The sequence below is a fragment of the Jaculus jaculus genome, chromosome 9 (genome assembly GCF_020740685.1).
Source record: "Jaculus jaculus isolate mJacJac1 chromosome 9, mJacJac1.mat.Y.cur, whole genome shotgun sequence".
Lineage (NCBI taxonomy): Eukaryota > Metazoa > Chordata > Mammalia > Rodentia > Dipodidae > Jaculus > Jaculus jaculus.
The window spans coordinates 114,979,407-115,106,988 of record NC_059110.1 but is presented as its reverse complement, the minus strand read 5'-3'; the positions used below and the strand labels follow the sequence as shown (position 1 = coordinate 115,106,988).

Here is a 127,582-nt window from a genome sequence, read left to right as displayed (position 1 = left end):
GACACGGAGAGCAGGAGGGAGAGAGAGAGAATGGGCGCGCCAGGGCTTCCAGCCACTGCAAATGAACTCCAGACATATGCGCCCCTTGTGCATCTGGCTAACGTGGGTCCTGGGGAATCAAGCCTTGAACCAGGGTCCTTAGACTTCACAGGCAAGCGCTTAACCACTAAGCCATCTCTCCAGGCCAGCTGTATACTTTAAAATAGTAAATTTTATGGTATATGAATTATGTTTCATGTATGAAAATAAGGGTGTGAGGTTGGGTGGGAGATAGCTCAGTCCGGATGTGCTTACCTCACAAACATGAGGACCTGAATCCAATCCTCAGGTCAAGTTAAAAAAGAAAAACTCCACATATGGTGACATGCCCTTGTCATCCCAGCACTGGGGAAATAGAAACAGGCAGATCCCTGGGGCTCACTGGCCAGCCAGTCTAGCGTAATTGGTGAGCGCCAGGCTAGTAAGAGACCCTACCTCAACAAAGGTGAAAAGCACCTGAGGAATGACAACCACGGTTGTCCTCTGGGCTTTACGCACTCATGCATACACATCATCTCACCAACTCAACTCTTAACTTCTCAGAAAAAGTATGAAACCATGAAGATTTTCTTTTCGACAGGGTTTCATGAAGCTGGGGTGGCCTTAAACTCCTGGTCCTCCTGCCTCTACCTCTCAAGGTCTGGAATTACATGCAAATTCCATTACACTTGCCTGTAGTTTTCTTAGTAGGTTCCTTTATTTCTTTCTTTTTTTAGGTAGGGTCTCACTCTAGCCCAGGCTGACCTGTAATTCACTATGTCATCTAAGGGTGGCCTCCAACTCACAGCAATCCTTCTACCTCTGCCTTCCCAGTGCTGGCATTAAAGGCTTGCACCACCACATCTGGCTAGTAAATTCTATTTTTAAACTATCTTTAGTGATTTGAACAAACAGAGAATGGGCACACCAGGGCTTCTTGCTACTGTAAACAACTCCAGACTCATGTGCCACTTTGTGTACCTGGTTTTATGTGGGTCCTGGGGAATCGAACCCAGCCTTCAGGATTTGCAAGCAAGCACCTTTAGTCACTGAGCCATCTCCCTCAGCCCCTTCTTAGTAGTTTCTGAAGTCCCCTGAAGAACCTTCCTGGGGAAATAGTAAAGACTTTTCTCACCTGTCCCACCTCCCATTCAACTACCCTGCCCTGCAACACTCGCTGGTGATGAAGTTGGTAAAGTCCACAGTGGTGTTCAAGGGTCATTCAAATTGTAGGTATTGGTGTCACTGTGTTCCTCCTCCTTCCTCTGGGACAATGCCAGCTGAAACCTACAGGTGAGTTTGGTTAGATCTAGAGGTCATCAACCTGTCTGACTGCCTGAAGGTATGCTGAAGAGGGAACTCTAAGGAGAAATAAACAGAGGTCAAGTAGATGGAGTCCAGGCTGGTCTTGAACTCACAGCAATCCTTTTGTCTCAGCCTCTGGAATGCTGGGATTAAAGGCTTGAGTCACCTCACCTGGCTGATATCTGTGTGTGTGTGTGTGTGTGTGTGTGTGTGTGTATATATGTGGTTGTTGTTGTTTGTTTGTGAAATCAAGCTTTATTGATAAAATGGAATCAAAATATCTTACTAGGATTAGCAGGAGGCTCAGCCAATCATGACAGCAAAACTGTGGCAGAGCTGGAGAGATTGCTTAGTGATTAAGGTACTTGCCTGCAAAGCCTAAGGACCCAGGTTCAATTCCGCAGTACCCATTTAAGCAAGATGCACAAGGTGGCACATGTGTCTGGAGTTCATTTGCAGTGGCTGGACGCCCTGTTGTGCCCATTCTCTTTCTCTTAATCTGCCCTTTTTCTCTCTCTGTGTATCTTAAATAAATAAAAACTGTGGCGGAGCAAAGAATCAAGGCATTTTAGCCCCAAGATTGATATTTTAGGCTTCACAGGCAAGCGCTTAACCGCTAAGCCATCTCTCCAGCCCGCTTTTATTTTTATTATATATATATATATATATATATATATATATATATATATATATTTTTTTTTTTTTTTTTTTTTGGCTCTTTCAAGGTAGGGTCTCACTCTGGCCTAGGCTGACCTGGAATTCACTATGTAGTCTCAGGCTGGCCTCGAACTCACAGTGATCCTCCTACCTCTGCTTCCCAAGTGCTGGGATTAAAGGCGTGCACCACCACGCCTAGCTTGCTTTTATTTTTGTTTCGAGACAGGGTCTCCCTGAGTAGCTCACACTGGGCCTCAAACTCGAGGGCAATCCTCCTACCTCTGCATCCCAAGTGTTGAGATTATAGGCATGTGTCACTATGCCCAGCTCTCTTATAGTTTGGAATTTGATAAGAAGCTGGGAATAGGGCCAGAAGCACAATTTGTTCCCTGAATGTTTGGAGTTTTGAATGATTTTATTGGACTCTAACTATGTTCCATATTAGGAGTTTGCTTACAAGATTTGAGACCACAGAGAAACAAATCAAAACCTGCTGACAGCTCCCCTGCACACTTTCTAGGGACTGGTGGGAGCAGAGCCTGATCACACCAATGCCTGGTTTCCTCTCGTGGGCTCCCCACCCCTCGACCACCCTTCAGGGTCTTCACCCTTACCTGGCAGTGCAGCACACGGGCGGTGTTCTCAGCCATCTGCGCAAGTGCATTCACGTGGCTCGTCACAATAGTTTTTCCGGGTCTGGGGAGATGGCTCTGTGGTTAAAAAAAAAAGGTTCTTGCTTGCAAAGTCTGACTGCTGGGGTTCAATCCCCCAGTACCCAAGCATAAAACCAGGTGCAAAAGGTGGTGCATGCATCTGGAGTTTATTTGCAGCCCTACCCGACCATTCTCTCACTCTGTCTCTCTCCTTCACAAATAAAAAAATAAACAAACAATAATATATATATATATATTTGTTTTTTTGAGGTAGGGTCTCACTCTGGTCCAGGCTGACCTGGAATTAACTCTGTCATCTCAGGGTGCCCTTGAGCTGATGGCAATCCTCCTACCTCTGCCTGCCGAGTGCTGGGCTTAAAGGAATAATATTTCTTTTAAAAACTTAAAACAATTTTAATTTAAAATTTTGTTTATTTATTTGAGAGAGAGAGAGAGAGAGAATGGGCATGCTGGGCCTCCAGCCACTGCAAACAAACTCCATACGCATGCTCCACCTTGTGCATCTGTCTTTATGTTGGCACTGGGGAATTGAACCCAGGTCATTAGGTAGTGCAGGCAAGTGCCTTAACCACGGAGCAATCTCTCCAGCCCATTCTTTTTTCTTTTTAAACTTCCATAAGTATAGACAATAAAACTACGATAAATCCCTCCCTCCACTCCCATTCCTCTCACTGAAATCCACCTTCCATTGAATCCCCTCCCCCTTCCAATTAGTCTCTTTTATTTTGATGTGATCATCTTTTCCTCCTATCAAAGGTCTTGTATAATTAGTGTAAGACATTGGGTGGTCATGAATATCAAGGCTATTTTGTGTCTGGAAGATTGCATTGTAAGCAGTCCTACCCTTCCTTTGGCTCTTCCAGTCTTTCTGCCACGTCTTTCACAATGAACCCTGAGCCTTGTAGGGTGTGAGAGAGATGTCTCAGTGCTGAACACTCCACTGTCACTACCTCTCAGCATTATGGTGAGTTTTGAGTCACTTCAGTGGTCATCACCATCTGAAAAGAGAAGCTTCTCTAACCCAATGTGAGAATAGCATTAATATACGGGTATAAATATTTTAAAAAGTAATTACAGGGCTGTTTGGTGGAAAAAATAGATACATTCATCCAGACAACAGCAGGCATTACCTCCCTAGGGCTCATGACCTCCCCAGAAAAAGATTTTTAAAAAATTTAGCTGGGTATGGAGGCATGCACCTTTAATCCCAACACTCAGGAGGCAGAGGTAAGAGGATCTCTGTGAGTTCAAGGCCACCCTGAGACTACATAGTGAATTCCAGGTCAGTCTGGACTAGAGTGAGACTCTACCTCAAAAAACAAAAACAAAAACAAAATGTACTTATTTATTTGTGAGAGAGAGAGGGAAAAGAGAAAGAGAGACAGAGAGAGAGAGAGAGAGAGAGAATGGGCATGCCAGGGCCTCCAACTATTGCAAATGAACTCTGGATGCATGTGCCACCTGTGTATCTGTCTTACATGGGTCCTGGGGGAATCGAACCTGGGTCCTTTGGCTTTGCAAGAAAGTGCCTTAACTGCTAAGCCATCTCTTCAGCCCTGACTAGGTTTTTAATACTAGGCATGTATTCCCTTCCATGGAGCATGCATCCAGTCCAATTAGAGAGTGGTTGGTTTTCCCCATAACAGACATGCCACTATTGCGCCAGTTGGCATATTTGTCCTGGATGGCCAATCTTAAGGCTTGAAATGTCCACTGCTGTTAACCAGTACTGATGACTTTTCTCTCCCATAGAACTGCATGCAGCATAGCTCTTTCCGGCTTTCTGACAGCTGTAAAAATAATATTTCTAAAGGCCTTGCCAGGGGCCACACACTGGTTTAAAGTGCTTTACAATTAGCATGAGGTGGACAGCAATAAAGATAAGTGTGTATGCATTTGTTGACTAGATAATATACTTAAAGTTCCCACATCTATGGACAAGACCTATGAGCAATAACATCCCAGTAATGTGAGCATAGCTGGTGCCCAGCTCATGGGTCCTAGACTCAATTGTTTAAGAAAAGGAGCCATGCCAGGCGTGGTGGCACACGCCTTTAATCCCAGCACTTGGGAGGCAGAGGTAGGAGGATCGCCGTGAGTTCGAGGCCACCCTGAGACTCCATAGTGAATTCCAGGTCAGCCTGGGCTAGAGTGAGACCCTACCTCAAAAAAAAAAAAAAAAAAAAACCCCAAAAAGAAAAGGAGCCAGAGCTCCTGGGAGAAGTGGTTGATTTCAGGGTTAGATCAGGGAACATGCCATATGAAACTGGAAAATCACTGGGCATGGTGGCACATGCATGTCTTTAAGGAGGATCACCATGAGTTTGAGGCCACCCTGAGACTACATAGTTAATTCCAGGTCAGCCTAGACCAGAATGAAACCCTACCTCGAAAAACCTACAAAAAAAAAAAAAAAAGTAAAGAAATGATCAAAAAAGCACATAGGGGCTGGAGAGATCTTCAGTGGCTAAGGAACTCACCTGCAAAGCCTAACAAACCAGATTCAATCCTCCAGGACTCACGTAAAGCCAGATGCACAAAGGGGCATATGTATCTGGAGTTCATTTGCAGTGGCTAGAGACCCTAGCATGCCCGTTCTCTCCCTCCCTCCCTCCCTCCCTCCCTCCCTCCCTCCCTCCCTCCCTCTCTCCCTCTCTCTCTCTTTGCTTGCAAATAAATAATTTTTTATTGAAGACTTCCATAATTATAGACAATGATCTATGATAATTCCCTTCTCCCTCACTTTCTCCATTGCAACTCCACTCTCCGTCATAACCCCTTCCCCTCTCCATCAGTCTCTCTTTTATTTTGATGTCTTCATCTTTTCCTTCTATTATGAGGGTCTTGTGTAGGTAGTGTCAGGCACTGTAAGATCATGGATATCCAGGCAATGTTGTGTCTGGAGGGAGCACGTTGTAAGGAGTCCTACCCTTCCTTTGGCTCTTACATTCTTTCCGCCCCCTCTTCTGCAATGGCCCCTGAGCCCTGGAAGGTGTGATAGAGATGTTTCAGTGCTGAGCACTCCTCTGTCACTTCTTCTCAGCACTATGGCGCCTTTTTGTCTTCCCAGTGGTCACTGCTATCTGAAAAGAGAAGCTTCTTTAACCAAAAGTGAGAGTGCCACCAATATATGGGTATAAACATTAAGAGAAGTGCTTACCAGGTAGTTTGATGAGCATAATATATGCATTTAGCTGACACCAGCAGATGTTACACCCCTAGGGCTCATGACTTCCCTCGTCATAGGTTTGTCAGTGTCAGGGATGTCTTCCCTCCCATGGAGCAGGCCTCCAGTACAATTACAGAGCACTTGATTTCCCCCATATCAGACGTGCTACTATTGCACCATTTGGCTCATTTGGCCTGGCTGGCAAAATATAAGGCTTGCAGTGTCCAGTGTTGTTTATCTCCACTGATGACTTCTCTCTCTCTCCCATTGAACTGCATGTAGCATGGCTTTTTCCAGCTTTCTGTCGGCTGGTCTACAGGGAGGAGGTTTTCAGCTCAGATCCAGCAGGGTTTCTTAGTGACCTTGCAGCCCAAGCATGTGGAGCCTTCAGCAATAGGGTCTTACCATCTATTCCTGGTGGGAAACCAAGGGCCTCGGCAATGGCCTGTAATTTTGGGGGGCATCAAGGACCTCCCTTGGCCAACAACTCACTGGAAGGTTTTCCATCCCTGACACTGAAATTTTTTAAGCAAAAACCTATGGCTTCTGGATGCATCATTGTCCAAAAAAGTAGGTTAACAAATGGCTTATTCATACTTTCTTAGGGGTCCCCCCCAGATGTAAAGTCTCACTCAGGCTGACCTGGAAGTCACAATGTAGTCTCAAGGTGGCCTCAAACTCATGGGAATCCTCCTACCTCTGCCTCCCAAGTGCTGGGATTAAAGGTGTGCGCCACCACACCCGGCCCCCCTTTTAGGTTTTGATTAACCCTCCCCCACCCCTTCCTTTACTCAATCTCTTCCCCTGACCCCATTTAGACTTTTCCACCCCCAGAAATCCGTTCTTCTGCTTACATATATACAATACCATCCCCTAAAGTCATCCCCTCTCCTCCCTCCCTTATATCCCCTTTGTAGCTTATTGGCCTCTGCCACTGAGTTTTATTCCAATTCACACACAAGTCCAATCATTTGTAGCTAGAATCCTCATATGAGAGAGAATATCTGACGTTTGGCTTTCTGGGCCTGGGTTACCTCACTAAGTAGAATCCTTTCCAGGTCCATCCATTTCCCTGCAAATTTCATAACTTCATTTATCTTTACAGCTGAGTAGAAAACAGCACTGTATAAATGTGCCACATCTTCATAATCCACTCATCAGTTGAGGGACATCTAGGCTGGTTCCATTTCCTAGCTATTGTGAATAGAGCGGCAACAAACATGGTTGAGCAAGTATCTCTAAGGTAGTGAGACAAGTCCTTAGGATATATGCCTAGGAGTGCTATAGCTGGCTCATATAGTAAATCTTTTTTTTTTTTTGCTGTTTCCACATGGCTGTACCAGTTTACATTCCCACCAACAATGTAGAAAGGTTCTTCTTTTTCTGCATCCTTGCCAGCATTTATTGTCATTTGTTTTCTTTTTTAATTTTTTGTTCATTTTTATTTATTTGAGAGTGACAGAGAGAGAGAGAAAGAGACAGATAGAGAGAGAGAGAGAGAGAGAGAGAGAGAGAGAGAGAGAGAATGGGCACGCCAGGGCTTCCAGCCACTGCAAAGGAACTCCAGATGCGTGCACCCCCTTGTGCATCTGGCTAATGTGGGTCCTGGGGAATTGAGCCTCGAACCAGGGTCCTTAGGCTTCACAGGCAAGTGCTTAACTGCTAAGCCCTCTCTCCAGCCCATCATTCGTTTTCTTGATGATAGCCATTCTGATAGGAATCTCAAAGTAGTTTTAATTTGTATTTCTCTGATGGCTAAGGATGTAGAACTTTTTTTTTCCAATGTTTATAGGCCATCTGTATTTCTTCCTTTGATAACTCTCTATTTAGTCCCATAGCCCCCCTCTTTTTTTGAGATAGGGTCTCACTCTAGCCCAGGCTGACCTGGAATTCACTATGGAGTCAGGATGGCCTCAAAGTCATAGTGATCCTCCTACCTCTGCCTCCCAAGTACTGGGATTAAAGGCATGTGTCACCACACCCAACCTTGAAATAAAAATTTTAAAAGCATGCAGACCTGTTAACATGACCCAGGAAAGAGCATGGTAGCATATGCCAGTAATCTCAGCTCTCTGGAAGTTGAGGCAGACTCTGCCACTGGGCTACACTCCCAACTCAAGAGTAGATTTTTCTTTCTTTCTTTCTTTGTGTGTGTGTGCATGTCAGGGTCTCATACCATTGCAAATGAACACCAGACACATGTGCCACTTTTTTTCACTCAGCTTTAAATGGATGCTGGAGAATTGAATGCAGGCCAGCAGGATTTGCAATTAAGTGCCTTCAACCACTGAGCCATCTCTCCAGCCCCCTTTCTATCTCCCCACCTCCCAGTCCTCTCAACATTCTTTTTTTTTTTAAGATTTTTAACTTTATTTTTTTAATTGACAACTTTCATAAGTATAAGCAATTTCCCATAATTCCCTCTCTTCCCCCACTTTCCTCTTTGAAATTCCACTCTACTTCAGATGCCCTCCCCCTCTCAATCAGCCTCTCTTTTATTTTGATGTCATGATCTTTTCCTCCTGTTATGATGATCTTGTGTAGCTAGTGTCAGGCACTGTGAGGTCATGGATATCCAGGCCATTTTGTGTCTGGGGGGAGCACGTTGTAAGGAGTCCTACCCTTCCTTTGGCTCGTGCATTCTTTCTGCCACCTCTTCCACAATGGACCCTGAGCCTTGGAAGGTGTGATAGAGATATTTCAGTGCTGAGCACTCCTCTGTCACTTCTTTTCAGCACTATGGTGCTTCTGAATCATTCCAAGGTCACTGCTATCTGAAAAGAGAAGCTTCTCTAACCAAAAGTGGGAGCAGTGTTAATATATGGGTATGAACATTAAGAGAAGTGATTCCTGGGCAATTTGGTGAGCATGGTATATACATTTAGCCAAACAGTAGCAGATGTTACACTCTAGGGCTCATGATTACCCCTGTTGTAGGTTTTCAATATCAGGGATGTATTCCCTCCCATGGAGCAGGCTTCCATTCAAATTAGAGGGCAGTTGGTTTCCCCCATAACAGATGTGTCACTATTGCACCCATTGGCTCATTTGGCCTGGCTGGAAAAATATAAGGCTTGCAGTGTCTACTGTTGAGTATCTTCACTGGTAAGTTCTCTCTCTCCCATTGAACTGCATGCAGCATGGCTTTTTCCAGCTTTCTGTCAGCTGGTCTACATGGAGGAGGTTTTCAGCTCAGCTCCAGTAGGATTTCTCAGTGGCCTTGCAGCTCAAGTATGTGGAGTCTTCAGTAATAGAGTCTTACCATCTATTCCTGGTGGGAAACCAATAGCCTTGGGAATGGCCTGTAATATGTTTGGGGCATCAGGGAGCTCCCTGGCCAATAACTCACTGGAAGGTATCCCATCCCTGGCACTGAAAATTTTGTAGTAACAATCTATGGCTCCTGAGTGTTCTATTGTCCAAAAAAGTAAGTTTCCATATGATTTATTTATATCCTCTTAGATTTTGATTAGCCCTCCCTCCACCTTTCCATTACTCAATCTCTCCCCCTGACCTCACTTGGGCCTTTTCATCCCCATAAATCTATTCTTCTACTTACATATATACAATACCATCCTATTAAGTACCCACCTCCCTTCCTTTCTCTTCCCTTTATATCTCTTTTCTAGCTTACTGGCCTTTGCTACTGAGTTTTCTTCCTATTCACACAGAAGCCCAGTCGTCTGTAGCTAGGATCCACATATGAGAGAGAACATGTGATGCTTGGCCTTCTGGGCCTGAGTTACCTCGCTTAGTATAATCCTTTCCAGATCCATCCATTTTCCTGCAAATTTCATAACTTCATTTTTCTTTACTGTTGAGTAGAATTCCATTGTGTAAATGTGCCATATCTTCGTTATCCACTCATCAGTTGAGGGACATCTAGGCTGGTTCCATTTCCTAGCTATTGTGTATAGAGCAGCAATAAACATGGTTAAGCAAGTATCTCTAAGGTAGTGAGACAAGTCCTTAGGATATATGCCTAGGAGTGTGATAGCTGGGTCATATGGTACATCTACTTTTAGCTGTCTCAGAAATCTCCACACTGATTTCCACAATGGCTGGACCAGATTGCATTCCCATCAACAGTGTGGAAGGGTTCCTCTTTTTCCGCATCCTCGCCAGCATTTATGATCATTTGTTTTCATGATGGTAGCCAATCTAACAGGAGTGAGATAGAATCTCAACACAGTTTTAATCTGCATTTCCCTGATGACTAGGGATGTAGAACATTTTTTAGATGTTTATATGCCATCTGTATTTCTTCTTTTGAGAACTCTCTATTTAGTTCCATATCCCATTTTAAATTGGGTTGTTTGATTTCTTTTTTTATTTAATTTTTATTAACATTTTCCATGATTTTAAAAAAATATCCCATGATAATACCCTCCCTCCCCCCCAACACTTTCCCCCTTTGAAATTCCATTCTCCATCATATTACCTCCCCATCTCAATCATTGTACTTACATATATACAATACCAACCTATTAAGTACCCTCCTCCCTTCTTTTCTCTTCCCTTTATATCTCCTTTTTAACTTACTGGCCTCTGCTACTAAGTATTTTCCTTCTCACACAGAAGGCCAATCATCTGTAGCTAGGATCCACATATGAGGGAGAATATCTGGCACTTGGCTTTCTGGGCCTGGGTTGCCTCACTTAGTATAATCCTTTCCAGGTCCATCCATTTTTTTCTGCAAATTTCGTAACTTCATTTTTCTTTACCGCTGAGTAGAACTCCATTGTATAAATGTGCCACATCTTCATTATCTGCTCATCAGTTGGAGGACATCTAGGCTGATTCCATTTCCCAGCTATTATAAAATGAGCAGCAATAAACATGGTTAAGCACGTACTTCTAAAGAAACGCGATGAGTCCTTAGGATATATGCCTAGGAGTGCTATAGCTGGGTCATATGGTAGATCAATCTTTAGCTGTTTTAGGAACCTCCACACGGATTTCCACAATGGCTGCACCAGATTGCATTCCCACCAGCAGTGTAGAAGGGTTCCTCTTTTTCCACATCCCTGCCAACATTTATGATCATTTGTTTTCATGATGGTAGCCAATCTGACAGGAGTGAGATGGAATCTCAATGTAGTTTTAATCTGCATTTCCCTGATGACTAGTGACGTAGAACATTTTTTTAGATGCTTATATGCCATTCGTATTTCTTCCTTTGAGAATGCTCTATTTAGCTCCAAAGCCCATTTTTTGATTGGCTTGTTTGATTCCTTATTATTTAACTTTTTGAGTTCTTTGTATATCCTAGATATTAATCCTTTATCAGATATATAGCTGGCGAAGATTTTTTCCCATTCTGTAGGTTGCCTCTTTGCTTTTTTCACTGTGTCCTTTGCAGTGCAAAATCTTTGTAATTTCATTAGGTCCCAGTGGTTAATCTGTGGTTTTATTGCCTGAGCAATTGGGGTTGTATTCAGAAACAATTGCCAAGACCAATATGTTGAAGGGTTTCCCCTACTTTTTCCTCTAGCAGTTTCAGAGTTTCCGGTCTGATGTTAAGGTCTTTAATCCATTTGGACTTAATTCTTGTGCATGGCGAGAGAGAAGAATCTATTTTCATCCTTCTGCAGATATATATCCAGTTTTCCCAACACCATTTGCTGAAGAGGCTGTCTTTTCTCCATTGAGTATTTTTGACATTTTTATCAAATATCAGGTGGCTATAGCTACCTGGGCTTACATCTGGGTCCTCTATTCTGTTCGACTGATCTACATGTCTGTTTTTGTGCCAGTACCATGCTGTTTTTGTTACTATGGCTCTGTAGTATAGGTTAAAATCAGGTATGGTGATACCATCAGCCTTATTTTTGTTGCTCAGTATTATTTTGGATATTTGAGGTTTTTCGTGATTCCAAATGAATTTTTGGATTGTTTTTTCTATTTCCATGAAGAATGCCTTTGGAATTTTGATAGGGATTGCATTAAATGTGTAGATTGCTTTTGGTAAGATTGCCATTTTCACAATATTGATTATTCCAATCCAGGAACAAGGGATGTTTTTCCACTTTCTAGTGTCTTCTGCAATTTCATGCTTGAGTGTTTTAAAGTTCTCATTGTAGAGATTCTTTACTTCCTTGGTTAGGTTTATTCCAAGGTACTTTATTTATTTATTTATTTTTTGATGCAATTGTGAATGGGAGTGATTCTCTGATTTCATCCTCTGTGTGTTTGTTGTTAGCATATATGAAGGCTACTGATTTCTGTGTATTTATTTTGTATCCTGCTGATTTCTTATTATTTAATTTTTTGAGTTCTTTGTATATCCTAGATATTAATCCTCTATCAGATGTATAGCTGGCGAAGATTTTCTCCCATTCTGTAGGTTGTCTCTTTGCTCTTTTCACAGTGTCCTTTGCCATACAAAGCTTTGTAATTTCATGAGGTTCCAGCAGTTGATCTGTGGTTTTATTTCCTGAGCAGTTGGGGTTATTAACAGAAAATCTTTGCCAAGACTACTATGTTGAAAGGCTTCTACTTTTTTCTCTAATAGTTTCAGAGTTTCAGGTCTGATATTAAGGTCTTTGATCCATTTGGACTTAATTCTTGTGCATTCAGAGAGATAAGGATCTATTTTCATCCTTCTACAGATACATATCCAGTTTTCCCTCCATTATTTGCTGAAGAGGCTGTCTTTTCTCCAGTGAGTATTTTTGGCATTTTTGTCAAATATTAGGTGACTATAGCTACCCGGACTTATATCTAAGTCCTGTATTCTGCTCCATTGATTTACATGTCTGTTTTTGTGCAAATACCATGCTGTTTTTGTTACTATGGCTCTGTGATATAGGTTAAAATCAGGTATGGTGATACCACCAGCTTTATTTTTGTTGCTCAACATTGTTTTAGATATTCAAGGTTCTTTTGTGCTTCCAAATGAATTTTTGGATTGCTTTTCTATTTCCGTGAAGCTTTCTATCTTTTTGAGACTGGATTTCATGTATACCATGTAGGCCTTGAACTCACTATGGGTTCAAGGATGACTTTGCACTTCTGCTCCTCTTGCCTCTATTTCCCTACTTAATGGAGTACTGGGGGGTTTGTACGTGCTATGCAGACTACCCTAGAGTAGATTTTATTTTATTTTTTTTAACAGATTCTTTTTTGAATATTATTTATTTATTTATTTGAGAGAGAGAGAGAAAGACGTAGAAAGAGAGAGAGAGAGAGAGAGAGAGAGAGAGAGAGAGAGGGAGAGAATGAGTGCATCAGGGCTTCAAGCCACTGCAAAGGAACTCCAGATGTATGTGGCCCCTTGTGCATCTGGCTTATAGGGTCCTGGAGACATGAACCAGGATCCTTTGGCTTTTGTAGGAAAATGCCTTAACCGCTAAGCCATCTCTAGCTGCCTAGAGTAGGTTTTAAATGTTTATATCCTCACAAGAGATAAGTGTGTGAGGTAATACCTATATCAATTAGCTCTCTTGGGGCACTCTAAAATGTATACATATTTTAAAATGTACATGATAAATATATACATTATGATTTGTCAGTTAGAGGGCTGGAGAGATGGCTTAGTGGTTAAGGGCTTGCTTGTGAAGCCTAAGGACCCTGGTTCGAGGCTCAATTCCCCAGGACCCACGTTAGCCAGATGCACCAGGGGGCACATGCATCAGGAGTTTATTTGCAGTGGCTGGAAGCCCTGGCACACCTATTCTGTCTCTCTCTCTCTGCCTCTTTCTCTCTATGTTTGTCACTCTGAAATAAATAAATAAAAAGAAAAGAAAAAAATTTTAAATACTACTAAAAGAGCTGGGTGTGGTGGCACATGCCTTTATTCTCAGCACTCAGGAGGCAGAGATAGGAGGATTGCCATGAGTTCAAGGCCACCCTGAGACTACATAGTGAGTTCCAGGACAGCCTGGGCTAGAGTGTAAGACCCTACCTTGAAAAACAAAAAAAAATTAATTTTTTAAATTAAAATTTAAAAAGGAGAAGAGAAAAGGAAAGGAAAATAAGGCTGGAGAGATGGCTTAGAGGTTAAGGTGCTTGCCTATGACTCCTAAAGACCCATGTTCTACTCTCTAGATCCCACATAAACCAGATGCACAAAGGTGAAGCAAGTGCATGATCACACATGCTCACTAGGTAGGGCACGCATCTGGAGTTTGACTTCAGTGGCTGAGGCCCTGGTTTGCCAATTCTCTTTCTCCCTCTCTCTCTCTAAAAAGACACCTGGCAGGTGGCGTACATCTTTAATCCCAACACTTGGAACACAGAAGTAGAAGGATTGCTGTGAGTTTGATTCCTGCCTGAGACTACATAGTGAATTCCAGGTCAGCCTGGGCTAGAGTGAGACCCTACATTGAAAAAAAAAGAAGTGAAAAATTAAAAAGAAAGAAAGGAAGAAAGGAAGGAAGGGAGAAAGAAAGAAAGAAAGGAAAAGAAAAGGGAAATAATTTAAATGATGAGTAGGGAAGACTATGCTTTCAGGGATCATTTCTTTCTTTCCTTTTTTGATTTTTCAAGGTAGGGTCTTACTCTATCCCAGGCTGACCTGGAATTCACTATGTAGTCTCAGGCGGGCCTCAAACTCACAGCAACCCTCCTACTTCTTTGTTCCAAGGGTTCAGATTAAAGGTGTGCGCCACCACTTCTGGCTTTCAGGGATAATTTCTATAGTTTGTTAAATAACTAGTATGGAAATACCATGTTAATCATTGTAATATGCAAAAATCCACCCATAGACACTAAAATTTATGGACAAAATTTGAGAGAAAAAAAGACATAGGATAAGTGCATGATATCAAAATATTTTTATTTTTATTTATTGATGAGAGAGAGAATATGGACATGCAAGGGCCTCCAGCTATTGCAAACAAATTCCAGAAGCATGCTCCACCTTGTACCTCTGGCTTACGCGGGTTCTGGGAAATGAAATCTAGGTTCTCAGGCTTCATAGGAAGTGCCTTAACTGCTAAGCCATATCTCCTTTCTAGAAATCTTTTTTTCCAAAATATTTGTTTGTTTGTTTATTCACTTCTATGGTCATCATCACTAGGTTGTGTCCCTAGCACTTGTAGAAGTAACAGTGGTGGAGGAGCCCAGTGACCTGGGGCACAACTCTCTGCCAGAGATCCTCTGGTCTACGCTCAGGTACTGTGATCATCATGAGGAACCAGTGATGGGGCAGGAGACCCCTGTAATGCTCCATTGTCACATCCTGCATATAGGAGGGGTGAGGCGGTGGCATCACTATCATCTCCCTCACATTGGTCAAAGAAGATGATGGCCAGTAACTCACAGGTCCCCTTTACCCAGGGGACAGCTGCAGCTCCACCAAGAAGACACAGTTGTCCGAGGCATGAGCCTGGGCTGCGTCCACCAGCCCGTCCCCAGCTGCTGGCTCAGAAAGCTCATCACAGGGGCTGAAGAGATGGCTTAGCAGTTAAGGCTGCTTGCCTATGAAGCCTAAGGATCTAGATTCGATTGTCCAGGACCCATGTAAGCCAGATGCACAAGGTGGCACATGCATCTGTAGTTCATTTACGTGGCTGGAGACACTGGCACATCCATTTTCATTTTCCCTCTCTCTCTGTCAAAGAAAGGAAGGAAGGAAGAGCCGGGCGCGGTGGCTCATGCCTTTAATCCCAGCTCTCAGGAGGCAGAGGTAGGACGATCACCATGAGTTTGAGGCCACTTTATGACTACATAGTTAATTCCAGGTCAGCCTGGAACAGAGTGAGACCCTACCTCGAAAATAAAAAGAAAAAGAAAAAGAAAAAGAAAAAAGAAAAATAGGGTCTCACTCTAGTCCAGGCTGATCTGGAATTCACTATGTAGTCTCAGGGCGGCCTCAAACTCTCAGCAATCCTCCTACCTCTGCCTCCCAAGTGCTGGGATTAAAGGTGTTCGCCACCACGCCCGGCTTCCTATTTTTCTTAATATTTTATTTAGTTATTTATTTGAGAGAGAGGATGAGGCAGAGAGAAAGAGACAATGGGTGCGCCAGGGCCTCCAAGCCACTGAAAACGACCTCCAGTCGCAAGCGCCCCCTTGTGCATCTCACTTATGAGGGTGTTGGGGAATCGAACTGGGATCCTTAGGTTTTGTAGGCAAATGATTTAACCAGCTGGCTGTAACCAGGATATGTCCTGGACTGGTCACTAGGCAGTACAGAGGGACAATGGGGAGCTAGGCCCAACTTACACTACTTCTCCATATTTTCCTCACTCCCAGTGCCGCCTTTATCCAGGCCTGTCGCCAGAGTACCAAGCCGGTAGACAAGAGCGGAGACATCTATAACTAGGCTTCTGCCACCTCAGGCTCTCATTCTGGGTGCAAGTGGGACGTCGAAGAAAGGCCAAGGGTCAGACAGGACCTGGGAGCAGGATGCTTCTCTTACCTCAGGAGGTCTCTGGATGGTTCTGTGGACAAGAGGCACAGCATTAACTGGAGAGACTAAAAGCCACAGGCAGAGGGATGGCGGTGGGGCGTGGCGGGTGCCAAGGGTCATGTTAGGTGAAGAAAGTGGGGCTGAGGTAGAAACCTGGACTTTGAGTGACTCACATAGGCCTCTGTCCTTCTGATCCAAATCAAACAACGCACTCAGGGCCAGGGGTGGACAGCCAAGTGGGTAGCAGGGTATAACAGCTGGCGATAACAGTTGGCAGGAAGAGGAGAAATGCTGGCCCAGGGCTCTTGATTCTCTGCCCTCTCCTAGCTACAAGGCTGCCAGGGAACCTCATTTGCCCCACTCCCCAGCTGTATTATTTCCTCCCTCCCTCCCTCCCATTTTTCCTTCTTCCCTCCCTCTTTCCTCCCTTTCATCTTTTCCTTCTTCCCTTTCTTCTTTGCTTTCTCTTTTTTGTTTGTTTTTTTTTTTACTTTTATTTATTTATTTGAGAGAGAGAAAGAGGCAGAGACAGAGAGAGAATATGAGAATGGGCGCACCAGGGCATCCAGCCACTGCAAATGAACTCCAGATGCATGTGCCCCATTGTGCATCTGGCTTACATGGGTCCTGGGGAATCAAACCTAGGTCCTTAGGCTTTGTAGGCAAGCACCTTAACCACTAAGCCATCTCCCCAGCCCTCTTCTTTCCTTTCTCTAGTTTACAATACCCTTCTGGTTCTGTTCCCTACTAACACTTTCCTATACCCCCCCTCCTGCAATCACAACCCTCACACCCAACAGAGGCGAGAGAGCAATGAGGAGAAGTCCTGGGGAAGCGCTGGGCTGAAGGCCTGAGTCACAGCCCCTTTGTGGTGGAAGCTCTAAGTGGCCTAAGCACCCGAAGCAGGTAATGCAGTGTGTGGATACAGAATAAGTCAGCAGCTGGCTGCTGCAGTGTGTGTGTGTGTGTGTGTGTGTGTGTGTGTGTGTGTGTGTGCGCGCGCGCGCGTGTGTGTGTGTGGGGGGTGCAGAGACATACAACCTGACCCACATGTCCTCTTATGCAGGATTGACTGGAAGGCCAGGTCAGAGGCCAGCGGGGTTAGGAAACCTGCCATGGGGTTACCCTAGTAGCCACTGCTTTCAATTCCAGGAACCCCTCTTCAAAAATAACATAAATGTAAGCCGGGCGTGGTGGCACGTGCCTTTAATTCCAGCGGAGGCAGAGGTAGGAGGATCACCATGAGATCTAGGGCAGCCTGAGACTACATAGTGAATTGCAGGTCAGCCTGAGATAAAGTGAAATCCTACCTCCAAAAACTAAAAAAAAAAAAAAAAAAAGCAAACATGGATGTGATTGTCCCCATTCCTCTCAGCTGATGCCTGGGGGTCTCTGCCAAATGGTGGGCATGTGGGAGGCTCCTGTCATCTGGACAGCCAGATCCTGGTAGAACCAGGGGAGACTGAAGGGTTCAGAGAGAGGACTTGCTTTGGCCGATATAAGACCCACTTCCATCACTCGCCTGGTGGTGGTGGCAGGGGTGCTTTCTGACCTGAGGTCACTTGCAGGCAGAGATGGTGAAGGGGTTTTGAAGACAACACATTTGCCTGGCAGAGAATGGAAGAATGTTCTGGTCAAAGGGAACAGAAGGTACTGAGGTGCCGAAACCTGAAGATGCCCGGCCTGCTCAGGCAGCAGCCAGATCAGCCCATGGGTGTGAGGTGGGCATGGGGCACCGGGCCAGGAAAATCAGGACCAGAGGGGTCAGGCTTCCCAGAAGTGATTGTGACATTGGCTGAACTTTTGTGGGAAATTTGACCAACTTTCTTACCCTCTTTCCTCAAACCTGTAGGAGGAACTTTCTCGTTATGCTATGCGAACAGCTGGGTCTCCCTTCTGCTAGGACAGGATTTCAACATAATAATGTCTTTCCATGGGGCAAGACCTTCAAGAAAATGAGAAGTGGGGGCTGGAGAGATGGCTTAGCGGTTAAACGCTTGCCTGTGAAGCCTAAGGACCCCGGTTCAAGGCTCGACTCCCCAGGACCCACGTTAGCCATATGCACAAGGGGGGTGCTCGCATCTGGAGTTTGTTTGCAGTGGCTGGAGGCCCTTGGCACGCCCATTCCTTCTCTCCCTCTCTTTCTCTCTCCCTCTTTCTCTCTCCGTCTGTGGCTCTTAAATAAATAAATAAAAATAAAGAAAATGAGAAGTGGGTTGGAGGGATGGCTTAGCGGTAAAGGCGTTTGCCTGCCAAGCCAAAGGACCTAGGTTTGGTTCCCCAGGACCCACATTAGCAGGATGCACAAGGGGACGCATACGTCTGAAGTTCGTTTGCAGTGGCTGGAGGCCCTGGTGCACCCATTCTTTCTCTCTCTTTCCCTCTTTCTCTGTCAAACAAATAAATAAGTAAATAAATATCTTTTTAAAAAAGAAAGAAATGAGAAGTGATTTTCTTCTCCCTGATCTGATTTTTTATTTAGTTATTATATTTTGGTGTTTCAAGGTAGGGTCTCACTCTAGCCCAGGCTGACTTGGAATTCACTATGTAGTCTCAGAATGGCCTCAAACTCGTGGTGGTCCTCCTACCTCGGCCTCCTGAGTGGTGGGATTAAAGGGATGTGCCACCATGCCTGACCTTAAAGAACAAACTTTGTTTTGGGCTAGGGGTGGTGGCACAAAAAAGAATAAGAGATAATTTATTTATGAGCCAAATGTGAGTGATCAAGTTTACCCCAAATAACGTGTTCCTTCATAGAAATAGCTTTATGAAGCTTTTAAGTTATAAAACAAAAGAAAGTCATAAATTAAGTCATTTTCAGGTATATTAATGGAAACATCAAGTAAGTGGGTCACAGCCAGGAAGAAAAATCTCTACCATAGGATTCAGATGTTACTCATGGCATTCCTCCTAGCATTGGGGTGGTGGAAGCTAGTGGTCTGCTCAGTTAATACATTCCTAAATGATCTTATATGGATTTTTCTGGATTTAAATATATATGCATATATATGTATATGTATATGTATATGTATATGTATATGTATATGTATATGTATATGTATATGTATATATATTGTTGTTTTGTTTTTTGGTTTTTCGAGGTAGGGTCTCACTCTAGTCCAGGCTGATCTGGAATTCACTATGTAGTCTCACTCACAGGGATCTTCCTCTGCCTCCCAAGTGCTAGGACTAAAGGCATGTGCCACCACGCCCAGCTTTTGCTGGTTTTTTGAGACAGAGTTTCCTGTGGCTCAGCCTGGCCTCCAGCTCCTTATGTAACCAAGGATGATCTTGAACTCCTGATCTTCCTATCTGTTCCCCAAGTGCTGGGGTTATAGGTGTGTGCCACCACACTCAGCCAGAAAAAGTTGTTGTTTTTTTAAATATTTTATTTTTATTTATTTGCAAGGAGAGAGAGAGAGAGAGAGAGAGAGAGAGAGAGAGAGAGAGAGAAAGAGAGAATGAGTGTTCCAGGGCCTCTAGCCACTACAAACGAACTCCAGATGCATGTGCCAATTTGCACGTCTGCCTTTATGTGGGTACTGGGGAATCAAACCCCAGGTCTTTAGGCTTTGCAGGCCAGTGCCTTGACTGCTGAGCCATTGCTTCGTTCCAGTTTTTTGTTTTTTTAAAAGCTATACATACTGACCACTCCATTAACCCTATCTGAAGTATGGTAGTGAGGAGTAAACTTTTGGCTTTATTGGCATTTTCTTTTAGGGTCTTTAAGGTGATTTTTATTTTCTTTGACTCTTTCCATATCTACATTTTTCTACAATGAATATAATCAAATAATAAAGTTGTAAGAATAAAACTTGGAGAAATTTTTGTTTGAAACAAAATTTAGATGAAGGTAGAAAAAATTGTTGTTTAAGAAACTACATTAAAAGAACAACAACATTCAGGCTGTTGATGGCTTAATGGTTAAGGCAATTGCCTGCAAAGCCAAAGGACCAGGTTCGATTCACTAGGACTCACATAAGCCAGATGCACAAGGTGGTGCATGCATCTGGAGTTTGTTTGCAGTGGCTGGAAGCCCTGCCATGCCCATTTTCTATCTGCCTATGCCTCTTTCTCTCTTTCTTCTCTCTCTCACACGCACACAAATTTTAAAAAAGAAAATGTTTTTTAAAAGCTTTCATAAAAAAGAAGATCATTGGTCAGCGTATAGTTAGAACAATGCTTGAGTTTGTAACTGCTTTCAGAGAAGAGCCAGGTATTCTATTCTGAGGTGTAAAAACAAAGTGCTTGCAGAACTGAATCCACATGGTGCATTATAATATGTGAGATATTTCTAGGTTAATATTAGTTTGTGCTCCTTTGTCAACATTAACAAATGAGAAGTCAATGGATTTTGTTTTTCAATAAAAATGAAAACATTTTCTTTTTATTATTTTTTTTTGTGAGCGACAGACATAGAGAGAAAGACAGATAGAGGGAGAGAGAGAGACTGGGCGCGCCAGGGCTTCCAGCCTCTGCAAACGAACTCCAGACACGTGCGCCCCCTTGTGCATCTGGCTAATGTGGGACCTGGGGAACCGAGCCTCGAACCGGGGTCCTTAGGCATCACAGGCAAGCGCTTAACCGCTACGCCATCTCTCCAGCCCAGTTTTTCTTTTTAAAAAAAAAGATATACATGCTGGAGAGATGACCTAGTGGTTAAGGCACTTGCTTACAAAGCCCAGAGGACCCAGGTTCAATTCCCCAGGACCCACATAAGCCAGATGCATAAGGTGGCACATGTGTCTGAAGTTTGTTTGCAGTGGCTAGAGGCCCTGGCATGCCCATTCTATCATCTATCTATCTACCTCTTTTTTTCTCTAAAATAAAATAAAAAAAAAAAAAAAAAGCAGTTAAGGGAGCATGGCCCTGCCTCTCTTAGAGGTTTATTTAATGTTTTCCTGCCAATCTCACTATACATTATATAAGTGTACTAGAAAGATGTGACCCATTATTGTGAAATTAGTTTCCTAGAAAGGGGATTGATTGGTGGGCATGCTTTTGGACCAACAATGGAACAAGCTGTTCTCTCTTCTAGAACTTCTCTCCCTTCTCCATGCCCTCCTTCCCCAGGAAGCTTCTGTTTCTCAGCCAGTATCAGTTTACACATTCCATTCCAATAGGAAGTTTTCCTCAAATCCAACATCTGGGTTAGAAGCCCGATACTCTGTCCTTGACTACAACTGTACTTTTATGGCCTCTCTTGCGCGTCTGTAGAAATTGTGTTTATTAGCAGCTGTTGTACACCCCACAGTGCCTGACGTTTAGGAGCTCAGTAAAAAGATTTTTTTTTTTTTTTTTTTCTGAGCATGGTAGCATATGCCATTAATCCCAGCTCTTAGAAGGCAGAGGTAGGAGGATCGCCATGAGTTTGAAGCCAGCTGGAGACTAAAAAGTGAATTCCAGGCCAGCTTGGGCTAGAGCAAGACCATGCATCAAAAAACAACAAACAAACAAGCAAACAGACAAAAATTTGGTGAGACAGTCTCACTAAGTACCTGTATTAGTTACTTTTTCTTCACTGTAAGAAAATAAATCAAGTCAGATGAGATACACGCGCCTTTAACCCCAGTACTCAGGAGGTTGGGGAAGAGGATCAATGTGAGTTCAAAGCCAGTCTGGGCTACAGAATGAGTTCCAGCTTAGCCTGGAATAGAGTGAGCCCTTGTCTCAACAACAACGAAATAATAATAACAGCAGGGCTGGGAAGATGGCTAAGCAGCTAAAGGTACTTACATGCAAAAGCTACCAGCTCAGTTAAATAGCTTCCCAAAACAGTGTTACCTTGCTGGAAATGGTGGCACACGTCTTTAATCCCAGCACTCAGGACGCAGAGGTAGGAGGATTGCCATGAGTTCAAGGCCACCCTAAGATTCCAGGTTAGCCTGGGGTAGAGTGAAACCCTACATCGAAAAACCAATAGAATAAAATAAAATAAAAATAAATAAAATAAACAAATAGTACTACAAGCTGGAGGCCAAGCATTCAAACACAACTGTATGAGGGACATTACATATTCAAGCTGCAACATTCTGTCTTTGGTACACAAAGGCTCACAGCCATCTTGTAATGCAGAGACATTTAGTCTCAAAGTCCCTAAAGTATGAACAATTCCAAAATTGTCTAAGGCAAACTCTTAGCTGTGAGTCTCTATAAAATAAAAGAGAGAGACAGAGGCTTGGAGCATGGTTCAGTGGTTAAAGGTACTTGCTTGCAAAACCTGCTGCCCCAGGATCAATTCCTCAATACCCACATAGAGCTGGATGCAAAGCGATGCATGCATCTGTGATCCCAAAGCATGGAGCCCAGAGCATCTAAAGCTCACAGACCAGCTAGTCTGATGTCCTCTTGCAGTCTGGCTGTTCATTTGCAGTGACAAGAGACCTTGTCTCAAAGAAGGTGGGGTACAGACACCTCAATGTTGTCCTCTGATATCCACATGCACGCAGTGGCACACACATACACACACACACACGCACACACATTTAAATTTTTAAAAATCTGCTGGGCATAGTGGCACACACCTTTAGTCCCAGCACTTGGGAGGCAGAGGTAAGAGAATCCCTGCAAATTCAAAGCCAGCCTGGGACTACATAATGAATTCCAGGTCAGCCTGGGCTACACTGGGATGCTACCTTGAAAAAAAATTAATTTAAAAAATGAGGGCTGGGGGCTGGAGGGATGGCTTAGCAGTTAAGGTGCTTGCCTGCAAAGTCAAAGGACCCAGGTTCAATTCCTCAGGACCTATGGAAGCCAGATGTACAAGGTGGCATGTGCGTCTGGAGTTTGCAGTGGCTAAAGGTCCTGGTGATTCTGTCTCTCTTTCTCTAAAATTAAAAAAAAAAAAAAAAAAAGTTCAGGGCTGGAGAGATGGCTCAGAAGTTAAGACACTTACATGTGAAGCCTAAGGACCCAGATTCAATTCTCCAGTACCCATGTAAGCCAGACACACAAGGTGATGCATGTGTCTGAAGTTTGTTTTCAGCGGTTAGAGGCTCTTGTCCACTCAATTCTCTCTCTCTCTCTCTCTCTCTCATGTCTTTTCCTTTCTCTCTCTCAAATAAATAAAATATATATATATATTTTTTTGGGAGGGCGTTGAGGTAGGGTCTCACTCTAACCCAGGCTGACCTGGAATTCACAATGGAGTCCCACGGTGGCCTCGAACTCATGGCGATCCTCCTACCTCGGTCTCCCTAGTGCTGGGATTAAAGGTGTGCGCCACCACACCTGGCTCAAATAAATAAAATATCTTTAATTACAGATTTAAAAAGGGCCGGGCGTGGTGGCGCACACCTTTAATTCCAGCACTTGGGAGGCAGAGGTAGGAGGATCGCCATGAGTTCGAGGCCACCGTGGGACTCCATTGTGAATTCCAGGTCAGCCTGGGTTAGAGTGAGACCCTACCTCGAAACCCCCCCCCCCCCAGAAAAGGAAGTTTTAGCCAGGCGTAGTGGCGCATGCCTTTAATCACAGCACTCAGGAGGCAAAAGTAGGAGGATCACAGTGAGTTTGAGGCCACCCTGAAACTACATAGTGAATTCCAGGTCAGCTTGGACAAGGTAGGAGACCCTACCTTGAAAACCAAAACATAACAAAAAGGAAGTTTCATACATACATTTTTAATTTTTTTTTGGTTTTTTGAGGTAGGGTCCTGCTCTAGCCCAGGCTGATCTGGAATTCACTAAGTAGTCTCAGGGTGGCTTTGAACTCACAGCGATCCTCCTACCTCTGCCTCCCGAGTGTTGGGGTTAAGGGCGTGCGCCACAATCCCCGGTGAAGTTTCATACTGTCAATGTACAGAGCAAGCATTCCTAGTCCGAAAAGGAAGACAAAGAAAGGAGAGATGGGACAAAGCAAAACCAAATCCCAGCGTGGAAAACGCCGAGTCCTGTTGCTCCATGAGCAGCATCTGGAGCACAAGTGTCTTGATGTGAGCTCTGATGTTCTTGGGCAGCCCTCGCCCTGGGGCTCCACTCTTGCCAGCAGCTTTCTGTGGCATGTTCCATATTCCTGGCATCTCCGACATCCTGGGGTCTCCTGTGGCTTGGACTTCACCCTCACGGCTTCAAGCATCATCCTCAGGAATCCCAACAGTGAATCTAATACTGCTACCTGTGATGTGACTTCCTAGACCTTCTTTAAAATTTGGTGGGGGGGGGGAGAGCTGGAGAGATAGCCTAGTGATTTAAGCGCTTGCCTGTGAATCCCAAGGACCCTGGTTCATGGTTTGTTTACAGTGGCTGAAGGCCCTGGCACACCCATTCTCTATCTGTTTCTCTCTCTCTTTCTCTCTCAAATAAAAATAAAATTTAAAAAATCTGTGTGTGTGTGTGCGCACGTGTGTGCACGCGTGCACATACACATGCACACACTGCATGCTACAGTGTTTGTGTGGAGATCGGGGGAATCTCCTATGTCAGTTCTTGCCTTCTACTTAGTTTGAGGCAGGGTCTCATACACCACAAGATTCTAACTGTTGTCTCTGTTTTCCATCTTGGTGTAGGAACACTGGGATTCCAGATGCTCAAATGACAGCGTCTGGCTTTCTAAGAGTTTTGGGTATCAGGACTGAGGTCAGCACATTTGTGCGGCCAGTGCTTACATCCACTTAACCATGTCCCCAACCCCTCTGATCTGCTCTTGACTCCTGATGTTCACTGTGAGTTACTGTGTCACTGCAGTAATGTTATGCTCCCAAAATTTCCTCCAATTAGCCGGGTGTGGTGGTGCACGCGTTTAATCCCAGCACTCAGGAGGCAGAGGTAGGAGGATCGCTGTGAGTTCGAGGACAGCCTGAGACTACATAGTGAATTCCAGGTCAGCCTGGGCTAGGGTGAGACCCTACCTCAAAAAAAAAAAAAAAACCCTAAAAATAAAAATAAAAGAATAAGGGCTGGAGAGATGGCTTAGCGGTTAAGGCGCTTGCCTGCAAAGCCCGAGGATCCACATTCAACTCTCCAGGTCCCAGAAGTAAGGTGACGCAAGTGTGCAAGGTGGCAGATGTCCACGATGTGGCACACGCATCTGGAGTTCAATTACAGTGGCTGGAGACCCTGGCACATCAATTCTCTCTCTCTCTCTCTCTCTCACTCTTGCTCTCTTGTATAAAAATTAAGTCCAGTCTGTTGGGCTTGCCTCAAAAACAAAGGCCGGGTGTGGTGGCGCACGTCTTTAATCCCAGCACTCGGGAGGCAGAGGTAGGAGGACTGCCGTGAGTTCGAGGCCACCCTGAGACTACATAGTGAATTCCAGGTCAGCCTGGGCTAGAGTAAGACCCTACCTCGAAAAACCAAAAAAAAAAAAAAAAAAAAAGAAAGAAATAAACAGACAGGCAGAGGTGGGCTGGGGTGGGCTGAAGTTTAACATCTCCTCAGAGACATATGAGAAAGAAAGGCAAAGCAAGTTGCAGAGGCCATACCCACTTCTCTGGGACTCAAGACCTTGAGAATATAGCTGCCAGACCCACCCTTCAGCCCACCTCACCCCCACTCTCCTGTTCCCCCAAGAAGCAAGTCAGCAAAAACAAGCCAGTCAGTGTCTGTTTGGGCCCATTTATTATTTATTTTGGTGACACAATACAGTCACATGGTTCAAAATTAAGATGCACAGAAGGGCGCAGCGTGCTAAGTTCCCTCACTCACCCATCTTCCTCCCCAGAGGCAATCAGCGTCACCCATTTCTTTGAACCATACATACATAGGCGCCAATATGTGGTGTTTAATCTCTGCTTGTCAATTTCACAGGGTTTGGGATCATTATGGAAACAAATGTCTGGTTTTATTTTTATTTATTTATTTATTTTTGAGCTAGGGTCTCTCTCTAGTCCTAAGCTGACCTGGAACTCACTTTGTAGTCCCAGGGTGGCCTCAAACACACAATAATCCTCCTACCTGGGTCTCCCGTGTGCTGCGATCAAAGGTATGCACCACCATGCTTGGCTTATAAACATTTTATTTATTTATTTGAGAGCGACAGACACAGAGAGAAAGACAGATAGAGGGAGAGAGCGAGAATGGGCGCGCCAGGGCTTCCAGCCTCTGCAAACGAACTCCAGACGCGCGCGCCCCCTTGTCATGCTTGGCTTATAGAAACAAATTTCTGAGCATGTTTTGAGGGATTTTTCTAGATCAGGTTAGTTGGGCTGGGAAGACCCGCCGTAAGTGGGGTCAGTGCCACCTCATGGGCTGGGTCCTAGAGTATTAGAAAGGAGAAAGCTGGCTTAACACCAGAGCCCGTTGTGGACTGTGAGCAGCTGCCTCAAGCTCCTGTCCTCCTGCTGTGGTGGACTGTCACGTGCAACGCCCTTGAAATAAGCCTTCCTTCTTTAAAGGCTAGACGTGCGTTCTACCACTGAGCTCTTGGCAAACACTCTGCCATTGACCCACACCTCCAACCTCTGGGTTTGTTGTTTGTTTTGTGGTGTGGGTTTTTTTTTTTTTTTTTGAGCCAAGGTCTCACTACATAGCTGACTTTGAAATCACTATATAGCCCAGGAAATCTTCAAACTCCCAAACTTCATGCCTCTAACTCATGAGCACTGTGAATTGGAAGTGTGTGCTATCACGCCCCCTCTGTATTCTCCTTTTTATCATTTATTTGAGCGAGAGAGGAAAGAGAGAGAGAGAGAATGGGCACGCCAAGGAATCTAAGTCATTGCAAATAAACTTCAGGCGCATGTGACACCTTGCCCATCTGGCTAATGTGGGTCCTGGGGAACCAAACCTTGGTCCTTTGGCTTTGCTGGCAAATGCCTTAACTGCTAAGCCATCAATCACTCCAGCCCTTCTCCTTTTTCTAAAATTAATTTTGGTTCTTCAAGGTAGTGTCTCACTCTAGCCCAGGCTGAGCTGGAATTCACTACGGAGTCTCAGGGTGACCTCAGACTCATGGCAACCCTCCTACCTGTCTCCTGAGTGCTGGGATTAAAGGCGTGTGCCACCACGCCTGGCTCCTTTTTTATTTATTTATTTACTTTTACTTTTTTTTGTTTTATCTTTATTTATTTATTTGAGAGTGAGAGCGAGAGAGAGGGAGGGAGGGAGGGAGAGAGAGAGAGAGAGAGAGAGAGAATGGGAGCACCAGGGCTTCCAGCCACTATAAACGAACTCCAGATGCGTGTGCCCCCTTGTGCATCTGGCTAACGTGGATCCTGGGGAATCGAGCCTCAAACCAGGGTTCTTAGGCTTCACAGGCAAGCACTTAACTGCTAAGCCATTTCTCCAGCCCTCCTTTTTAATTTTTGTTAATTTATTTGAGAACGATAGAGAATGGGTGCACCAGGGCCTCCAGCTGCTACAAATGAACTCCAGACACATGTGTCACCTTGTGTATCTGGCTTATGTGGGTCCTGGGGAATTGAACCTGGGTCCTTTGGCTTTGCAGGCAAGCGCCTTAACCACTAAGCCATCTCTCCAGCCCATCTCCTTCTTCTTTTTTGTTTGTTTTTTGAGGTAGGATCTCAATCTAACCCAGGCTGACCTGGAATTCACTATGTAGTCTCAGGCTGGCCTCGAACTCATGGGAATCCTTCTACCGCTGCCTCCCAAGTGCTGGGATTATAGGCGTGTGCCGCCATGCCCAGATCCTATTTTAAATACAAATGCACTATACACATATCTGCTGGTTCCACTTGAAGATTGTTCCCTCTTTGTATATAAAAGCATATAGTTATTTTTTAGCTTTACAGTACTACTTTGTAAGACTGCATTGGATTTGCTTTGATTAATCCACTATGGAAGGATGTTTTTGTTCTTTACAATCTCTTGATATTTCTTTGTACCATCCCTACTCCAAAACCCAGGAGGAAAAAAAAAAAAAAAGCAAACAAAAAACCCACAGTGATGGAGCGAGCAGGTCCCACCAGCTTGGCCCTTCCCTTCCACAGGTCCTGGCTTATTTGCATGCCTGCTTATGATTGGGTAGACCTAGCTTGGGGCATGGAATTCCCAGGGATTTTGCTTCTCATCTTTGGTTCCCACACTTGGTACCAACCACATTACCACAGTGTCCCACACTGGCTGCTTCAGAGCACTGAGATCATGGGTCACACACGACCCTGGGATAAGATGACTGTTCTTCATGCTCATGGCATGCCCTAACTCACCAAGGTGATGCCGTTGTTATGATGGTCTTCCCACAGAGAGTGCAAGGCAGTCAGGTCAAATGAGCCAAAAGGTACCAGCTTGCATCTCTCTCTGCTTCCAGACAGGATAAAAGGTGACCAGTCATGCTCCTGCTATCATGCTTTCCCTGCAAAGATGGTCGATGTCCTTTCTTATACCAACAGCCAAAACGTACTCCCTGCCCAGGACAGGCTGAGAACAACTCTGATTCCTTCCTTCCTTCCTTCCTTCCTTCCTTCCTTCCTTCCTTCCTTCCTTCCTTCCTTTCGTTTTTTGGTTTTTCGAGGGAGGGTCTCACTCTAGCCCCAGGCTGACCTGGAATTCACTATGGAGTCTCAGGGTGGCCTTGAACTCACGGTGATCCTGCTACCTCTGCACCACCACACCCAGCACAGCTCTGATCTCGGATATGTGACAGACATGGGAGGATAGTCATGGATGGACCTGTGACTCCAGTGACGCGTCCCATCACATCTCTGAGACTTCCACAGGCTCAGGGAAAGGCAGCCTAGGGGAAACACCACAGCGAGAATCCCAGAAGGTGAGGCCAGACAGGAATTACAGGAGGACGCAGAAGGCTAGAAGGAGGAAAAAGAGAGAAGGAAGGGAGTTGCACAAGAAGCAATGTGAGGAGAAGAGACCCATTCTAGCTAGGGGATTTTTCACCATTGCAGAGTCCTCAAAGATGCCCTAAAAGTTTTGGGAAAGCCAGAAGGCAAAAGAAAGAAAAAAGATCATAAAGCATAGCCAGGCTCCTGGCCAGGCCATCCCTCCCCTGTGAGGTGGGAACGCAGCACAGCTGGCATCAACAAAACCTAGTGTCCCCGTGTCAGGCGTCACAGGCTCAAGATGCTTCTGGAGGGAGGGGAGGCAGAGGAGCACAGCAGGAGGGAGGAGTGCCAGGGATGTGGGGAACTGGCCGAGGAAACCAGACTGTCCCACACAGTGTCGAGCGGCCGCCCCATCCCTCCCGCCCTGACCCTGGGTCCCTAGGCCACATAGTCCATCCAGGGACCACCTAATAGTGAGAAAAGCCCCCATGAGAGAAGGCAGGGAGGTCAGGGACACAGGCAGCAGCCTGGGACAGGCAGGCCAGGGGGTTGACCTCACAGGCCCCGGCATCTTGGTCTTCTTGGAAGTAGATGGAGTCGGGAGAGTAGAGGGAGGGGTCCTCATCAAAGAAGTTGTAGGGTCGGAGCAAGAAGCCCGCTCCATTTCCCACTGTCACTGTGTTGGGAATGTCCTCCGCATGGGGAATGTGTAGGAAACCAGCTGTCACCCACGCCACCAAGTCCTGGTGAGGAAGAAGAAACAACATGACGAGGTCTCCTCTTGCTAAAGGTGTGTCCTGTGTCCAGTCTCTCACAGTGACCTGGCAGGGAAGAATCTGGTTCATTGGCCCACTATTATTATTTTTTTATTTTATTTTTTTTTTTGCTGTCGTTTTGTTTTTTTGAGGTAGGCTTTCGCTCTAGCCCAGACTGACCTGGAATTCACTATGTAGTCTCAAGGTGGCCTCAAACTCATGGCGACCCTCCTACCTCTGCCTCGTGAGTGCTGGGATTAAAGGCGTGCACCACCATGCCCGGCTATCTTTAAACATTCTAAAAAATATTTTATTTTTATTTATTTGAGAGAGAGGCAGAGAGAGAGAGAGAGAGAGAGAGAGAGAGAGAGAGAGATATTGAGAGATATTGAGAGAGAATGGGTACTCCAGGGCCTCTAGCTACTGCAAACAAATTCCAGATGCATAGGCTACCTTGTACATACTGGGGAATCAAACCTGGGTCCTTAGTCTTTGTAGGCAAGTGCTTTAACTGCCATTTCTCTAGCCCTCTTTAAACATTTTTAAAAAGTCTTTATTTTTATTTATTTATTTTATTATTGTTTTTTTGAGGTAGGGTCTCACTCTAAACCAGGCTGACCTGGAATTCACTCTGTATTCTCAGGGTGGCCTCAAACTCATGGCAACCCTCCTACCTCTGCCTCCCAAGTGCTGGGATTAAAGATGTGTGCCACCACACCCAGCTTATTTTTATTTATTTATTAGAGATAGAGAGAGGGAGGGAGAGAGAGTGCAGGAAAGAATGGGCATGCCAGGCAGGGCCTCTAGTTACTGCAAAAGAACTCCAGATACATGTGCCATCATGTGCATCTGGCTTATGTGGGACCTGGAGAATTGAACCTGGGTCTTTAGGCTTTATAGGCAAGTGCCTTAACAGCTAAGCTATATCTCCAGCCCTAAGCATCTTTAAAAACATATTATTTATTTGCAGAGAGAGAGAAGGAGAGAGAATGAGTGTATCACGGCCTCTAGCCACGGCAAACAAACTCTAGATACATGTGCCATTTTGTGCATGTGGCTTTACATGGGTACTGGGGAATCAAACATGGGTTGTTAGGCTTTGCAGGCAAGCACCATACACTGCTGAGCCATCTCTCCAGGCCATGTTTAAACACTGAAAAAAAAAAAACAACTGAATATATAAAGAGCCCATTTCATTTTGTGAACAAGAGCTGCCTCCCTGGGCCTGGCTGGCACCTTCCTCTCTGTTTCCCATCACATCACCTTCTGCCAACCGAACCCAGAGGGAGACACCACAGACACCTCAGCTCCTGTCTCCTTAATGTTCTGAGCACCCACAAACTATATGTAATTCAGAGAAGCAGCATGTATCGGGCCTTGACAGGCAGAAGCGTGCTGCCATGGAGAAAAGCGCCCTTCAGTGGTCAAGGCAGGGGAGGGAGAAGCTTTGGGTCAGGCCTGTGGTTTTCCCTGGTCACTTGCAGGCCTCCTTGAGTCTTCAGGCCCAGAGGGAGTGAGCCCACAAAGATGGGACTTTGAGCACTGTAGTTCTTAAGGATGGGCCCTGCTCCTCACCCAGTATTCGTGTGTCACTTCTCAGCTCTGGAAGATTCCCTCCAGAGTCAGCTCCACCCCTGGAGAGATAGGATGGTTTTCAGGGACCTCCCCACTGCCTGTCATAAGTACCTGAGGCTCATTCTTGTGTCCCACCCTCAGCCCACCCACAGTTAGCTCACCTCCCCAGCAATGGTCTCATTGTTGATGAAATCACTGAAATCCACAGCGGGGGCCCGAGGGTCATTCTGATTGAAGATGCTGGTACTGCTGGGCTCCTTCTCCTTCCGCTGGGTCACAACCAACTGGTACCTAGGAGGACACTGGTCAGGTCCCCGTGATCCCTAAGCCCATCCTGCTGCTTGATTATGGTGGAAGGGAGCTCAGGCCTCTGCCTCCAGCGTGGACAGGCGCTCACACTGCCAGCCCCTGGCTGCCGAGTCCCTGTCACCACCCTGGAGGGCACTGACTCCCAGTTCACCAGCCCCTGTCATTTCACGCAGCACAGTCCCCTCCCCACTCCAATAGCAAGGAGCTCCCCCTCTCTGGTTTTAGCCCTCCAGGGGGAAATGAGCCCCGCTGTGCACCGTGACAGCTCGAAGCCGTGTTCCCAGCGGCGGGACCTGAAGCACCGTTCAGAGTTTCTAGGCGTTTCTCCACCGCTTCAGCGCCAAACCCATGCTCCCCGCCCCCGCCGCTCCTGCGCACCCACCGCTTACCTCTCCCAGCTGAACGCTTTCTCCATGGCGCTGTTGTGAGGCAGCGGCTCCCCGGCAGAGCTGAGCGTCTGGATGCGGTACCCCCGCCGGTGACCCCACCTGTTGCTGTGGTTGCTGGCCAGGTACAGGTAGCGGGGGATGGCCCCTCCTAAGGGGAAGGTGGCCTGTTCTTCTGTCTCCAGCATCTTCCGGGTCACCTGCATTCTCTGTATTTGGTGCTCAGGGCTCCAGGGCGCAGCACTGGGGACAAAGACCATGTCCTCTGCCCAGACCCAGTTCTGCAGTCCTATGTGAAGTGGGTAAGGGGAGAGCTTTGATGAAGCAGTCACCCTGGCTGTCTGTGCCCCCCGCCCAGCCCTCAGCTCTCCTTTCCTGCCCCAGATATCTATTTCCAATCCTTCAACCAAGGCTCTTTTAAAAAATGTTTTATTTACTTATTTGAGTGAGAGGGAGAGCTAGGAAGAGGCAGATAGAAAGAGAAAATGGGCATGCCAGGGCCTCCAGCCACTACAAACAAACTTGAGATGCATGTGCTACCTTGTGCATCTGTTTGACATGGGTACTGGGGAATCGAACTTGGGTCCTTAGGCTTTGCAGGCAAGTGTCTTAACCGCTAAGCCATTTCTCCAGCCCCAACCAGAGCTTTTGACTTATATGTTAAAATATTTCTTTAAGGGCTGGTGGGATGGCTTAGTGGTTAAGGTGTTTGCCTGCAAAGCCAAAGGACCCACATTTGATTCCCCAGAACCCACTTTAGCCATATGCGCAAGGGGGCGCACAGGTTTGGAGTTCATTTGCAGTGGCTGGAGCCCTGGTGTGCCCATTCTCTCTCTCTCTCTTTCCCTCTTTCTCTGTCAAATAAATAAGTATATTTAAAATATTTCTTCAAGAGTTGGGCATGGTGGCACACGCCTTCAATCCCAGCACTTGGGAGGCAGAGGTAGGAGGATCACCATGAGTTTGAGGCCACCCTGAGACTCCATAGTGAATTCCAGGTCAGCCTGGGCTAGAGTGAGACCCTACCTCAAAAAAACAAAAAAAAAAGGGGGGGCTGGAAGATGGCTTAGTGGTTAAGCACTTGCCTGTGAAGCCCAAGGACCCTGGTTCGATTCCCCAGGACCCATGTTAGCCAAATGCACAAGGGGGCACACACATCTGGAGTTTGTTTGCAGTGGCTGGAGGCCTTGGCATGCCCATTTTCTCTCTCTCTCTCTCTCTGCCTCTTTCTCTCTCTGCCTGTCACTGTCAAGTGAATAAGTAAAAATAAACAAAAAATTAAAAAAAAATTCTTCAAGAGGCTGGGAAAGCAGCTCCGTAAGTGAAGCACTTGCTGCACAAGCATGAGGGCTCGGGTGGCCCCCGGCACCCACGTCAGCGCAGAGGGGACGTGGCAGGCCACCTGCAATCCTCACGCTCGTCAGGAAGCGGAGATGGGGAATCCCCGTTGTAAGATGACCAGCTAGGCTGGCCGAATCGACCAACCCTGGGTTCAACTGGGAGACCCCGACTTAGTAAATGAGGCAAAGAGTGATCATGGAAGACACACATGCACACCCACACAGAGGTGCATCTACATGCATATATGCATGCGCACACACACACACATACACATACAAAAAGAAGAAGGTAGGCTGGAGAGATGGTTTAGTGCTTAAGGCACTTGCCTACAAAGTCTAAGGACCCAGGTTCAGTTCCACAGGACCCACATAAGCCAGATGCACATGGTGGTGCATGTGTCTGAAGTTCATTTGCAGTGACTAGAGGCTCTGGTGCACCCATTCTTTCTTTATCTATCTGCCTCTTCCTCTTCTTCTCTCAAATAAATAAATACATCATTTAAAAAAAAATTGTTCGGGCTGGAGAGATGGCTTAGCGGTTAAGCGCTTGCCTGTGAAGCCTAAGGACCCCAGTTCGAGGCTCAGTTCCCCAGGTCCCACGTTAGCCAGATGCACAAGGGGGTGCACGCGTCTGGAGTTCGTTTGCAGAGGCTGGAGGCCCTGGTGCGCCTATTCTCTCTCTCTCCCTCTATCTGTCTTTCTCTCTGTGTCTGTTGCTCTCAAATAAATAAATAAATAATTTAAAAAAATTTGTTCATCTTTATTTATTTATTTGAGAGAAACAGAGAGAGAAAGGGAGGGGGAGAGAGAGAGAGAGAGAGATAGAGAGAGAGGATGAGTGCACCAGGGCCTTAGTCACTGCAAACAAACTCCAGATGCATGAGCCCCCTTGTGCATCTGGCTTACATGGGTCTTGGGGAATCAAGACTCGAACCGGGGTCCTTAGGCTTCGCAGGCAAGCGCTTAACCTCTAAGCCACCTCTCCAGCCTCATCATTTTTTTTAAACAGAAGGGATTTCTTCAAGGATTTCAGTCCTTCATCTTTCCAGTTTGTTTTTTTTTTTAAGATACTCAGGCCCGTAGAGATGGTTTAACAGTTAAGTTGCTTGCTAGCAAAGTCAAAGGACCCAGGTCCACCAATTCCCCAGTACCCACATAAAGCCTGATGCACAAAGTATCACATGTGTCTGGAGATTTTTTGCAGTGGCTGGAGGTCCTGGTGCACCCACTCTATCTGTCTGTCTCTTCCTATCTCTCTCTGCTTGCAAATGAATAAAATAAAAATAAAAAATATTTTTAAAAAAGAAAATCAAAACAAAACAAAAGAAAGCAGGCAGACATGGTGCATGCCTTTAGTCCCAGCACTTGACAGACTGAGGTAGGAGGATCACCATGAGTTTGAGGCCATCCTAGGGCTACAGAGTGAGTTTCAGGTCAGTCTGGGCTTGAGAGACTGGCCGCAAAATAGGAGGAGGAGGAGGGGGAGGAGGGGGAAGAGAAGGAGAAGAGAGATGACATGGAAGGTCACTCTAGGCACTGATAAAGCCTAAGCCACAACAACAACAAAAAACTTGACTGTGGGCTGGAGAGATGGTTTAGTGGTTAAGGCACTTGCCTGCAAAGCCAAAGGACCCAGGTTCAATTCCCCAGGACCGGACGTGAGCCAGATGCACAAAGTGGTGCGTGCATCTGGAGTTTGTTTGCAGCCGCTGAAGGCTCTGGCACACCCATTCTCTCTCTTTCCCTCCCTCTCTTACTTTCTCTCAAATAAATAAAAATATTTTTTAAAAAGAGAGAGAGCCGGGTGTGGTGGCGCACGCCTTTAATCCTAGCCCTCAGGAGGCAGATGTAGGAGGACTGCTGAGAGTTCGAGACCACCCTGAGATTCCATAGTGAATTCCAGGTCAGCCTGGGCTAGAGTGAGACCCTACCGCGACCCCCCCCAAAAAACGTCCCCAAAAACAAAGGTGCTGGGCGAAGTGAGAGCAGCGGGCTGGCGGGGTGGGAGGCTCGGAGCGCACGGAGCGCGTGGATCCTGGAGTTGAGAGCATCGAGAGCGGACGGAGACGCGCGGGGAGCGAGCGCGGAGCATAAAGCACTGGCTGCGCAGGCGTAGGGACCGGGGTCCAGACCCCCAGGCACCACAGAAATGCTGGGTCGTGTGGCGGTCCACAGGAGTCCCTGTAGTCTAGTCCACTGGTGAACTCTAGGTTTAAATGAGAGATCCTGCCTACGTAAATAAATAGAAGATAGATGGAGGAAGACACCTGATGTGTGCGCGTGTGCAGACGAACACAAATATGTGCCCACAGACATATGTGAATGTCATATAGACATGTATGCACCCCGCATGCACATGCAGGAGAAAAAAAAAGTGATGGAGATATGACGCAGCAGTTAAAAGCATTTGCTTATAAAGCATGATGGCCTGGGTTCAATTCCCCAGTACCCATGTAAAGCTAGATACACAAGGTGGTGCGCGCTTCTGGAGTGCACTGGGAGTGGCAGCAAGCCCTGGCTCATTCTCTGTGTCTCTCAAAAACTTTATTCTTTTTAAAAAAATTTTTTTGTTCATTTTTTATTTATTAGTTTGAGAGCGACAGACAGAGCGAGAAAGGCAGATAGATAGACAGATAGATAGATAGATAGATAGATAGATAGATAGATAGATAGATAGATAGATAGATGGAGAGAATGGGCGCACCAGGTCCTCCAGCCACTGCAAACGTACTCCAGACGGGTGCGCCTCCTTGTGCATCTGGCTAACGTGGGTCCTGGGGAATGGAGCCTCGAATAGGGGTCCTTAGGCTTCACAGGAAAACGCTTAAAGGCTAAGCCATCTCTCCAGCCCAAAAACTTTATTCTTAAAAAAAAAAAACAAAAAAAACCTATGGGACCTTTTAAAGACTTATTTATTTGCAAGCAGAGAGAAATAGAGAGAGAGAGAGAAGAGAGAGTGGGCACACCAGGGCCTCTAGCAGCTGCAAACAAACTCCAGACACATGCACCACTTAGTGCATCTGGCTTTAAGTGGGTACTGGGGAATCAAACTTGGGTCGTTAGGCTCTGCAAGTAAGCATCTCAACTATTGAGCCATTTTTCCAGTCCAAAACATTATTGTTATTATTATTGTTGTTGTTTTGTTTTATTGAGGTAAGGTCTCCCTCCATCCTAAAATGACCTAGATATTCACTATGTAGTCTCAGGGTGGCCTCAAACTCATGGTGATCCACCTACCTCTGCCTCCTGAGTGCTGGGACCAAAGAATTTTTAAAACAGTAGAGCTAGCAGGCTGGCCATGTGGTTCACTTGGTAGGATGCTTGCCAAGCATGCACGTCCAATCCCCAGCACCGCGTAAACCAAGCATGGCCACATGCTTATAATCCCAGCACTCAGGAGGTGGGTGCAGGAGGGTCAGGAGTTCAAGGTTATCCTCAGCTACATAGTTAGGTCAACGCCAGCTTGGGCTATAGGAGATCCTGTCTTGGAAAGAATAAAGAGCCGGGTGTGGTGGCACACTCCTTTAATCCCAGCACTCAGGAGGCAGAGGTAGGAGAATCACTGTGAGTTCGAGGCCATCTGAGATTACATAGTGAATTCCAGGTCAGTCTGGGCTAGAGTGAGACCCTATGTTAAAAAACCAAGAAAAGGGCTGGAGAGATGGCTTAGCGGTTAAGTGCTTGTCTGTGAAGCCTAAGGACCCCGGTTCGAGGCTCGGTTCCCCAGGTCCCATTTTAGCCAGATGCACAAGGGGGCGCACGCGTCTGGAGTTCGTTTGCAGAGGCTGGAAGCCCTGGCGCGCCCATTCTCTCTCTCTCCCTCTACCTGTCTTTCTCTCTGTGTCTGTCACTCTCAAATAAATAAATAAAAAATTTAAAAAAAAATTAAAAAAAAAACAAGAAAAAAAAAGAATAAAGAGAGAGTGTGTCCATAGTACAGAGAGCTGAAGGCTGATGTGGAGAGGGAAGGGGAGCATGACCCTACACGAGTTCTGAGAGATTTCAGTGCAGAACAGAATAAAATTGGGTGATGACTCAGCATGGGGAAGAAAAGTGAAAAGACAAAGAGGAAATTTCTAAGAAACTATGCAGCTTTGGCAATCTCTGTGACCACAAACTCTGGGAACCATCTGGAATACCCCACAGTATCCCTGTACTAATATGAATGGTGTCCAGACAGAGACAGAAAGTCAAGAGGACCCCTTTCCCAAAGATATGCTCCACAATGGCAGTCCCACAGCCGGTCTGCACGTACCAGGGACGTGACAGAAGGCATGATGAGTCAGACACAGAGAGCTGAGCTGGAAAGAAAATCATAGTGGCCTCCTCAATGTGAGGCCCACGTAAGGGCAAGGGACCCTGTTCACCCAGATCTCACCTCCTCTCTGAGTTTGGCCATTTCCCAAGATTTTCTAGTGCAACCACTTGGATGGAGGCTGGCCATGCAGGCAGAGACCTAAGACCCAAATAAAACTAACTCCACAACAAACTCTCCAATCCAGCCAAAAGAGATTTATAATAATCTAAGTCTTTCTTCCCTAGATAACCTACGTAAAACCTGAGGCAGCTGGGTGTGGTGGCATTTGCCTTTAATCCCAGCATTCGGGAGGCAGAGGTAGGAGGATCACCATGAGTTCGAGGCCACCCTGAGACAACATAGTGAATTCCAGGTCAGCCTGGGCTAGAGTGAGACCCTACCTCAAAAAAACCTGAAGCAAACTAAGATGACACTTCATCCCCTCTTGAGAACCCCTTGCTTGCTTCCACCAGGCTTTCTTACCTGCCACATCCAGATCCACCTTAAAGTGGGCACTGTGGGTGTGAACTGTGCCCAGTGTGTGTTCCCCAACTCGATTCCCATACCTTTGGGCAGTACCAAAGAGGAATGCTGAGCTGATGTAGCCTGTGGCATGAAACTTGACTTCGATGGCCCCATTGGGGTGGAAGATCATGTCCCACAGGTAGTCATAGTTGAGCAAGGTGGACACAGACCTGACGATCAGCACTGTCTCCGTAAGTCCACCAAAATAGTGGGAGTATAGATCTGAATGGTGCCGCCGCAGAGGGAGGCCCTGGTTCTGTTCAAACACACAAAAGGCATCACGTAGTGTCTTGGGGGTCTGGGACTCCTGAAGGAAATGCCAGTCCACATAGGTGGCCAGGTACGGACAGTCTACCCCACGGGTCAGGGGGGTAGAGAATTTGCCAATGCCAAAACTACCATCCATATAGCGGGTCATCATCGCTGCCGGGGAATTGCCACCGTACACAGCCACGGCCTCCTGGACGCTGACTTCATAGGCCACCCTTTCCCCTTGAAAACGTATGTCAAAGATCCTCGGGCCATTGAAAGCTCCAAGGCCAAAAGAGAAAGTCCACAGTGAGGAGGCCACTTGACTCCCTTTGATACTGAAACGGGGGCCCTGGGGATGGAACTGAAGAGGGGGAACTGGACCCGGTGGCACGGAGGACTTCAGGGACCAGGACCCACCTGTTCCATTGTTTGGAACGACCACCACATTCACCAGACCAGACTCAAACTGGTCCTCCAGCTGGGCCAGACTCTCATAATAGCGGCCTTGATAGAACACCTTCCGGATGGTCCAGCGGGCCAGGTCCAGGGCTCTGTGGTCCACCAGCAGCTCTAATCCAATGGGATGCAGGAAAATCCCGGCCCCTGAGTGGTTGTAGTAGACACCAAACCAAGTGGCCCGGTCCCCTGGTTGCAGACCACGGGGGGCTGTGGTCATTGTCACCAGGTTGTGTCCCTGGCGTTTGTAGAAGCAACAGTGGTGAAGGAGCCCAGAGGCCTGGGGTAGCTCCCTGTCAAGAATCATCTGGTCTATGTCCAGGTATTCCCTAAATGTTACGGGTCGCTGGTGATAGGATAGGGGACCCCCATAACGCTCCACAGTCACATCCCGCATGTAGGAGGGATGAGGCAGCGGCCCCACCACCAATTCACTCACATTGGGTTGGGGCTGGGCACCAAAGAAGACGATGGCCAGAGCCTCCCGGGCAGGTATGGGGCCCCCTCTGTCCAGGTGGGCAAGGGCTGCAGCCTTGGGGGGCAGCTGCAGCTCCACTGAGAAGACACAGTTGTCCGAGGGCCGAGCCTGGGCTGCGTCCACCAGCCCTGACCCCAGCCGCTGGGTCAGAAAGCTCATCACAGCCGTCAGCTCCTCTGGGCTCAGGTCTGCGAACAGCTGGCTCTGGTCAGGGTGAGTCCAGGGCTGGGCACTAGGGGGTATGGAGTTGCAAAGGGGCGGTTGGCTGGGTCCACCCCCATCTCCGCTTCTGCCGGCTAGCAAGACACAAACCAAGGCAAAGATGGTGATGACAGCCAGAGCAAGGAGCACCAAGGTAGTCTTCTGAGTCATTGTGCCTTGAGGAGGGACAGGCTTCTGCAAGTGTAGAGTCTGTGTTCTCAGGGCAGCAGGAGAGGATTTCTCTTGGCGGCTGTACTGGGGGCTCTGGGACGCTGGCTGAGCTCTTCTGTCGTCAATGCCTGTTCTGAGGGTGGGAAGGAGTGGGGAGGAGCGGGAGGCCCGGGCTAGCGTTGGGAGGCGGGTCTGAACAGGCTGCAGCAGTTTCCACAGACCTTACATGGCTTTATCCTCCAGGCTCCAGATCAGACCTCTACTCTCTGGGTCAGGGTTGGAGTTGGGGAGAGCTGAGACTGGGGAAACGGGGAGGAAGATAGCCCGTAGGAAGAAATCCACCACCAGCAAGGAGCTGGGTCTACGCAGCAGCCCCTGGGCCCCTCAGACCAGCTTCAACCCGAACCCCTACCTCTTCAGGTCCAGATGTTCTCTTTCCTGTCACCGGGAAGTATTGTTCTCCCAAGGAAGCCCCCCGCCCTCCCCTTCCAGACTGTTTTCCAAACAACATTCCTTGGCCAGGTCTACCCGCCTCTTGCAGATCTTTCTGTTGCTAATAAGGACTCCTTGGCTAGCATCCTTAATATTCCCCTGAGAACTGTACATGCTTATTTAAGCCAAACAGAATAAACTCAAGCGAAATTTTGCAAGACATTTTATTATCAATTACACATGTAAGCACATTCCGTTTGCATGTCCATGTATATGGAGATGCCTGATAGAGTGTAAACACCTGCTGGTTTTGAGTGCTAGGATTTGTGGGGTTCTTGTTTGAATATCCCAAAAATGACTTTTTCAAAATATTTATTTATTTATTTATTTTGAGAGAAAGAGGCGCAGAGAGAGAGAGAGAGAGAATGGGCACGCCAGAGCCTCTAGCCACTTGTGCATCTGGCTTACGTGGGTCCTGGAGAATCAAACCAGGGTCCTTTGGCTTTGCAGGCAAATGCCTTAAACACTAGGCCATCTCTTCAGCCCCCAAAATGACGTTTTAATAAATTTTTCATTTAAAAAAAATGAGCTGACAGAATTAACCAAAAACACTAAAGAAATACTTAGGAACCTAATATGGGAAGAGACTGATTTTTTTTTAATGTTTTCATTTTTTATTAACAACTTCCATGATTATAAAAAATACTCCGTGCTGATACCCTTCCCCCCCCCACTTATCCCTTTGAAACTCCACTCTCCATCATAGCCCCTCCCCCTCTCAATGAGAAGAGACTGATTTTTAAGGAACACTGAAGGTGGGAACACAGGGGAGCGGGTGGGATAAAACCAGGGAGATGAGAGAGCAGAAAGAAAGGGACATGTGTCTCCACAGGATCTCTCTATACTCTGCCTAGAAACCTTGGTACGAGAAAGGGGGTAAGTCTGGGACACAGGTGGCCAGGTCAGGGATACAGGCCACAGGGTTGACACTGCACTCCCCAGCGTCCTGGCCCCTCTCAAAGTAGATGCTGCCAGGGGAGAAGATGGAGGGGTCTTCATCAAAGAAGTTGTAGGGTCGGAGCAAAAAGCCGACTCTGTTTCCCACGGTCACTGTGTTGGGAAAGTCCTCAGCATGGGGAATGTGTAGGAAGCTGGCTGTAACCCAAGCCACCAGATCCTGCAGGAAGAGGAAGAGCTGGAGGGCTTTGGAGGCAAAAGTCAACAAACCACCTCTTGTGGGGGCTGGAGAGATGGCTCAGTGGTTAAGGCATTTTTGCCTGTAATGCCTAATGACCCAGGTTTGATTTCCCAGTACCTACATAAAGCCAGGTACACAAAGTGGCAAATGTGTTTGTCTGGAGTTCATTAGCAGCACCTAGAGGTCCTGGAGCACCCATTCTCTCTCTCCTTGCAAATAAATAAATAAAATATCTTACGCTGGGCATGGTGGCGCATGCCTCATCCCAGCACTCGGGAGGCAGAGGTAGGAGGATCGCTGTGAGTTCGAGGCCACCCTGAGACTACATAGTGAATTCCAGGTCAGCCTGAGCTAGAGTGAGTGAGACTCTACCTCAACCCCCCCCACAAAATAAATAATAATAATAAATATTTTAAAAAAACCCCACACCTCTTAAGGTCTATTAATAGGGGAAAGCAACCATCCTCTCATTGGAACGGAGGCCAAGTCCTCAAGAGGGAATATATACCTGGTACTGAAAACGTAGTCCTGTGGCTGGGGAGGTCAAAAGCCCTAGGGGAGGACTTGGAAGGGGAAAAAGAGATGGCAAAAGGGAATTACTATGGTTTATTGTCTACACTTACGAAAGATGTCAGCAGTTTGTTTTTTTTTAATTTGTTTCCAAGGAAAGAGACAGAGAACACGAGAATGAGAGTGAGGGAATATGGGCGCACCAGGGCCTTCTGCCACTGCAAATGAACTCCAGATACATGCACCACTTTGTGCATCTTTTTTTTTTTTTTTTTTTTCGAGGTAGGGTCTCACTCTAGCCCACGCTGACCTGGAATTCACTATGGAGTCTCAGGGTGGCCTTGACCTCACAGCAATCCTCCTACCTCTGCCTCCCTAGCGCTGGGAGTAAAGGAGTGTGTCACCACACCTGGCTGTGCATCTGTCTTTATGTGGGTATTGGGGAATTATACTGGGTCCTTAGGCTTTAGCAAGAAAGCACCTTAACTGCTATGCCATCTCTACAGCCCAACTATCAATAGTTTTACCTCAAAAAAATTTTTTTTAAAAATAGCCAGACACATTGGCACACATATTTAATCCCAGGAATTGGAAGACTGAGGTAGAAGGATCACTGTGAGTTTGAGGCCAGCCTGACACTACATAGTAAATTCCAGGTCAGCCTGAGCTAGAGTGAGACCCTACCTTGAACAAACAAAAACAAAAAAAAAAAATTAAATAAGTAAATAAACTGGATTGGACAGATGGCTTAGCAGGTAAAGTGTGTGCCTGCAAAGCCTAGGAACCCAGGTTTGATTCCACAGTACCCATGTAAGCCAGATGCACAAGGTGGTAAAAATATCCAAAGTTTGTTTGCGGTGGCTAGAGGCCCTGACGTGCCCATATTCTCTATCAAATAATAAATAAAATAATTTAAATATATTTATATTTGTTTTGTTTTTCGAAGTAGGGTCTCACTTTAGCCCAGGCTGGCCTGGAATTCACTATATAGGCTCAGGGTGGCCTCAAACTCATGGCAATCCTTCTACCTCTGCCTCCTGAGTGCTGGGATTACAGGCGTGAGCCACCATGCCTGGCTTTAAAAATATTTAAAATAAATAAAAACCCACCTTTTAGCCACAATTCCCAATTTCATCCTGGTTTCTGCCTCTTCCTAGCTACTTGCCTACATAGCACACCCAGTGGCCTGTGAGGGCAGCTGGAGAGGGTGTCAGTGACCCAATGCTAACTTTCCCCCGAGAAGGATGACCTGTGTTGGTCTTCAGAGAACTCCTTGGCCCCCAAATCAGAACTGGAAGTCATTCCAAGCTGTCACCAGAGGCTAGGCACGCAAGATGCTGAGCACAGAGGAGCCCCACTCCTGTCCCTAAAGCACCAACCTCTCCTAAGAGGGTTTCATTGTTGATGAAGTCAGCAAAGGCCTTGGTAGGGGACCATGGATCATTCTGGTAATAGATGCTGCTGCTTTGGGACTCCTCCTCCTTTCTTCGGGTCACTGCAAGCTGGTATCTGACCAGGAGTTATATTAAAAAAAAAAAAAAAAGTGGTGGAAAACATCAAGACCCAGAAGTTCTTTGGATCAGTCTTAAACCATTCCCAACCCCATACCTTCTTGGATCTGAATCTGATGGGAGGTCCAAGATGAATGGTAAGCCATAGAGAGTAAAGTTGGGGTCTCCAAGAACTGGTGGGGACCAATCCTTCCCCGCCACCCATTCCCAGTTTCTCCTCACCTCCCCCAGCTTAGGGCCCTCTCCATGTCGCTCTCCAGAGGTAGGTGTATGCCAAGAGGGCTGTGGATCTGGATTCGGTACCCTCGCTGGTGACTCCAGGCATTCGTCTGGTTGCTAGCCAGGTAAAGGTAGCGGGGAAGGGGCCTTCCCCAAGAAAATGCAGCCAGATCCTCTCGGCTCAGGACCTGCCGGGTCAGCTGAGGGCGCTGCAGCCGATGCTCCGGGCTCCAGGGGGCTGCCACAGGCTTAAACACCACATCTTCAGCTACTGCCCAGTTTTTCAGCCCTGTCAAGGTGAGGGGAGGGAGGGAAGTGCCATAGCAGGTAATGTTGCTCAGACAGGCCACTTGTCTTCTACCTGATGCACTTTGTATTGGACTAACCAAAGTCCAAGTTCAAACATGAGTCTGAGGCCAGCCTGGGACTAGAGAGTGAGTTTCAGGTCAGCCTGGGTAAGTGCTAGCCAATTTTCTTTCAACTTATTCAATAGGAGAACCATTAGTCACATGTGGCTGTTTATAGTAAAAAAAAAAAAAAATCAGAGCTGGAGAGATTGCTCAGTGGTTAAGGTACTTGCCTGCAAAACCTAAGGAGCCAGGTTTGAAACCCCAGTACTCACGTAAGTCAGGTGCACAAGGTGGTTCATTTGCAGTGGCTAGAGGTCCTGGTATGCCAATTAATTCTACCTGTGTCTTTCTCTCTCTAGTAAATAAATATTTTAAAATATTTTAATATTTTAAAAATATTATATTTTTAATATATTTTAAAATATATTAATATTTTAAAAATATTTTGGGATGGAGAGATGGCTTAGTGGTTAAGGCGCTTGCCTGCAAAGCCAAAGGACCCAGGTTCAATTCCCCAGGACCCACATAAATCAGATACACAAAGGGGCGCACGCATCTGGAATTCATTTGCAGTGGCTGGAGACTCTGGTGCGCCCATTCTTTCTATCTGCTTATTTTTGTATCTCTTAACTTAATAAAAAGAAAATATTAAAAAACATATATAGTAGCTAGGTGTGGCCGCACATGCCTTTAATCCCAGCGCTTGGGAGGCAAAGGTAGGAGGATTGTCATGAGTTCAAGGCTATCCTAAGACTACATACATAGTGAATTCCAGGTCAGCCTGGGCTAGAGTGAGATCCTACCTTGAAAAATCAAAAATAATAAAATAAAAACTCAGTTCTTCCTCACAGTAGCCATCTTAAAGTGCTCTGAAAAACAAAAGTGAGCTGGGTATGGTGGCACACATCTTTAATCTCAGCACTCAAGAGGCAGAGGTAGGAGGGTTGCCAAGAGTGTGAGGCCACCCTGAGACTACATAGTGAATTCCAGGTCAGCCTAGGCTGGAGCAAGATCCTACTTGAGGCGGGGGGATGGGGAGGGAGAAGTGGTCTGGCATGGTGGCACACACCTTTAATCCCAGCACTTGGGAGGCAAGTAGGAGGATCGCTGTGAAACCAGCCTGGGACTAGACTGAATTCTAGGTTAGCCTGGGCTAGAGCGAGATCCTACCTTGAAAAATATAAATAAATAAATGAATAAATAAATAAGGTGCTCCTTATCGCTGGGCAAGGTGGCACACATATGTAAGTGTAGTACTTGGCAGAAGCATGAAGATTATCACAAATTCAAGGGCAGCCTGCTCTGCATAGAGTTCCAAGCCAGCCAGCACTACCTAGTAACACTTGTTCTTTAAAAAAAAAAAAAAAGCCAGGTGTGTAGCACATGCCTTTAATCCCAGCAACTGGGGAGGCAGAGGTAGGTCAATTGATATGAGTTCAAGGTCAGCCTGGGACTAGAGTCAGTTCCAGGTGAGCCAGGGCTAGAGTGAAAGCCTACCTTGCAGGGGGAAAAAAAATCAAGGCCAGCTTACTATATGGTGAAATTCAGAGTCAAAATCAAAATATCAGGCTGGGGAGATGGCTTGCCAGTTAAGGCGCTTGTCTGCAAAGCCAAAGGGTCCTGGTTCAATTCCCCAGGACATGTAAGCAGATGCACAAGGTGGTGCATGTATCTGGAATTCGCTTGCAGCAGCAGGAGGCCCTGGCGTGCCCATTCTCCTTCTATCTGCAAATCTTTCTCAAATAAATAAGTAAATAAAAATGTTTTAAAAATATTAAGAAATGGGCTGGAGATGACTTAGCACTTAGGCACTGCTCATGAAGCCTAGGGACCCAAGTTCAACTCTCTGACACCCACATGAAGCCAGACACACAAGGTGGTGCATGCATCTGGAGTTCATTTGCAGTGGCTAGAGGCCCTGGTGTGCCCATTCTCTCTGTGTCTGCCCTTCTCTCAAATAAAATAAATTTAAGAAATAAATATTTTTGGTTGGTATTGTATATTTGTAAGTAGAAGAAGAGATTAATGGGGGTGAAAAGGCCCAAAGTGAGGTCAGGGGAAGAGATTGAGTAAAGATGGAGGGAGGGCTGATCAAAATCTAAGAGGATTCAAATAAATCATATGGAATCCTCCAGTTTCAGACAATGGAACACTCAGGAGCCATAGATCGTTGTTAGAAAATTATCAGTGCCAGGGATGGGATACCTTCCAGTGAGTTGTTGGCCAGGGAGGTTCCTGATGCCCCCAAAACATTATAGGTCATTGCTGAGGCCCTTGGTTTCCCACCAGGAATGGATGGTAAGACCCTATTGCTGAAGACTCCACATACTTGGGCTGCAAGGCCACTGAGACATCCTGCTGGAACTGAGCTGATAACCTCCTCCATGTAGACCAGCTGACAGAAAGCTGGAAGAAGCCATTCTACATGTAGTTCAATGGGAGAAAGAGATACCACCAGTGAAGATACTCAACAGTGGACACTGCAAGCCTTATAATTGGCCAGCCAGGCCAAATGAGCCAATGGGTGCAATAGTGGCACATCTGTCATGGTGGAATCCAACTGTCTTCCAATTGGACTGGAGGCCTGCTGCATGGGGGGAAACACATCCCTGATACTGAAAACTTAAAACAGGGGTAGTCATGAGCCCTAGGACTGTAACATTTGCTGATGTCTGGAAAGATGTATATACTATGCTTATCAAACTGCCCAGTAAGCACTTCTCCTAATATGTATACCCTCATATTAATGCTACTCTCACTTTGGGTAGAGAATCTTCTCTTTTCAGATGGCAGTGACTTTGGGATGACTCAGAAGGTACCATAGTGCTGGAAAGAAGTGACTGGAGTACTGAGTAACATCTCGATCACACCTTCCAAAGCTCAGGGTCTAATGTGGAAGAGGTGGCGGAAAGAATGTAAGAGCCAAAAGAAGGGTAGGACTCCTTACAACATGCTCCTTCCAGACATAAAATGGCCTGGATATCCATGACCTCATAGTGCCTGACACTACTTACACAAGACCATCATAAGAGGAGGAAAAGATCATGACATCAAAATAAAAGAGAAACTGATTGAGATGGGGAGGGGATATGATGGAGAATGGAATTTCAAAGGGGAAAGTGTTGGGGGGAGAGGGAGGATATTACCATGGGATACTTTTCATAATCATGGAAAATGTTAATAAAAATTGAGAAAAAAATATTTTGTAGAGCTGGGTATGGTGGCACACACCTTTAATCCTAGCACTTGGGAGACAGAGTTAGGAGGATTGCTGTGAATTAAAAGACATCCTGAGACTACATAGTGAGTTCCAGGTTAGCCTGGGCTACCCTATAGCAAAAAATCAAAAAAAAAAATCAGAGGGCTGGAGAAATGGCTTAGCAGTTAAGGCACTTGCCTGCAAAGCCAAAGGACTCAGGTTTGATCCCCCAGGACCCACTTAAACCAGACGCACAAGGTGGTGGATGTGTCTTTAGTTCGTTTGCAGTGCCTTGGCATGCCCATTCTCTGTCCACTCCTCTCAAATAAACAGACAAATAGGAGTGGGCATGCTAGCACATGCCTTTAATCCCAGCACTCGGGAGGCAGAGGTAGAAGGATCACTGTTAAGTTTGAGGCCAGTCTGGCCACCCTGAGACTACATAGTGAATTCCTGGTCAGCCTGGGCATAACTATGGGATTTTGTACATAGCAACACAGAAACAAAACACTTCTACCATCACAGGTTTTATTAGGATTGGCCTACCCAGGTTTTCTGATTCTCACTTTCTGAATCTCTGTGGTGGGCATGACTATGGTCAGTAAATAGAAGAGCACATGTAGCTGACTAGTGACATATTTATTTTTGTTTTATTTGCTAGCGACAGAGAGAGAAAGAGGCAGATAGAGAGAATGGGCGCATCAGGGCCTCTAGCCACTGCAAATGAACTCCAGATGCATGCGCCCCCTTGTGCATCTGGCTAACGTGGGCCCTGGGGAATCGAGCCTCGAACTGGGGTCCTTAGGCTTCACAGGCAAGCGCTTAACTGCTAAGCCATCTCTCTAGCCCAAGAACATCTTTATAACTAGGAAAGAGATTTGTCTTGGAGAAGCTAGCTGGAAAAACCAATCCCCTTGCAGTCCTTGTATGCTCCTCCCAGCTCTGAGATTCTGTTGTCTCAGCAAGATTAGGGCTACTTTCAGCCTCTTTCAAAACTGCAGTTTATATTTTTCTGTGGTCCGGGAGCTTCTTGAAAGTTTATTGCACCCATAGCTTACAACATCCAACACAGCACTTGACCAATTTTCTTCATGCTGGTTGGACCTTTTAGTTCCTTTGAATGGTACCTACAAGCCAGGTATGGTGGCGCACACCTTTAATCCCAGCATTTGGGATGCAGAGGTAGGAGGATCACTGTGAGTTTGAGGCCACCCTGAGACTGCATAGTGAATTTCAGGTCAGTCTGGGCTAGAGTGAGACCCTACCTTGAAACCACCCCCCAAAAAAAGTACCTACGGAACATACTTCTGCTCTCACAGCAGCAACCTAAAGTTACCTAATGTGACTTTCTGAGGCAAGTTTTTTTTTTTAAATTTTTTCCCCCCAAAACAAGGCTCTTTAATGCCACAAATGTTGAAGAAACACTTCTAACTGGAGTCATAGTCCAAATATGTCAGAGAGCAATCTGGTTCACTTTGATCCTGTTATTTTCTTAGCTCTCCCCCACCCCGCACCCTCACCACAGACTGACACATGAGCATGGTGCACAGGGGCCCCGCCTGTCAAGGTCTTCATCCTCAAGAGACTGTTTCACAAGACAAATGCTTCATCCTATCACATTACACTGGGGCATTTGCTTCCTGCCCCATCTTCCAGCCCAGACTTAGTTTCTCCACCTACAAAGTGGGTCTGGTGAATTTCTAACTTGCTTTCAGTGTGTCTGTATTGGAGGAGTTTGTTTCCTTCCTCAACGCAATCTGCCAGGAGCGGCAAGTCCTCTCTGAGCTTTGAGCCCTACTAGATAATTTTTCCCCACACTTGCAGCAAGTGTATTGTGGGCGTGCCACAACACGGGAGAGTTGGTGACGACAGGATGGGACCACCTCCCTTCCCGGGGTAGAGAGAGGCTCACTGCAGATCACATCCCGGCCAGGGAGCTCCCTCCCATTCCAGCTCCACTTGAAAACTCTTCAGCAGCCAGATTGCTCACGACTCTGCATAGGCCCCTCTCCACCCCCAGACCCTCAAAACTAGTGTGCAATGAGCTGGAGATGGCTTACCAGTTGAGGCTTGCTTGCAAAGCCTAAGGACCCAGGTTCGATTCCCTAGTACCCACGTAAGCACAAGGTTGTGTATGCATCTGGAGTTTGTTTGCAGTGGCTAGAGTTTCTGGTGCACCCCATTTTCTCTCTCAAATAAAATCCAGGCATGGTGATGCATGCCTTTAATCCCAGCACTCAGGAGGCAGAGGTTGGAGGATCACTGTGAGTTCAAGGCCACCCTGAGACTACATAGTGAATTCCAGGTCAGCCTAGGCTAGAGTGAGACCCTACTTCGAAAAACCAAAAAAATAAAATAATGAGCAAGTGGCAAGGTGCTGACCCAATTCTGACAGGGCAATGCACCCCTGCCCCCAACAATGTTCCTCAGCCAAGCATGATGCTTACACTTGAACTAGTTTCACAATTGCAGTCTTGTTGGAGGGGCTAGAGGCTGGCCAGACACCCAGCCACGACCATGGCTAACATTTAGTCCTTCTCACCTTTATCTGAGGGATGCCTGCTCTCACGTCCATCAAGCTGCTTCCCCTGTGCACTCACCTGCCACATCCAGGTCCAGCTTGAAGTGGAAGGCATGTGTGTGCACCGTCCCCAGCACCCGATCGCCCACACGGTTCCCGAAGAGGAGGCTCTCTGCTCCTCCACTCAGGAAAGCTGTGTTGATATAGCCCGTGGCATGGACCCGACCTTCAAGTGCTCCGTTTGGGTACAGAATAAAGTCCCAAATGTAGTCATAGTTGCCCACAGATGACACAGACCTGACCACAAGGGCTGAGCTAGCCAAACCACTATAGAAATGACTCCCAATGGAATTGTGGTGCCTTCGAAGAGGTAACCCCTGGACCTCCTCAAATATACACACAGCCCCTGGGAGCAGCTGGACTGCCCCTGTACTTGCCAGTATGTGGAGGTCCACCATTGTGGCTTGATAAGGGCAGTCCACTCCCCGCACCAACCCTCGGCTGTTTGCGCCAAGTCCAAAGCTGCTATCCAAGTATCGGATCATCATTGCTGTGGGTGAATTTGCACCATAAACAGTCAGGGTCTCCTGGACACTGATCTCATAGGCCACTCGCTCACCCTTGAACCGAATATCAAAAATTCTCAAGCCACTGAACACCCCATGGCCAAAGGTAAATCTCCAGAGGGGCGATTCCACCAAATTCCCTTGTACAGTGTACTGGGGGCTCTGCGTGGAGAACTGGAAAGGGGGAGGAGAGCCTGGGGTGACTCGGGACCTCAGCGATGAAGCCCCCTCTGGTGTGGGCAGGGGGACTTTAATTACTTCTAGGCGACGAGCTTTAAACTCCCCTTCCAACTGGGCTAAATCTGTGTAGTAGTGCCCAAGGTAGAACACTTGCTGGACAGTCCACTCAGCAGGGTCCAGGGCCTTGTGGTCCAGCAGTAGCTCCAGCCCCACAGGGTGAAGGAAGACACCAAGACCTGAGATGTTATGAAACAGGGCTATCCAGGTAGCCCGGTCCCCTGAACGAAAGCCTTTAGGGCTGGCGTGTAGAGGTTCCAAAGTGGAGCCATTGTAGTTTAAGACAGAAGCCAGAAATAAGGGTGCTTTGGGTAGCTCCACCTCTTTCAAATGTTCCCACAGCTGGGCAAATTCAACACTCAGCATGGGGCGCCGGTGATAGGGTATTGGGCCACCATGACGCTCCACAGTCACATCCCGCATGTAGGAGGGATGAGGCAGTGGCCCCACCACCAGTTCACTCACATTGGGTTGGGGCTGGGCACCAAAGAAGACGATGGCCAGAGCCTCCCGGGCAGGTATGGGGCCCCCTCTGTCCAGGTGGGCAAGGGCTGCAGCCTTGGGGGGCAGCTGCAGCTCCACTGAGAAGACACAGTTGTCCGAGGGCCGAGCCTGGGCTGCGTCCACCAGCCCTGACCCCAGCCGCTGGGTCAGAAAGCTCATCACAGCCGTCAGCTCCTCTGGGCTCAGGTCTGCAAACAGCTGGCTCTGGTCAGGGCGAGTCCAGGGCTGGGTTCTGGGAAGTACGGATGGGCAGCGAACAAGCTGGTCACCTTGCCTGGTCACCAAGACATAGACGAGAGCGAAGATAGCAGCAAGGGATAGCACCAGGAATGCCAGGACCACCCTGAAATTCATGGTGGATGCTGAGAGCTGTGAGCACTCCTACTAGTGGCAGCTCTCCACCTGACTTCTAGGTAGCGCTTATATTCAGTGTGATGCGGAGAAATGAGAAAGCTCCACCCTGGAGGCTGGGCAGGAAACTTCTGACTTTATGTATTTCTGTTCCAACTTTCTGTCCTGTGGTTTGGCCCAAGATCTCTCTCCCACATGCATAGTCTCTTTTTTGTCCCTAACTCCTACTGGTGACAGTACCAACTACTTACACTAGATGGAGGGCATCTGGATCATTACTACTAAGCTTCACCTTCTACCCACAGAAGGCGAATCTCTGGTGTGCAATCCTTCCTGCACACCCTCTGCAGGCACCAAAGCATTCGTTTTAAAACCTGGCAGGAGCCAGACTGCCATGAGTTCAAGGCCACCCTGAATAGTGAATTGAAGGTCCGCCTGGGCTATAGTAAAATCCTACCTTAAAAAAGCAACAAACAGGGCTAGAGAGATGGCTTAGCAGTTAAGCACTTGCCTGTGAAGCCTAAGGACCCTAGTTCAAGGCTCGATTCCCCAGGACCCACATTAGCCAGATGCACAAGGGTGGCACATGCGTCTGGAGTTCATTTGCAGTGGCTGGAGGCCTTGGCGCACCCATTCTCTCTCTCTCTGCCTCTTTTTCTTTCTGTCTGTTGCTCTCAAATAAATAAAAAAAAAAAATTAAACAAAAAAAAATTCCTGGCAGGATTTTACTATAACGGTCCTATGATCCACTGCCCAGCTCAGCACTGCCTATGACCTAATGCCAAGCCTTTGATTTGGAGTCTTGGTCTTTCCCATCTAATAAATGAGGGGGGAAAAAAAGAGTGGCTGAAGGTCTGGGCTTAGCATTCAGATTTGTACACTGACCCAGTTAAGTTGCATGGCCTTAGGGAAAGGTACTCCTCCAGAGTTTGTCTACAAGAAGACATGTAGATACTCCACAGATAATTGCGGATTAACTGCTCACACGCATCAAGTACTTACCACCACCACACAGGGTTGGCAGTGAGAACCTTAGTTACTGGTGCTAATCTCCGAAACAGAATGAAGCACATGTGCCTTCCTTGTGGAGGACCTTAAAACTCTGGAGAGACAAAATAGGGTCCCTGGCAACCAGAAGGCTAGTGTCAAGTGGAAAATGAGGAAACTTTATTTCAGAAGGAGTTGAGACTCTTAGGATACCTTCAAGTAATTTGAAACCAAGACCAGGAGTCTCCTCAAGAAATTTAAGACATAATTTAGACAGCATTAGTATTAAAAACAAGACAAGGTTGGCAGGGTAAGCCTTGCCCAGGTCATTCCCACAAAGAACTCTAGCAGCCTCTGCTGGCAGCTCGTGGGTATGGTCAGGAAGGAAGGAACTAGGACCTTAGCAGGGAAGGGGGACACAAGGCAGTTTAGTATTGGGAAGAGCTAACTTTTCATGTATTTCAGCCTCAACACAATGAAGGAGCCACCCTCCCCTCCTTTTGCTGGGCAGAAGCTTTAGTCTTCCCACTATGCCAGAGACAGCAGACAGCTCAACTGGCAAAAGGACACATAATAGGGTGACCAGATGTGTCTGTGGAAGTGGGGGTCTGAATGTTCATGCACAAATCACTATATCACTACCAGAGCATGGCACCAGGATCTGTGGCTTTAAAAAGAGGTCAAAGTACCTGTATTTTTAATAATTTCTTGACATGGTAAAAGAATTTTACATTACAATCCGAGGGTGGTAGGGTGAGGAGGGGCAGTGGAACAATCAAACAAAAGGACAACAGAAACACATGGTGGTAGGAAGGAAGGGCTTTAACTGGAAGGGATCTGAGGAGTGGGTAGGAGTACTGCCCAACTAAAATGCAATTGGTTTGTTACTGAGTACTATTCATGGGAAGAGAGTAGCCTGACTCCTTTTCATAGAACACTGGGAATAAAAATGATGCATCCCAGGTGGAAATATGATTGGAAGACAGAGACAAGAGAAGAATAAAAGTCAGAAATAGACACTGAGAGTCACTAGCAGGAAGACTGCAGACATGAACTCTCCTTAGAGGGCAAATAAAAAAGCTAGGGATTGATAAGGGTTTAAACAAAAGCTATAACAAGTGATATCTCTGGAAGATTTGAGAGGCAACTCTTCTAAGGGTTTGACCTGCGCAGCATATTTACACACACGCATACACACTTGGGTATGTGCACACACGCACACGCACACGCATACACGAATTACTGCTTTCCCTGGAAGCACAGTACTATAAATAAGAAAAAGACTTCCCAAAGGGAAAGCGCAACACGGAGCAGCAGCGTCTGGAGCTCACGGCTGCCCATAACCGGCCCCAAAGCCCACTGGCCTGGAGGAGGCAAGCAGGAGTCAGAGGACCAGCTTTGCATACCACCACGAAGACCCCGAGTGACAGAGGAGGAGGCCTTTGTCAGTCCTCTGTTTCTCGGTTCCTGATTCTCCTCCAACTTACCCTGGGCACCAAGCGGCTACATTATCAGAAAGGAGGATGAGCCTGGGACTTTTGCCTGGGAGGATGATGTCTAAGATAACTATCACCTGCTGAAAGGTGTGTGTGTGTGTGACAGGGACAAAGGAAAGGAGGGTCATGTTGGGTGATGGATCAGGAGGCATGTATGTTCTTATATGTGTGTACACGTGTTACACATATCTATGTGAAAACCCAAATTATAAAAACGTTCTAAGGAGCTAGGGACTTGGCTGAAGGCCTAAGGTGTTCCTTATCATAATCAAGTTTAAGGTGGGATGAATATAGATGGGAAGTCCTAAGTCATTACCTAGGGCAACTGTGGCAGGGAGAGTCCAATGTCCCACAGAAGCAAGAGACACTAGCCTTATAACACAGCGATGTCTCCTCTACCCATTACCCCAGTTTCTAAGAATCACCTAGCAATTTCCCTATATTTCCCCAGCTTTTAAACAGCTAGTCATCAAAAGGAAAAACAAAACAACACAAAGCCTAAGTCACAGGGAGGAGGGAGAGGAGGGGAAGAGGACACATGAGTATTCTTGTGCCAGTATCTTGCACAAACCTGGAGTTCTCCAGAAATTAGGACAGGCTGGGTGTGGGGTATTAGGGAAGGAGACAGAAGAGTTCCTGAGGCCTGAAAAAAGAGGTAAACACGTCACAGAACTAGATGAGAGTTTCATTAGGCTCTAACTAAAAACAGAGAGGCGTGATTACTATTTCCAGCCAGTTTCCCCATCACGATAGTCAGGTAACAAACCAAGGCAATGTCGGTCTTGAGCCAGACTCACAGAGTCCCCTGGCCCTGGCCCTGGCCTCAGTAGAGTGTCTCTGCATTGCTGCTCCGAGGCCGTTTGATCTTCTCAATATTTTTCAGGATCATGTCATGTAGAGTGACCTGGGAAAGAAGGGATCAGGAAATCACCCATCTGTTCAGTACCTATCTCACCAAGAAAATGAAGCATTCCCACAACTCTCCATGCAATTGCTCAGAGCATCCCAACCACATTGACTTGAATCTGTGACCTAAGCTGGCTCCAACTGGCTGCTGCCAAGGGCCTGAGGGTCTAAAAGCAACACATACTAGCACTTAAAACACTGAGAATTGCACTGTCTTTAGTGTACTAGCTTACTATGTCCATTCTACTCCTTTTTCTCCAAGCCCCAAAGAGTTGTTTTTAAATTATCAAAGAAGGGATGGAGGAATGGCTTAGTGGTTAAGTTGTTTGCCTGAAAAGCCAAAGGACCCAGGTTCAATTCCTCAGGACCCATGTTAGCCAGATGCATGCACAAGGGGGGCGCACATGTCTGGAGTTTGTTTGCAGTGGCTGGAGGAACATTTAAAATTATCAAAGAAGCAGCCAGGCCAGGCGTGGTAGTGCACGCCTTTAATCCCAGCACTTGGGGAGGCAGAGGTAGGTATATCACCATGAGTTCAAGGCCACCCTGAGACTACATAGTGAATTCCAGGTCAGCCTGGGCTAGAGTGAGACCCTACCTTAAAAAACACACACACACAAAAAAGAACAAGAACAAGAAAAACCAAAGGCGCCAGGACAAATATGGACCAAAGTTACTCACATATTGATTCCTCAGCTCTGATATGATGAGCCGGAGGCTGATGTATTCTTTCTCATCAATCTCTGTTACAGTGCGGCGGTAGTCCTCCTGTAAAGGGTGCAGAGGGAACGGCTTAACTCAACACAGCAAGTTCATTCCCTATAATGGTCACTCCTCCCTATCTGCCACCAACACCCTCATCCACAAAATTCTTACTCACCACATGGGGATATTTAGCTATTTTAGAAACCAATTTGGCTCTTGTAATATAATATCTGGAAGGAAAGAGAAGAGACAGCCTCAGGAGACCCTGACCATGGCCACCCCTCACCACTGCCCAGTTCTTAGGTTTGGCCCAAACAACCCTACCTAGAAATCTGGTCCAGATAAGATGCAGCTTCACTCTCAACAGTTCTTAGCTCAGCAACTGTTTCTTCCTATGGGGGAAAACAGGTGAGTCACATCACCCCAGCACCCAAAGCAGACACATCAGGAAAGGTGAGTCTCCCCAATCTTCTTTCCCAGTTTGTAAACACAAGCACAATACCTGAATAGACACCCCAAAGTTGTTCCCATCTTCTATCCTGGGAATCAAGAGCTGTACCCACATTTTGACCTGGAAGGTGAAAAGATCAAACACATATATGAGGGCCTTGGCCTTTTCTGCTAAAGCCATCAAGTACATGATTCATGCTGAGGCCATGACAGATACACAGGATCTATGATACCGAGCCCACCAACTCCCACACTATGCCTCCAGCCCCTCATCCAACATCTTTAGAGTTCGAGGGGAGCTCTTTGGGTCAAGCCTACAAGTCACTAGCCCCTGCCTCACCGTGTTACATTTCTCAATCAGCAGCCTGATCTCAGGTTTCACTTTCTCAATGATGTCCACCAGCTGCTGGTTGCTTTTCAGCATCCCATTGGGCATCACAAACACCTTAGTTCCTGGAGATGTGAAAGCACATGATTAAGGTGAGGGAAAATGGGACAGCATCCTCCATCTTTTCCTCTTTTTCCTTAGGTGGAGAGATGTTATGACCTTTACCTTTAATGCATCACAGACCTACCATGATACCACTAGCAGAATCAGAGGGAGATATATGAAACAATAGACAGACAGCTGGAGCATGCTATATACCTTAAAAGATAGAAGAACTATTAAAACGGGGGAGGATCAGACTGGTGAGATGTCTCAGCAGTTAAAGGCTTACAAAGCAAAGCCTGGGTTTGATTCCCTAGCACCCACAAGGAGTTCACTTACAGGGTACAAGGCCCTGGCTCGCTCTCTCTCCCTCAAGAGAGAGAGAGAGAGACTCAGATATATGTATGTACTTACATACACATATTGCTTTTTCAAGATAAGGTCTTGCTCTAGCTCAGGCTGACCTGGAATTAATTCACTATATAGTCTCAGAGTGGCCTTGAACTCATGACAGTCCTCCTACCTCTGCTTCCTGAGTGCTGGGATTAAAGGTGTGTGCCACCACACCCGGCATAAATAAAATATTTTTTAAAAGGTGGGAAGGGGGGCTGGAGAGATGACTTAGTGGTTAAGGAGTTTGCCTGCAAAGCCAAAGGACCCAGGTTCGATTCCCCAGGACCCACATTAGCCAGAGGCACAAAGGGGGCACAAGCGTCTGGAGTTCATTTGCAGTGGCTGGAGGCCCTGGCATGCCCATTCTCTCCCTCTCTTTTTCTGCCAAATAAATAAATAAATAAAAACTGGGGGGAATAACATAGAAATGGGACCCCATGACAAATATGAGACATATACCTCTATCTTCAGCTACTCTCCCTTGGCAATCTACACAGTCAAACCCTTTCTATATAGTAGAAGATTAGAGTTAATAGCATTAAATAATGATCATGTTTGGAGGACTTCTGAATGTTAATCCTGAGAAAGTCAGATCTTGCTTCCTGGCCTGGAGACCACCAGATCATCCTACTTCTCAGGGCTGCTGGCCACCAAGTAGGGTGAAGCGAACTGGGGAAGGAACAACTCTTACCTTGGAAGGCTTCTTCACACTCATCCAACCTGCGCTTCTTATAAGTGGGCTGAGGTAAAAACGAAACAGTAATTAGCTTGCCTTCAACTCCCAACATGCCCATTACAAGATATTCTTCAAGAAAGTTTATCTCTTCCTGTACCCCACGGTTTGTCTTATTAAGTTCTACACAATTTCCCAAGTATATGTAAGACTTCTAAAACAGACTCTAGACACAAAGAAAAAGATAAGGTGTTAAGGCTAGGCATGGTGGTGCACACCTTTAATTGCACTCAGGAGGCAGAGGTAGGAGGATTGCTGTGAGTTTGAGGCCACCTTGAGGCTACATAGTGAATTTCAATTCAGCCTGAGCTAGAATAAGATCCTACTTTCAGGGGAAAAAAAAAAGGAGGGAGGAAGAAAGAAAAATAAAGCAACTAGGGTGATTCTGTAACAAAATAAAATAGGAAAAAGGAGTCAATCAAGGTAAGGTGAGGAGAGTTAAGGAAGTTTGCACAAATTGGCTGTTTCCAAAATAAGCATAATATTCAATCACCAAACATACAAACATATAACATCATATTCTACAAACCAGAAGCAATACTGGGAGTTGAAAATAAAGGACTAAGAAAATTTCTGCTTTAATCATAGACCAACGTTTGATTTTTGTTTTTGAAACAGGAACTTGGTATGATGCATTCCAGGCAGCCTTAAACTCAATCCTCCTGCCTCCCCTCTTGAGTACTGGGATCACAGATATGAGAATCACAGCAGGCTTAATTAATTTAGACAGCTCCAGAGGCCAGGGATATAGATCTATGGTAGAGCATTGGCCCAACATGCACAACACCCTGGGTTTGATCCCAGGATGAAAACAAGAGGACTATCAATGACACAGTAAGGCCAACAAAGAATACACTTTCATGAGTGTTAAAATGGACACATGTACCTATTAAAGCCACACAGCAAAAACAGGGGCTGTAGTTATATAGGAAGCATGATCTCTCACCCCATAACAACACACTGAAAAGAAAGATCTTGTTCAAAGCATGGGAAAAACCAAGGAACCTGTAGCTAGTTTAAAAGTATGCCTTTGATCTCAACATTTGGTAGGCAGAGGAAGGAGGATCACTGTGAGGTCAAGACCAGCCTGGGAGTACAAAGTAAGTTCCAGGTCAGCCTGAGCAAGAGTGAGAGACCCTACTTCAAGAAACAAACAAGAAGTAAAAAGAAAAAAAAAGAAGAAGAAATTAAAACTACACTGGGAGTCTTACCTTTCTGTGGTATCTCTTCCTTCCTTATCTTAATTTCTGGGCTTTACTTTTTTAAAAATATATTTTTATTTATTTAAGAGGGGATAGAGAGAATGGGTGCACCAGAGCCTCTAGCTACTGCAAGCAAACTCCACATGCGTGTACCTCATTGTGCATCTGGCTTATGTGGGTCCTGGGGAATCGACCCTAGGTCCTTTGGCTTTGCAGGCAAGTGCACTGACCACTATGCCATCGCTCTCTGGATTCTCTCTTAAGCTCTGGATTTCCCTATTTCTGAGAACCCCACTCATGCCTCTTGGGCATGAGCTCTGTATTCCTTCTCCTAAGTTCTACCTGTAATCTAATAAAACTTATAAACCTTTGAAAAAGAGTACACTGGAGTCATGCCTAACACCCTCCAGAGTCCTAGACCCTCACACCCAAAATGTCTTCTTTGTACATCCAGAAAGTCACCAGGAAACGAAAAACTAAGAACCCACTAATTTAGAACACAAAGATCAATATGTCACTTACACCATCCAATCCATCATGACTATTGGTGAGAAGGATGGGATCGGGGACTGGAAGATTCATGTCTGAGTGGATCTGAGTTAGGTCATGGATGTTTAGAATTGGTTCCTGAAAGACAGACATCCACCCCCAAATAATGATTAGTCTTTGCAATTGAAAGAAGTATTTCATTTTGAAGAAATGAGAACTCTATACATCACACAACAAAACAGAATGAACATACAATTTGTTCCATATGTCACAAAGACTGGAGGGGAAAGTAATTTAAGGAAATAAAAGTGTCTCTCACCTTCAAAAAACTATCAAGTTCTAGCAACTTCTTTGGGAAAAAATTTGCCACCAAGTCTTCTGCCTAGATCGGGAAAATAAACCTGAATTAATAACTCTGGGAAGGTTTCTCCCCACAGTTAGCTCCTTTCTGGGAAACCCTCAGTAATAACTAACATCCATTTTCTTATTTGCTTTCACTCACCTCACTTGTGATCCGCTCCCTGAAAGAATCAACCTAAAATTTTAAAAGAAGTGTTAATTCAGAACTTGGCAACAGAGATAACGGATAGGGAATCCCAAATCCAGCTGCCTTTTCTTCACCTTGAAATTATAATGAGAAGATGAAAGGCCCCCTGACTGCAAATACTTCATCTTTTTGAGGATCCATTTCTCCATCTCAAGAGAGGGAAGTCGGGGCTTGGGGCCAGCACCTGTCTGTCTCCTCTCTTCACTCACCCTCCCTCCCTCCCTCCCTCCCCTGCGGTGTCTGAAACTGTCTGAATTTGATAAGCGGACAAGAGCAGGCAGGAAGATGTGAGCTCACAATCGTGCCAACTCCCACCCAGATCTGGCCTATCATACGCAGCAGGGCAGCCTACAGGGGCAGGGTCAGAAGCAGCGTCCATCCGGGGGCGGGGACGTCGCTGGGTTGAGGGGGACTTCCAGCTGTCAGTGTCCTAAAACACTGAGTCCAACACGTGTCCACAGAGGTCTCTCTGGGGCTCTCCATCACCAGATGCGGGACAGAAAGCACTCTCTATGGTCCTCTCCTCCAAATGTCGTCTCTACGAGTCGGGGGCTGGGTTGAGCCTAGCGGAAGCTCAGAGCTGGTGTCCCCAGGGAGACAAAGACGCCATGGGGAGTGGGGAGCCGGACAGACTGCCGCGGGGGGTTCCAAGAGAAGGGGAAGAAGGTTCGGACCGGTGCCGCTACCTTAAGCTTCACTTCCTGATCCACCTTCAGCAACGAGGCCATGGCCGGGCCGGGCCGTGTCCGCTCCGTTGGATGCCGGAGGTGCTGTGGGCTCCGGGGAGGGGGCCGGAGGGACCTGAGGAATCTCCGCTGCCCTCGGGACCCGGCCGCCCTCGCTGGCTTTCTCACCGCTTGCTCGTTCCCTCCCTCCGTGCCGGCCGGCCGTCCGTCCACCCGCCTGCCCGCCTGCCTGCTGCCTGCTTAGCTCTCTCGCTTGCCCTCCCGGCTTTCGCCGCTCACGCCGGAAGTTGCGTCACAGCCAATCGCCGGGACTCCTGCGAGGACGCGCACGTGCTCCGCGCAGCCGTGCTGCGTCTCGGCGCCGCGCGTTCCGGCCGTGCTCTCAGCGCCGCGGCGCTTGGGGCCTAGCGTGGTGAAGGGGAAGCTGAGCGCCTTGCGGAGCGGGGACTACCGAGAACGGAAGGTTCAGCAGCGGTTTGCCCTTCTGCTGTCCCGGAACTCGTCTGCACCGTGGGAGACATTCTGTGACAGCTGCTGTCCCCTAGAAGACCAGCCGTCGCGCCCCAGTGACGTTGGCGGGAGGAAGCCCGCGGGCCCCCTGGGCTTGCTTGGGGCGGGGGAGGGGGGTCAGCTGAGACTCCTTTTTCCTTCGGGCTAGAGCCCTACAGAAGACAAGTTCTATTAACTAGGTGTTTTTGGTATGGTTCTCAACCACTTACAAACTTCCAGACCTCAGAGATCAAACACCCGATGGGCACGTTGATGCACAGACAAGGGTAGAACTTAAGACATGCTTCTGCTGAATTGTGCACCAGATCTCAGGCTGCCACCTCAGTTCTAGGACAAAACAATCTTATTTTCCTTATGGAAGCCTAAGGATGAATCTCTTCACTCACGCTTCATTTGGCCTATCTCTTATTCCGTGCAATAAAATGAACCTGTGTACTACTGACTGTGCTGGGCTCTGGAGCGCTGTTCCAGAGAGACTAGAAATATGTGAGTCGTGTAAATAAAAGTTTTCTAGCAGCCACATTTTTTTAAGATGAAATAATGTTGGTCATAGTGAATTCCAGGTCAGCCTGGGCTACAGCAAAACCCTCCCTCGAAAACAAAACAACAAAAAGAGTTGCTAGGGATAGGTGTTAACAGAAAACAAAATAAAGGAGGAAAATGTTAGGTGTTCATGAGCAAGGTGGATGATGTGGGTTATTGTCACTTGAATAAGTAGAAAGGGGCCTGGAGGGATGGCTTAGCGGTTAAGGCGCTTGCCTGCAAAGCCAAAGAACCTAGGTTCTAATCCCTAAGATACATGTAAGCCAGATGCACAAGGTGGCACATGCATCTGAAGTTCGTTTGCAGTGGCTAGAGGCCCTGGAGCACCCATTTTCCTTCCCTCCTCCCTCCCCTTCCTCCCCTCTACCCCTGTTTCTCTCTGCCAAATAAAAATAAAAGATATTTTTAAAAAGAATAGGTAGAAAAGAACTTTGATTTTGCAAGGGATGAAATATTATAGGTGAGAGAAAGAGAATATCACTCTAGTTCAGTCTGATCTGGAACTCACTCTAGTTTCAGGCTGGCCTTGAATTCACAGTGATCTGCCTGCTTCAGCCTCCTGAGTGCTAGGGTTAACATCATGAGCCACTACATATGGTGAAAATACTATATTTTAAGGAGTAATCTTATACTGAACACTAGTAGATTGCTTATCTAACAATGGCTACTATTCATCTGTCTAGACATTATGCTAATTGTAAAACTTTAAGAGATAGAGAGAGAGAAAATGGGCACGTTAGGTCCTCTAACCACTATAAACAAACTCCATAACAGACGTGCCACTATTGTACCTGTTGGCTCATTTGGCCTGGTTGGCCAAATGTAAGGCTTGCAGTGTCTACTGTTGAGTATCTTCACTGGTGATTTCTCTCTCTCCCATTGAACTGCATGCAGCATGGCTTTTTCCAGCTTTCTGTCAGCTGGTCTTCACGGAGGAGGTTTTCAGCTCAGATCCAGCAAGATTTCCCATTGACCTTGCAGTCCAAGTATGTGGAGTCTTCAGCAATAGGGTCTTACCATCTATTCCTGGTGGGAAACCAAGGGCCTTGCAATGGCTTGTAATGTTTTGGGGGCATCAGGGAGCTCCCTGGCCAACAACTCACTGGACGTATCCCATCCCTGGCACTGAAAATTTTCTAGTAACAATCTATGGCTCCTGAGTGTTCCATTGTCCAAAAGAGTAGGTTTCCATATGACTTATTTATATCCTCTTAGATTTTGATTAGCCCTCCCTCCACCTTTCCTTTACTCAATTTCTTCCCCTGACCTCACTTAGGCTTTCCTAAGATAAAGACAGAGATAAAGATGGACAAGGAAAGAGCCAGAAAGAGAGAATGGGCATGTCAGGGCCTCAGTCTGCTGCAAACAAACTCCAGACACATGCACCACTTTGAGCATCTGCCTTTATGTGGGTACTTGGGAATTGAACTCAGGCTGTTAGGCATATACAAGCAAGCACCTTAACCATTGAGTGATCTCTTTAGCCCTTCTTTTTTTTTTTTTTTTCAAGGTAGGGTTTCACTGTAGCTCAGGCTAACCTGGAACTCACTCTGCAGTACCAGACTAGCCTCAAACTCACTGTAATCCTCCTACCTCTGCCTCTGACTGCTGTGATTAAAGGTGTGCAACACCACATGGCATTAAGTTTTGTTGTTGTTTTTAAGCCCCTTTCAGTCTTTTGTCCCCATCCCACTTTCACAGATCCTCTTCCTCTTCTCAACTTTCTTCTACTTTCATCTACTCTTTCTCTCTTTCATGTGTGTGTGTGTGTGTGTGTGTGTGTGTGTGAGAGAGAGAGAGAGAGAGAGAGAGAGAGAGAGAGAGACCCAATGAATTTGATTAGGGTTGCTTATAGGAGCATGGGTGGGTTTGTTGACAGAAGCATGGGCACCTTACCAGTAGCCACACCACTAAATAAAATGTTGCTCCTTCCCCTAGTTAACTAGTAACTGTATATCCTCAGGGAGGGATGGGTCCCTGTAAATCACCAACCACCCTTTATTGAAACAGGGCTACATTCTATAGCTTAGACTGGTTTTAAACTCAACATGAAGCCCAGGCTGGTCAGGAGCTCACAGCAATCTTGGCTCAGCCTCCCTGATACTAGGATTGCACCACCAACACCTGGCATCACGATATTCAAAATTGTAGCAATAGATAACGCAACCCTATGAAAATACTAAAAACCATTCATTTATACAGTTTATATAAATTATATCTGAATAAAGTTATATAAAGGAAGTCAATGAGAAATTTATTTCTCTGTAGCCCAGGTTGGCTATGAAGTCATAGAAATCCTCATGCCTTAGCCTCCCAAGTAACTGGGGTGACAGTCCTGGCCTCCAGGCCCAGGAAACTTTTTTCAGTAAGCATAATTGTCACATTTAAGAGTGAAAAAGGAGCCAGACATGGTGGCATGTGCCTTTAATTCCAGCTCTTAAAGAGGCAGAGGTAGGAGGATGACTATGAGTCCAAGACTAGGCTGGGACTATAGAATGAGTTGTAGGTTAGCCCAGACCAGATTGAGACCTGTCTCAAAAAATGAAAAGTGGGCTGGAGAAATGGCTTAGCAGTTAAGGTGCTTGCCTCCAAAGCCAAAGGACCTAGGTTCGATTCCCCAGGACCCATGTAAGCCAAATGCACGAGGTGACGCAGGTGTGGAGTTCATTTACAGCAGCTGGAGGCCTTGGCGCGCCCATCGTCTATCTGCCTCTCCCCTTTCTCTCCCTCTCAAGTAAATAAGTGAATAACTTTTTTAAATATAAAAAAAGTGAAAAAGGGCACAACTTTAGTCCCAGCACTCAGAAGGCCCAGGTAGGAGAATCTTCCTGAGTTCAAGGCCAGTCTGGGGCTACAGAATGAGTTGCAGGTCAGTTGGGGACATGGCTGAACAGTTAAGAGGTGCTTGCTTGCAAAGCCTGCTGGCCTAGGTTCAATTCCCAAGCCACCCACATAAGCGAGACACAAAAATGGTACAAGTTCACTTGCAGCAGCAAGAGGCCCTGGCGCACATGTTCGTGCGTGCACACGCGCGCACACACGCACACACAATATTTTACAAATTGAGGTTGGGTTTCACTCTAGCCCAGGCTGATGTGGAACTCTCACTCTGTAGTTCCAGGCCAGCCTCAAACTCCAGAGGTTCTTCTATCTCTGCCCCCTGAGTGCTGGGATCAAAGGTGTGAGTGAAAATGTTAGACACAACAGACCACATATCGTATGACTTGATTACAATGAATTGTTTGGAAAAGGTAAATTTACAGAGACAGAAAATAAATGGTAGTAAGTTCTTCAGGGTGGGGATAGGAGTGAGGATTGATTGGAAAAGAGACCACAGTCATGGCTACACAACTTGGTATATTTACTAAAAATTAATGTCATGTGTATGTAATTTTTAAAACTTACTTGAGAGGAAGTTGGAGAGAGAGAGAAAGTATGGGCATGCCAGGGCTCTTGCCACTGCAAAGAAACTCCAGATGCATATGCCACATGGTACATCTGGCTTTATGTGGGTACTAGGGAATTGAAAGTGGGCCTGCAAGCATCACAAGCAAGGGCCTTTAACCACTGAGCCATCTCCCCAGCTCTGAACCATACATTTAAAATAAGTGAGTCTGCAGTATTCATCAATAATGGCATTTTTAGAAATGAAATAAATTCCTCTACTTCCCATCTCATCCAGTGAAAGAACACTTTGACTACTACAGATCCTGAAGGAATGGATACAAAGCTATCATCTTTATCAGTTTTAGTCTATATCTTATTCCCTTTCCTCGCGCATTCTCCGGCACACCAGTCTCTGCTACTGCTCAGTTAGGTGTCCTCTGTCCTAGGGCCTTTACATTTGCTGGCCCCTCAGCCTGGAGTACTCTTCCTTCCTTCAGATGTATGCAAGAATTTCTTCGACTTTATTCAAGCACCTGTCTTTCTCTTTTAGTTTTTTGAGGTAGGATCTCACTCTAGCTCAGGCTGACCTGGAATTCACTATGTAGGCTCAGGGTGGCCTTGAACTCACCGCCATTCTCCTACCTCTGCCTCCCAAATACTGGGCTTAAAGGCGTGCAGCAGCACGTCCAGCTTGCTGTTGGTTTTTGTTGTTTGTTTTGGTTTGGTTTTGGTTTTTCGAGGTAGGGTTTCACTCTAGCCCAGGCTGAACTGGAATTCACCATGTAGTTTCAGGCTGGCCTCGAACTCACTTCGATCCTCCTACTTCAACCTCCAGAGTGCTGGGATTAAAGGCGTGCCCCACCACACCTGCCTTTTTGCTGTTGTTTTATATCCAATGCCTAGAACAGTCCTTGGCACATGGTAAACCCTTAATACATTTATGGAATGAATAAACATTATTTCATAGCTTCTTCTCATATGTTAATTTAATTCTCTTTATTTTAAAAATTTATTTGCAAGTAAAGAGAGTAGAGAGAGGGAAAGACAGAAGGAGGGAGGGGAGGGAGAGAGACCCCAATAGAGAGAGAATGGGCACACCCCGGCGCCAGCTGCTGTTCTCCTCTCGGCCTCTGGGGGCCGCTGCGGGCCAGGTGTGCCCGGGACCCGGACCCGCAGCCCGAGCGTGAGCCGCCGCGAGGAATCGTCACGTCCGGTCCGGGGCGGAAGTCTTCCGCTGGCCGACCGGGAAGTAGCTGAGGACTGGGCGATGGCAGTTCTGGAGGTCTCGGTCCCGGGCGGACCCGAGGCCACGGCGCCCCCGCGGTAGAGCGCGCCTGCGTGGCGGGCTCCGGGGCCCTGAGGTGAAGAGCGTTGGGGGCTGAACTGGGACTTTAGACGGGAGCCCCCATGGTCGCTGTCGCTGCCCCTTGCCTGGCCCGAGCGCCTAAACGGTCTCAGTACGGCGCTGGCCCGGAAGCGGGTCCGCCTGGCATCGTACCTGCCCGGAGGGAACGGCGAGCCCGGCATTTCCCCCTCACCACCACCACCAGACAGGCAGATAGCCCCAGGCCGGAGGTTCAAGGGCGCCGAGTCTCCCTAACCCCGTCTTCTCTCCACTGCCACAGGCATGGAGGGGTCTAAGACGTCCAGCAGCACCATGCAGGTGAGCTTCGTGTGCCAGCGCTGTAGCCAGCCTCTGAAACTGGACACGAGCTTCAAGATCCTGGACCGGGTCACCATCCAGGAGCTCACAGGTCAGCGAAACCCGTGGAAAGGGGGTGGTCAAGAATGTGGAAAGTGGACACCATTGGACACGTGGGCCTTGTGGCTATCTGTGGACACTGCCTGGGGTCGCCGTGTGAATCTAGGAAAGTCACACTATCTCTGGTTCTCTTTACTAACCGGGAACATACAGGAACACTAATATAGTGTGATTTTGTGTCTCCTGTAACCAAAAAAAAAAAAAGTCCTTCTTTTTTCCTGCTCCCAAAGTAAAGGATTAAGGAATGTGCATATCTAATGACAAACAGAACTTCTTGAGGACTAGCCACTACCATGTGCATTACACTTGTGACTTCACTAAGTCTCTGCAACAATCTCTCTGAACCAGGCACGGGGCTCACACCTGGAATCCCTCTGGTGGCTGAGGGCGGATTGCCACAAATGTTGAGGTCAGCCTGGGCTGTAGAGTGAGACCCTGCATCAAAAAACAAAAATATGGAGCTGGAGAGATGGCTTAGCAGTTAAGGCGTTTGCCTGCAAAGCCAAAGGACTCAGGTTTGATTCCCCAGGACCCACATTAGCAGCCCACATGCACACACAGTGGTACCTATCTTTGGAGTTTGTTTGCTGTGGCTGAAGACCCTTGCACACCCATTCTCTTTCCTTCCCCCTCCTCCTCCCTCTCTCTTTCGCAAATAAATAAATAAATGCCAGGTGTGGTAACACACACTTTTAATCCCAGCACTTGGGAGGCTGAAGTAGGAGAATCACTGTGAGTTTGAGGCCAGCCTGAAACTACCTAGTGAATTCCAGGTCAGCCTAAGGTAGAGTGGTGTATGATTCTACATACCCCCCCCCAAAAAAATGTGTGTGTGTGTTTATATATATTCCTGTGGAAAAGTGCTATTCTTGCATCATTTTGCAGGTGAAGAACTGAGATTCAGAGAGGTTAATTGACTTTTCTGAAGTCCAGCTAAATGGAGAAATAGAACGTTAAAAGTTTCAAGAGGGCTGGAGAGATGGCTTACCAGTTAAGTTGCTTGCCTGCAAAGGCTAATGACCCCGAGTTCGATTCCCCAGTGCCCACGAAAAGCCAGATGCACAAAGTGGCACACATATCTGGAGTTCTTTTGCAGCAGCGGTTGAAGGCCCTGGCATGCTCATTCTTTCCCTTTCTCTCCCTTGCAAATAAATAACTAAAAAAATATTTTTTTAAAGTTTCAAGATGGCTGGGCCTTTAATCCCAGCGCTTGGGAGGCAGAGGTAGGAAGATTTCTTTGAGTTCAAGGCTACCCTGAGACTACATAGTGAATTCCAGGTCCGCCTGGGCTAGAATGAGAACCTACCTTGTAAAACCAAAAAAAAGAGAGAAAGAGAGAAAAGAAAAAACAATTGTTTTTAGCCAGGCATGGTGTTACAGACCTTGAACTCCACCACTCGGGAGGCAGAGGTAGGTGAGTGCTGTGAGTTCAAGACCACCCTAGACTACATAGTGAATTCCAGGTCAACTGGGGCTAGAGTGAGACCCTACCTCAAAACAAAAAAAGATGGGCTGGAGAGAGTGCTTGTCTGTGAAGCCTAAGGATCCTGGTTCGAGGCTCCATTCCCCAGGACCCATGTTAGCCAGATGCACAAGGGGGTGCACGCATCTGGAGTTTGTTTGCAGCGGCTGGAGGCCCTGGTGCGCCCATTCTCCCTGTCCCCCTCCCTCCCTCCCTCCCTCTCTCTCTCTTCCCCCCTTCTGTCGCTCTCAAATAGATAAATATCTTTAAAAATGTTTTTAAAGCCAGGCATGAAGATCACTGTAACTTCAGTACACAACTTCAGATACACAAAGGGGTGCATACATCTGGAATTTGTTTGCAGTGACAAGAAGCCCTGAGGCACCTATTGTCTCTCTCCCTCTCTTTCCTTGCAAATTAAAAAAAAAACTTTTTTTTTTCTTTTCAAGGTAGGGTATCATTCTAGCCCAGGCTGACCTGGAATTCACTATGTAGTCTCTGGTGGATATTGGGTAATTGGACCCCAGGCCAACAGGCTTTGCAAGCAAACACCTTTAGTCGCTGAGCCAACACCCCAGCTCTATTTCAGATTCTTACCCCAAGCCTTCATTCGAACTCCTGCTTTGATAAGACTGATTCTGACTTGGGATTTTCCTTGCCCTTAGCACCATTGCTTGCCACAGCCCAGGCGAAGCCAGGAGAGACCCAAGAGGAAGAAACGAACCCAGGAGAGGTAAAAGAAGTGTTCCTTGCTCACGCAGTACCTGTGTTAAATGGGAGATTTGATATTGACATAAAAACACAGGAATGCAGACCGGGTACTTGGTCTGCGAGATACTAGGGTTCCCAGACTTCAGGAGTGAATAAAGAGTGATTTACAAGTGATATTTCAGCCAAGCATGGTGGCACACACTTGTAATTCCAGCACTTGGGAGGCTGAGGCAGGAGGACCACCAATTGGAGACCAACCTGGGCTACATAGTGAGACTTTGTCTCAAAAGTAAAATAAAATAAAAGCCAGTATAGTGGCACTCGTCTTTTAATCCCAGCACTTGAGAGGCTGAAGTAGGAGGATCACTGTGGGTTCAAGGCCATCCTCAGCTGCTAAAATGAGACTCTGTCTCCAAAAAACACAAATTTTATGTTAAAAAGTAAAACATCCAGGTGTGGTGGCACATGCCTTTAATCCCAGCACTCAGGAGGCAGAGGTAGGAGGATTGCTGTGAGTTTGAGGCCAGCGTGAGACTACATAGTGAATTCTAGGCCAGCCTGGGCTACAGAGTGAGACCCCACCTCAAAAACAAAACTAAACAAAAAGATGTATCAAGGGCTAGGGTTGTAGCACAGGTAGAGTGCTTGCCCAGCATGTGCAAGGCCCTGAGTTCATTTGCCATCTCTGGGTGGAAAGAAGGAAGGAGGGAGGGAGGGAAAAAAAAAAAACTTAAAAAAAATAGGCCAGGTATGGGGTTGCACACCTTCTTTTTAAAGATATTTTTTGTTTATTTTTATTTATTTATTTATTTGAGTAGCAGACAAAGGCAGAGAAAGAATGGACGCCCAAGGGCCCAGATGCGTGCACCCCCTTGTGCATCTGGCTAATGTGGGTCCTGGAGAACCGAGCCTCGAACTAGGGTCCTTAGGCTTCACAGGCAAGCGCTTAACCACTAAGCCATCTCTCCAGCTTGGTGGTGCACACCTTTAATCCCAGCACTCGGGAAGCAGAGGTAGAAGGGTTGCTGTGAGTTTGAGGCCAACCTGGAACTACAGAGTGAGTTCCAGGTCAACCTGGGCTACAGTGAGACCCTACCTTGAAAAATCAAAGAAAATAATAATAGAAAAAAAAATATGACCTGTCCATTGGATCACTGGAGGTACAGAGGTATACCTCAAGTCAAGGGGTGACTGAGTAGGCATCCATTAAAACATGCCTTTAGTCTGGTGTGGTGGTGGCCAGGGTGCAAAGGTTGCTGTGAGTTCCAGGCCAGCCTGGGCTACAGAGTGGGACTGTTTCAAAATAAAATGGGATTATAGGAGATGGGTGACCTGTCTATTCAGATGTCCCAGAGCATTCCTGATTTGTACCAGTTCCACTCCTTTCCATTCACAAAAGTGCTTGTTTTGGACAGTGAGTAGTATGATTACCTTAAATAGAAGAGATGATTGATTAGTGGAGCTGAGCATGGCACACCCCTTTGGGAGGCAGAGGTAAGAGGATTGCCATGAGTTCATGGCCACCCTGAGTCTGCATAGGGAATTCCAGGTCAGCCTGGGCTAGAGGGAGACCCTACCTCAAAAACACCAAAACAAGCAAACATAAAAATCATCGGTGTTAGAGAACTTTTTTTTTGTTTTGTTTTGAGGTAGGGTCTCCCTCTAGTCCAGGCTGACCTGGAATTCACTTTGTTGTCTCAGGGTGACCTCAAACTCATGGTGATCCTCCTACCTCTGCCTCCTGAGTGCTGCAGTTAAAGGTGTGTGCTACCATGGTCATTGGGGTTAGTTGTTTTAAGTATAAATTGTTTATTGAGAGAGGATCCCAGAAAACTATAGTAGAAACCAGGAACGTGAGATGGGAAAGAGAGGAAAGCCAGGAAAGAGAACACAGTTGGGCCAGTAACGAACCCCTGTGGGCACCTTGTGCTCATCATTCCTGGGGAGCAGCGTCTCAGGAGAGGTCACTGAGTTCATGCCAAGACTAATCCTGACTAAGTAACAGGTCAGCTGGGGTATTTATCCATCTCTGCTGTCTGTACTGGGGAAGGTTGATCTCAAGTGATTAGGGGCTGTTAATTTTGGCCACATTCTCTTCAGGCAATGTAAGATGTACAGTCAGAAAAAAATCTGTAAAGATGAAAAAGAAGCAAGCAGCCAAGCGTGGTGGCAAACGCCTTTAATCCCAGCACACTGGAAGCAGAGTTAGGAGGATCACTGAGTTTGAGTCCACCCTGAGACCACATAGTGAATTCCAGGCCAGCTTGGGCTACAGTGAGACCCTTCATAGAAAAATGATAATGCAAGTATCTGAAGTCAGTAATGTCATAAGATGTTGAACATGTACATTTTCTAAAAATACTGAAAGCATGGGCAGGCAGTTTTTTTTTTCTTACTTTATTTATTTGAGAAAGAGAAAAAGAAAGAGGCAGAGAGAGGGAGAGAGAGAATGGGCACGCCAGGGCCTCCAGCCATTGCAAACGAACTCCAGACACATGTGCCCCCTTGTGCATCTGGGTTACCAGGGTCCTGGGGAATAGAACCAAGGTCCTTTGGCTTTTCAGGCAAACACCTTAACTGCTAAGCCATTTCTCCAGCCCAGCAGGAAGTTTTTTACTGGTATGCCCACCGCTTGCTTGCTTTTTCTTTCTTTTTGTGTGTGTATGTGGGGTGTGTGTGTTCACAATCATGTGGCCACAAACGTGCATCTGTGTGTATGTGTGTGTGCGTGTGTGTGTGTGTGTGTGTGTGTGTGTGTGTAGACCAGAGACTGCCGCTGGGTGCCTCCCTGCCTTGGTTCCTGATCTGTTGAGCCAGGGTCTCTCTCACTTGAACCCTGAGTTCTCTGATTCAGCTTCTGTAGCTAGACAACTTGCCCCAGGGCTGTGATTGCAGGTGGTCACTACACCGGCCTGGCATTTACATGGGAGCTGGAGATCTGAACTCAAGTCCTCAAACTTACATGCCAATGCCAATTCCCTAGCCTCACACTGCCTTTTTTCTTTTCTTTTTTTTGAGGTAGGTCTTACTCTAGCCCAGGCTGACCTGAGTTAAGTATGTATCTCAGTGATCCTCCTACCTCCACCTCCTGAGTTCTGGGATTATAGGTGTGTACCGCGCCTGGCTACACTGCCTTCTTTGAAGTGTACTAAGTAAACTTGGTTTCTTTCGAAAAAAGAAGGAAAAAGAAAGCTACCTGCTGTATGCTATGGTAGTCTTCATTGTAGCCTGGTCTGCTGTTCTCCTTGTACACTGATGTACATCCTCCCATCCCTAATTGATAAATATTGAGAAAATGTAAATCTGACCATAAGTGCTGGAGATATGGCTTAGCAGTTAAAGGCACTTGCTTTCAAAGCCTGGTAGCCTAGGTTCAATTCCCCAGTGCCAACATAAGGATAGATACACAAAGGGGTGTATATGTCTGGAGTTTGTTTGCAGGGCAGCCTAGGCTAGAGTGAAACCCTACCCCCACCCAAAAAAAGAGGGCTGGAGAGATGGTTTAGTGGTTAAAGCATTTGCCCGCAAAGCCAAAGGACCCAGGCCCAATTCCCCAGGACCCACATTAACTAGATGCACAAGGGGGCACATGTGTCTGGAGTTTATTTTCAGTGGCTGGAGGCCCTGGCTCGCCCAGTTTCTCTTTCTCTGTCAAATAAATAAATAATTTTTTTTTTTAAATTTAATGGAGGTTGGGGAGATGGCTCAGTGGTTAAAGGCACTTGTTTACAAAGCCTGATGGCCCGGGTTCAATTCCCCAGTACACATATAAAACCAGATGCACAAAATGGTACATGCTTCTGAAGTTTTTTTGCAGTGGCAAGAGACCCTGGCACACCCACTCTTTCTCTTTCTGCTTGCAAATAAATAAAAATTTCCAAAAATAAAAAATAAGACTGGGTGTGGTGACACACACCTTCAATCCCAGAACACGGGGCCAGAGGTTGGTGGATTGCCATGAGCTTCAGGCCACCTTGAGACTACATGGTGAATTACAGGTCAGCACAGGTTAGAATGAGGCCCTACCTTGAAAAATAAACAAAAAAGTAAATTGGGGGATGGGAATGGAGAGGTTGCTCAGTGGTTAAGGTACCTGCCTGCAAAGCTTAAGGACCTGAGTTTGAATTTCCAGTACCCATGTAAAGCCAGATATGCAAGATGGTGCATGCGTCTGAAGTTTGTTTGCAGTGGCTAGATGCCCTGGCATGCCCATTCTCTCTCTTTCTCAACCTCTCTCTCTCTCCCTCCCTCCTTCTCTCATAAAAATGAATAAGATAATGTTAAAAACTGAAATTTAACCATAAACTTAGTATATCATACTTCAGAAATGCTATTCTCCGCTCCCCCCCCAAAAAAGTAATGAAATGGGAATTGGAAGTTGTCTGTGCCATAGGTACTTTCTTAGTCTATTATATACAAAGACTGGCTTAGAAATATCCATTTCTGAAGTCTCTGGTTTATCCAGTCATGTAATCATAAATGAAGAATAAAGCCAACTAGTTCTGAAGCCATTTGTGAAATAGATTCCACCTTAAGCCACCAGAATTCTAATGCCCTCTTCATTTCTTTCCCAGGAACCGTTTATTGAAACTCGCCAGGATGGTGTCTCTCGCAGATTCATTCCCCCAGCCAGGTGCTTACTATTCCTCAGTCCCCTGTCCCTTGTCAAGTGCCAGAAGAATTTTAGTTGAACCTGGGAATTAACACCTGGAATTGGGTGGTAGAGATGAACCATCATCTAGACTTTTGGCTCTTTTAGAAGAGATTCCTGATACCTGGCCCATGACCTTTTGGTGTTAACTGAGGTTTTTGTGGGCATTCATGCAGTGGGAAGGGATAATAGCTCTAATGATGAAGACATGAGAAGTGTTGAAGGAGTGATTGACTGAGATGGGTTCTTGAGAAGTTTTCATATAGCAGATTTAGATGTTCAGGTTCTCAGCTCCCATGATGCAGCAGCTAAAGGTTGCTGCCCAAGGACATAATACTAAAAATAGTCTTGAGTCTCCTTCCTTTTTTTTTGAGGTAGGGTCTCACTCTATCCCAGGCTGGCCTGGAATTCACTGTGTAGTCTCAGGGTGGCCTCGAATTCATGTGATCCTCCTACCTCTGCCTACTGAGTGCTGGGACTAAAGGTGTACACCCAGCTTACATAGCAATTTTTTTTTCTTTTTTTTTTTAATTTTTTATTAACATTTTCCATGATTATAAAATATATCCCATGGTAATTCCCTCCCTCCCCACCCCCACACTTTCCCGTTTGAAATTCCATTGCAATTTTTATTTTATTTATTTTGTGTGCACCACCACACCTGGCTGAGTCTCCTTCCTTTATGCTAGCCACATACATATACATTTTTTTAAATTTTTTATTTATTTATATGAGAGCGACAGACACAGAGAGAAAGACAGATAGAGGGGGAGAGAGAGAGAATGGGCGTGCCAGGGCTTCCAGCCTCTGCAAATGAACTCCAGACACGTGCACCCCCTTGTGCATCTGGCTAATGTGGGACCTGGGGAACCGAGCCTCGAACTGGGCTCCTTAGGCTTCACAGGCAAGCGCTTAACCGCTAAGCCATCTCTCCAGCCCACATATACATTTTTATTAATTAATTAATTTATTTATTTTTCTTCAAGGTAGGGTCTCATTCTAGCCTAGGCCAACTTGGCACTCACTCTCTAATCCCAGGTTGGCCTCAAACTCAGTGTTATCCTCCTGGCTCTGCCTCCCGAGTGCTGGGACTAAAGGTGTACACGCCCAGCTTACATATCAATTTTTATTTTATTTATTTATTTGTTTGTTTTTCTCAAGGAAGGGTCTCACTGTAGCTCAGGCTGACCTGGAATTCACTCTGTAGTCTCAGGGTGGCCTTGAACTCATGGCGATCCTCCTACTTCTGCCTCCTGAGTGCTGGGATTAAAGGCGTGCACCACCACGCCCGTCTTTTTATTTTTGGAGGTAGGGTCTTGCTCTAGTTCAGTCTGACCTGGAGTTAATTCACTATGTAGTCTCAGACTGGCTTTGAATTTTCAGGGATCCTCCGACCTTGATCTCCTAAGTGCTGGGATTAAAGGCATGTATCACCACACCTGTCAGAGAGAGAGAGGGAGGGAGGCAGGGAGGGAGGGAGGGAGGGAGGGAGGGAGAGAGAGAGAGAGAGAGAGAGAGAAAGAGAAAGAGAAAGAGAAAGAGAATGGGTGTACCAGGGCCTCTAACTTCTGCAAATGACCTGCAGATGCACATACCACTTTGTGCATCTAGCTTTACATGGGTACTGGGGAATCAAACTCCAGCCATTAGGCTTTATTGGCAAGCCCCTGAAACACTGAGCCATCTCTTCAGCCCACATATCAATTTTTGATGCTTCCTCTACCTTCTTAGTCCATCCAGGCCAATCTTATGCTAAGTGCCCCTGTGGAAGACAAGCATGGTCTTCCCTTGGGAGAGAGGTACCCTTGGTCAGTGGGGCTAGGAGTGGGTATGCACCCTGAGGCCCCTCAGCCAGTGCTTGAGAGTCTCTACCACTGGCAGCACAGTAAGTGGAGGAGGCCTCTCTGCTCCCTCATGTGGCCCGTGGGCGGGGGGCTGTCTACAGGATGATGTCTACAGAAAGTGCTAACAGCTTCACTCTGATCGGGGAGGCATCGGATGGTGGCACCATGGAAAACCTCAGCAGAAGGCTCAAGGCAAGTCAGCCTCATTTCACTGTCAAGAAGTAGTACAGGAGATGGCTGGACAGGTAGCATACCTACCTTCACTCATTTTTCCAGGTTACTGGCGACCTTTTTGACATCATGTCAGGCCAGACAGATGTGGATCACCCACTGTGTGAGGAATGCACTGATACTCTTTTAGACCAGCTGGACACTCAGCTCAATGTTACTGAAAATGAGTGTCAGAACTACAAGTAAGTCCCTCTGGGGTCTGGGACTGGGACTAGGACACTGCTTGGCCCTGACCCAAGAGCTGTGCTTCCCTCAGGCACACAGATGACCCTGCTGTCTAGTAAGTATACTCCACTTGCTCCCTTGGCAGGCGCTGCTTAGAGATCCTGGAGCAGATGAGTGAAGATGACAGTGAACAGCTACAGAGAGAGCTCAAGGAGTTGGCATTAGAAGAGGAGAGGCTGATCCAGGAGCTAGAAGATGTGGAAAAGAACCGCAAGGTAGTGGCAGAGAACCTGGAGAAGGTCCAGGCTGAGGCCGAGAGACTGGACCAGGAGGAAGCTCAGTGAGTGTCACCCTGCTCTTCTGCCTCCCTCACTACGTCCAGGAGGGGCTGTGGTTTCCAGGACAGTGTGTCTGAGTGGGTCAGCTGTCAGTCAGCAGCCTGTGTGCTTCACATCCTACCTGTCGCTTCCTGGCCCTGGTCAGGGAGGATTGCTGGGAAGTTGTAGATAAGGACTCAGCAGGAGCAGGAGAACACAGGGTTAAGTAGAGGGCTGGCACCAGGGCCCTCGAGTCTTGGTGTTCTCCTGGAAGGAAAGGGAAGCTATTTTGTCCTACCACCTGGACCGATGAATATGCTAGTTACGTGTGTTCTCTCCCAGCTCCAAAATTTCATGAGTCTTCGTGACACGAGAGAACCCTCTATCTAGTGGAAGAGATACCATATCCACATTAAAGTTGGAAAAAGGGAGAAAGTTGACTTTGTCACAGAGTGGTATCGCAAGTTTCACTGGAAATAATGTATACTGACTGCTTAAATGATAATAGTGTATAGAATTAAAATTATAAGCCAGGGGTGGTGGCACACACCTTTGATCCCAGCACTCAGGAGGCAGTGGTAGGAGGATCGCCATGAGTTCAAGGCCACCCTGAGTCTCCATAGTGAATTCCAGGTCAGCCTGAGCTAGAGTGAGACCCTACCTCAGGAAAAAAAAAAAAAGTTACAAAGGCCAATTATGATCAATTCATGGAAGAACCCACTTATTTACCTCACTTCTGAAAAAGAAAAAAATATATATATAAGAGGGGACTGGAGAGATGGCTTAGCAGTTAAGGCACTTGCCTGTGAAGCCTAAGGACCAGGGTTTGGTTCCCCAGTACCCATATAGCCAGATGCACAAGGTGGCATATGCATCTGGACTTCATTTACAGTGGCTAGAGGCCCTGTTGTACCCATACACACACTCTGTCTCTCTATCTGACTCCCTCTCTCTCTGTCAAAAAAGAGATATAAGGAAGCAGAGGTAGGAGGATTGCCGTGAGTTCAAGGCCACCCTGAGACTACAGAGTTAACTCCAGGTCAGCCTGGACCAGAGTGAGACTCTACCTCAAAAAAAAAAAAAGAAATATAGGAGAGATTGTTTTTGTCCTAGTTCAGAATCCTTAGTGTTTTTGTGCCTCCTAGACAGAACAGATAAGGCATTGGGCTGGAGAGATGGCATAGCAATTAATGGCACTTGCTTGCAAAGCCTGACACCAGTCCAGGTTTGATTCTCCAGTAGCCATGTAAAGCCAGATATACAAAGTGGCACACGCATCTTAATTTTATTTCCATTGGCAAGGGGTCCTGGCACACCCATTCTGTGTGTGTGTGTGTGTGTGTGTGTGTGTGTGTGTGTGTGTCTCTGTCTGTCTCTCTCTGCTCACAATAAATAAAATTTTTTTTTTGGTTTTTCAAGGTAGGGTCTCACTCTGGCTCAGGCTGACCTGGAATTCACTATGTAGTCTCAGGGTGGCCTCGAACTCTCAGCAATCCTCCTACCTCTGCAAGTCAGTGTTCTTTTTAATATTTTGTTTTTATTTATGTGAGAGAGAGACAGAGAGAATAGGCATGCCAGGATCTCTAGCCACTGCAAACAAATTCCAGACACATGTACCACCGTGATGCATCTGGGGTATGTGGATTCTGGGAAATTGAACTTGTGTCCTTAGGCTTCACAGGCAAGCACCTTAACTACTAAGCCATCTCTCCAGCCCCAAAATATCATTAAGAAAAAAAGCTAAGGCATAGGTATTCATCTCCAAGGGAAGTGATGTCAGGCATGGAGAGTTGGGTAAGTGCTCACTGGAGCAGGCCTCTTGGAGGTGTGGTGGGCAAGAAGCTGCAGCCCTCCACACTGATAGCTCACTTTGGCCCCTCGGCTGCCATAGGTATCAGAAGGAGTACAGTGAATTTAAGAGACAACAGCTGGAGCTGGATGATGAGCTGAAGAGTGTAGAAAACCAGATGCGGTATGCCCAGATACAGCTGGACAAGCTGAAGAAAACCAACGTCTTCAACGCGACCTTCCACATCTGGTAATGAGGGCTTGCGGGGGCACTTCTGGGGAGCACTTCAGATCTGTATCGTAGCTGTTGGCCGCCACGGCAGGGTGACTGCTTCCCTGACAACAGAATGTATGTCATCTTCGCCCCGCCCAGGTTTCTGTTGTTCCCTGTGACAGGGTAGGCACAGTGGGGAGTACAGTTCTAGAGCTGGATGATGATAACCGTCCACCCAAGGAAGGAGGAGCACATGAGTCCTCCCACCACACATAACCTGGTCAGCTGTTGGGCGCTGCCTTCTTAATTTAACTTATTTATTTTTAAAATATATTGTACTTATTTGAGAGAGAGAGAGAATGTGCATGCTGGGGCCTCCAGCCACTGCAGACGAACTCCAGATGCATGCATCCCCGTGTGCATCTGGCTTATGTGGGTCCTGGAGAATCGAACCAGGACCGTTTGGCTTTGCAGGCAAATGCCTTAACCACTAAGCCACCTCTCTAGCCCTTTTTTTATTTGAGAGAGGGAGCGTGTGAGAATGGGCCCACTAGGGCCTTTAGTCATTGCAAATGAACTCCAGACACATGTGCCACCCTGTGCTTCTGGCTGTATGTGGGCACTGGGGAATCCAATCTGGGTCTTTTGACTTTGCTGGCAAGTGCCTTAACCGCTAAGCCATCTGTCCAGCCCAAGGGTGCTGACTTAACCCTAGGCTCGTTCACGTATCAATTAATTTGTTGTTTTATTCTTTTAATTTGTAACTGTTGAATGCCTAGTGTGTGCTAGGTAGGAAGTGTACAAAACTCCCAGAGGCTACAGCAAAAAGTGTACAGTCTACCTTCCAGTTACTAATAGTCTAATGGAAGAATGGATTAAAAAAAAAAAAATAGATGAGCCAGGCGTGGTGGCGCACACTTTTAATCCCAGCATTCGGGTGGCAGAGGTAGGAGGATCACTGAGTTTGAGGCCACCCTGAGAGTACATAGTGAATTCCAGGCGTGAATGGGCTAGAGTGAGACTCTACCTCAAAACCACCCCCCCCAAAAAAAAAAAAATTAGATGAGTGTTATACAGTATAGTCATGGTAGACCCAGGGTGCTGTGGGAATACCTAAGGGTACTTTTCCCACTTTGGGGAGGCTGCATGGAAAATTTCCCCCAGAGAAGGTTGACGTTTAAGCTGAGAGGTGAAGTAAATGTCTACAGAGAGGGAGTTGTTCTTGCCAGAGAGAACATCATGTGCAAAGAGTGGTGAATTCAGAGAACTGAAAGGAGCTTATTGTGACTGAAGATGGAGCATAAAAGGGTGAGTGACTGGATATGAAACTGGAGAGTTACTAGTTCCTGAGGACCTTGTAGGTCTCATTAAGGGGGTGGAGTTGATCCAAAAGGCAGAGGGAATAATTGAAGACATTTTAGGCAGGGAAGTGACCTAAGTGTATTTGTTTATTTTTGTTGTTTTTGGATTTTCAAGGTAGTGTCTCACTCTAGTCCAGGCTGACCTGGAATTCACCATGTAGTCTTAGGATGGCCTTAAACTCATGGCGAACCTCCTATCTCTCTATCTCTGCTTCCTGAGTGTTGGGATTAAAGGCATGCACCACCATGCCCTGCTTTTTTTTTTTTTTTTTTTTTTTTTTTTTGGCTTTCAAGGTAGGGTCTCGCTCTAGCCCAGGCTGGTCTGAAATTTACTATGTGGTCTCAGGCTGCCCTTGAACTCACAGTGATCCTTCTACCTCTGCCTGCTGAATGAAGGGATTAAAGGCTTATGCCACCATACCTGGCTAAGTGTTTCAGTTTTTGCATTTGTGAAGAATAGCTGTTCCTGTCATTCACAGATGACCCAAAGGTCAAGGGGATTTGTTGGTAGAAAGTAAACAGGGAAAAGAGTAGTAGCACTGAAGAGAAGTAGACAGTTAAGAGATGGAGGCATGGGCTAGTGAGATGGCTCAGTAGTTAGAGGCATTTGCTTTTAAAGTCGGTAGGCCCAGGTTCAATTCCCCAGTACCCCTGTAAAGCCAGATACACAAAGTGGCATATACATCTGGAGTTCCTTTGCAGCAGCAAGAGGCCCCTGTACACCCATGACCCCTCTCTCTTTCTTTGCTTGCAAATGCCTGAATAAATAAAATTTAAAAATCAAGGGAGATGGAGGCACAATCTGTGGAGCTTGGTGGCTTTCTCAGGAAGGAGCAGAGAGTATTCAAAGATGACACTCAGGCTTCTGCTTTGGCATCTGAGCAGCAGAGGAAACATATTGCCTCAAGTTCTGCATTTAATATGCCAAGCAGGCTGGGCATGGTGGTGCATGCCTGCAATCCCAGCACTGGGGAGACAGAGGTAGGAGGATTGCCGTGAATTTGAGGTCAGCCTAGGACTCTATCCAGGTCACCCTGGGCTAGAATGAGACCCTACCTTGAAAAGTAAAAATAAAATGCCAAGTAGAGCTTGAACATATAAATCTGAGGATAGAAGAGATTTTTTTTTTTTTTTTTTTTTTCTGGGTTTGGGTGAATAGGAACTTTCAGTGTTTAGTAATTGTTTTATTTACCCTGTGCTCTCTTGCCTTCTCTGCAGGCACAGTGGACAGTTTGGCACAATCAATAACTTCAGACTGGGTCGATTGCCCAGTGTTCCTGTGGAATGGAATGAGATCAATGCTGCTTGGGGTCAGACAGTATTGCTGCTCCATGCTCTGGCCAATAAGATGGGTCTGAAATTTCAGAGGTAAGAACCACTCTCTTCCGCCTTGCACAGAATTCACCTCGTCCTCCTTATGCTGCTCTCCACTGGCAGAGGCCCTTCCAGCCAGCAGCCAAAATTTCCCATGCTGGAGGCTTCAATCTGCACCTGGGTCTCCTTCACCACAAGGCTCTTTGCTAAGTGGTTTCATCATCAGACTACGTGACTCAAGCATCAGTCTCTAAAACCTTACTGTTCTTAAGAAAGTTTGACGTTTTACTTTTGTGTGTATTTTATGTATATAATTTGAGAGGGGGAGGCAAATAGAGAGAATGGGTACACAAGGGCCTCTAGCCACTGCATATGAACTCCATACTCATGCATCACAACAGGCATCTAGCTTATGTGGGTCCTGGAGAATCAAACCTGCTTCCTTAGGCTTCGCACACAAGTGTCTTAACCTCTAAGCCATCTCTCCAGCCCCTCTCCCTTTTTTGTTGGCATGCACAGAGAGTGATAGAAACAGAGAACGAGAACAGGTGTACCAGGTCCTCTTGCCATTATAAATAAACTCCAGACACATGCACCTCTTTGTGCATCTGGCTTTATGTAGGTACTAAGGAATTGAACCCAGGCCATCATGCTTTGTAAGCAAACACTTTTAACAGCTGAGCCATCTTTCCAGCCCAGGTTTTGCTTTTAAGATAGAAATCAGAAATACTGGGCATGGTGGCACACATCTGTAATCCCAGCACTGGAGAGGCTGAAGCAGGAAGATCACAAGTTCTAAGTCAACCTGGGCTACAAAATACCTTTTCTCAAAAAAAAAAAAAAAAAAAAAAATTCCAAAACTTTCATTAGTCCATGAAAGAGCCCTATACAGCTATAAAATAACTATAATTTTTTTTCTTAATAATTTTTTATTTTCAAGGCAGGCTTTTATTCTAGCCCAGGCTGACCTGGAACTCAGTCTGTAGCCCCATGCTGGCCTTGAACTCCTGGCAGTCTTCCTACCTCATCCCCTCCACCCACAAGTGCTGAGACTAAAGGCATATACTGCCATGCCTGAATTATTCTTTTCTTTCTTTCTTTCTTTTTTTAAATTTACTTAGAGTGAGCATATGCCAGGCTCTTGCCATTGTAAGCAAACTCCAGACACATATGCTACTTTGTGCATCTATACTAAGGAATCAAACCCAGGGCAGCAAGCTTTGCAGGCAAATGCCTTTAACCACTGAACTCTCTCTAGCCCATTTTTTTCAATAACTAAAGTTTTTTAAACATGAACTCTATGGGAGTTGGGGGAGGGCTTGGGATAATTAAAGTCCTTGGAAAAGATGGATGCACAGCTGGGAATGTAGCTCAGTTGGTAGAGTGCTTGCTTAGCATGCATGAAGTCCTGCAATTAATTCCCAGCACTACATAAACCAAGTGTGGTGGCACATTGCCTATAATCCAAGCATCAGGAGTTGAAGGCGAGAGGATCAGGAGTTCAAGGTTATTCTCAGATAATTCTGGGCTACATGACACTGGGTCTTAAAAGAAAAAAGGGGGAGGCACTGGTTTGCAGTAGTCTCATATATCCATTTTCATCCACTTCTCCATTTTTAGGTATCGACTTGTTCCCTATGGAAATCATTCCTATCTGGAGTCTCTGACAGACAGATCTAAGGTATTCTGGGAGGCCCCGTTTTCACTGGGTTGTAGAGCTCTTTCACCGCCTAACAAAATCGTTTCATTTGGCGCTGGGGTGCAGCTCACCAGTAGAGCGTGCTCAGAGTCCACGGGGCCCTATGTTCAGTCCTCGGCACTGATGGTGGGCTACGTAAACAGAAGGCTTTAGGGTGTTTTTGTTGTTGCTGTTGTTGTCTGTCTTTATTGTTATTATTTTGTTTGTTTTTTGCAAGGTAGTGTCTCACTCTAGCACATGCTGACTTGGAGCTCATTCTGTAGTCCCAGGCTAACCTCAAACTGAAAGTTATCCTCCTACCCCTGCCTCCTGTTGCTGGGATTAAGAGTGTGCACCTCCACACCAGGATTTAGGTGGTTGTTTTGTTTTTTTTAATGTCATGTATTACTCACTTATTTTCTCAAAGTGAGTTAATTCATAAATAGCCAACAGTTTGTTCAGGCTTAGCTCTTTGGGGCTTGCAGGAAAAAATTATGTTTTTATATCTTGTTGAGAAAGGATCTTGGCAGATCAGAGAACACATATCTGAGGATGGAGAAAGAATTCCTGGGAGGTTCAGTGCATTCCCATTACTAAGGAAACTGCTCTAGGTGTACTTGCCCCATGCCTGTAGTAGTTGTTCAGGGTTCCAGAGGACTGAGTTCATCTGTGATACTCATCCCCAGTGGATACAGACAGAACCAGCTTGAGAAATTGACAGGACTGGGAAGGATCTGGTATCCATGCCACACTCATATCACCTCTCTCTCCTTGGATAGGAGCTGCCGCTATACTGTTCTGGAGGGTTGCGGTTTTTCTGGGACAACAAATTTGACCATGCAATGGTAGCTTTCCTCGACTGTGTGCAACAGTTCAAAGAAGAGGTAGAGAAAGGCGAGACACGATTTTGTCTTCCTTACAGGTCAGTATCTCCCAGTGATAAGTGAATTTGTACCAAATTAAATGTAATTGAAGGGATAGTAAGAATGGAGGCAGAACCAGGCAGCCACGCCTTTAATCCCAGCACTTGGGAGGCCGGGTTTGAGGCCAAGCCTAAGACTTCCAGGTCAGCCTGGGTTATAATGAAACCCTACCTCAAAAAACAACTCAAAAACAAAAACAAAAACCAGGCGTGGTAGTTGCATGCCTTTAATCCCAGCACTCGGGAGGCAGAGGTAGGAATCGAGGTAGGAATCGCTGTGAGTTCAAGGCCCCTGTGACTACAGAGTGAATTCCAGGTCAGCCTGGGCTAGAGTGAGACCCTACCTCAAAAAACAAAAACAAACAACAATAACAAAAAATGGAGTCAGTCCATAAAAATAGTGAGAGGGAAAAAAATGTGGTTAAGGCACTTGCCTGCAAAACCTAAGGACCTAGGTTCAATTCCCCAGTACCCATGTAACCAGATGCACTTGGTGGCACATGCGTCTGGAGTCTCTCTCTCTTTCTCCCCCCCCCCCTCCCTTTTTCTGTCTCTCAAATAAGCCAGGCATGGTGGCACACACCTTTAGATCTAGCACTTGGGCGGGGGGGGGGGGGGCAGAGATAGGAGGATTGCTGAGAGTTCAAGGCCACCCTGAGTATAAATAATAAATTCCAGGTCAGCCTGGGCTAGAGCAAAACCCTACCTTCTTGAAAAAACAAACAAAAAAAAAAAAAAAAAAAAAGAAAGAAAGAAAAAGAAGGAAGAAAGGGAGGAAGGAAATCATAGCACACAGATGGGCTAAGACCAGTTCAATACTGCAAACAGGACAGAATGTGACCACCTGGTTGTGGAATAAAAGAATGTTGTCTTAGGTGGTTTGGGAGATTTTCTTGGCACAGAGCTCAAACCTGCTTTCCAATTTCAAGAGAATTTTCACTAACCTTTGGAAATACACAAGAATGTGTCTGTTGGTCAGAGTATAGCAGCCCAGTGATATAGAGAAACCATGGTTTAAGAGTAAGGTTGAGCCGGGCGTAGTGGCATATGCCTTTAATCCCAGCACTCAGGAGGCAGAGGTAGGAGGATCACCGTGAGTTCAAGGCCACCCTGAGACTACATAGTGAATTCCAGGTCAGCCTGTGCTAGAGTGAGACCCTACCTTAGGGGATGGGGGTGGAGAGTAAGGTTGAGCCAGATGTGGTGGCACAAGCATTTAATCTCAGCACTCAGAGGCAGAGGTAGGAGGATCACTGTGAGGTCAAGGTCAGCCCGAGACAACATAATGAATACCAGGTCAGCCTGGACCAGAGTGAGACCCTGCCTCAAAAAACTAAAAAAAAAAAAGGAGGTGGGGGGACTGGAGAGATGGCTTAGCTTGCCTGCATAGCCTAAAGACCCAGTTTCAATTCCCCAGTGCCCACATAAGCCAGATGCACAAGGTGGCACATGCATCTGGAGTTCATTTACAGTGGCTGCAGGCCCTAACACACCCATTCTCTTAAAAAAAGAAAATGAGATAAGAGAATAAAAAAGAAAGCCGGGCATGGTGATGCACACCTTTAATCCCAGCGCTCAGGAGGCAGAGGTAGGATGATGGTCATGAGTTCAAGGCCACCCTGAGACTATGTAGTGAATTTCAGGTCAGCCTGGGCTAGAGTGAGACCCTACATCAACCCCTCCTCTCCCCCAAAAAGAAGAATAAAAAATAGAAAGGTTGAGAACCAGGTGTGGTGGCACACACTTGTAATCCCAAGACTCGGGGCTGAGGAAGAAAGAACATGAGCTTGAGGCCAGCCTGTGCTACCTTTTTGTGATAGCCTGTCTTGAAGAGTAAGGCTGAGGTTCTTCTTGCCCCTCAAACAAAGCATTTCGTTTCTTCTGCCTACAAGAACAGAGAGGAATGCTGTAACGTTGTAACCCTTACTCAACCCCTGCTCTAGACTTCTCATTTGTTTGGTGTATATCTTGTCCCTGTACTCCACAATGGCAATGAGGCTCTTGTGACAGCCTTCTTGATTTTGGGCTTTCAAGCAAATCCAAAATACACTACCATTCCTCGCCAAGCATTCTTTATTAGATAAAATGACATGAATGGTCCCACGATCATATCCCTGCCTGAATTGACTTAACTCGCATCTGTTACTAATGAGTTCTGCTGTGTCCATCTGCAGGATGGATGTGGAGAAAGGCAAGATTGAAGACACAGGAGGCAGCGGCGGCTCCTATTCCATCAAAACCCAGTTTAACTCTGAGGAACAGTGGACAAAAGCTCTCAAATTCATGCTGACGAATCTTAAGTGGGGTCTTGCTTGGGTATCTTCACAATTTTATAACAAATGACTTACTTTATTCCTTAGAGGGATGTTTACCTTAAAGGCTTTAAATTTTGTTTTGTCTGGGGAAAAAATGCTTTAAGTTAAATTTGAGTAATATTAAACCATATGTTTACAGTACCAAAAGACACAAAATCCACAAAAGTCACTTTATTTTAAAATATCATATGACAGTTTCCAGAGCTATAACATGCCATGTATAGCTAACAGCCCTTGTCATAGTTTTGACTCTGAACCCCATGCCTTTCTTTCCCTCTCTTCCCTGAAAATAACTAATTTAAGGATTTGTTTGTTTGTTTTTTGTAAACTGAGTTGAGATTGATATGTTTTCACTGAATTTTGTCTTTCAACTTCCTGCACTTAAAATATGAATAGAAACTTTTGTCTCCTCTGAGATGGTATGTTTGAGACGCACAGTTGGACAAAATAGGACAAAAACATTGAAGCTTTGCCTGGTCACCATGTGATGTGATCACAAACTCGATTTAACCCTTCACAAGGTTCTAGTACTGAATGCCGACTCTGCTATGTAGTAGAGTTATGAAATGGTGTTTAATACTGTTTGAGACATTATGGAGAGATTTAATTATTTGTAATAAAAGATTTGCTACAGTCTGTTAACTACCCAGAGTGTACTGATGAGTTTTTAAAGTAGAGTACTTTTTGTATTCTGGAAGAACTGAGATCAAGTATCATTACATGAAAATTCAGCTGAAACATCAGATGGTTTTTTGTTTTTTTTTTTTAGGATAGGGTTTCACTCTAGCCCAGGCCCCAGACTGACCTGGAATGGTGGCCTCGAACTCCTCGAACTCCTACCTCTGCCTCCCAAGTGCTGGGATTAAAAGCGTATGCCACCATGCCTGGCTCAGATAGTCTATTTTTAAGACCCTGTTTAATACTTACTTAGGTCTAGTGTTCCTTATTAGATTAAGTCAGAGAAAAGTTTGTCTAAACAACTTTTGCTAACCAAAAATGAACCAATTTCACTAATCTAACTCCTTCCAGCATTTTGACATTTCTAGTCTGATATGACAAAAAAAGGACGTTTGTCCATCTTAACTCTGATGCAGAAATGTGCATAATATTGGAACACAAAATACAGTTCACAGAAGAGTTAGAACATCTGTACCCTGAGTATGAGAGTAAACAAAGGGAGGGGTGAACACACTGACAGAAGGAAGGCTGTTTTGTTTATATCTAGTGGGCTCAGCCTTCCTCATGTGTTGGAGGGAACAGCAGTCCTCAGAGCTCTGGCTGCCTTGTGGGGAGGAACAGGCTGCTGTTGCCCAGGCGTGTTGGCTCCCACGCTGTGAGTCAGGATTGCATAAGAGAACTCAGCAATGCTTTCCAAGGCAATGCCAGTGATGCTCTGCAAATGCCCCACAACCTTCAGAAACAGATTTCTTGTTACTCAATGATCTCAACATGTTTTAGTGTGCTCTCTCCCCTTCCTCTTTCTTCTTCCCTTTCCTCTCTTTCTCTCCTCCTGTGTACCCCCCCATTGTTCTCTCAAACCATTTAATGTACAGAAGAGTTAATCTAGATTCTAATGTGTGCTAATGGTTAAGTGACATTAGAATGCTTTTGCCCTGATAGTGTTAGCATGGAAACTTTCTGCTAATTGTTTCCCTCTGTTAGGTATAAGGTTTGTGAAATACAAGGGGGATATGTGGGCATTGATATTTTCTGTATCTGGGAAGTGAGATATACTTGTTAGTCTTTAACATAATGGTGGGTCATAATTGTGAAGGAAAGCGAACAAGTGAATTTGGGCCTCAATCTCTAGTTTCATAAGAGGAAAATGAGCAAACATTTCTGCCCTACCCTAGTTTTTCAGCCCTCACAACTCCCGCTCAGTTACTTGAATGTGAGCCTAGGCACTTGTCATCTGTCGGTTATCTTGTTTTCCTTTAACTGACGGGGGACTGCTTTCTATCAAATGAATTCTGATCATGCTGGTCCTGCTCGGTGGTGCATACCTGCCTCCAGCATTCATGGTTTTGGATGAAAGCACTTGCTGCAATGATTCCAACTGCCAACAGCATGAAGTCTTCCTTTACAGAGATAAACTTTTCCCTGAATAATTAAAACCATATTAATTTTGGAACTAGGATGAAATGTGATCTTCTAAATTTTAGGGTCATAGAACCTCGACTATGACTTACTTATGTTGATCATCTTGGATTTTTTTAGCATGGAAATGATCAAGTAATAGCTAACTGATCTGCTCTCCCATCGTCCCCTAAGTCAACTAGGATTCAAACTTAAGCCTAATGTATAAGTGGTTTACAGGCACTTTGTTGTTCCATCTGTCTCTCCAACAAATTAACTGGAAATTGACCAGTCTGACTTTCCAATAATCAAACACTTGTCTAAGTCACAACCATGTGACTGGCTTTTTATTTTCCCAAGTGACTATAAAAGCAGACCAGTAATCTCAAATTATAAGTAGCTATAAAGGAAGAGCTAGAAAAGAACGTATGCAAATTTTACTTGAAGTAATTAAAAGGAAAAGCCTTTAGAGTTTTCCTGATTGGGCTCAGTCATCTGTACCTAAGCAACATTCTGGAAGTTACTAAGAGCTAAGTGGCCTGGGCAGGCTGTCTGTTCTGGATGCTTGCTAGGGTAATTCTATTCTCTGGAGGAGTTTGTATTTGTCCTTCCTTTGTTCTTTGCTGGCGCTGTTTTGAACTTGGTGTGTAAGTGTCCTACCTCTGAGCTCAAACCCCTGCCCTCCCCTTATTTGTGCGATTTATCCCCTGTTCTCTTCCTGGAAGGAGCCTACCATAGAGCAGTTTCTTACCCTTGTAGCTGACTTGGTGTGGAGTTCTCAATTGAAGCCCTCAGTAGGCTCTCATAGATGGGCTCATGCAGAAGATAGACCAGGTCAAGGAGGGTCAGGCAAGTTGCATGGAGTTGTATGGCTGGGACCAAACAGCCATTGTATCCTAGTATGGGCATGGAAGGGACCATGAAGTGGTCATTCTTTAATCAGACTGTCATGACATAAGGCTGTTTAGTTGCTAATGTGCTTTTGGTTAATGTTTTCTATTACTAAGAAGCCTGTTAGGGGCTAGGGAAATGGCTTAGCACTTAAGGCGGTTGCCTGTGAAGCCTAAGGACCACAGTTCGATTCCTCAGAACCCATGTAAGCCAGATGCACAAGAGGATGCATGTGTTTGGAGTTCATTTGTAGTGACTGTTGGCCCTGACACACCCATCTTCTCTTTCTCTGTAGGTGCCTCTTTCTCTTTCTCTCAAATAAATAAAAATACATTAAAAAAATAAGAAGAAACCTATTATGGGGCTAGAGAGATGGCTCAGAGGTTAAGGTGCTTGTCTGCAAAGGCGGACAACCTGGGTTTGATTCCACAGTACCCACGTAAAGCCAGTTGCACAAAGTGGCTTATAGGTCTGGAGTTCTTTTGCAGTAGTTAGAGGTTCTCCTGGTGTGCCTTTTCTGTTTCTCCTCTCTTTCTCTCTCATTGTAAATTAATTAAATAAAATAAATATATTCTTTCTTTTTTTTTTAATTTGAGAGAGAGAATGGGTGTGTCAGGACCTCCAGCCCCTACAAATGAACTCTAGATGCATGCTCCACCTTGTGCATCTGGCTTATGTGGGTGCTGGGGGTTCAAACCTTGGTCCTTTGGCTTCACAGGCAAACACCTTAACTGTTAAGCCATCTCTCCAGTCCAAATATATTTTTGAAAAAAGAAACCTATTAGGTCATTGTTAAAGGACAATGGAACAAGCAATGAAATCTCATCTGTGATATATATATTTACAATGTAATTGTTCTTCTCTTATCTTAGACTTCATAAAGTCAAGTCTTTGATCCCGCAATAAGAAAGTACTAATAAGTTCAAACAGAAACCAGCTTCCATGACCTCTGAGCTGGTTTCCCTGACAGGTGTTGGAGGGAACATCTTGCAATCATCCAGAGACACCATCGGGTTTCCTGCAGCTCCTCATTCTCTCTACCTCCTGTGTTTTTGTTTTTGTTTTTGTTTTTGAGGTAGAGTCGCATTCTAGTCCAGGCTGGCCTTAAACTCATGACAATCTTCCTACCTCTGCCTCCCAAGTGCTAAGATTAAAGGTGTGTGCCACCACCCCAGCCTCCTGTTCTTCCCAAATTTTTTTTTTTTTTGTGGTGTTTTGAGATAGGATCTCACTCTAGCCCAGGTTGTCCTGGAAGTCACTATGTAGTCTCAGGCTGGCCTCAAACTCACAGTGATCCTCCTACCTCTACCTCCCGAGTGCTGAGATTAAAGGCGTGTGCCACCCTGCCAGCCTCTGGGCACATTCTTAAAAAAGTATTTTTATTTACTTTTATTTATTTATTTATTTATTTTTTGGTTTTTCGAGGTAGGTTCTCACTCTGGTCCAGGCTGACCTGGAATTAACTCTGTAGTCTCAGGGTGGCCTTGAACTCATGGCGATCCTCCTACCTCTGCCTCCCGAGTGCTGGGATTAAAGGCGGGCGCTACCACGCCCGGCTATTTACTTTTATTTTTATGAGAGAGAGGAAGTGAGGGAGAGAGAGAAAGAGAATGGACGTGCCAAGGCCTTCAGCCACTGCACATGAACTCCAGACACATGCACCCCTTTGTGCATCTGGCTTATGTGGGTCCTGGGGAATCAAACCTGGGTCCTTTGGCTTTGCAGGCAAGTGCCTTAACCATTATGCCATCTCTTCAGCCCTGGGTACATTTTTATTACCTTCTGTGGAAATTTCCAACCTATGTTCCCTGACACATGTAATTAAGTACCTAGAACTTCAAGGAGCATCTCCACATATGCCAGAGGAGTGGGCAGATTTATCTGGAAGTTCAGGGACTTCAAAACATCAAGTTCTGACTCCAGCAGCTCTTCTTTAGTGTGCAGGTGCCCTAGAGCCTGGAGGAAGTCCAACACTGCAATGTTGCTGACGATCTGGGCAGAGGAAGAAAGGCATCAGGGTACAAGTCACACACCTTGCAGAGTATATGACACACTTCACTGTCCAGCCCATGCCTTCAGGCCAGTCTTCTCTTGGTAATTCCACCAGACTCTACACAAATAGAATTATTGGCAGTTCCCACACCCACCGTGTTCTCCTTCGCCAAGCCATTACATACTCTGCTGCCTCCTGTACCTGGATTTCCCTACTTCCCTCCCTCCTCTCTCCCTGCTCTCACTAATTTTGTTCCTACTTTTCTTAGGATCCACCCATCTCCAACCAACCAACTTCAAAAAATGCTTTTCTTTAAATATATATTCCTTGACTCTCCAGGGTTAATGAACTACAGTCTTAGCCCTCTATTATTTGCACTACATCAGAGTCCCCTTTCACCCTGTTGGGACGTATGTTTTTTTCCATTAGGTAATGAATTTCTTGAGAGCAAAAACTACAGACACACACACTGTGTGTATATGTGTGTGTGTGTGTGATTTTTTTTTTTTTTTTTTTTTTTTTTGAGGTAGGGTCTTGCTGTAGTCCAGGCTGCTCTGGAATTTACTATGTAGTCTCAAACTGGCCTTGAACTAATGGCGATCCTCCTATCTGCCTCCCAAGTGCTGGGATTAAAGGTGTGCGCCACCACCCCAGCTCAGCGATATCTTTTACTGTGGTAGTCATGGTACCTCCTGAAGCATCTGCTTATAGAAGATGCTCAATAAATATTTACTAGGTGAATGGTGTTTTACTATACAGGCATTAGATAGTGAGGTGGGAATATTTCTTTTTAAGTGTAATCATTTTTCATTACTGCTGGTAGGCATGTTGGTAATTCAGGCACCTTATGTAAACTGTCCTTAAATCCAAGGGGAAGAAAGGTGACCTGTATGAATGATGGCATCTGTCCAGCAATTATACTATGGGAACAGAACTTCAGGCTATTTGGTAACTGCCTCTGTGTGACTGGGGTGTGTTTAGGAGGTATGCTCAGAAAGCATAATTACCCTCTGGAATTTGCACATGAGTAGTACCACCTAGCTTAGGAGTAGGTTCCTCATAGCCACGTCCGCGAGCTGGTTTCTACCACTGAGCAACCCCAGCTCCTTACTCTGTAGTGGAAGGAAAGTTTGCTAGCCAGCTGAACACATGACACCAAACGGAGGAGAAACTTGTTGAAAAGCTGCTCTTTCAGAGTCCTCCAATCCTGCGACTCTGTCTTGGTGTCAACTCTTGGCTGCACCGGAGCTGGCCTGCAGATATTCTCTGCCTGCTTAACCATAAACCTGGAAGGGGAGAGGAAACAACCCATGGTCACACCAGCTAAAGGGACTTTGTGCTTCAATCATGCTACACCTTATCCTCTCAAGTATCAACTATCAAATGCTAACTAGAAATTTACATTGCAAGGAAAAGAGATGGTGTAGAACCTGGGCCTCATGGTAAGGGACAACTCATGCTTTCTATGTATATGTATATATTTGTGTATATATATATATATATATTTGCAGGGGGGACTGGAGAGATGGCCCAGCAGTTAAGGCACTTGCCTGTGAAGCTAAGGACTCAGGTTTGATTCCCCAGTACCCACATAAGCCAGATGCACATGGTGACGCATGTGTCTGGAGTTCATTTGCAATAGCAGAGACCCTAGCATGCCAATTCTCTTGCTCTTTGCTTCTTTCTCTTTCAAGTAAGTAAATAAAAATAAAACCTTAAAATATATTTTTTATTCATTTATTTCAGAGAGAGCGAGCATGCGTGTATGTGTATGGGTGCACTAGGCGCCCTCCCACTGCAAAGGAACTCCAGATGCACACACCACTTTGTGCATCTGCCTTTACATGGATACTGGGGAATTGAACCTGGGTCACCAAGCTTTGCCAGTAAGTAAGTACCTTTAACCATTGAGCCATCTCCCCAGCTCCAACTATTTTTTTTTTTTGGTTTTCCAAGGTAGGGTCTCACTCTAGCTCAGGCTGACCTAAAATTCACTATGTTGTCTCAGGGTGGCCTTGAACTCTCTCAGCAATTCTCCTGCCCTTTTTTTTTTTTTTTTTTTCAAGGTAGGGTCTCACTGTAGCCCTGGCTGACCTGGAAATTTACTCTAGTTTCAGGGTGGCCTTGAACTCACGGCGATCCTACCTCTACCAAGTACTGGGATTAAAAAGCGTGTGCCACCACTCCAGGTTCCCAGTAGTTTTTACAGATCTGGACACATTAGCCGTTATGAGGGCACCACTTACAAAGGCCTTGTGCTCAGGGCTTTACCTTTCTAGGATTTCTACAGCCTGGTAGCTCACAGATTTCTCCAGACACCATTGTTCTGACAGGAGAAAAACAAACTCTGCCAAAACAGGAAAGAAGAGCTTGATTCACAAGATGCAACCCAAACCACTGTGTGAACTCTTGGCATTGTGTGAAAGCCACGATGGGGCTGAGAGCAGAGGGTCAGGAGGGGAGAAAGATGAGCCTGAACAACCAAAGTGGAGCTTTGTTTCCTTTGCTGCCAACAGGCAGATCAGAGGCATGGAAAGGAGGCTGGCTCCTGCCAAAGTCAAGGGCTTACCAAGCCCCCTCAGTGACCCTTGGCCTTCCTGCAGGTCTCAGCTGATAAAAGGCTTGGCCAGTTACACACAAACATACCAGCAGGCCTAGTTGGCCTCTATACCATGCTGAGGAACCCCCACCTGCCCCTGCCCATCTTCAAGGAAGGTTCTTGGATGGATAAAAACCCTAACCTCTATATTGTTTTCAGTGGAATGTTGGCAGGCACAGAGAGATCCCTCCTGGAGCTTTGATAGTCTGTATGACACTGTTTATTTAGTCACCACCCTCTGGAGAACTCCCATTGCTTTACAAACAATTCTCCTTACAGCTGGACACCACCTCTCCTCCATCAATTTGTTGGGTAAATCTCTGGTGGCTAAGCCTCTCCCCAGGAGCCAGTTTGTTACTGTGGAGTGACTTGTTTTGAAGAAACATCCCCATAACCCAGGGAACATAGTGCAATTTAGGGAAAGAATCATTGGGAAGGATGATACCTTGGCAAGATTTGAGCCCGCTTATGTTTCTCTTTGAAAGAACAGTCCCAGATAGAATTCTATTTAGCTTGAAGTATCAATAGAGGGTGGAAACAGCAAATGTGAGTTCTAGCACAGAAAGCACCTGCAGACCCAAGAATAGTTAGCACTGACCAGCAAAGGCTGGGTATCAAAAATGCTTGCTTGAGACTACAAGTGTTTCATGTTTCAGAAGTTTTTTTTTTTTTTTTTTTTTTTGGTTGGTGTTTTTTCCAAGGTAGGGTTTCACTCTAGCTCAGGCTGACCTGGAATTCACTATGTAGTCTCAGGGTGGCCTTGAACTCACAGTGATCTTCCTACCTCTGCCTCCTGAGTGCTGGGATTAAAGGCGTGCATCACCATGTCCAGCTTAGGTTTTTATTTTTATTTATTTTTTAATGTTTTATTTCTTATTTGAGAGAGAGGGGTTTAGAGGCACAGAGAAAGAGAATAGGCACACCAGGGTCTCTAGCCACTGCAGATGAACTCCAGACACATGAGCCCCCTTGTGCATCTGGCTTACTTGGGTCCTGGGGGCCTTAGGCTTTGCAGGCAAATGCCTTAACTGCTAAACTATTTCCCCAGCCCCATTTGATTTTGTTAAATATTTTAACTTTATTTTTATTTGAGAGAGGGAGGGGGAGAGAGAGGGCCTCCAGCCACTGCATATGAACTCCAGACTCATGCACCCCCTTGAGCATCTGGCTTACATGGGTCCTGGAAAGTCAAACTGGGACCCTTTGGTTTTGCAGGCAAATGCCTTAACCGCTAAGCCATCTCTCCAACCCCTTAATTTTTTTTTTTTAAAGGAGCTCCAGTTGTATGCACCACCTTGCACATCTGGTTTATGTAGGTACTGGGGAATTGAACCTGGGTCCTTAGGCTTTGGAGGCAAGCACCTGAACCAGTAAGCCATTTCTCTAGCCCAGATTAGAAATTTTGAGTATTTCATCTGCAAATTTTAAACCAGAAATGCTCCAAAATCCAAAACTTATTGAGCATCATATTAATGCTCATTAAGTTTCAGATTTTTGGATTTTTTTCTGATGCTCAGCTTGTACACATATAGTCAAATCATCATACATCTTCAGAGAAAAATATGTCTTTCTCAGAAGAAAAACAACTTAGTGTGGCATGGTGGCAAATATCTGTAACCCCAGTGCTTGAGAGTGAAGGCAGAGGGATTTGGAGTTCAAGGTCATCCTTGGTGATATAGTGAGTTTGAGGCTAGCCTGGGCTACATGAGAATTTGTTTCACAAAAAAATAAATAAAAAGAAGTCAAAGCCAGGCGTGATGGCACAGGCCTTTAATCCCAGCACTTGGGAGGCAGGGGTAGGAGGTTCAAGGCCACCCTGAGTCTACATAGTGAATTCCAGGTCAGCCTGGGCTACAGTGAGATCCTACCTCAAAACAAACAAACAAACAAAAAGAGTCAAGCTGGCACAAGACAGTTTAACAACCTACTTAACAAAAATTAAATAGGGCTAGACAGATGGCTCAGTGGTTAAGACACTTGCCTACAAAGTCTAAGAACCTGAGTTCAATTCCTTAGCACCAGCTGGCACATGCCTCTGGAGTTCATTTGCAGCAGTTAGAGGCCCTGGAGTGCCCTCTCTCTCTCCTCTCCCAAATATTTTGTTTTAAAGATTTTCGAGGTAGGGTTTCATTCTGGTTCAGGTTGATCTGGAATTCACTACGTAGACTCAGGGCAGCCTCGAATTTAAGGCAATCCTCCTACCTCTGCCTCCTGAGTGCTGGGATTAAAGGCGAGCGCCACCATGCCTGGCTTTCAAATAAATAAAATATTTTTATTTATTTTTTGGTTTGGTTTTTCAAGGTAGGGTTTCACTCTAGCTTAGGCTAACCTGGAATTCACTGTGTAGTCTCAGGGTGGCCTTGAACTCATAACTATCCTCCTACCTCTGCTTCCTGAGTGCTGGGATTAAAGACGTGCGCCACCACACCCAGTTTAAATAAAATATTTTTTTTAAAAAAATACAAGTAGATAGCTGGGCGTGGTGGTGCACACCTTTAATTCTAGTACTCGAGAGGTACAGGTAGGATTGCCATGAGTTCAAGGCCACCCTGCGGCTACATAGTGAAATCCAGATCAGCCTGGGCTAGGTGAGATCCTACCTCAAAAAATAAAGAAAAAAAAATTAAAAGTAGAGAGCCAGGTGGGGTGGCACACACCTTTAATTCTAGTACTCATGAGGCAGAGGAAGGAGGATTGCTGTAAGTTTGAGGCCACCCTGAAACTACACAACTCCACGTCAGCATGGGCTAGAGTGAGACCCTACCTCAAAAAAAAATTACAAGTGGACTTATGTATACAACCTTATTATTACACAGACCACAGCCCTGGTAACAATGTCCAGCTCAGAAGATAATTAAACAAGGGCTGGAGAGAGGGTTTAGGGGTTAAGGTACTTGTCTGCAAAGCCAAAGGACCAGGTTTGATAGCCAGTATGGAGTTTGTTTGCAGTGGCTAGATGCCCTGGTGCACCCATTCTCTATCTACCTCTTTCTAGCTCTCTATCATGCAAATACATAGCATATGTTTAAATAACTTAGAAGATAATTAGACAATTCAACAAAAAGCCCTAGAATACTTTTGTATTATAAGCAAATCTTTTTACCTTTTATTTGTTTGACTTTAGTCATATTTCTTAGTTTTGGGGTATAAATGTATGCAGCTGATTTTGATTTGGATTTGGTCTGAATTATCTAGACATTCACTTCTATTTTCCATTTTAATTTCTTTGCATGTGTGTGTGGTATGTGGAAGTGTGGGTGCACATGTGTGCAGGTGTATGTGTGCCCATATGCACATGCATGTGGAGACCAGAGGTCACTGTTAAGTTCTAACTGCTCTCCACCTTTGTTTTGGAGACAGGGTCTCTCACTGAACTGGGAGTCTACTGGTTGGGCTAGACAAACTAGCCAGCAGGCTCTGGGAATCCTCCTGTTGCCTCGCCCCCACCTCTGGGATTACAGACACGCGCTGCCATGTCTGATACCTTACATGGGTGCTGGGGATCTGAACTTAGGTCCTTATGCTTGTGTGGCAGGCACTTTACCATCTCTCCAGCCCCTCCATTTTAATATTCTAAGAAACCTGAGCTTGAGTTAGGTGGAAGGAATTATGGACACAGCCTATTGGCTCCACCTCCTCTGCTTAAATCTGCTATTACATGAGAGAACTTCCCCTTCCACTCTTCTAAGCCAGGGCTCCATCACTGTCCATTCTATCACTGTTGAATTTCTTCAGCGCCTGGTTTACCGGCGGTTTCCACTTCATCACTTACCCCTGCATTTTTGGTGAGTTGGCTAACACTTTCCCAAGTTTGCTAAAATGGTTACTTCAAAAGTCAGTAAATATTCCAAATCAAATATGAACATCTTACAATTTTCATTCCTGTTGATATCCCTGAAGTACCTGAAACTACTGACCACGATACTTCTGGAAACTCTCTGGTCAGCTTTCAGAAATCCTTGTTCTGTTCCTATGTCCCCAGCTACTCTTTTTTTTGTTTTGTTTTTGAAGCAAGGTCTAGCTCAAGCTGGCACTGAACGTACTATGTAGTCCAGGCTTGTCTTGAACTTGCAGTTCTCCTACCTCAGCTTCCCATGGTGCTGAGATTACAGGTATAAGCCACCATAGCCAACTCACTCATTTTATTCAAAACTTTTTGCTTACTTCAATTCTCTAAACACAAAATGTTTCCCAAGGAACTGTTCTTGACCTACTTCTCTTTCTCTTTTATTTCCAAATCTGACCTCCTTTATAAATAGCCTGCTATAAGCCATTCCTCTAGAAGTTCATCAAATGCTGGGCTGGAGAGATGTCTCAGCGGTTAAAGGCACTTGCTTGCAAAGCCTGATGGATGACCTGGGTTTGATTCCCCAGTACCCACATAAAGCAGATGCACAAAGTGGTGCATGCATATGGAATTTGCAACCATTCTCATATTCTCTTTGTCTCTCCTTTCTTTCTCTTTCAAATAAATATTATAAATATTTCAAGTACATTAAGTGGTGGAGAGATGGCTTAATGCTTAAGGCATTTGCCTGTGAAGCCTAAGGACCCAGATTCAATTCCCCAGTACCCACATAAGCCAGATGCACGTGGTGGTGCATGTGTCTGGAATTTAAGTGGCTAGAGGCCCTGGTGCACCCAATTCTCATTCATGTTCTCTCTTATAAATAGTGCTTTTAAATATAGATATTATAGATCTATAATAATATAGATCCAAAACCAAAGTAAAATATTTCCCAAACAAGTTACATTTTATTTAAAGTTTTAAAATTATTTATTTTATATGTATTTATTTATTGTTTATTTTGAGGTAGGGTTTCACTCTAGTCTAGGCTGACCTGGAATTCACTATGTAGTCTCAGGGTGGCCTCAAACTCATGGTGATCCTCCTACCTCTGCTTCCTGGGTGCTGGTATTAAAGGTTGCTGCACCACCACACCTGGCTAATTTATTTATTTCTTTGAGAGAGTAGGGCGAGAGAGAGGCAGATAGAAAGACAATGGGTATGCCAGGACCTTCAGCCACTGCACACTAACTCCAGATGCATGCATCACCTTGTGCATCTGGCTTACATGGGCCTTGGGGAATTGAACCAGGGTCCTTTAGGCTTTGCAGGCAAGCACCTTAACTGCTAAGTCATCTCTCCAGCCCAAGTTATGGTTTCTCTTGATGGAACTCCTATGCTGTCAAGTCTGAGGCTCACCATTGATACAGTCATCTTTTCCTTGGTTTCTTAAATCTACTCAGATCTGCACCCCAGATCTTCCCATAGATTTCCAATACATTGTCTATTACATTTTTCCCAGACAGTGTCAAAACAAGCACTTGGAAACATGTTTAAGAAATTAAGAGTAGGGCTGGAGAGATGGTTTAGCAGTTAAGGTGCTTGCCTGAGAAGCCTAAGGACCCGGGTTTGATTCCCCATTATCCATGTAAGGCCAGATGCAGAAGGTTTTACATGTGTCTGGAGTTCACTTGCAGTGCCTGGAGGCCCTGATGTGCCCATTCTCTGTCTCTCTCTCCATCTCTCTCAAATAAATACATGAAATATTTTTTAAAAAAGAAATCAAGAGTAGTGTGCTGGTGTCTTGATTACCATTATAATACCTGGCATAAGAAGGGTACTGATAGGGCTGGAGAGATGGCTTAGCGGTTAAGCGCTTGCCTGTGAAACCTAAGGACCCCGGTTTGAGGCTCGGTTCCCCAGGTCCCACGTTAGCCAGATGCACAAGGGGGCGCACGCGCCCATTCTCTCTCTCCCTCTCCCTCTATCTGTCTTTCTCTCTCTGTCTGTCGCTCTCAAAATAAATAAATAAATTAATTTTAAAAAAGGGTACTGATAAGCCGGGCGTGGTGGCGCATGCCTTTAATCCCAGCACTCGGGAGGCAGAGGTAGGAGGATTGCCATGAGTTCAAGGCCAGCCTGAGATGACAGAGTTAATTCCAGGTCAGCCTGGACCAGAGTGAGACCCTACCTCGAAAAACCAAAAAAAAAAAAAAAAAAGGGTACTGATAAAGAGCCAGGTGTGTAATCTCAGCTAGGCTGACGCAGGGGGATCCCTGTGAGTTCGAGGCCAACCTGGACTGGAGTGAGACCCAGCTTCAAGACGCAAGGAAGGATGGGGTAGAGGGAGGGCGGGAAAGCATGTACTCCCAGATACTACTTGAGTGAATAAGAACAAACCCAATCTTAAGGGCAGTGCCTCCATGACTCCCACAAGCCCAGCTCCCCCAGCCCACATCCACACCCACGATCCGGGTCTCCCTGAAGCTGCCCGTCCGTCCTGCAGCCTCCTGCACCGCTCGCTCATTCTGTTGGGCCAAGTGAAGCAGGGCGTTTTCTATGGTCTCGGTGGCCACCGCTCCGAACTTTAGGTCAGCGGAGGAGGAGGCCAACCTCGGCCTCACGGCTCCGTCCATGTTTAGAAGCCTTTGGGAGCACCGGGCCACTTCGCTACCGTCTGTCAACTTGACACCCTCTGCTTATCTCGAGTCTTCGGCCACAGCCTGGACTCCTCCTTCCTTCTCCAAAGCGTTTCTCCTCGCCTCGAATCTCAAGAGAACCTCGTTCCCACCGCGGCCTCGAACGCACCAACGGCCACGGGCCGCTCAGCCAATCAGTACGCGAACCGGCTTCTCGCCTTTCCCGCCCCAGAAAAACTACAACTCCCGACGCCCCTTGCGGCGGCCGAGGACTACTATTCCCAGCGAGTGCCGCGGCCCCCACCCGGGACCGCTAAGGGTGGAGCGGCAAGATGGCGGCGCGTGGAGCTGGCGACCCTGTGGACGTGAAGAGTGGAAAGGCCCCGTTTGCTCAGCCCATAGACCCGGCGCGGGAGAAGTTGACGCCCGCGCAGCTGCAGTTCATGCGGCAGGTGCAGTTTGCCCAGTGGCAGAAGACGCTGCCGCAGCGGCGGACCCGGAACATCGTGACCGGCTTAGGCATCGGGGCCGTGGTGTTAGCCATTTGTATCCGTCCTGGCTGGACCGCCTGCGGGGTTAGGGACCGACCCGGGAACAGAAACGTTTAGCCGAGCTAAGCCAAGCTTTTAATCTTCGGGTTTAATGGGGTTAATACCTAATCTTCATACTTCTAACCTGATTTTTTTTTTAATGTGGTTTAACTGTAACGGAATCGAAGCCAGGGTTCAAAATGAGCAGAGGGTGAGAGGGTGGGACTCCAGAATCACTGATTTGGGAAAATAACAGGGGTGATAGAAGGAAATGTTCGTATTGCCAGTGGTTTCCTGAACCCACCTCCCCAGATGGTTACACCTTCTACTCGGTGTCCCAGGAGCGTTTCCTTGATGAATTGGAAGATGAGGCCAAAGCCGCCCGAGCCCGGGCTCGAGAGAGGGCGTCCGGATACTGAACTGGATTGGACTTCGCGTATCTTCAAACTGCTGGAGACCCCGTCACATGGTGGGATGATGCCTGGTGACCCCTGCCCCCCAACAGCATCACTGGCCAACTTACTAACTTTGGACCATGATGGAGCCTGAGAGGCCAGAGACGATACACTTGGCCACTGTCAAAGGAGCGTTGCTCTTTTCCCATGCAGTGTGTACAATTACTGGGCCCTTCTTGTTTCCTTGTTTGGAAGGTATGCATCCTTGCTTGTCCCAGACTATCCGACTTTGAGGTCAATTTTGACCCCCTTATCTCCCTGGGTCTCAACGGTTGGGGGTTGTGGGAGTGGCAGCGACAGCTCTGGAGCTGTAACCTAAAGTGGGGAAAATGGGGTCAAGTTTAAGAATAATAAAATGAGTCATCTCTCCTGAAGCCAAGCTAGTATGGGGGCTGAGAGCCGCATGCCACTTCATGCTGGAAAGCTCCAAGGCATTCGCTGGACGATTGGTGGCACGGCCCCAGGGAGCTGTAAATGTTTAACTAGAATTACTTTTTCCGTGAGATCTTTCCACCTGATTTAAGGGAGAGATTACTGGGTTGTTTGAGACCAAACCAGGTGGTAGGGGAAGAAGAAGGTCACTCTTCTGTCCTCTACCCACAAGAACACAGTGGCTTTGCTGCCTTTCCCCACGTCTAGATAGAAAGATGAAGGATGAGAGACAAGTAGCCTTCATTTTAGTTTTTTACTGGCACCTGCCAATACAGGCCTAAGGTGGGTACTGGAGAGGACTTTGGCTTAGCCAAGTGGATCATTGGTCTTGTAATTTCCTCATGACCTGGTGGCAGGAAGCCAGAAGGCTGGGGAGCTTCCACCCTGCCTCCCATTGTGAAAGGAGAATCCCTTCTAAATCCTTCCCCTCTGCCTCACCCCACAAGTCTTTGCTCCCAGTTCTTAAGGCATGACATACAAACACACAGTCCTTATTTCCAGAAATTTTATTGGCTGTTGCTAATTCCGATGGTGTGAGTACAGCTACACTCCCCAAGCTGGAAGTCTGCCCTCTTAGAAGCATCTGGACTTGGGTGGGTTTGCTTAGTGGTTGGCCCTTGGCTGAGTTGGAGATGAAGACGAAGGTGGTAGGCTGCAGAACTGACACTCTCACACAGCAAACAGTTCCCACACGTTTGACTCTTCAGTGTAATACGGGTGTCCGCACACTCCATGCCCTCAGGCCTTCTCCCCCCTTAGTGCTCTGGTCTCCCTTGCTGAGTTGAGTTGGCCAGAAAAAGCATCAGATTCTGAGAGCCATGGTGGGCCCTGGTGTAGAGGAGATACACAGCTTCTGTTCTGAATTCACTAAAGGGGAGGGGGGGGGAGAAGTTGAAGAAGTGCTAAAGAGACTCCTGGGCAGAGAGGAAGGGGAAACTGGGCTCTCCCTTGGGCCCCGCCCTCACCATCCTGCCAACATCCCCGGCGAATGTCACCCCCTTGCTTGCCCGCTGCTCCTGGGAGCCGGTGCTGCTGCCACTCAGGGAGTTCCTTCGCATGATGCCTGAGAGCAGGTGGGGGGGGGGAGATCACTAAGTGAGGGGAGGGGGAGTGAGGCGAGGAGCTAGACCCCCGGAAGCAAGGGTGGGCCACCCCCTCTCGGGCCGCCGCCGTGTGTGTTAACTGGGAGGGCGTCTCAAGGGGAAGATGGAAGCTGGGTGGCTGCAGTCTCACCAGGGCCGGGGAGCTCAGAGCGCTGCAGGCTGTTCCGGCGCGAGCTGGGGAAGCCGCCCTTGGAGAGGCGGCGCTGGCGGCTGGACAGCATAGCGGCTGGGGCTACGATACCGGGCGGGGGCTGCTTCCCGAGCCGGCTGTACAGCTCCTCAATTTCCTGTTTCTGCAGAGTCTGTAGTGCCTCCACCTCGGACAAGTGCCTGAGGGTGCACCAAGGGCGTGAAAAGGCTAGCCACGCCCTTGGGTCTCCCAGGTCCACTTCGCAGGCTGCCAGCTTCCCTAGACTCACTTCTGCCGGAGGCTGTGCAGCTCGGCCCAGAACTCTTCATCCTCCCCACTGCTCTCCGACTCCTCGCTGCTCAGACACAGGCTGCTGTAGGAGTAGTTCATCCACACGGGGCTGGGGTGGCCCAAGGGCGGCGAGCAGCCTCCAACTTGGGGTTCCTTCACATTGTCCCCTTCCTCCTCAATTGAAGCCCCCAGGCTCTCGGCTGCGCGGTCACTCTCTGCCAGAGCCTCCCTGGGCTCCGAGCCCCCTCCAGCACTGTCCTCTGTGTCTGAGCTCTCGGAGGTCAGCTGAGGGGTTGGGAGCTGTAGAGAACTGGAAAGAACGGGGGATGCTGGTTGCAGAGGAAGGGGCTCAGCTGGTTCCTTGGATGATGTCACTTGGAAACGTCCCACAAGCTGGGGCTTTCCCTCTGTGGGTAGACAAGGAGGGACTTCAGGGAAGGTTGGAGAAATCAAGCAGAATAGAAGAAGTGCGTTGGAGATCCGAGACCTCACCTTCAGAAATGGTCGCCAGTCTGGCTTCACCCAGGAGTATCTGAGCAGGATTTTGGGAGGCCTGCAAAGTGTGGGTCCATGAGGAAAGGAAATGATCCAGAATGGAGCCTCTCCCTCCCTGCCATGCATCTTGATTTCCTACTCACCTCATTCTCTGCCTCAGCTGTTTGAGGTGAAAGGGTGCCCTGGCCACAAGGAGCAGGGGGAGGGGGAGAGGGCAGACTAGGCAAGGGCCCGGGAGGGGCTGGAGGAGACTGGGAAAGAAGCCCAGGGGAGGGGGACAGCAGGGACTGGGCCACAGTCATCACAGCCAGAGAGAAGGCACTCGCCAGGGACAGGAGAGGGGCTGCAGTGGTGGAAGGGAGTGGAGCAGGGGAGGGACAGAGAGGTAAAGAAGAGGGATTAAAAGTGACATGGGAACAGCTAGGAGAGAATGGGTGTGGAGAGCTAGTGGAGACAGAACTAGGCGGAAGTGGAGAGGATGGAGGAGGAAACTGAGAAACACTAGGGGACATTGGAAGTGGGGAGCTGGAGATGTGTGGAGAGGGGCTTGGGAACGGATAGGGGTTGGGATGACATGGGGGAGAAGTGAGAGGAAAGAAGGGGCATGAGAAGGTGGGGGTTCCTGGGGAAAATGGAGTGAGAGGAGTTTCTGGAGAAGACGGGGAGGTGGAGAAAGCTGCCCAGCTCCTCTGTTCCAGGGTGGTGCTGTTCTGCAACTCTGCTGGGGAGGAGGGTATGTTGAGATCCCAGCACCCCCCCCCTCCCCGCCATGACCCTACACCCTTCGTATGGCCAAGCCAGGGGTTGGGGTGGACCGGAACAAAACTCAGTACATACCGCTGGATGGGTGTGGGAGCGCAGGCAGTGGTGCTGGCTCCTCCTGAGGGAGAGAAAGATCCCCGTCACAGTGGGGAAAGCCAAGGCTCCTGGAAGGTTGCAGACTGGGGATTCTTCCACGTGTGCGTGTACATGAGTGCATGTATATGCCCATGCATGTGAAGGCTGGAGGCTGACATCAGGTGCCTTCTTCAATAGGTCTCCACTGTATTTACTAAATAAACACACAGCTTGCCAGTTGGGCTAATTTAAGTAGCCAGCTGGCCCCAGGTATCCCCAATTTCCACCTGCTGGCCTGAAATTCACTATGTAGTCTCAGGATGGCCTCGAACTCACTGCAAGCCTCCTACTCTGCCTCCTGCGTGCTGGGATTAAAGGCATGTGCCATCCTGCCTGGCTTTAGTACTCTATGTTTTATTGTGTTTATTAAATGTTTTATTTAGTTAGTTGAGAGAGAAAGAGGTAGAAAAAGAGAGAGAGAGAGAGAGAGAGAGAGAATGGCAGGGCTCTAGCCACTGCAAACAAACTCCAGACAAATGTGCCACCACGTGCATCTGGTTTAGGTAGGTACTGGGGAATCAAACATGGGTCCTTTTGCTTGACAGGCAAGCACCCTGACCACTAAGCCATCTCTCCAGCCCAAGATTGGGATTCTTAAGCTAAAACCTATAAGTCTTTTGGAGTCCAGACATGAGTTTCAAGGGAATTCAAAAGTACACGCCTTTAATCCCAGCACTCAGGAGGCAGAGGTAGGATTGCTTTAAGTTCAAGGCCAGCCTGAGACTACATAGCGAATTCCAGGTCAACCTGGGCTGAAGTGAAAGCCTACCACACACAAAAAAAAGAGTGCTGGAGAGATGGCTTAGTGGTTAAGGTACTTGCCTGCAAAGCTTAAGGACCTCGGTTCAATTCCCCAGGACCCTACATAAACCAGATGCACAAGGTGGCACATATGTCTGGTGTTTGTTTGCAGTGGCTGGAAGCCCTGGTGCACCCATTCTTTCTCTTTCTCACTCTGCCTTTTTCCTTCTCTCAAATATATATATATATATATATATATATATATATATATATATATATATATATATATATATTTTAAAGGAGCCAGGCACATGACTTTAATCCCAGTACTTGGGAGGCAGAGGTAGGAGGATTGCTGTGAGTTTGAGGCCAGCCTGAGACTACATAGTGAATTCAAGGCCAGCTTGGGTTAGAGCAAGACCCTACCTCAAAAAACAAAACCAAACATGTTTGGCCTGAAATCCCAGGGTGTAAAGGGGCATGAGATCCTGGACCTAACTCACTAGTGTTCAGAAGTGCACATGTGCACACACAGGAGACAGGGAGAAGATAAAGTTACAAGAATTACTAACAATTGGCAAATCTGGACAAAGGGCATCTAAGAGCTTGCTCTACAATTCTTGCAACTTCTTTCTGCAAGTCTGAAATCATTTCAACATAATGAGTTAAAAGTACTCATTCACAATTTTCTAGAACAGGAGTCCATGGCTTTCATCATAGTTTCAAGTGGAGTAAGAGCTGCTCTTCCTGGAGATGAAGACTTAATTCAAGCCAACTGTTGAAGGCAGACAGCAGTAAGAAGGGCTGACCTGGGGGCTCAGGACATCTTCAGGAGCCTCTGCAGGGCCAGTATCTCTCTTCAGGAGGGTCTCCACTCGCTGGATGATCTCCCGGATCCGGCTCAGGAATCCATCTCGTTCGGAGGGCAGAATGAACTCGTTATACACCTGGCAAAAGTCATAAGATGGGAAAAGGCTCAGTTACCTCACCCTTACCCCTGCTGCTGATAGTTAAACCTAATTGTTCACTCCCCTGCTTCTGCCATCAGCACCTAAAACAAACACTAAGTCGCTGGTGTGCCAGGCACTGTGTGCTTAAGGAGATGCAATCTAAGAGAGATCTAACATTCCCAGGACGGACGCACGGAGTGTATATACCAATGCTTTACGTACACTGTTCCATTTAACGCCAACTTTCTGTGCTCTTGCCCTCATCTTACAGCAAAGATAACCAATGCTCAGAGAGGTTGAGGTTCAGGCTGCCCCAAGTCACACTATGTGAACCCAGGCCTACTGAAAGCCAGAGCATGAGATCTTTCTACTGTTGTCTGCTTTTGGGAGCAATCTGCACTACTGAGCCATGCAATTACAAAGGTGGTTAAGATGACAGATACACTGTATGTTGTGCTTTTTTAATTTTACTTTATTTTATTTATGTATTTATTTATTTTGAGGTAGGATCTCACTCTAGCCCAGGCTGACTGGAATTCACTATGTCGTCTCAGGGTGGCCTTGAACTCACGGGGATCCTCCTACCTCTGCCTTCCGAGTATTGGGATTAAAGGCTTGCATCACCATGCCCAGCAGTTATTTTGTAATGTTTGTTTCATTTTTCTGAGATGGTCTCACTAGGTAGGCCAGGCTGGTTTCAAACTCATGGTGATTCCCTGCCTCAGCCTCCTAAGTACTGGGATTACAAACATGTGCCACCATGTCTGTCTTACGATTATTTTTTTTTAAAGCTACAATTAAAAAAATACTGGGGGTGGGCTGGAGAGATGGCTTAGAGGTTAAGGCACTTGCCTGTGAAGCCTAAGGACCCAGGTTTGATTCTCCAGGTCCCATGTAAGCCAGATGCACAATGATAGCGCATGCATCTGGAGTTCGTTTGCAGTGGTTAGAGGCCCTGGTGTGCCCATTCTCTCTCTCCCTCTCTATCTCTAACAAATAAATAAATAAATAAAAATAAAATCTTTGAAAAAAATACTGGGGGGCTGGAAGAATGGCTTAGTGGTTAAGGCACTTCCCTGCAAGGCCAAAGGACCCAGGTTCAATTCCCCAGGACCCATGTTAACCAGATGCACAAGGGGGTACATGTGTCTGGAGTTCATTTGCAGTGGCTGGAGGCCCTGGTGTGCCTCTTCTCCCTCTCTCCCCCCTCCCTCTTTCTCTGTCAGATAAATAAATAAATATAAATAAAATATTATTTTTAAATGCTGGGGAGAGCCAGGAGTGGTGGCACAAGCCTTTAATCCCAGCACTAGGGAGGCAGAAGCAAGAGGATCGCTGAGAGTTCGAGGCCACCCTGAAACTACATAGTGAATTCCAGGTTAGCCTGGAACAGAGTGAGACCATACCTCAAAAACAAAAACAAAAAATATGCTGGGGAAATGGCTCAGCAATAAAAGGTACTTGCTTGCAGAGCCTGTCATCCTGGGTTCAATTACCAAACCACCCATGTATGTAAGCTGGATGCAAAAAGTGCCCAAAGGCTGGAGAGATGGCTCAATGATTAAGACTCTTGCTTACATAGCATAGCAGTCCGGGTTTGATTCCCCAGTACCAACATAAAGCCAGATACACAAAGTAGTGCACGCATCTGCAGTTTGTTTGCAGCAGCTAAAAGCCCTGGCGTGCACATTTTCTCCCTGCCCCTTCCCTCCCTCTCTCCTTGCAAATAAATAAAATCATTTTTCTTAAGTGGCCCAATGGCTGGTACCTGTTTGCAGTTATGAAACCCTGGTATACCACCCTCCCCCTTGCACACAAATAAAAAACATTTTACAGCCAGAAGTAGGAGGCAGAGGTAGGAGGAGGATTGCTGTGAGTTCGAGGCCTGCCTGGGACTACAGAGTGAGTTCCAGGTTGGCCTAGGCTAGAGTGAGACCTTACCTCAAAAAAAAAAAAAAAAAAAAAAAAAGAGCCAGACGTGGTGACACACCCTGAGATTACATAATGAATTTTAGGTCAGCCTGAGCTAGAATGAAACCCTACCACGGGACTGGGGGGAAAGGCAAGAGAGAGAGAGAACCCCAACATTTAAAAATGCTAAAATTGGGCTGGGGAGAGGGCTAAGCAGTTAAAGGTACTTGCTTGAAAAGCCTTCTGGTCCAGGTGCAGTTACCCAATACCTATGTAAACCTGGGTGCTGTGTCTAGAGTTTGCAGCAGCAAGAGGCTCTGGTGTGCCCATCACACACACTCTCTCCTCTCAAGTAAATACAAACATTTTTGGGTTGGAGAGATGGCTCAGCAGTTAAGATGCTTGCCTGTAAAACCTAAGGACACAGGTTTGATTCCCTGGTATCTACATAAAGCCAGATGCACAAGGTGGCACATGTGTTTGGGATTTGCAGTGGCTAAAGGCCCTGGAGCACCCATTCTCTCTCCCTCTCTCTCTCTCCTTCACTCTCTCAAATAAATAATAATTATTTTTTAAGCCAGGCATAGTGGCACACACCTTTAATCCCAGCACTTGGGAGGCTGAGGTAGGAGGATTGCTGTGACCTCGAGGCCAGCCTGAGACTAATTCCAAGTCAGCCTGGGCTAGAGCAAGACTCTACCTCAAAAAACCAAAGAGGAAAAAAAAAAACCACGCTATTCTAATGAGGGAGTAGGTCATATAACCCTGGGGTTGGGAGAACCTGGAGTGGCTTCACGTAGTAAGTCCTTACTTTGCAGCTAAACCTTACTACTTTTGAGTAAGAAAGGCAATTGTCCACTGAGGACCCATGGCCCCTTGTCATGCATTATACTGTATTAGATCAGAACATCTTTGAAAAACAAAGCACCCAATTAACAACTGCAGTTAAGGCAGATTTAAAAACTTGGCCAAAGCCAGGTGTGGTGGCATATGCCTTTAATCCCAGCACTCGGGAGGCAGAGGTAAGAGGACTGCAGTGAGTTTGAGACCACCCTGAGAATACAGAGTGAATTCCAGGTCAGCCTGGGCTGGAGGGAGACCCTACCTGAAAAACAAAAACAACAACAAAAAAAAGTTAAAAGCAGCAAGATCGGGTCCAAGTCTTGAGAACTGCTGGAATGCAGTAGTAAGGAAATGAAAGAAAGGGATGGACGTGGGTTCAGGGGCTGGGTCACTCTGGCTGTGTGGGTTCTGAATGGGTACAATGATCCAAGAGAGGAGGCCCTCAGAGCTAGAGACCCCTGAACAGACGGAGGCAGAGGCAGAGGCAGAGGCAGAGGCAGAGGCAGAGGCAGAGGCAGAGGCAGAGGCAGAGGCAGAGGCAGAGGCAGAGGCAGGAAGGTATTCAGCTTCTCTCTCTCTCTCTCTTTTTTTTTTTTTTTGAGGTAGGGTTTCACTCTAGCTCAGGCTGACCTGGAACTCACTATGGAGTCTAGGGTATCCTTGAACTCATGGTGATCCTCCTACCTCTGTCTCCCAAGTGCTGGGATTAAAGGCATGTGCCACCACACCTGGCTGTATCCAGCTTCTTTAGGGAACCATCCAATGTGGCTGGACAGAAGACTCTGGAAGGAGCAAGTGGCTTGTTTGAAGATGACAATCCAGGTGACATTTTTCTTTGTCCTGGATACCAGGTGAATGACATAATGTAAGAGATGCTTTAGGCGAGTCCCTAAAACCTGACGTTTCTTCCATGACCTTTCCTCCAATATCCCAGATGCTGACGTACACCACACCCACCTTGTTGAAAATGTTCTCCCCTAAAGACTTCAAACGAAAGCCAGTGTGACTCCAGGCATGGTGGTGCACGCCTTTAATCCCAGCATTTGGGAGGCAGAGGTAGGAGGATTACTGTGAGTTCAAGGCCAGCCTGAGACTACATAGTTCCAGGTCAGCCTGAGCTACAGCAAGACCCTACCTCAAAAAACAAAACAACAACAAAAAAGCCAGTGTGGTCTTGCCTCACACTTCATCCTATGTTACCTCCTTGAAACTCCTTATTCCACTTTAACACCCTCCTCCTACCTCTCTGACTCCAGCTGAGTCTGTGGATGACTTGTCTTCCCACCATTCTCGAACAGGGGGTTTCTCCCAGAGGCACTCAAAGCTTCCACGATTCCTACTGGGCAGGCCCATCTTCACTCTCAGCTCTGTACAGAGGACTCCCAGCCCCACCTCTCTCTAGTTCTGCCTAACCCCATATCCTGTTACTGTGCCTCGAGGGCATGTTCTTGGCTACAAGTCTCATCATGACCTTTGAAAAAGCTTCTTTTTGATAGCTGGACAGATGGCTTAGGGGTTAAGGCACTTGCCTGCAAAACCAAAGGACCCAGGTTTGATCCCTCAGTACCTATGTAAAGACAGATGCACAAGGTGATGTATGTATCTGAAGATCTATATACAATGGGCTGGAGGGCACCCCCCTCTATCTCTCACAAACACCAGGGCCCCCAGCCACTGAAATCAAACTCCAGACATGTACATCATCTTGTGTACATGTGCGATCTTGCATGCTTGCATCATCTGTTCATCTGGCTTACATGAGACCTGGAGAGTCAAACATGAGTCCTTAGGCTGCGCAGGCAACTGCCTTAACCATTAAGCCATCTCTCCAGCCCAAATAAAATCTTTTTAAAGAATAAAATTTCAGCTGGAGAGATGGCTTAGTGGTTAAGGTGCATGCCTGCGAAGCCTAAGGACCTCATTCCATTCTCCAGGGCCCACATATGCCAGATGGACATGGTTGTGCATGCATCTGGAGTTCGTTTGTAGTGGCTGGAGGCCCTGGCATGCCCATTCTCACTTTCTCTCTCCCTCTCTCTGACTCTAATAAATAAATAAATGAAAATAAAATCTTAAAATAAAATTTCAGGAGCTGGGGAGATGGCTTAGCAGTTAAGGCATTTGCCTGCAAAGCCAAAGGATCCCGGTTCTATTCTCTAGGACCCATGTAAGCCAGATGCACAACGGGGTGCATGTATCTGGAGTTCATGTGCAATGGCTGGAGGCCCTGGTGTGCCCATTCTCTCCTTCTCTCTGCCTCTTTCTCTTTCTCAAATAAGTATAAATATAAATATAAACATAAATATAATAAAATTTAGGACTGGAGAGATGGCTTAGCAGTTAAGGTGCTTGCCTGCAAGGCCTAATGACCCAGGTTTAATTCCCTAGTACCCACATAAACCAGATGCACAAGGTGGCGCATGTGTCTAGAGTTTGTTTGCAGTGACTAGAGGCTCTGGTGTGCCCATTCTCTTTTTCTCTCCCTCAAATAATTAAATAAAGTATTAAAAATAATAAATAAGGGCTGGAGAGATGGCTTAGGTGGTTAAGCACTTGTCTGTGAAGCCTAAGCACCCCAGTTTGAGGCTTGATTCCCCAGGACCCACGTAAGCCAGATGCACAAGGGGGCGCATGCGCCTGAAGTTCATTTACAGTGGCTGGAGGCCCTGGCGTGCCCATTCTCTCTCTCTCTCTCTCTCTCTATCTGCCTCTTTCTCTGTCCATTGTTCTCAAATAAATAAAATGAACAAAAAAAAATTTAATATCTTAAAAAATAATTTATTAACATCTTAGGGCTGGAAAGATAGCTTAGCAGTTAAGGTGCTTGCCTGAGAAGTCTAAGGACCCAGGTTCAACTCCCCAGAACTTATGGAAGCCAGATGCACATGGTGGTGCATGCATCTGGAGTTCGTTTGCAGTGGCATGCCCATTCTCTCTGTCTCTCTTCGCTTCTCTCAAATAAAAATAAATAAATAAATAAATAAAATAAAGCCAGGCATAGTGGGGCATGCCTTTAATCCCAACACTCAGGAAGCAGAGGTAGGAAGATTGCTGAGTTTGAGGCCACACTGAACTAAATAGTGAATTCCAGATCAACCTGGGCTAGAGAGCAAGATCCTATCTCAAAAAACCAAAAAATTAAAATAAATTTAAATAAAGTTGACTTTCATTTCCGACTTTCTTCCCTATTGTGGAGTTTACTCCTCTGTTCCTCTCCGCCACAAGTTGCCCTTGATGTCCCCTTCTCTCGAGCTCCCCGGCATATCAACTCAGCAAATATTTATTGGGCGTCTACTACCCACATTGTATTACATCAGAAGGTCATTGGAGTAGAACAATTTATTTCCCTGAAACCTTCTTCCTCACCCCCTATAATCCATTTCTCCTTCATCTCTATCTGTCCTCTTGTAATAACTTCTTAGCTCAGTTCCCTGCTCCCAATCCCCTCCCACACCCATGGCAAAGTGTTCTTCATAAGACCTATTATGTTACACTCTGCTATTTTATGTTGTTTTGTTTTGAGACAGGGTCTCATGTAGCCTTGGCTGGCTTTGAATTCCATGTGTAACCAAGGCTAGCCTGCAACTCTTGATCCCTCTGCCTCTACCTCTGAAGTACTCAAATTACAGGCATGTGCCACCACACCTGACCTTCTCTGTCCAACTCTTAAGGCTGCCTATGATCTGAACCTTCTCCTACCTCCCATGATTTTCCTCTAGGAACCATTTGTGGAAATGATTTCCTTAGAAAGCCCTCTCAGCATTCAAGATTAATACCTTTGCTTATGCCATACCTCCAGCTGGGCATGCCTTTCTTACCCATCTGCCAAGACGTGACTAAGCCCTACTCCTTCCCCTGCCCACCTTCTGCTTCCAGCCACAGTATCCCATGTCTACACGTGTCTACATGTATACACCTAGTCTATGTTAGTCTCAGCCTAACCTGGATAAACAGACTCCCCCGCAAGACTGAGACATCTTCAGCGTCCTGTGCCGAGGGCCAACCAGTGTTTTATCAAACCCTTGCTACCGGATTGGGGTGCTAGGGCACCAGTGGACATCAGGAGGGAAACTTGTCCTTCTCTCTCTACCTCTCACCATGGCAGCAGCGATCTCTTCTGGGCTGTCCCCATCCAGATCAAATCGGAAGGTCACCATCTTGCTGTTGTGGGTCTGTAGCTGGCATTCAACAACCCTGTCATTCTGGTCTGAGACCTTTAGATGCAAAGCCAAGGGGAAGAGGTCAGTGCCTCTGTCTTTGTAGTGTGCTTCCACTCTTCTCCAGCCAAGTGTCAGTACAGAGGGGATTTGGAGAGTGGACCCTTTTCCCAAAGCCCCCAAAGTCAGAACACAGACTGGATGCCTTACTGCAGCAGTCACACCATGCTGCTGCTCGCTTTTCCTGGCTCATCTCTCCCACCCCCTGACAGCTCTCTGCTGGCCTTGTAGATTATTCTCCATGGCCTGCCCCCCCCCCCCCGCCCACCCCCTTCCTTACACTAGTGACCCGCAGCCGGGATCGAGGCCTGCGCCGGAGGGTCTTGGCTGGAAGCTTCTTCATTTGTCCCATTCCTTCCCCCATGTCACTGAGGCCTGACGCTGCATCTGAGGCATAGCTGGGAAAGGAAGAGAGGACAGAAGTGTCTGAGTGGACAAAGGAACCCAGAGCTTCCCACCCTAGCACCACCAACTCATACCGGAGCATACCTGTCCCCAGGAGAAAACTCACAGCCAGGGCCGGAACGTGGGATGGACAAAGCAAAAGCCTGAAACGGGACAAGAAGCATGAGATTAGGAGATGCCCGCTGCTGGGAGCTGTTGTCAAGGATGCTGAGAGATGACTAAGGAAAGAGAATCGGGGAAGATAAGGACAAAAAGAGTGAATTTCCAGGGACACGGGGACAGGTTAGCAGGTTAGGTTTCGCAAGGAAAATGATAGGTCAACGGGCTTGGAATGGCTGGCAGCCCCCCACCCTCATATGACCCCCCCTCTCACCGAGGGCAGGCAGAGATGGGACTCAGCAGGGCTGGATGGCATCCCCCCAGGGGGCTGAAGGGCGGGGTCTGAGGCATCCAGGAAGCCAGAGGAGCTGAGGTAGCCATCAGTCTCGCAATCAGCTGGTGGGGGGGGATCAGAACAATAAATAAGGGGTCATGGTGGTAAAGGAGGGGGCCTGTCTGAGCAAGGAGGGGCCAGGAGCCAGGAGGGAACTTTGGGAAAGTTCTTTCCCAGACAGCTTTATGGCTAGAGGTGGGAGTTAAGGTAAGTGGCAGTGCTGCTGGCCTGGACTTGTGGGTGAGAGGCAGGGGCCTACAGTTTTGGGACCTGAGACTCACAGTCAGGGGTGACTTACAGGTGGTAGATGAATAGCTGGCATGGCGGAAGAGAAAGGATTGGTGCTGGTCAGCCTCGGGCTCCTCCGGCTCCGGTGGGAAGGTACCAGGGGGCACAGGAGCCATGGAGACGGCTGCTGGTGGAGGGCCTGAGTCGGTTGGGACAGCCTCCAGCTCCCTAGCTTTGCGCAGCTCCTCCCGCTTTCGCTGGATGGCAGCGACCCGTTCACGAACTGCACGGGCCACTGGCTGGTAGTCAGCCTCACAGACCAAGCCCAGGGCCACCTGGAGTCAGGTTGACGAGAACGTTTATTTGTTGGTTTAATTTGGGTTTTTATGAGATAGGGTCTCATGACAGTCCAGGCTGACCTAGAACTCTGTAGTCCCAATCTGGCCCCAAACTCATAGCCATCCTCCTACTCAGCCTCTCAAGTGCTGAGGCTAAAAGGCCTGGTCTACCATACCAGGCCTAATTGGCAACTTTTTTTTTTTTTTTTTTTTTCAGGTAGGGTCTCACTCTATCACAGACTGACCTGAAATTCACTATGTAGTCTCAGGGTGGCCTTGAACTCATGGTGATCCTCCTACCTCTGCTTCCTGAGTGCTGGGATTAAAGGTGTGAGTAATTAAACCCTAAATCTCTTATTTATTTATAAGAGAGAGAGAGAGAAAGAATGGTCATACCAGGGCCTCTAATCACTGCAAACAGACTCCAGATGCATGTGCCACCATGTGCATCTAGCTTATGGGGGCTCTGGGGAATCAAATTTGGGTCCTTAGGCTTCACAGTTATGCCTTAACTGCTAAGCCATCTCTCTCTAGCCCCTAAGTCTCCCCCGCCCCACTCAGTAGTCCAGGCTAACCTCAAGCTTTTGATTTTTCTGCCTCAGCCCTGCAAGTGCTGGTGTTCCAGGTGCTACCAGTACACCTGGTGTGACACAGGTCTCATCTTAGAGATAAACAAACTGAGGGGTTACTTACTACTCAGTAAATCAGTGGTTCTCAATACAGGGAGAGGCTAGGCAATGCCTAAAGACTGTTTTAGTTAACACAACTGGCAAATAGGCGCTATTGCATCTAGTAAGAAATCAAGGGTTCTTGCAACATTCTACATAGCATAAGGACAGCCTCCAAAACCCAGATGTCAACAGTTGTCAAGGTCAAGGTAAATCACAGGTCAGGATTTGATCTCAGGTCAAGCTGGGCAGTGCTGTGGAGGCCTGCCTTATGCCACAGTTCAAATGGTCTCAGGATCTTGACCCACCACAGATGATTCTTGCTCTTGCAACTGCCATTTCTCTACTGAGAATCTTGTATGCCCTCCTTCCCCCACACTCTGGCTTTTGTAACCCAGTGCCCTGGCATCTTCTACCTCCACATGCACATGTGAATTTCTTTCCACCAGCATCTACTCATCTCTTTGCTCCTCATTCATTTCAACTGCAAGTTTTGCTGGGTGAATAAAAAGTGTGGGAAGGGCAATCTGACTTGAAATCTGAACTGAGTCTAAATCTAGTTCACTCATTGACTCACATGGGACCTTGGGCAAGATAGCCAAACTCTCTGAGCTTGCATCACCTCATCAAGTTGGGATAGCATTATCCTCCAGGCAAGATTGGGAGCAATCATCCACTGCACCTGAACATGCTTTAAAGCCACAGAGAATGCTAATAAGCTTCTAAATATGCCAAGCACCTTCAGGGATTGAAAAAACAATAAAGCAGCATCTGCCCACAAGTCGTTTATAGTCTACAAAAAGACATAGACAGGAATGTATTAAGTATAAAACAAAGCTCATGGCTTGAGGCTGTTATACAGGAACCGCTGATTAGGAAAGCAGCCTTTAACTTGGCCTCTAGAAGGGAGGCCTTCCTGAAATGGATGGTTCTGAGCATCAGGAGGAAAAAAGAGGCAAAAGAATGGGTGGGAAAAAATAAAGGTAAATTAGTGAGAAAGGCATTCTAGGATAAAAGGATCTGAGGGAGATAAAAACAGGACGGTTGAAGGATCCGGGGCTGGTTGTGGAAAGGAGTCTGGGTATGTACATTACAGGTGAATTAGGGTGGTGATGGTGAGGGGTCAACTCCTGTCCTGACATTCTAGTGCCACAGCCTTGTCTCTCTGACTCCTTTGGTTGCTGTGAATCTTTTACAGGCTTAGCCACAGCACGGTCTGTCCTCCGCTTACCATCTCCTGCGCAACCTCCTCGGCAGCATCCCGGCCCAGCTGGAACAGGAATTCGATGGCTTGGTTGTCCCGCGGTCGCCCCCCGCGCCGCGCGTCCTCCATGCGCAGCCATAGCTTGAGGCCTTGCTTCTCGCCATCGTCCTCCTCCGCCAGCTCCACGTGCACGCCGCGCTCCTCCCGGAAGAAGGCGTGGGCCAGGAGATCCTGGATCGTGAACCTGGGAACCAGCGCAGGCGAGGAGCTGAGCTCGGCGGCCAGCCGCCCCGGGTCACCTCCCCTGCGCACCTCCCCCCCAGCTCTGCCGTTGGACCCCACCTCTCGTTCTTATCTGTGCGGATGCAGCCTTCGATGATCTCCTTCACCTCGGGCATCTTCACCTTATAGAAGCTATTCGGCTTGGTGCCCTGGCAGAAGGGGGTTGCGTGAGGCCTCAGGGTCTCCAGAGCGTCAGCCCAGTGCTACCACTTGACCTTCCCAGAGCGGGCAAGCGGTCGCCCAAACTCGGGACCTTAGTACTGAAAGATCTGATTTCAAATCCCACTCCCTCCACATAGGGACAATGTGACCTTGAACAAAAGACTCCGGGGGGAGGAGGGGCTAGTTTCTCATTTAAAAAAAATGCAGGACAGAACATTTGCTTCGCTCACCTCTGGGGGCAACTAGAAGGATCTGATGAGAGAGATTGCATGCGAAATCGGGTGTAAACTCTTGGGAGCGCTACACATTCTGAACAGCTGGAGGGGTGTGGGCACATGTGCAGCTACTACCCTTCAGTTGCACCCCAGCAACTTTGTGTCTAGCCTGTTTTTATTAAGGGAAAGGGCATTGACCTCAGGCTAGTGGGACGATCACAAGAATCCCTTCTCTCCCCACGCCCCCCAGCCCCACCCCGTCTCACCGAAGTGACCTTGCGGTAGATCTGCGCAGCATTCTGGCACTCGGAGTACGGGTACTCGGACGTAGCCATCTCCAGCATGCACATGCCAAATGCGTAAACGTCAACCGCCTCGTCGTACTTTTCCTCATACATTTCTGGGGCCATGAATTCCGGGGTCCCTGTAGGAACCACACAAGGAATCAGGCCTCATCTTTCTGTCCCTCCTCCCTCCACTTAGTTGGACATTATCATGGGCTAGGCCGCCCCATGGGCAACCCCACAACCTCTGGAGTGCAGGTGACCAACCCTCGCCCTTCAGGTGTGTTGGGAGTTAGGGGGTGGGGGTGGGGCACAGGTCTTCCTAGCATCTCTACGATCTCCTAGTTCCGCAGATCTCTTGGAGGGAAGTGGGTCCCAGGCTCCTTCCTGACGTGGGTAGAGGTAGCAAAGACCAGGACCCTTCTGGAAGGACGCACCAATGACGCTCTTGGCAAAGGAGGCGCGCTTGAGGGTAGCCAGTCCCAGATCTCCGATTTTGACAGAGCCCGAAGGGCCCGTGATGAAGACGTTGTCGCACTTGAGATCCCGGTGGAGGATGGGCGGCACCCGGGAGTGTAGAAAATGAAGACCCCGCAGGATTTGGCGGCTCCAGCGCTGAAGGACCCGGGGCTTCATCTCTCGGAAGCGCCTCAGGTACCTGGGAGAGGGTGCGGTGCGTAACCAGGGTGGCTCCGGGGACTTCTACCCGTGGGGAAAGTGAGCCCCGCCTCGTCCCACCCTTTGCGGGCATAATGTTTTAAGACTCTTTCCTCGGCTTGGCTGGGGAGAAACTGAGTCAGTGGGCGCAGTAGATAGATAGACGTGAAGTTACAAAGCGGTCGTGACGGTAAATTCGGAGATAGGGCCGCAGCCAAGGTGGTGTGGGAGCGCCGGCAGGGATGACTAACTGTCCCAAGCATGGGGGAGGACTTCACAGAGGAAATAACTTTTATGTCTTGAAGGAGAAGTTCAAGGGTGAAAAAAAGGGGGGGGGAGGATGGAGACTTTCCAGGGAGAGCGGACACAGCAAGTGTCAGGGCCTGGTGGCATGAGTTGCTGGGAATTTTGTCTGTAACTTGGGCTGAAGATGAGATGGGATCCCAAGGACTTTGGAAGCCAGTAGACTTTGTCCTCGGGGCGGTGGGAAATCTTGAAGGGGTTTAAAGGGAGGAGTCACGAGGTCACATTCCCTCCAGGTTGCAAGGACCATAGGGTAGTTTGGACTGACGGCGTGGCCAGTAAGTCCCAGTAGGGGATGCTGCAGGGCAGCAAGGTGGACAAGGATGGAGCGGTGAAAACCACAGCAGGGAGGTGTTAGGGAAGGACTTGATGAGGATGAGGGCACAGCAGAGATAACCTAAAGTTTTGACTGGTATGCTGTGTGGCCACTGCTAGGGCAAGGACAGAGATCTAGCCCTGGCTTTACACCTGGATGTGGACATTTGAAGGGAACGGGGGAGAAATTTGGGGAGCAGTAGTAGATGCCCCGTCCTCCCCCTCCCACCCAGGCCAGAGCTCACGTCTTGAGCGTGCCCGAGGTCATGAGTTCCGTGACCAGCACGATGCAAACCTGGCCCCTCAGCACCGACTTCCACGAGTCGTAGAAGCGGACGATATTGGGGTGCTGCAGCCCCTTGAGCATCTCCACCTCCTCGGAGAAGCGCTGCCGCTCGGCTCTAGACAGTTTCCGAGTCTGTGGGATGGGTGATGGGGTGACATCAGGCCCAGACCCCCCCGGGGAAAGGAGCATAGGGCACCTGGAGTCTGGAGCCACCAGATGGGGGTCTGGCTGGTGAGATTGCTTGACAAATGGGCTACAGACCCCAAACTCTAACTTGGTCCCTTTGCTCTACTCCAAGGACACACCCACCCTGGGCCTGGGGCGGCCCCCCGGACCCCCCGCAGGACACAAGCGCCTTTATGCAGCCAGGTCTGGGAGCCCTGAGCTCAATAGCGCCTTTGTGGCCGCCTAGGCGGGTCGTGGGGCGGGAGAAGGGTGCCCAGGGGCTGGCAGCCGGCGGGCAGCGGGCGGGCCACGGGCAGGGAATTGGACCGGCAAGAAGTTGGCCCCAGAAACTAGGAACTGTGGATTCAGACACGCGGCCGGCCGAGAGCTTCAGAGGAAGGTACCAAGAAAGAAAAGATCCAGGCGCCAGGAGACCGCTCCCCCCATGACTGCCCCGCCCCCACCCCCCCTCAAGCCGCCTTTGGCCGCCTCTCCGGTCCTGGCCTAGAGCCTGGGGCGGGCGCGGCACAAGCAGACACACGGGGTGAACCCTGTGCTAGGGGCCAAATTGGAGTGACCCGTCCCCCAGGTTTTGTTTCCCTCAATCTGAACCTGAGGTTTCCGGACCCCAGTTGCCTGGGTCCTCACACCCATGGGTAGCGTGAGAGTAATGGGAGGAAGATCTCGCCAACATCTTCCTGAAGTCCAAGAGCTCAACACGTTTGACTCCAGGGAGAGCCCAGGTAGGCAGAGGTGTGAGAAGCAGCTGGAGCTTTCTGTCCCTCTTTTCCCCACAGCTGTGGAGAAGACCGTAAGTCTGACTGTTCTAGAAGGGGCCTGGAGAGTCCCATTCTGCCACAGCTACCCTCAATCCTTAAGTGGAGAGAGCCCTGGTCCAGATTGTCATCTCCCACACCCCAGTCTACTGGTGTGCAAAGGACAAGGGGAGGCCAGGTGTGGTGGCACACCTCTTTAATCCCGGCACTCGGAGGCAGCAGTAGGAGGATCACTGTCTTGAGTTCGAGGCCACTCTGAGACTACACAGTAAGTTCCAGGTCGGCCTGGGCCAGAATGAGACCCAGGAGAAGAGAAGAAGCAAGACCATGGTCACAGTTGAAAGTGTCAAGAGAGGACAGCGGTAGGTCACTGGTACCCTGGGCAGGAGACCGGAGGGGCTAGCTTCCCACCATCTGAACGGCCCCCTACCTTCCCATCCTAATTTTCCAGCTCTTAGCGATTTGTACGGAGACTTGGAAGTGAGAACGTCCATGCCTATGGGGTGCCACCGTATCCGGCCTGCCTCAGTTTCACCTTCTGAAGCCCACCCAGTCAGCCAGATGACGCTGGCAAGGAGAGCAGGGGTATCTGGACATGCCAGGCAATAGAATCCTTCCCTCGATGCTGTCCCCCACCCCTGAACTCCCATCCTAAGGATTCCCAAGGGTCCCTTCCCGAGATGCCACCGAGGGGGGCGCCCAGCCGCACCTGCAGCTCACACCAGGCCACCTCTACCGTGGTGTCGGTGTCTAGCCCTCGGTACACCGTCTTGAACGAGCCTCTTCCAATCTCGATATCAAACTTGAGGTATCGGCCGTCCGGGGACGTTGCCACAGCCTGGGTCTCTGTGTCCTCCTTTTCTTCCTGCTCCCGCCGTCGCTCCCGCGCTGCGGCGTCGGGAACCCTCGGTGGCTCCCGGGACGCGGAGCCTCCCGTGGATCCCGTGAGCTCCGGACGTGCGGAGTCTGCAGAGGTAACCGGTGCTGCCCCGGGCCACGTGCCCTCGGGGGGTTCCACGGAGCTAGGCTGGGCACTCTTCGTGGGACCGAGGCCGACGGAGTCCGGAGGATCTGGGGGTTCTGGAACTGGTGGCGCCGGCTGGGACCAAGAGCTCAGCAGTCCCAGGTCGACCGAGCTCCGGCGGCTGGGTCGCGAAGAGCGCGGCCGGGGCTCAGCCTTCCCGGAGAAGCGGCGCACTCGGCGAGGAGGGGGCCCGAGGCGGAGAGGTCCCGAGGCAGTGAGGGGCGCAGGTGGCCGCAGGCCTAGGTCGGCCTCAGTCTGGGACATGGGGACCGTGGTCTCCGCGGTCCGGGGTGCCAGCATGGGGAAGGGTGGAAAGCCAGGCGGCCGGACAGGCGGACTGGCTGGGTGCGCGGCGCTGGGGTTGAGCGGCTGGGGCCCCAGCCCCCGGCCGGCCAGTCCGCCCAGCGACCCGCCCCCGGCTCCGCCCAGAGACCCGCCCCCGGCCGGCCACCTCCCCCCCCCCCCCCCCCCCCCCGGCCGCCCCCTCGGAGCTGCGGGGCTGGAGTCGCTCCTCGCCTCAGCTGCAGGACTCCGCAGCTGCGCGCCCTCGGGTCCCGCGCCCCCGCCTCCAGCCGAGCTAGAGCAGTGCGGGCGGCGTCGGGGAGATCTCCGCCGAGTGCGCAAACCTGCCTGGGGTGGGGGGGGGAGTGGGCTGGAAGACGACAGGGAGACCCGGAGAGGAAACGTGACCGCGGCTCGCAGGCTCCGCTGGGGGTGTGTGGCTACAGGAGGCCACCACCCGCCTGCACGTCCATGATAAGGCTGTGCTACCCGGTTCTAATCAGCTGCAGTGGGCCCAAGCCTACCACAGATGGCAGTGGAAAGGTATGCTTTTCTCCGAACGACTCTGGTGTCCCCCCAGTCTGCACGTGGGTGGGTGAGTGGATACACCCCAGGCAAACCCCTCCCCCAAACCAAGAGAAGGTCACCCACCAGCTCCTCCCCACCTTGGCCGGAGCCTGGCCTTGGCCAGAGTGGCTGTTTTTGCTGTGGGCATTCCTTCCTCCTCCTCCTGTTTGCCAAAGTCTCCAATAAACCAAAGTCCACATCCGGTTTGCTCCCCCCCAGCTCCCCTTGGCCACAGCTACCCCACCCAGACCAGATGGGTCGAGGGAGGGGCTTCAAAATAGTTCAGGACTTTCATGGGGGAGCAATTAAGTGACTCCAATTCAGGGAGCACAACGCCTGTCCCCAAGGCTGTGTTCCATCAGTACTCCTCCACGCAGCACATGGAAAAGCACAGGCTTAATGGAAACCCCAGGCCCAGAGGCCCTTTTCCTGCATAAAGGCCAAAGGATTCCTCTCCTCCGCTGGGACTCACTCAGGTGGAACAATTCACAGCTTCTCCAACCCCACTTCCAACAGTAACAACAGGCAAACAGTGGGAGTTGAGAGTTTAATATCATAAATCAGTGTGGGCCTGCCTCTCACTGCCAATCCTCTTCTGGGGCCTCCTATCTTCATATTGCCTGGAAGGCTGCCTGCAGCCAGGGCTTCCCTGTCCCCTAGGGAGGGTCCAGCACCAGCCTGAGAAGGGAGGCAACACAGCTGAGGAGTGTGAGGATGACAGAAGCTTGTACAAGAGTATGTGGGTGTGTACTTACGTGTGAGAACACATGTAAAGTGTCAGCTCTATAGACCCTGGCTCAGGACAGTCCAGGACAGGACAGGAGGTAGGGCAAGAAGAACATCTTGTCTCCCTTGCACCTTGAGCTCACCCTATCCCAGGGACAGACATATGGGGTAAGCTGAAAACACATTCCTATGTCCCAGCCTTCAGGACTGGAGCCCTTTGAGTCTGCAGGAGTGATACACCCAGTCTGTGCGGGACACTAGGTGTGTCTTCTTTTGAAAGCCCTGGAAAGGTGAGAGGTAATAAGTAAAGGGAGACAGGTCTCTGCTAGAAGAACTTGACGCCTCGGCCGTCGCTGACAGTGATGATCTCAGCCTTGTGCTCTTGCTGTAGGGCCTGCAGAGCCCGCAGTAGGGTCGCCTCATCCAGCCCATGGAACTCTGCGTAGGAAGAAGTGGGCAGTTAGGGGCACTGAGTTCCTCAGGGGGCTGAGAAGGGTGGTCCAGTTGACAGCTCAGACCTGAGGCCAGAGGATGCATGTGCTATCTGCACTGTTGCAGCTGCCGCCCACACTTCCCGGGCACTCCTTAGGGGTAAAGGATGGAAGATATCCTGGCCCGGATGAAATGAATTCCAGCTTTTTAGTTCTGCAGACTTAGTCCGCGCAGCCCTCCTGCTTCCCTTTGCCCCCATCAGTGTCTAAGGAACCAGTGACGCTGTCTGTTTTGGGACCCATGAAAGAAGCCCTGACAATGAGCCTTAGGGAGGTCAGGGCTGTGCCTCTGTACAAATCAGGACTGGTGGTAACACAAAAAGTACAATCCTAACCAAACCAGGAGACTGCCAATGTCCAGCACCAGTATCTGCTGCCCTCTGCTACTTGACAGGGAGCCAAGGGCTAGCTGAGTATCTGGAGATATGGTAAGATGATGTAGGGAGATGTGAGAGGCACCAAGCAAGCCCTGACAGGCTTGCTCACCTCACCCTCTGCGGGGGCCCAGCTGAAGTCAGGGAACGTGCATTCTGAGGAAGCCTCTAGCTTGCCCAGCCTGAGTGGTGGGCTGGGCCAGGTTGCAGTGCTGAAGTCATGGGGTGATGGTGGGAATAGCAAGCAGAGGCCTGCAGGGCAGGAGGGAGCAGCCAAGAGGTGTAAACTCTGCTGGGGCAGTCAGGACCTGGCAGAACACCCCTAACATCCCAGCAGAGTCTGGAACTTTCGGTGATCCTGGGGATCAGAATGAGGAGTTAGAGAGAAAAGCACTAAGAAAGTGTTTAGGTGAAAATCAAAGAGCACACAAATCCTTGCCTGGCCCAAACCCAAAGCATTTACATGGGCTGGGGGGGGGGGGTTGGCTCAATCACTTCAGCTGACACCCACAAATATTGAGCCCTCTATAAGAAGAAACGGTAAAAGAGAGCCTGAGTCAGCAAGGACTGGGATTTTAGGCTTAATCCCCCACACTGGTTCCTTAATTGGCTTCTACAGCAGTAACTCTTAAATTTTCATGGGTCACACAGCCCTTGAAAATCTCATAATATGTAGCCAGGCGTGGTGGCACACGCCTTTAATCCCAATACTCGGGAGGCAGAGGTAGAAGGATTACCGTGAGTTCGAGGCCACCCTAAGACTACATAGTTAATTTCTGGTCAGCCTGGACCAGAGTGAGACCCTACCTCCGAAAACAAAACAAAATCTCATAATGTGGACTCCATCCCTATAAAAATGTATATATCCAAATAAAAATTTTGAGGGGCTGGAGAGATGGCTTAGCGGTTAAGGTGTTTTCCTGCAAAGCCAAAGGACCCTGTTTGATTCCCCAGGACCCATGTAAGGCGGTGGCACATGTGTCTGGAGATTGTTTGCAGTGGCTGGAGGCACTGGTGTGCCCATTCTCTGTGTGTGTCTCTTTCTTTCTCAAATAAATAAAATATGTTAAAACTTTTTTTTTCTTTGCATGTGAATTCAGGTGGTTTGTGAAATCTGTCAGTGGTAAGAACTTTTTTCTATTATGGCATTCAGAGGCAGAGAAATGTGTAGTGTATGCACCAAACCAGTACTGTAGAGAGGGTTCTGACACCAAAACAGGAAGAAGAAGGCATTACCTTCATCCTCTGTGTCTTCCCCACTGGTCAGCTCATACAGGGTAAATACAGAGTTGTTCTGGCCACTCCTGGAAACCTGTGGACACAGTAAAGGAGGGTTGAATAAGGACAAAGAATTCTCTGGGGGAAGGTAAACTCATCAGTGCTACCTTTTTTCTCCAGGAATGTTACCTAGTCCCAAATCAGGACTGTCACTCCTGCACTGTCCTAAAACCCACAAACCTTACACGTGCTATATTTATATGTGTACACACACACTTGGAACCACTAAACCACAGGCCTTCACGTGTCTCCAGGGTGACCTCTCATTCTGGTTGTTTTCCTGTTCAGGAATGGGTGGTGTGGATTTGTTATATTTAGGCTGTTGACGCTTCCTCCCCTTCTCTCTCCCTTGGGAGTGTTTGGGGGGAGAGCAGTTAGTAGGAGTCCAAAGGAGAGAGTATTCTATCCCCACATCCACACTGGTTCAGAACATCTCAATCATACCGACAGCCCCATAAAGTCATGGTGGGGGAAGGGACCCAGGTCCCCCCCCCCCCACACACCCCTTCCTTTCCCCATTTATCTCCTGTGGCCAGAGGCTCCAGCCAACAATAGCACTCATGGTTCCCAGTACTGCATTCTCCAAACATGGCCTCATGTAGCCTCTGGCCTCCAACAGGCAAAGAAAGGGAGGGTCTATGCAGCAGAGAAACTGAGTCACTGAAGAAGGTTTGCCAGGAAGGCCTGCACTGACATACTCTTTCTGCCCCCTTCCCCACTTTGCCAAGTCTGGAGCTAGGAAAACCAGGTATCTGCTAGGCACAGAAAACAACTCTCCGTCTCCATTGCCATAGGTCACTGCTCAGTGCTGAGCAGCAGGGGGGCCTCACCCATTGATAAATGAGTTTTCCCCATTCTTCGGGCCTCCGCCACATGATCAGGAAGCTAGACTTATTCTTATCCAACCACTCGAGGTTCCCTGTAAAACAGATACTCATGAAAGCATCATGCTCTAAAGAAGGGACAAAGAGGGCTGGAGGGATGGCTTAGCAGTTAAGGCGCTTGCCTGCAAAGCCAAAGGACTCATGTTCAACTCTCCAGGTCCCACATAAGCCAGATGCACAGAGTGACGTAAGTGCACAAGTTTACACATGCACACTCGTGAAATTCTACTGAAGTGGCTGGAGGCCCTGGTGCACCAATTCCCTCCTGCTCATTTTAAAAGTAGGTTGGAAGGATGGCATAGTGGTTAGAATGCTAGCCTGCAAAGCTAGAAGACCCAGGTTCAATTCCCCAGGACCTACATAAACCAGATGCACAAGGTGGAACATGCTTCTGGAGTTTGTTTGCAGTGGCTGAAGGCCCTGGTTTGCCCATTCTCTCTCTCTGCCTCTTTCTCTCTCAAATATAAATATAAATATAAATATAAATACATAAATTTTAAAAGAGCTAGAGAAATGGCTTAATGGTTTAGGCACTTGTCTGCAAAGCCAAAGGACTGAGGTTCAGTTCCCCAGGACCCATGTAAGGCAGATGCACAATGAATGTCTGGAGTTTGCAGTGGTTGGAGGCCCTGGCATGCCCATTCTCTCTCTCTCTGCCTCAAATAAACAAATAAAAATAAAATACATAAAAAAATTTAAGAGCTCATCTTCTTAAAAAAGAAAAAAAAAAGGAACAAAGAGGCAAACTCTAAGGCAGGACAGAGTGGGAGAGACTGCTTTCAGAAGGACAGATTCAATATTTATTTTACTATTACTATCTATAAGTAGTAATTCTCCTTGGCACACCTCTCTTAAGGCTTAGGATACAGAGAGGCTTTAATTTTGTATGCCAGTGGGGAAAAAGACCTAGGAATTGAGCTGTCTCTATAGAATGCTATACAGAATGCTTGGGGGCTTCTAGTGGCTGTAGGGGGCAGTAACCATTAAAAGGGGAAGGAAAAAAAAGCTAGCAGGGTGTGATGGCATACACCTTCAATCACAACACTCAGGAGGCTGAGGTAGGAGGATCACTGTGAATTCGAGGCCAGCCTAGGACTACATAATGAATTTTAGGTGAGCAAGGGCTAGTGCAAGACCCTATGTCAAAGGAAAAAAAAAAAAAGACTCGTTCTAGGGGAAAATCTGACTAGGAGGAAAAATAAGGAATCTTGGGAACTGAACGCACCTTTCTTCCTCAGTTCCTCTAGTACAATCTGGATTGATTCCACAGGAAGTTTCCCTGGTTTAAAGTTAAGGGAATGGCATATATGTAAATCGGGCTACATAAAAATTCTCAGAGCCAGTCCTATGAGAACCACCTCAGCCCTTCTTTTCCCTTCCACACACATGCATGAAATTTCTGAGCAGGCTATAAATTAACATCTCCTGGGTATTCTGGGAAGGAAGTGAAAAAGGACTTCCAGTTAGAAGGAAAAGGTATCAGAGTGTGGTTACACAGACCTGCAATACCAGCTCTCAGGCGGCTCATGCAGAAAGAGGAGAAGTTCGGAGGACAACCTGGTTGTACAGCGGGTGCAGATCTCAAAAAAATAAAAATAAATAAAAAGCAAGAGCTTTGGAAATGAAAGGTACTACATTCCCCTTACCCTCTGCACTCTCACCGTGTTTCAGCATTTCTCCGTGGATATTTTAGGCATGAATCAGAGCAAAAAGCAAATGACCCTCACTTCCTGGATGAGGTGGGTTAGAACATGATTAAAGATGGTACCTGCTTTGAGACTCACATGGACAAAATAGAGATTCAAACAGTCTAAAGGGGCTGAGATAGAAAAACTTGGAACTTGGCTTAAAGACAGAATCTAAGACGAAGGGGTTGCGGGGGGAGGGGGAGGAGGAGGAGCGGCGTGTTAAATAGATGTCCGCCGCATAACTCTTTCCCAAGTCCAGTTTGAGTGGGAACCTGCCTACTATGGGCAAAAGGAGGTGGTGGGTGGGGGCAGATGAAGTCTGGGCATGTGGAAAAGCGTGGACGTGCATGTGTGTGGGCTGTGGGAGAGCCCGAGGGAGGATACGCTGCAGCTTGACGTTGTTGAAGAGCGGGCTCTCCTGCGCTTCCATCACTGTCATGCTGGACTGTTTGTGCAGGCGGCAGAAGGACAGGACCAAAGAGCACCAGGCGGCCAGCTGCTTCTGCCGAGTGTCCACGTTCGGCTGTAACCTGCCGGGTGAAGGGAGCGGGACGCACAATTAGAGGGCGAGAAGCAGCACTTGCCCCGGGGCGCGCTCCGGGGAGAAAGTGAGGGACTGTGAAGACGATGGTGGTGGGGCGAGTCCTTTCTCCTCCCTCCCCGGCTGGGAAGCATCAGGCCTTGAGCCCAGGGTCCCGGGATGGGGATGGAGGCACAGCGGGGCTTCGCGGGGTCTGAGCCTCACGTAAAGAAGGGCGGGAAGCGATACTGCCAAGGCCACTCGAAACTCATCGCCATCGCAGTAGACCAGGAAACCCGGAACCTTCCGACGGAGGGCTTCCGGTTTCCGCCTCAGCACGTCCGGGTAGAAAGCGCAGCAGGAAGGTTCCGGCCACTTCTCAGGAGACCGTGCGGCTCCTGCCATTGGGCTACAAAGTTTTACCTTGTGGGGCCGAAAGAGTCCTGGAAGTCTTGTTCAACCCTAGAAATGAGTAAGGACTCTCCCAACATGGTGCAGTTTATTAATAGAACACGAACAGAGCGCATGGCCTCAGATACCAGCCTGCGCACGTGTCAATTGCCGTTCAAACTCCTCGGCATTCCGCAGTCTCCCGCATTCCGACGCACTGTGACTTCACGCCTTCGTCGCCTGCGGCGTGCGGGAACAC

The 127,582-nt window shown here is 47.4% G+C and overlaps 8 protein-coding genes across 13 annotated transcripts; 2 read left to right on the top strand and 6 right to left on the bottom strand.

Annotated features, from left to right (window-relative positions):
* Window positions 1-28,574: 28,574 nt before the first annotated feature.
* On the bottom strand, window positions 28,575-40,026 carry Aoc3 (amine oxidase copper containing 3). Its single transcript, XM_045159826.1, has 4 exons — window positions 38,002-40,026; window positions 31,885-32,170; window positions 31,348-31,477; window positions 28,575-29,599 (listed from the first exon to the last, which is right to left on the bottom strand). Exons 1-4 carry the CDS (start codon window positions 39,599-39,601, stop codon window positions 29,324-29,326), a joined length of 2,292 nt encoding a protein of 763 aa, XP_045015761.1. The 5' UTR covers window positions 39,602-40,026; the 3' UTR covers window positions 28,575-29,323.
* Window positions 40,027-40,793: 767 nt separating this feature from the next.
* Window positions 40,794-51,203, bottom strand: Aoc2 (amine oxidase copper containing 2). 2 transcript variants are annotated; one of them, XM_045159827.1, is made up of 4 exons: window positions 49,621-51,203; window positions 43,475-43,760; window positions 43,121-43,250; window positions 40,794-41,210 (listed from the first exon to the last, which is right to left on the bottom strand). In XM_045159827.1, the coding sequence occupies exons 1-4, from the start codon at window positions 51,200-51,202 to the stop codon at window positions 40,944-40,946; spliced, it is 2,265 nt and encodes a 754-aa protein (XP_045015762.1). In that variant the 5' UTR covers window position 51,203; the 3' UTR covers window positions 40,794-40,943. The 2 variants fall into 2 exon arrangements, with proteins under 2 accessions (XP_045015762.1, XP_045015763.1); XM_045159828.1 differs by lacking the exon at window positions 40,794-41,210 and adding an exon at window positions 41,661-41,794.
* Window positions 51,204-52,848: 1,645 nt separating this feature from the next.
* Window positions 52,849-60,486, bottom strand: Psme3 (proteasome activator subunit 3). Of its 2 annotated transcripts, XR_006639016.1 has the most exons (12): window positions 60,224-60,486; window positions 59,493-59,525; window positions 59,310-59,372; window positions 59,024-59,128; window positions 57,258-57,306; window positions 56,084-56,196; window positions 55,796-55,864; window positions 55,618-55,685; window positions 55,469-55,523; window positions 55,270-55,356; window positions 54,449-54,586; window positions 52,849-54,325 (listed from the first exon to the last, which is right to left on the bottom strand). XR_006639016.1 is itself a non-coding variant. In XM_004655336.2 (11 exons), the coding sequence occupies exons 1-11, from the start codon at window positions 60,263-60,265 to the stop codon at window positions 54,506-54,508; spliced, it is 765 nt and encodes a 254-aa protein (XP_004655393.1). In that variant the 5' UTR covers window positions 60,266-60,486; the 3' UTR covers window positions 52,849-54,505. The 2 variants fall into 2 exon arrangements, 1 of the variants encoding a protein (XP_004655393.1); XM_004655336.2 differs by having other exon boundaries at window positions 52,849-54,586.
* A 5,398-nt stretch (window positions 60,487-65,884) lies between these two features.
* On the top strand, window positions 65,885-86,043 carry Becn1 (beclin 1). The gene is made up of 12 exons (XM_004655338.2): window positions 65,885-66,024; window positions 66,289-66,417; window positions 68,553-68,620; window positions 73,173-73,231; window positions 75,195-75,285; window positions 75,370-75,506; window positions 75,635-75,829; window positions 77,698-77,844; window positions 80,388-80,537; window positions 82,104-82,164; window positions 82,941-83,083; window positions 85,258-86,043. The coding sequence occupies exons 2-12, from the start codon at window positions 66,291-66,293 to the stop codon at window positions 85,424-85,426; spliced, it is 1,347 nt and encodes a 448-aa protein (XP_004655395.2). The 5' UTR covers window positions 65,885-66,024; window positions 66,289-66,290; the 3' UTR covers window positions 85,427-86,043.
* Window positions 86,044-86,638: 595 nt separating this feature from the next.
* Window positions 86,639-99,380, bottom strand: Cntd1 (cyclin N-terminal domain containing 1). The gene is made up of 7 exons (XM_004655339.2): window positions 99,209-99,380; window positions 92,630-92,705; window positions 91,470-91,644; window positions 90,195-90,357; window positions 88,226-88,370; window positions 87,402-87,498; window positions 86,639-86,809 (listed from the first exon to the last, which is right to left on the bottom strand). Exons 1-7 carry the CDS (start codon window positions 99,378-99,380, stop codon window positions 86,639-86,641), a joined length of 999 nt encoding a protein of 332 aa, XP_004655396.1.
* Window positions 99,381-99,683: 303 nt separating this feature from the next.
* On the top strand, window positions 99,684-100,742 carry LOC101599554 (cytochrome c oxidase assembly factor 3 homolog, mitochondrial). Its single transcript, XM_004655745.2, has 2 exons — window positions 99,684-99,929; window positions 100,226-100,742. Exons 1-2 carry the CDS (start codon window positions 99,716-99,718, stop codon window positions 100,330-100,332), a joined length of 321 nt encoding a protein of 106 aa, XP_004655802.1. The 5' UTR covers window positions 99,684-99,715; the 3' UTR covers window positions 100,333-100,742.
* Window positions 100,743-101,291: 549 nt separating this feature from the next.
* Wnk4 (WNK lysine deficient protein kinase 4) lies at window positions 101,292-120,465 on the bottom strand. Of its 4 annotated transcripts, none has more exons than XM_045159816.1 (19): window positions 119,809-120,465; window positions 118,118-118,290; window positions 117,035-117,255; window positions 116,580-116,737; window positions 115,997-116,085; window positions 115,682-115,898; window positions 113,515-113,779; window positions 113,157-113,278; window positions 112,868-112,926; window positions 112,659-112,776; window positions 112,259-112,375; window positions 105,267-105,404; window positions 103,657-103,699; window positions 102,963-103,540; window positions 102,817-102,877; window positions 102,323-102,731; window positions 102,034-102,233; window positions 101,766-101,863; window positions 101,292-101,667 (listed from the first exon to the last, which is right to left on the bottom strand). In XM_045159816.1, the coding sequence occupies exons 1-19, from the start codon at window positions 120,421-120,423 to the stop codon at window positions 101,665-101,667; spliced, it is 3,684 nt and encodes a 1,227-aa protein (XP_045015751.1). In that variant the 5' UTR covers window positions 120,424-120,465; the 3' UTR covers window positions 101,292-101,664. The 4 variants fall into 4 exon arrangements, with proteins under 4 accessions (XP_045015751.1, XP_045015755.1, XP_045015753.1 ...); XM_045159820.1 differs by having other exon boundaries at window positions 101,808-101,863; XM_045159818.1 differs by having other exon boundaries at window positions 102,963-103,537.
* A 1,040-nt stretch (window positions 120,466-121,505) lies between these two features.
* On the bottom strand, window positions 121,506-127,289 carry Vps25 (vacuolar protein sorting 25 homolog). The gene is made up of 6 exons (XM_004655340.3): window positions 127,159-127,289; window positions 126,798-126,943; window positions 125,951-126,004; window positions 124,672-124,760; window positions 123,800-123,875; window positions 121,506-122,136 (listed from the first exon to the last, which is right to left on the bottom strand). Exons 1-6 carry the CDS (start codon window positions 127,209-127,211, stop codon window positions 122,024-122,026), a joined length of 531 nt encoding a protein of 176 aa, XP_004655397.1. The 5' UTR covers window positions 127,212-127,289; the 3' UTR covers window positions 121,506-122,023.
* Window positions 127,290-127,582: the final 293 nt, after the last annotated feature.

What these genes read in the sequence shown, in the direction of transcription:
- Aoc2 (XM_045159827.1), bottom strand. Translation starts at nt 51,202, where the DNA reads ATGAATTTCAGGGTGGTCCTGGCATTCCTGGTGCTATCCCTTGCTGCT. An exon ending in AGGGCCCTAAGCTGGGGGAG is followed by an intron (nt 43,251 to 43,474) that starts GTGAGGAGAAAC and finishes ACTCCTGGTCAG; the next exon opens with ATACCAGCTTGCAGTGACCC. An exon ending in ATGAAACCCTCTTAGGAGAG is followed by an intron (nt 41,211 to 43,120) that starts GTTGGTGCTTTA and finishes CTCTTCCTGCAG; the next exon opens with GATCTGGTGGCTTGGGTTAC.
- Vps25 (XM_004655340.3), bottom strand. Translation starts at nt 127,211, where the DNA reads ATGGCGATGAGTTTCGAGTGGCCTTGGCAGTATCGCTTCCCGCCCTTC. An exon ending in GAAAACTCATTTATCAATGG is followed by an intron (nt 123,876 to 124,671) that starts GTGAGGCCCCCC and finishes CTGTGTCCACAG; the next exon opens with GTTTCCAGGAGTGGCCAGAA. An exon ending in GGAAGACACAGAGGATGAAG is followed by an intron (nt 122,137 to 123,799) that starts GTAATGCCTTCT and finishes CTTCCTACGCAG; the next exon opens with AGTTCCATGGGCTGGATGAG.
- Aoc3 (XM_045159826.1), bottom strand. Translation starts at nt 39,601, where the DNA reads ATGACTCAGAAGACTACCTTGGTGCTCCTTGCTCTGGCTGTCATCACC. An exon ending in GGTGGATCTGGATGTGGCAG is followed by an intron (nt 32,171 to 38,001) that starts GTAAGAAAGCCT and finishes CACTTCACATAG; the next exon opens with GACTGCAGAACTGGGTCTGG. An exon ending in AAAGCGTTCAGCTGGGAGAG is followed by an intron (nt 31,478 to 31,884) that starts GTAAGCGGTGGG and finishes GTGTCCTCCTAG; the next exon opens with GTACCAGTTGGTTGTGACCC.
- Wnk4 (XM_045159816.1), bottom strand. Translation starts at nt 120,423, where the DNA reads ATGCTGGCACCCCGGACCGCGGAGACCACGGTCCCCATGTCCCAGACT. An exon ending in GAGTTTTCTCCTGGGGACAG is followed by an intron (nt 112,777 to 112,867) that starts GTATGCTCCGGT and finishes TTCCTTTCCCAG; the next exon opens with CTATGCCTCAGATGCAGCGT. An exon ending in AAGATGTCCTGAGCCCCCAG is followed by an intron (nt 103,700 to 105,266) that starts GTCAGCCCTTCT and finishes TCTCTCCCTCAG; the next exon opens with GAGGAGCCAGCACCACTGCC.
- LOC101599554 (XM_004655745.2), top strand. Translation starts at nt 99,716, where the DNA reads ATGGCGGCGCGTGGAGCTGGCGACCCTGTGGACGTGAAGAGTGGAAAG. An exon ending in GGCCGTGGTGTTAGCCATTT is followed by an intron (nt 99,930 to 100,225) that starts GTATCCGTCCTG and finishes CCACCTCCCCAG; the next exon opens with ATGGTTACACCTTCTACTCG.
- Psme3 (XM_004655336.2), bottom strand. Translation starts at nt 60,265, where the DNA reads ATGGCCTCGTTGCTGAAGGTGGATCAGGAAGTGAAGCTTAAG. An exon ending in TGATTGAGAAATGTAACACG is followed by an intron (nt 55,865 to 56,083) that starts GTGAGGCAGGGG and finishes TTCACCTTCCAG; the next exon opens with GTCAAAATGTGGGTACAGCT. An exon ending in ACTTTGGGGTGTCTATTCAG is followed by an intron (nt 55,686 to 55,795) that starts GTATTGTGCTTG and finishes TTTCCCCCATAG; the next exon opens with GAAGAAACAGTTGCTGAGCT.
- Cntd1 (XM_004655339.2), bottom strand. Translation starts at nt 99,380, where the DNA reads ATGGACGGAGCCGTGAGGCCGAGGTTGGCCTCCTCCTCCGCTGACCTA. An exon ending in AACTTTCCTTCCACTACAGA is followed by an intron (nt 90,358 to 91,469) that starts GTAAGGAGCTGG and finishes TCCTCTGCCCAG; the next exon opens with ATCGTCAGCAACATTGCAGT. An exon ending in GATGCTCCTTGAAGTTCTAG is followed by an intron (nt 88,371 to 90,194) that starts GTACTTAATTAC and finishes TGCCCATACTAG; the next exon opens with GATACAATGGCTGTTTGGTC.
- Becn1 (XM_004655338.2), top strand. Translation starts at nt 66,291, where the DNA reads ATGGAGGGGTCTAAGACGTCCAGCAGCACCATGCAGGTGAGCTTCGTG. An exon ending in CTGGACCAGGAGGAAGCTCA is followed by an intron (nt 75,830 to 77,697) that starts GTGAGTGTCACC and finishes CGGCTGCCATAG; the next exon opens with GTATCAGAAGGAGTACAGTG. An exon ending in AACGCGACCTTCCACATCTG is followed by an intron (nt 77,845 to 80,387) that starts GTAATGAGGGCT and finishes CCTTCTCTGCAG; the next exon opens with GCACAGTGGACAGTTTGGCA.